The following is a 139,883-nucleotide window of genomic DNA, read 5'->3' as shown; positions in this document are numbered from 1 at the left end:
ATGTCTGCGGCTGGCCTTCCAACTTCTCAAGTTGACATGACCAAACTGTGTGCCTGTTGCTATCCCACCACGTACTCAGGCAGAAGAGACATGAAAACCCACACCCAAGGCCTCTTGCTGCATGGGGCCTATCAGGCTCTCAGACAGAGGGCATCTCACAATCAGTGTGCCAAGCAGGTGCCTTCTGCTGCCTTATCAGGGGATTCTAGCAGGTGCAAGCCAAAAAGCACAGATGTCAGCCAGGAGGCAAGGGCTGACACATCAGCTGCTTCAGAAAGAGGTCACCTCAGATTCTTTGTCCCCAGCCATGTTACTGCTGCTGGCCTGTCAGCTCCAGAGTCAGAGGTGACCAGATGCTTCCTACTGGATTTTAAGTTTCTGAGGCACAACAGACCTCCTAATAACATACCCACCCAACACCTTCCTTGTGGGCCAGCACATGAGGCGTTAAAAAAGTAAGCTTCTCACATGAAATTTATGAAGTAAATTTTCTGCCACTGCTAGAAACATTCTTCATAGGATCTACTGTGTTCATAGTGAGACATGATGTATCTCTACCCCTGCCTTTCTCTTTTTCTTTCTCTGCATATTATGTCTTCAGAGAGCTCTCCAATGGAAAGAATCTTTGAATTGCAAAATAACTCATATTCGAGGAGACCCCTGAATGGCATCTTCTTGGATGGCCTTGCTCAAAGCAAACTAAATAGATGAGGTTTCTCAAGGGCTCCTTTTGGCTTGGCACAAACCAGAAAGGGTCTGAAAGCATGCTCCATCCTGTAATTCCGAGATTTAATGACAACACTCAACAGTGTTGGCACAAGTGCTGATCACTGAGGGATGCTGCTAGGAACTGCCTGACAGGAGAACTTTGCACAACGGATGACACCTGGGCCTGATTGTCCTGCCAAATTCCCACCCACAGCCTCATCCATTAGTTATGTCCACATAGCACCATTCTCACTACAACAAGTCTCTGGGAGACAATGTCAACGGCCTTGCTAAACTGCAGGTAGACAGTGTCACTTTCTTTCTCCTCCCCTATGGGTTCAGCAATCCCTTTTTTGTCCTTGAAGTGCCTGGAAGTAGCTGTGGAAAAGCTTGCCCCATCACCTTCCCAGGGACTGAGGTGAGGCTGACCAGCCTTAATTCTCCCCACCCTCCTCTTTCCTCTTCCGGAAGACAGGTCTGGTGTCATTCCAAGTCTCCAGAAAGCTCTCTGGTCCCCCTGGCACATTTGCTGACACAGTCCGGAAAGGCAGGGGAGGGTGATGCAGCAGACTGGGGCATTTGCAATGAATCTGTCCAGGACAGGTGAGATGGATTTCATGGAGGTGGTGGGGGTTGTTCCTGGTGTCACACATGGAAGTGTCAGGGCTCTGTGAGGTGTCCGCATCTGAGCTGGCCTCATGTACTTCTTGTAAACACAGCAGTGTTCAGAGACATGAGTCTTGCACATCCAAAGACAGGGCATTGCAGTGGTTGTGGTGTCCTTCTGGCTCGTGTTGCCTCTCCCAGAGGCTGAGAGGCGTCTCAGCCCTGTGGTACATCGCCCTGCTCTGCACTTGTCTGAGATACCCCACGGCATGAGGAACGGACACAGGCTGAGGGCATTTGTGCTCAGGTTTGCCTTACATGCACACAATATGCACATTGAAGCCTCATCTGTACAGGGCACACATGTGGCCTTCTGACTGAGCCATTCTGTATCCCTCTGTGGAGGAACAAACCACCTCTCTGAGCTGGGCTGAGAGCCCTGGTCCTGGAGCTCCTCAGGCAGCTCCTGCTGCCCCCGAGCCCTGGCGGCCTGCCCCAAGCTGCATACGTACCAAGGGGTTTCTCTTTCCAGGGATCCCCTGCACACACACGGGGCCCCACTCTCCTCCCAGGACTTCCCACCTCAACAAAGAGCCTTTCCCAGGAAGGAGTACGCCTGTGCTGGCCTGGCCTGCCATTCCTGCACCCTCTCCCCATGCATCCCACAGCCCCAGCTGGTGGTGCTGCTCTGCAGAGCAAGGGGGCTGTGGTGTCCAGGACACAGGGGCACTCTGCTACTCTGCAGGGCCGTGCTGTGCAGGCTGGGAGGTAGAGACAGGTCATGGGTCTCTTCCACTGACTGCCTCCCGCACCAGCTCTTCTGTGGCTGTCAAGGGTGCTCAGCAGTAGCCTTCTTTCTTTCCTCAAGTGCCATCAGAAGTGTTTGGCTGCTGCACTGCATCCAGCCTATGGTGTTTCACTAGGGTAAAATGAATCAGTCACCAGACTCCCTTCCCTGTTCCCGCTGTGTCCCCTGGGTCGCGGGGCTCTTCTTCTCACACCCAGATCTAGCCCTTTATCTCAGGGGAACTCCACCTGAGACAGGCTCGCACTCCGTGGGCTCCATTCACTGCTGACTCCCTGGCAGACGCTGTCCCTGCAGCTCCTCTGGGCTCTCCTGGCAGCTCCTGATTCTTTCCAAAAATGCTCACCTGCTGCCAGTGTCCTGGTTTCAGCTAGAACAGAGTTAATTTTCCTCCTAGTAGCAGGTAGGGTGCTGTGTTTGGGATTTAGGATGAGAATAATGTTGATAACACACTGATGTTTTGGTTGTCGCAGAGCAGTGCTTACACTAAGCCAAGGACTTTTCAGCTTCTCGCTCTGTCCTGCCAGCGGGCAGGCTGGGGGTGCAGCGGGAGCTGGGAGGGGACAGACCCAGGGCAGCTGACCCAAACTGGCCAAAGGGGTATTCCGTACCATCTGACGTCATGCTAAACAATTAATATGGGGGGACTGGCCGGGGTGGGGGGACTGGCCGGGGTGGGGGGACTGGCTCCTCGGGGATAGGCTGGGCATTGGTCAGTGGGTGGTGAGCAATTGCATTGTGCATCACTTGTTTTGTACACATTATTAGTAGTAGTACTATTATTATTATTATTGTTGTTGTTGTTATTATTATTATTATTATTATTATTTTCTGTCCTAATAAACTGTCTCTATCTCAACCCACATGCTTTGTTTTCCTGATTCTCTCCCCCATCCCAGAGAGGGAGGAGGGAGGTTGAGCAAACGGCTGTGTGCTGCTTAGCTGCCAGCCAGGTTAAACCACAACAGCCAGCCCCATCACATGCTCTAGTGCCCCAGGCAGGTTAATTGGAGACTCTTCAGCATACACCTGAGTGCTGGACACCAACAAGCAACACCTGAGCCAGCCCCCATGCCCTCAAACACCCAGCTGGGGCTCTGATCACTTCACCCTGAGCCCATGGAGAAACAGGCAAAGCCAGGTCCCTCTTTGGAGTCCATTTCTGGACTGCAATGATCTTGACAACAACTGAGAAGGAAGACCTGAGCCCTCAGGCACTACCCTGAGCAGAATCACTTTATGGGACGGAAATGCTGTTCTGGAGGCCAAGTGTGTCACAAAAGTGCCCATTGACTGTCCCTGCCTGTGATCACAGGATTGCCACACAGCAGTACTGTGACCAAGCTACAGGAACAATCAGGCTTACGCCAACAGAAAAGGCTCAGCAGGAGAGTGTGGAAGTGGAATGAAAGCAGCTCTAGACAGACCAAGCACTGGTGCTTCCTGGCAGTGCTGCTGTGATGGGACTCTATTCCTCTCCACTTCTACCCATGGGCATTACCCTGCAACCCCTAGCAAAGTTCTCAGAGGAAGCATCTCAGGCACGCTCCACTGCAGGTTCCTTTATTTTGTTTAAATACGTGAGTAGGATAAATAATGACAATTTACATGGAAAACATTGTTGTCCCTTACACCCCTCATTAGTAAACAAATAAAAACCACCAAAGAACAGAAGACAAGCTTGACATATCATGAGTTACATTACGAGTGCTTTGCAGAAGAAGACAGGCAGTGCATTACTTCTGATGTACACCCACTCATGAGTTTGCACAGTGCATCCTTGAGCTCCTGGTTCCTCATGCTGTAGATGAGGGGGTTCACTGCTGGAGGAACCACCGAGTATAGAACTGCCACCACCAGATCCAGGGATGGAGAGGAGAGGGAGGGGGGCTTCAGGTAGGCAAAAAAGGCAGTGCTGAGAAAGAGGGATACCACGGCCAGGTGAGGGAGGCACGTGGAAAAGGCTTTGTGCCGGCCCTGCTCAGAGGGCATCCTCAGCACGGCCCTGAAGATCTGTACATAGGAGAGAACAATGAATACAAAACACCCCAAAACCACAAAAACACTAAATGTGAGAAGCCCAATTTCCCTGAGGTAGGAGTCAGAGCAAGAGAGCTTGAGGATCTGTGGGATTTCACAGAAGAACTGGTCCAGGGTATTTCCTCCACAGAGTGGCAATGAAAATGTATTGGCAGTGTGCAGGACAGCATTGAGAAAGCCACTGCCCCAGGCAGCTGCTGCCATATGGGCATAAGCTCTGCTGCCCAGGAGGCTCCCGTAGTGCAGGGGCTTGCAGATGGCAACGTAGCGATCATAGGACATGATGGTGAGAAAATAATACTCTGCTGACAATAAAAAGAAAAAGAAAAAGACCTGTGCAGCACATCCTGCATAGGAGATGGCCCTGGTGTCCCAGAGGGAATTGGCCATGGCTTTGGGGAGAGTGGTGGAGATGCAGCCCAGGTCGAGGATGGCGAGGTTGAGGAGGAAGAAGTACATGGGGGTGTGGAGGCGGTGGTCGCAGGCTACGGCGGTGAGGATGAGGCCATTGCCCAGGAGGGCAGCCAGGTAGATGCCCAGGAAGAGCAGGAAGTGCAGGAGCTGCAGTTCCCGCGTGTCTGCGAATGGCAGGAGGAGGAACTCGGTGATGGAGCTGCTGTTGGACATTTTCTGCCTCTGGACATGGGGTTCTGTCCAAGGAGGGAATAACAAGTGAATAGTCAAACATCTACAAAATCTATTGCATAGGTCGTTTAAGCTACTGCTCTCTCACCAACACACAACAGACATGCACTGCCTTACTCCTTTCTGGAAGACCTCTGTGCAACATCCTGTCCAGAGTTCTGGCTGGGTTCTGTTGGTGATGCTCTTTCTGTGAGCAGGAGAAACTGCCCTTTGGCACTGGGAGAGTCAGTTCTGCTCTGCGGCCAAAGGCATAGGAACTGGGTGCGACCTCAGATGCCTGCTGGCCAGGGGCATCTCCCTCTTTGCAGATCCAGAGGAGCAGGTCAAATAATCCCTCAAGAAACAATAAAATTGATGCTGGCACTGGCTTTAGGCTGAGGTCTATGAAAGAACTTGGTGAGATTCTTTAAAGACATGCAGACCTTTTCCAGAGCAATGGTCTAGGAGCCTCAATCTGTAATAAAAACACTGTTCCTCCATTACCAACAGCCTGGCTTACCTGTAGGGCATCAAATAGTGGATTGACTGCTTACCCTAGAGGTAGACCATACCTTGAACTTTCACTTGACAAACCTATTTCAGGTATGTGTGAATTCTCACACCACCACCCCAGGAAATCCAAAGGAAACTCATGACCAAGTTCCCAAGACATTATGTCTGAAGTACTATAACGGATGAGAAGGGGATTGCTCCAGGGAAGGTGTCTGCAGTGCACAGATGTCAGAGAGATGTCCAGATCTCCCCTGCCATGGTGTTTCTTGGAGCAGTTCCGTCTCACTGCCTGCCCATGGCTCTGCTGCCTGCAGCTCTCCCTGCCTGCAGCTGGGTCTCTGTCCTCATGCCTCCTGCCTGCAGGTCACAGCCCCCATCCCAACTGCTGGGTGCTCAGCTCTGCCCTGCAGACACCTCCTGGCAGCAGGGCTCTGCCCAGGGGCAGCTCGCTGGGGGCACATCCTAGAGACCAGGTCACACAGACCCTGCTGACACTGCACATGTGGTGGTGGTGGAGCTTTCTAGGGGATGAGGGGAAGGAAAGGGACTTGCTGGGGGTCCTTGTAATGCTCCTTGTGATGGCTTAGAAATGTCAGCCTTCTCTAGGAAATAACAGTATCTATTTCCATTCCCACCGAGCCAAAGAAGAGACGACTGAAAGAAAAGGGTCAGAAAAGCAGAGATTCAAGGCACTAACCCTTGCCTTCTCTCCTCTCTTGCAATGTGGCTTGAATACACCCTGGTTGTGCTTTGGAGCTGTGAGCAGGCTGCCCCAGGCAGCAGCCTCCCACCAGCAGCAGGACCCTGCCCTGCCGGGGGGGCTCCTTCCACCCGCAGCTTCTCCCCGCAGCGCCCTGGGCAGCTCCCCGGGCAGGCTGAGTGCTGAGCCTGGCAGGCGGCAGAGGCCCTGCCCCGGCACACAGCCCCTGGGGCACAGCAGGGACCCTGCTCTGCACCACAGCCCTGGGCACCCCTGCCTGCACCCGCGGCTTCTCCTTCCTCCAGGAGCTGCGGCTGCATTGCCCTCCAGCCAGAGACTTACCGGGGTCAGGGCTGGCAAGTGTTCTCCCCCAGCGAGCTCTGTGCATCCTGCCACTTCTGCCTGCCTTTACCCACTCTGTCTCTGCAGGCAGTGTCCCCAGCCCTCCTGCGCTGGGCACAGGAGCTGCTCCTGGGCAGAGCTGGCTCTCTGCAGCGCTGCCCGCTTGCCAGGAGCTCCCATTGGGCCCAGGAGCCCGGCGCAGCTCAGCAGCACAGCACCCGACCATGACATCGCTTGCTCTGTGCCATTGGGCTCCTTCGAGGTGTCCCCAAGGCCTCAGGGCTGACAGCTCCTGAAGTCATCGGGGTCTCTCCTGCGGTGTGGTGTTTGAAGCAGACTGAAGTCATCACCGGCTGCTCCTCTCTGAACATGGGAGAGATGCATTTTAGAAGTGAGATTTGTGCTATTAAAGTGTGTTTGTCAAACACAAGCACAAATGATTCCCTCATTTAACCCCTATTGTGTTCTCACTGCGTGGAAGGACACCTCAACCATGACATCCAGGGATCATTTCACCCCTCTGAACACCCTTCACCATTTCTTTTAGAAACTGAGAAAGAAACATCTTGCTCGTTGGTGTCCTAAAAAGATGGGGGGACCAGAATGCTCTAAAATGGTTTCTATGAGTGGAATGGGACACAAAGACATCATTGGTTGAGTTTTCTCAGCTGTCCATCTGGAAGATCCTCTACTCATACACAAATCTCTTCTTCCTCTCTCGCATGACCAGCACGGTGACTGCAATGTGGAACACCCTCATCATCGTGCTGGTGCCTACAAGCAAACACCTGCAGATGCCCGTGGCCTTCTTCCTGAGGAAGATTTGTCATCCTTGCAGACCTTGTACAGCTCCACCACCCTGTGCCAGATGCAGGACAGCTTCCTGGCTGGAGACAGTACCTCTTTTACTCACAGAAGTGGTAGCGCTATCAGCTGCACCTTCTGCATGAATTGAGTGCTTCCTGCTGGGGGCCATGTCCTATGGTCAGCCCTGGGCTGTATGCCATCCCTGTTCTCTGCAAGAGTCCTGAAGTGGAAGGTCTGACTCCAGAAGGCAGCTGTAACTAAATCAGAGGAATTTCTCTCATGTACAGTAATAATTTCTCCTCCTCCCAGCTACAGTTCTGTGGCCCCAGTGTCGTGGACCCCTTCTGTGATTTTGTCCCATTGCTGGAGCTCTCCTGCAGGGCCCCATTGATACTCATGGTCTTTGCTTTCATAATCTGTATTTTGGATCCAATCTTCCTCTCCCTGCTCATGCAATGTTCATGTGTGTGTGTCCTGTGTTGGCAGGCCCATGGCCTTACCCACCTGCTCTTCTGTCCTCACAAGTGTCACCGTTTTCTATGACACCATCATAACTCTCCGTGTGAAGTGCAGAACAGCCCTCCTAAAAGATATTAACCAAGCCATTTCCCAAACCTTCATCATCCTCCTGGTCAGCCCTCAGGTTGCTTAGAGGTGGTGTGGGAAGGGTGAGAGAGGTGCTGGTGGAGCTGCAGATGTCATCATAAGACCTATCTCAAAAACCTTGGAAAGGACAGATTGATCAAAGACGTTCCTCGGCACTTGGAAAAGGCAGATGTCAAACCCATCTTCTACTAGAAGGGCAAGCAGAAGGATAATTAAGCGTAACCAACGATTAAAATGCCAGCCTTAACCCTAGCCATCAACCCAGACCTAAACTATAAGCCTCAAACCTTGCCCTCATTCTAAACCTTGAGCAGGTTCCTTGAGCAGAACACCAATCCCTCCCTTAAAGCCCTTTCCATTACCTTAACCCTGGAGGGTGACCTCTAATCCCTAAACTTTGTTCTGAACACGTAATCCCCCAAAGCCCTCCAACATGTACACAGCACATCTCATCTTCAACCCCACTCCTACCCCTAATTTATGCTGTTTGTCCCCTTTGGGCAGGGCAGGGACTGTGAGGTCCTGCGGCAGTGCATGGCTTTGGAAGAGGCGTGTGAGGTAACAAGTATGTGATCAGATCAGAGGCCACAGGGAAGAGCTGGCTGGGAATGCTGTGATGAGGTCAGGTGTGCCTCAGGATCTGCTGGGCCTGCAGGAGGCACATGGCTGTGAAGGAGGCTGGGAGGTCACTTCTGTCTCTGGAGCTGACGGACCATCAGGAGGAATGTGGCACAGATAGGGACCCTAAAGGCCAGAAGCATGCACATGGTGTTGAAGATGATGGCGAGTCAACTTCTGTTCTGGTCAGGCGATAGACCACAGGAAGGCTGATGGGATGGGAGTTGCGCTTGAGGTATAGTTTGTGAGACCGTAGAATCACAGAATGGCTCATGTTGGAAGGGCCCTTAAAGATCATCTAGTTCCAACCCCCCGGCCATAAGCAGGGATGCCACCCATGAAATCAAGTTGCCCAGGGCCTCATTCAACCTGCTCTTGAACAGCTCCAGGGATGGGGCATCTCTAAGGTCTCTTGGCAACTTGTTCCAGTGCCTCACCTCCCTCTGAGTGAAGAATTTCCTCCTAACCTCTAATCTAAATCTCCCCTCTTTTAGCTTAAAAGCATTCCACCTTGTCCTGTCATTATCTGACTGAGCAAAGAGTCACTCCCCATCTTTTTTATAAGCCACCTTTAAGTACTGAAAGGCCACAAAGACGTCACCCAGGAGCCTTCTCTACTGTAGGCTGAACAGCCCCAGCTCTCTCAGCCTTTCTTCATAGGAGAGGTGCTCCAGCCCCTTGATCATCTTCTTGGCCCTCCTCTGGACCCGCTTGAACAGATCCACATCCTTCTTGTGCTGGGGGCCCCACACCTGGACACAGGACTCCAAGTGAGGCCTCAGCAGGGCAGAACAGAGGGGGACAATCACTTGCCTCCACCTGCTGGCCAACCCTTTTTTGATGCAGCCAGGGATGTAGTTGGCCTTCTGGGCTACAAGTGCGCACTCATGTCGAGCTTTTTCTCCACCAGAACCCCCAAGTCCTTCTCTGCAGGGCTGCTCTCAGTGAGTTCTTCTCCCAGCCTATCCTCATGTCTGGGATTTCCCTGGCCCAGATGCAGCACCTTACACTTGGACTTGTTGAACCCCATTAGGTTCACAGGGGCCCACATTTCAAGCTTGTCCAGGACCCTCCGGACAGCATCCCTTCCTCTGTTGCATCAACTACACCTCTCAGCTTGGTGTCATCCGCAAATTTGCTGAGGGTGCACTCGATCCCACTGTCTATGTCATTGATAAAGATATTAAAAAGTACTGGTCTGAGGACAGACCCCTAAGGTACACCACTCTTCACCAGCCTCCACTCGGACATAGAGCCGTTGACCACTGCTCTCTGGGTGTGACCTTCAAGCCAATTCCTTATCCACTCAATGGTGCACCCATCAAATCCATATCTCTCCAATTTGGAGACCAGGATGTTGTGTGGGACAGTGTCAAAGGTCTTACAGAATTCCGAGTAGATGACATCAGTCGGTCTTCCCTTGTCGTCTGATGCAGTCACTCCATTGTAGAAAGCCACCAGATTGGTCAGGCACGATTTAACCTTTGGTGAAGCCATTCTGACAGATTCGGATCACCTCTTTCTCTTGCATATGCCTTGACATTGATTCCAGGAGGATCTTTTCCATGATCTTGCTAGGCACAGAGGTGAGGTTCACCATTCTGTAGTTCCCTGGGTCCTCCTTTCTACCCTTTTTTAAAATGGGAGTGATGTTTTCCCTTTTCCAGTCACCAGGGACTTCACCCGACTGCCAGAACTTTTCAAATATGATGGAGAGAGGCTTGGCAACTACATCAGCCAGTTCCCTCCGGACCCTGGGATGCAAGTCATCAGGCCCCATAGACTTGTATGTGTTTATGTTCATCAGGTGGTCCTGAACCTGCTCTTCACTTACAGCAGGTGGGACTTTGCCCCCCCAGCTTCCATCTATGGGTTCAGGGAAACGAAAGACTTGGGAAGCCTGACTGGCAGTGAAGACTGAGGCAAAGAAGTTGTTGAGTACCTCAGCCTTCTCTGTGTCTGTCATTACCAGTTCACCCCTCTCATCTGTCACAGGGGGTACACTCTCCTTGGCCTTTCTTTTCTGAGCAATGTATCTATAGAATCCCTTCCTGTTAACGCTTTGCATCCCTTGCCAAGCTCAGTTCCATCCGTGCCTTGGCTTTCCTTATCCCATCCCTGCTCATCCGAAACTGAAGCATGCGTGAGGGCCTGGGAAAAGGAACCCTGGATCCATAGAAGCCATTTGGGAAAGAAAACTTGTAGGTAGGAAGCGCAATTTTGTGGAGGTGCAGAGCTGATGGGCACATTGCGGTGGATGCTCCTAAAGACATGTATGTCGTTTTCCCTCCTGACTACAATGCCACTTCCTTCTCAGGAATGGAGTAAGCCAAGAGAGGTGAGACAGATACTCTACGATCATGAATGTCATCAGAAAGCTGACCCCAATAAAATATGGGAAGGTTAAGAGCAGCCTGGACAAGAAAGACTTGAGATTTTGGGGTGGGAAGAGGAGGGGCAAGAGAGGGGCATGGAAGCAGAAACTAATGATTTTGTAGAGGTAAGAGGGGTCATGTAATGTAGATATTGCGGTAACACTGACTTAAAACAGTCATGTATGGCCCTTACCTTATTTTAACCAGTAGTTTTAATCCCTAAACCTAAATTCTACTCCAGCACTCTGACAGAAATCCCCTACTCTAATGCTTGAACTCAAAGTATCCCGTGAAGCAAAACTCAGGCCATAGCCCCTTTCCCTTACCTTTATTCTCTTACTCACCCAAATGCCTTCCCTTGACACTAGCATTAACATGCTCTATTTATCCCTAGACTTCTTGGCAGACCTAAACAAAACCCTAAACCGCAGAGCTTGTCCATACCCTAAACACAGAAGCACACCAAAACTTCCCAGTAAAAGTCTGTTTACTCTCTAACACAGAAAGGTGAGCCCTAATCCCTAGGGGACTAGAGAGAGGTCAGCTCTGCCTCAGGATCCCCTGCCCCAGCAGGAGGAATGTGGCTGTGGCAGTGACTGTGAGGTCACTTCTGTCTCTGCAGATGATAGGGCAGCAGCAGGAACGTGTCACGGAAAGGGACTGTGAGGTCACTTCTGTCTGAAGTAGCTGACAGGTCACCCTTGGCTTCTCCCTGGGACCTGCACTTTTTGGCTGGCATCTGCCAGTGGCCCTGCTAGGCCAGCAGAAGGCACCTGGTTGGCATGCTGACTGTGGGATCCCCTCTGCCTCCATACCCAGGAGGACCCAGGCAGAAAGAAGGCCCGCATATGAGTTGTCCTGTCCCTTCTGCTTGAGTCCATGACTGAACAGCAGGAGGCACAAGGCTTGGGTGTGTCTAGCCAAGAAGTGCAAGGCCAGCAGCAGGCGCATGGCTTGGAAGATGCTGGTGAGGTGACTTCTGTCTGGTGGACTGACAGGCCGCAAGAAGGCTGATGGGTTGGGATGCCTACTTTAGAAGTGGTTTCCACCCTGATGGAGCTTTCTTTGGTGGCAGGAAAGATCAGGAGAGAAAAAACTGCCACAAAGTGCACATTGGAAGGTTGGCACTGGCCGTGAGGAGGAAGAAATGCCCAGGGGATCAACTGCTGTTGCTCTAGAGACTGAGGCAAAGAAAGCATTAAGTGCCTCAGCCTTTACCTCATCTCTTGTCACCAGGTTTCCTCCCACATCCAATAAAGGAAGATGACTCTCCTTAATCCTCCTTTATTTAAAGTGTTTATATAAACAGTTTTTGTTTTCTTTGACAGTAATAGACAGATTGACCTCCAGCTGGGCTTTGGCTCTTCTAATTTTGACCTGCACGGCCCCATAACATTTAGGACACAGCTCCAGACAAACTGACAGTATGCATGAGAATGAAAAACGGAAAAGGTGGAACCTGGCAGCATTCCATCCCCTACCCTTCTGTGACTCTATGCTGCAATTCCATTCAGCTGGTTACTCCTGTATTATCCAAACTTTCCTGCAACTCCTGATGCTGCCATCTTGTCAGACAGAGCACAATCACATGAAGGTTGAACTGTCTGCCTGCAGACATTAAACGCTGACAAAATGGAGCATCAGTGTGGGGGAATCTTGAGAAACTTCAGGATTCTGCCTACAGAAACGTCCTGACATTTACAACGAGAAGAGCCTGGTCCTACACCAGAGGAAGAGGAACCCCACACATCAGGACAGATTGGGACCCTGCTGAGTGAGCAGTGCCCAGGAGGAGGAGGGCCTGGGCACCATGAGGGATCTCATACAAGCTACTCAGCTAAGACCCGGTGTGACACAACATGGACAAGTGTCTACAGCCAGCTGGGAAAGAGGTGTAGGTCTGGGAGACACTAGGATACTCTGGCCTTTAGAGGAGCAAGGACATAGGCAAGGCTGAAAGTCCCAACAGGACCAAGATCTTTGTGTCCATGGCTATGGCTGTTGTCTCTGCCACTGAGGCCTATGAGGAGACAGCTTATCGTTAAAGCACCAGGGCCTCATTGCCTCCTCACCACCACCCATGAACCAGGCAGGGGTCGTACCATTCTCCTGCACTTGGCCATGCACATCCCCATCTCCTACTGCCCCAGGAAGAACCCTGAGCAAGGTGTGAAGGGAAAGGATTTCCTTTCCCAGGGGCCAGGGGACAAGGTGTAGTCCTTTTCTTTGGTGAAACACATCCAGGTTGTCTACACATCAGTGTCACCTTCACATTGCCTTTGTCTCCTTGTCCTCACTGCCTCCAATGCTCTGCTCTAACGAGCTCCAAGGGAGGCTGTGTCAGTCCTGGCCCTCGAGGGACACTGCAGGAAACTTGCATCTGACCTGCACTTCTTGAGAGATTTCTTCAATTGTCTCTCAGTGCCTGAGGTTCGTGGGCTCATCACCAAAGCCCCCAGAGGGGTGATTCCAATGCCTTGGGCTGGGCCTCTGGTGCTGAGCTGGGCCGGGCTCCTGGGACAGAGAGCTCCTGGCAAGAGGGCCCTGGTGCAGAGAGACAGCTCTGCCCAGGAGCAGCTCCTCTGCACAGCGCAGCAGGGCTGGGGGCTCTGACTGCAGCAGAGACACAGAGAGGAGAGAAGGAGAGAGGGCTTGGAGGCAGTTGGGAGTGGGAGGATGCTGAGAGCTGACTGCAGGAGAAATCTGCACAGCCCTTGACAAGGTAAGTGTCTGGCTGCAGGGCCATGCAGCTGCACGTCCTGGAAGGGTCTCCTCCTGGGTCTGGTTTTCAGAGAGAAAAGCTGAGATCCTGCTCATGCACCTGCAGACAAGGTGAGGATTATGTCCAGCTGCACTGGGACTGGGGCTTTAAGCTGTCTCCACTTATTGGGAAACACAAGAGTGTGATCATTGTCCTAAGCAAAAGAAAATCTTCCTTGCTCCACACTGTGGTTGGAGGTGTACTTTGCAACAACACTGCAAAGTTCATGGATCTGATAAGTGGACTGAACTTGAGTTTCCCCCATGGTCCTGCTTGCTGCCTGCTTCACGGCAGGAGGGACTCCTCTGGAGCCCACAGCAATCCCTGCTCCCAGTGCCACTCTCAGACAGCATCAGCTGGGACTCAAGTGATAGAGCTGCAGAAATGTTCTCTTGCAAAGCGAGAGGCTCAGGCGTGGGTTGCTCTAAGTTTTGTGATAGGTTTTCCTCACTGAAGTCTCTTCTAACTTTTTTCTGCCTTATCCTCTTCAACAGACAACTGTGTCCAATGTCAGAAAATGCCCAACAGCAGCTCCATCACCGAGTTCCTCCTCCTGGCATTCGCAGACACGTGGGAGCTGCAGCTCCGGCACTTCGCGCTCTTCCTGGCCATCTACCTGGCTGCCCTCCTGGGCAACGGCCTCATCCTCACCGCCGTAGCCTGCGACCACCGCCTCCACACCCCCATGTACTTCTTCCTCCTCAACCTCGCCCTCCTCGACCTGGGCTGCATCTCCACCACTCTCCCCAAAGCCATGGCCAATTCCCTCTGGGACACCAGGGCCATCTCCTACTCGGGATGTGTTGCACAAGTCTTTTTGTTTGTCTTTTTGATGTCAGCAGATTTGTTTCTTCTCACCGTCATGGCCTACGACCGCTATGTTGCCATCTGCAAGCCCCTGCACTATGGGAGCCTCCTGGGCAGCAGAGCTTGTGCCCAGATGGCAGCAGCTGCCTGGGGCAGTGGGGTTCTCTATGCTCTGCTGCACACTACCAATACATTTTCCCTGCCCCTCTGCGAAGGCAATGCTGTGGACCAGTTCTTCTGTGAAATCTCCCAGATCCTCAAGCTCTCCTGCTCAGACTCCTACCTCAGGGAAATTGGGCTTCTCACATTCAGTGGTTTCCTGGTTTTGGGGTGTTTTGTATTCATCGTGCTGTCCTATGTACAGATCTTCAGGGCTGTGCTGAGGATGCCCTCTGAGCAGGGCCGGCACAAAGCCTTTTCCACGTGCCTCCCTCACCTGGTCGTGGTCTCCCTGCTGGTTAGCACTGGTGTATCTGCCTACCTGAAGCCTCCCGCTATCTCCTCTCCATCCCTGGACATGATAATGGCTGTTCTATATGCAGTCATGCCCCCAGCAGTGAACCCCCTCATCTACAGCATGAGAAACCAGGAGCTCAAGAATGCCATTAGGAAAGTGATGTCATGGATGTTTATCAGGATTTGCTCAGGAAATTGATTGGACCTTTCAGCAGCTATAGACTGCTTCTTGTCTTCTTCTACACTTGAATTGTGGTTTATGTCATGACAGGCTAAGCCTGGTTGTACTTCTAGATGAATTTGGTTTTCTTTTTCATTTTCCCCTTGTGATAATGTTTTCCACAAAGAAATGCCATTCTTCATGACCTTGTACTTAAATACCAACATATCTTTTGTGACCCTGAGGCTCTGCATAAACAAGGAGCCAGCCTCTCTGTGTATTTAAACAAAATAAATGAACCTACAGCAAATTCTTTGTCTGGACCCCACTCTCAGCAGAGCAGGACATAATGGGACCAGCAAACCCCTTTCTGGCTGCAGCAACTCAGGTCAGGCTGCCCTGGCCCTGGGGCAGCAGGAACTGCCTGAGGACCCCCAGGGATGTCACAGAAGGGCTGCGGGCCTCCGAGGATGTGCTGCAGAGGAGTGCAGGGGACACAGCAGGGGACACTGACCTCTGTACGCTTGTGCCATGGACGTTCCCACCTGTGGGGCTGAGCCCTCTGTGCCCTAGGAGCTGCTGTGCCCTTCAGAGGGGCTGGGGCTGTGGTGGCAGTGCCCAGAGCCCTGCAGCAACCTGCGGTGGGCACTGCCATGGGGCTGCTGCCACTGGACTGGGATGAGGGCAGGGAGGTGGGCAGAGGGCAAGGAGGTGGGAGAGCCAGGCTCGGGGCCTGTGTCGAGGGAACGGCTAGCCCTGTTGGCCTCTGTCCTGGCCCAGAGCCCTGCAGACCTGGAGCAGGACTGTCTGCAGAGGCCCCCATGGGATTTGGCTGGGTCAGGGCAGGGGCCGGGGGCTGGAGGAGGCTGCGAAGGCAGGAGGGCCATGACGGGAAGGGATCTTGAGGGTCTCATTGGGATTGTAACAGGGGGATCTTGACCCAGCCCTGAATGTGCACTGCCATGTGTGGTGCCTTGGCAGCACGGCTGTGGGAGCATGTGTGGGGCAGTGGGACTGGGACGCTGCAGGGACAGGATGCAGACAGGGGCCACAAAGGATCTGCCAGGGTGTGGCAGCAAGGACAGGCTCTGAAACAGAAATTTATGGTGGAGGTGGAGGTATGGTTTTAGCAAGGGCAGAGCTCACCTGGAAGTGGTGTTATCAAGAAAAGTCAAGAGCAAAGAGAAGAGCTTTTGCTGGAGCTAAGGCACAGATTTCTCACCCAGCTCGCCCAGGGCTCGTCCTGAGCAAGGCGGCCACGAGCCCTGCCTGCCCTCCTGCCTGCCCCGCGCCGTCAGGTGGCTGTAGCAGAGGGGACCCACAGCCAGCCCCTCGATGGGGCTCTGCCAGCCCCTCGCCCTCCCCTCTGCAGTGACGTCATTTCTGCCCAGGGGCTCTCTGATGCGCGGGATGATGTCATAGTGCCTGCCGGCCAGCCCTTCTGAGGGCCAGTCAGGCTGCTGCAGTGGCAGTGACCTCACTCCAGCCCCCTCCCCACGGCCTGCCTCTCCCCTTCCCCTCTCCCCTCTCTGGACCCCGGGGTGTCACGCAGTCGGTGTCACGCAGCAGCTTTGCAGTGGTGGCCTCTGTGGTGGTGTTGCCAGGGAGGACATCTGCCCCTGAGCCAAAAGGACCTACTACTGCCAAGATGCATTTGGTGTTTCAAGCTGTCACTGGCAGAGGTCTTGCAAAGTCTTTCTGCAGTTGTGCCCAGGGACCTTCACTCTATGGGTCCTGGGCTGGGGCTTTCACTTCAGACGAACCTGCGTCGGTCGTGGCACAAGAAAGACGCCTCTTACAGCTGTGCTCTGCATCCTCCTTCATGGTAGGGCACCACTCGGTGTCCTTCGCTCTGCTCACAGTGTTTGTCTTAGCTCAGGGATGAACCAGATTAGATCTGCTTGACTCTTCTGAGGCCCTATCCAAGGCCTCCTGCCTGCTGCACCTGCAGCACAAGAACCCTTACTTCTCCGTATTATGCAGATTGACCTCTTGGGTCTGTTCATATTAATCCCTTTTAAATTCACTAGATGGATGGGGACATACTCCCAGACTGGGGCAGGCTGCTGGGCTCTGCCACAGCCACTCAAAGTCACCCACTCTGGAGTCTTCCAGCCTAAATTTTTCACAGTGACCCTGCACAAGTTTCTCAAGGTCCCAATGGTCATTTCCAGTGAAGGTCATCTTCAAGAATCCACTGGCAAGTGTTCCAGAATGCATGGTGCCATCCCACAGGAACCTCGGCCTCCCTCACAGAACCTATGGACTTGTCCAGGCTGTCGTCTGGAGTTCCCAGACTGCAGTGACTCCCTTGAGATGATTGAGAGTTGTGTTATTGACTTTCCATAGCTCTGCTAGAAACTGACATGCTGTTCTGGCTTCCTCTAGCTCATTTTCTAAAACTTCTACTTCTGTTTCTAGGACTTGTGTTTCTGTGACTTCCAACTACAGCTCTTTGATTTGTAACCAGAGACTATGTCTGTGGGCCCTAAGATCTTCATGCAATCATATCATAGAATCATAGAATGGCTTTGGTTGGAAGGAACCTTAAAGATCATTTAACTCCAACCCCCCCTGCCACAGGCACGGATGCCACCCACTGGATCAGGTTGGCCAAGGCCCCATCCAACCTGGCTTGAATATCTCCAGGGATGGGGCATCCACAGCTTCTCTGGGCAACCTGTTCCAGTGCCTCACCACCCTCTGAGTGAAGAATTTCTTCGTAATGTCTAATCAAAATCTATCTTCTTTTAGTTTACAACCTTTCGCCCTTGTCCTATCATTATCTACCCGAGTAGAGTCTTTCTCCATCCTTTTTATAAGACACCTTTAAGTACTGAAAGGCTGCAGTAAGGTCTACCTGGAGCCTTCTCTTCTCCACGCTAAACAGCCCCACCTCTCTCAGCTTTTCTTCACAGGAGAGGTGCTCCAGCCCTCTGATAATCTTTGTGGCCCTGCTCTGGACTCACTCTAACAGGTTCACATCTTTCTTGTGCCTGGGGCCCCAGCAAAGGTAGGGCCCCATCTTCCTCTCCTCTGGTTAAGACAGTTAATTTGGGAATTTCCTCCTCCTCCAATTTCTGAATGTCCTTTTGTGCATTCTTTACCTTCTCATCTGTTTCTCTAGGTGATCCTGTGAATCACATCAGGCAAACTACATGGTTCAAATGGCACAAGCTACCTCCTTACTGCCTTTTCAGTTTCCCAGTTGTAATGAATAATGGTTCCCAGGCTGCAATGGTGGGACCTACTACTTCAAATCAGCCTATCCTGCAAGGGCATTTTCCTTTTTGAAGGACCCTCTTTAGGAGTTCTGCAGCATACTTTTCTTCCCTAACATGTGTATTGGGCTGCATGGGTGGCCTTTGTGAGAAGGGACCAGGAGCTGCCCCAGATGTGGAATAATTGCTGGAGGTGGCATATTGAGACTAAAGGAGCTGCCCCAGTTCAGATCAGAGCTAGTAGCTCCCTCTCAAAAAGGGATCCGCTGGCTGCAGGTCAAAGCTGAGCCAACGAGTGACACTAGTTGTGCATCTTTGATAATATTTTTTAGAAAGTATAAAAAAAAAATCTTTGTGCAGCAACAGCTGGCAGAAGGGTGAGAAAATGTGAGAGAAGCAGCCCTGCAGATGCGTGGAGGAGCCCCTGGTGGAGCAGGTGGATGTGGCCTGAAGGAGGCTGCAGCCCATGGAGAGGAGCAACCACAGGAGCAAGATTTCTGGTGGGAGCTGCAGCCCATGGAGAGGAGCAGTCCATTCCTGAAGGACTTTCCCCAGCTTGGTACAGATCCATACTGAAGCTCTTCTTGAAGAACTGCTGTCTGTGGGGAGGTCATGTAGGATCAGTTTGGGAATGGCATCCCATGGGAGTGACCCCACACTGGAGAAGGGAAGAGAGTAACCTGGAAGGAGCAGCGGAGACAAAGCACCATGGACTGAAGCCCCCATTCCTTATCACCCTGCACCTCTTGCTGGGAGGAGGTAGGAGAAGTGAAGTGGTGGTAAAGTTGTTTCTAGTTGTCTTTACTTGTCACTGCTCTACACTGTTATGTGCTGGCAATAAATGACGTTAATCTTCCCCAAGTCTGTCCTGTCTGCAACAGTAGTTGTGAGCCATTTCTTGGTCCTTACCTCAGCCCATGAGTTATTTATTTGTATTTTCTCCCTGTATCCTGCTGAGGAGGGGTGTTGAGAAAGCAGCGTGGTGGGCACCTGGGAGACAGCCAAGGTTAACGCACCAAAGCTGGGCATTGAGTTTTGGGGTAAATTGGGGGTCCTGGCACTGTGGAAGCTTCCTGTACTATTATGGCTTTTTGTGCATTCCCCTCTGCAGGACAACCAAGCCCCACTGTCCCACCTGCAGCCCCCTGGGACCTCTCTGCAGTCACCACATGGGGCAGCACGCGTGCAGGGGTAAGGAAACGTTCCCCCAGCACAGCCCCCTGCCAGCCCTCACTGCCCCTGCCCCCACTGCCCTTCTGCTTTAGCAGCCTCCCCCCCTTCACCCAGCCTTGTCCCAGCCCCAGCATGTCCCACACAGGGGTTCGCAGACAGCCCTGCCCTGGGGCTGGCTGGGCTCTGGGCCCGGAGAGGGACCAGGCTGGGCTGGCCGTTCCCCCGGTACAGGCCCTGAGCCCAGCAGGAGGATGGAGGTGCTCACATTTCAGCAGTTGGCCCTCCCCAAACCGTGGTGGAAGGCTGGTGCTGGGAACTACTGGCATGAGGGGCTGGGGCTGGTGGTAGCTTTCTTGGGCAGTTTCTCCTTTTTTCCTGCTACAAGAAGCACAGCAAATCATGTCTGACCAATCTGGTGGCCTTCTCTAATGGAGTGATTGCATCAGCTGACAAGGAAAGATGGCACCTACCTGGACTTCTACAAAGCCTTTGACACAGTCCCACATGACATCCTGATCTCCAAGTTGGAGAGCGGTGGATTTGAAGGGTGGAGCATTCAGTCAATAATGAATTGGCTTGAAGGCTGTGCCCAGAAGTGTTGGCTCCATGTCCAGGTGGAGGCCAGTGGCGAGTGGTGTTCCTCAAGGGTCTGTCTTGGGACTAGTGCTGTTTAATATCAATATCGACGACATAGACAGCGGGATCGAGTGCACCCTCAGCGAGTGTGCAGATGACACTAAGCTGAGTGGTGCAGCGATACACCAGAAGGAAGGGATGCCATCCAAGGGACCTGGACAAGCTAGACAAGTGGGCCCATGTGAACCTAATGAGGTTCAACAAGACTGAGTGCAAGGTGCTGCACCTGGGTCAGGGCAATCCCAGACATGAGGACAGACTGGGTGAAGAACTCATTGAGAGCAGCCCTGCAGAGAAAGACTTGGGAGTTCTAGCGGATGAAAAGCTCGACATGAGCCAGTAGTGTGTGCTTGCAACCCAGAAGGCCAACTGCATCCTGGGCTGCATAAGCAAAGGATAATGACAGGACAAGGGAGATTGTTTTTCAAGGAAAAGAGGGGAGATTTAGATTAGAGATTAGGAGGAAATGCTTCACTCAGAGGGTGGTGAGGCACTGGAACAGGTTGCCCAGAGAAGTTGTGGATGCCCTATCCCTGGAGGTGTTGAAGGCCAGGTTGGACGAGGCTCTGGCAACCTGATCTAGTTGGCGGCATCCCTGCTCGTGGCAGGAGGGTTGGAACTAGATGGTCTTTAAGGTCTCTTCCAACCCAAGCTGTTCGATGATTCTGTGATTCTACGATCTCTGCCTTGAGGTATGCTGCTTGAGAGCCCCTCGGGCATGAGGATGGTCTGCAGGGCCCCAGGACCTCCTCTGTCTGCTCCCTCCTCTCATGGGGCTCACAGAGGCTGCCAGCCCTGCAGAGGATCCAGAAGAGGGCTTGTCCTGCCCATGGTCACAACTGGACCATGGCCCTCCAGATTCACCCTAGCACCTCCAGCCTCACCCAAGGGTTATATTTGCGGTACTGGCAAGCACTCAGGGTGGGGACATTGTCTCAAGGACGTGTGCTAGGGACAGGGACTGAGGAACAGCAGCAGACTGATATGGCTCCTGGGTCATGCTTGCCTCTCCAAGGCAATTTAAAGCCCAGATCACCGTATCAGTCCCCATCCCTCCTCTGATCTTTTTGAGTGCTCCTGGTTGACTCTGTTCTGGCCATGCTGGTCAGGGTGGAGAGAAAACCCAGATGGATGGGAACGAGTGCTGCCAAAACTCCTTCCCCAGGGGTCTTTAGATATGCAAGGTGCTTGGAAGGATTATGGAGCATTTCCAAAGGCACTAGGTGTGTTCAGATATGCCTGAAGACAACATGAATCCCCCTGCAGTCTCCCTTGCCTGTGCCTGCTGCATCCCCACTGCCTCCACAGAGACAGCAGACACCTCCTTTGCCTCAGATACAGAGATATCACACAGAGGCTATGAGAGGGTCACCTCACACCCAGATACATACTTTATGTGGGCTCCAGGAGAAAGAGAGAAGGTTGATGCCTCAGCAGAAGTGGAAGGAATCCAAACAGTTGTGAAGGAACATGGTAACCACGTATAACAAGAACAACAGAAAAAAATGTACTCGTGTATATTAATAAATAATATATATTATATGCATAAAAAAACAGTAACAGCAACTAAAACCAAACAGGTCTGTCATGGGACAGACTGTGAGTCATTTGTGGAGAGAGAGGAAAAGTTTATCACTTCTGAAAAATGTCCATGAAATCACTTTCCTCAGGGCATCCTTCAGCTCCTGGTTCCTCATGCTGTAGATGAGGGAGTTCACTGCTGGAGGCATCACCGAGTACAGAACTGCCACCACGACATTCAAGGATGGGGAGCACAGGGAGAGGGGCTTCAGGTAGGAAAAACTTCCTGTGCTAATAAACAGGGAGACCACGGCCAGGTGAGGGAGACACGTGGAAAAGGCTTTGTGCCGTCCCTGCTGAGAGGGGATCCTCAGCACAGCCCTGAAAATCTGCACATAGGAAAAAACAATGAAAAGAAAACACCCCAAAAACAGAAAACCACTCAATATGAGGAGTGCAACTTCCCTGACGTAGGAATTTGAGCAGGAGAGCTTGAGGATCTGGGGGATTTCACAGAAGAACTGCTCCACAACATTGCCTCTGCAGAGGGGCAGTGAAAATGTATTAGCAGCGTGCAGCAGAGCATAGAGAACCCCACAGCCCCAGGCAGCTGCTGCCATCTGGGCACAAGCTCTGATGCCCAGAAGGGTCGCATAGTGCAGAGGCTTGCAGATGGCAACGTAGCGGTCGTAGGACATGATGGTGAGAATTAAATACTCTGCTGACATCAGGAAGAGAAAAATAAAGACCTGTGCAGAACATCCTGTGTAGGAGATGGCCCTGGTGTCCCAGAGGGAATTGGCCATGGCTTTGGGGAGAGTGGTGGAGATGCAGCCCAGGTCGAGGAGGGCGAGGTTGAGGAGGAAGAAGTACATGGGGGTGTGGAGGCGGTGGTCGCAGGCTACGGCGGTGAGGATGAGGCTGTTGCCCAGGAGGGCAGCCAGGTAGATGGCCAGGAAGAGCGCGAAGTGCAGGAGCTGCAGCTCCCGCGTGTCTGCGAATGGCAGGAGAAGGAACTCGGTGATGGAGCTGCTGTTGGACATCTGGTGCTCCAGGAATTGGCACCTGTCCTAGGAGAAAACAGAAGGAGATATTAAGACAGATTTCAGAGGACTCATTCCTGCTCACACTGGACACATGGGGCTTCCTATATGTGAAGGGAGATGTTTTCAGCGACTGGGTCCCTGCATTTCATGAGTGGCATTTGGTCCAGTGAGGGTTTTTGCCTATTTACCACCATGAGAGATGATGGCATATTGGCCATCAGCCTGTGTAAGGGAAGAAAGACAGATTCATCTCATCCTAGTTTACCCTCCTTCACAGATGATATCAGAACCAGAAACAGGCTCATGGAGGCACAATTGGCCCAATCATCTGCATACCTCTTTGTTTTGATAAGGTAGACTCTGTCTTCACATCAGTTTCCCTTTATCACACCCTTTATCCGGGTACTGTATGGGTAATGGAATTTTAAAAGCTTGGAAGTACCCTTTCACCCTGTAAAACTTCACAGCCTGCTCCCCAGAAGACAAGGTGCAACAAAAGTGTCTACTTCTGTACCTTTTTAGGATTTAGATTCCCCCACAACATCTGAGAAATGGTAAAAATCTTTTTCCGTTGTTCTCAGTGTCAACACAAGCCAGTGCTTGGAGGCAAAGTGCTCAGCTGGAGGGTGACTGCCCCCACACGTTGCTCTGAAAAGGAGCCCGGACTGTGCTGGGTGCGAATGCACAACTCCTCTCTTTCCCTGCCCAGCTACGGGGAGAAGGTGGAGAGGGACAGGACGGGGCTCCTGATTCACGTGGCTGAAATAAGGGCTCTGGGAAATGCAAAGGGCACAAAGAAGCTGTGCCCTTCTTGGGGCCTGTTGCAGCTTTCCAGGGATACCTTCATAGCGATAACCTCAAGCTGACGTCTCCTCAGGAGCGTGACCTCATTGCCCAACTGAAGGGACTGCATTGCACAGGACTTGAAATGTTCAAAGGGGACCTGGGCACCTTGGTCCAAGGAAAGCACCTCTGGGTCTGGGGCAGTGCCAGAACAGGAGCTTAACATCCCCCATCAGCACTGTTACTGCCAGAGAGTGCCACAGCGAGAACAGGAGCAGTGCACACAAATGGAGAAAGAAGGAAATGTAGTGTGTTCCTCCTGCTGAGAGGAGGAGAGGAGACAGCCGGACACTCAAGAAAGCCTCCTCCCTACGCAGCTGTTCACATCACCCCCAGACAGCAGTCACAGGGCTGTAACTCCCAGCCTCTTTGATCTGCAGAGGGAAACCAGCCCGTGTCAGGGGAGATGGAGCTCTGCTCTGCGGGAGCTGTGGCTGCATAGGAGGCGGCTCATGGCCTGGACCCCCCGGCCATGAAGGCAGAGGCTCTGCTGGGGGGAGAGGAGAACGAGGGGGCTTGCTCAGAGGACAGCATCCGCATGGGAGGGACAGACAGGGAGCAGCCAAAGTCCACCCTCCACAGCATTTCTGTCACAAGATCCCTCTCCTTCTCTGCCAATGTCTCTGCTGCCCGCAGCTGTCCCTTCCAGTAGCTGCTTCCCACATCTCCTTCTTGTCATCACTCACAGACCCCAGCCCAGCCCCTGTACACACAGCTTTGCCCTGCAGACACCCCCTGGCAGCAGGGGAGTGATCAAAAGCATCTCCCTGCTTGCAGGTGCACAAGAGCAGGTCAGACAAACCCAGATGTGTCCAGCAAAGGCGATGCTGGTGCGGTCTGTAAGCAGAGCAGTGTGTTAATTGCCTTTATGAGGTACCTGGCAGATCTACTGATTTCTCCTGATAAAGATCTTAGTGCTGTATTCACACCTGACAGTGCCAACTCATTCTCCTTTAGGAGGAAACAAAAACCACTCATTTTACAAGTTCCTCGTCTGAAAGCTGTCATCCCTTGCCTGTATTCTTAGTAACACCTTCCTGGAATGCTCCTTGTAGTGCTGTGGAGCTGTGAGCAGGCTGCCCCAGGCAGCAGCCTCCCACCAGCAGCAGGACCCTGCCCTGCCGGGGGGGCTCCTTCCACCCGCAGCTTCTCCCCGCAGCGCCCTGGGCAGCTCCCCGGGCAGGCTGAGTGCTGAGCCTGGCAGGCGGCAGAGGCCCTGCCCCGGCACACAGCCCCTGGGGCACAGCAGGGACCCTGCTCTGCACCACAGCCCTGGGCACCCCTGCCTGCACCCGCGGCTTCTCCTTCCTCCAGGAGCTGCGGCTGCATTGCCCTCCAGCCAGAGACTTACCGGGGTCAGGGCTGGCAAGTGTTCTCCCCCAGCAAGCTCTGTGCATCCTGCCACTTCTGCCTGCCTTTACCCACTCTGTCTCTGCAGGCAGTGCCCCCAGCCCTGCTGCGCTGGGCAGAGGAGCTGCTCCTGGGCAGAGCTGGCTCTCTGCAGCGCTGCCCGCTTGCCAGGAGCTCCCCTTGGGCCCAGGAGCCCGGCCCAGCTCAGCAGCACAGGCCCAGCCCAAGGCCCCCCTTGCTCTGCCCCCCACCAGGCTCCCTGCCCATGGCCCTGGGGCTGCAGGGGAACCTGCTGGGAAACAGCCTCAAGGAGTCTCTGGGGTTCCTTCCCTCCCTTGGGCACACACACTTCTTCGCACCAGGGTCATTTCTCCTAGCAGAAAACCAATTAAATGTAACAATCACATCTCCTTGTCCCAGTATCGGTTTGGACATGAAGTCATGGTCAGGGACTGATCTCCTTCATCCCCACTTGAGGAAGGAATTCAGCAGAGTCAGTCGAGGCATCTCATGCTGCTTGTTATTCCTGGGGCTGGAAGAGGGTCTCAGCTCCCTCCCATGTCTGCCACAGACCCACAGGAGCTGGGATTCCTCTGGCCTCAGTTCAGGTGTCCACAACATAGGCAGCTTAATGGGAATTACTGAGCCACGATAGCTCCTTAGTGGAGATGGAGGACAGGCAGGAGATGTTCAGATGCAAACATCTGGTGAAATTCGTGGTTGATACTCTGCGAGTCAGGTAGAGGCATTCCTTTGGGTAACTGAAATGGCAGCAGATGCCACATGTAGGACAACTGAACCTGTCCCTACTCCTTATGTGCAGGGCAGCCTGCAGAGGCTGTCAGCAGAGCAAAAGGAGTCGTGTCACAGGGAGAGCTAAACCTATTCTCTTCTCTTCTACATGCCCCATGGCTGTAATGGCTGTTGTGTCACGGACATCTGCACAGGGCCTCAGCTCTCACCAGCAAGGTCTCCCTGCCCTTTGTGCCTTGAGGCAGGACTCTGCAGGGGTACAACAGGTGGTGGGTGGGGACAAAATCAGTGGTTACTTTGCAAACTACACCCTTAACAGTTCATGGGACCTTAGGGCGTGCATCCACGGGTACAGGGAGAGTGTTCTGGCCAGGAGGTACTGGTTCCTTATGATCCCAGGAAGGGATCGGACAGCAGCATTCAGATACTGTAAGGGATCATTTAACTGCTCTTAGAGCTAAGACTGTAAGGAGAGAAGACTATAGATGACCTATTGAATTTGGTGTGACTTCATTCTGGACTCAGTACTCCACTGTTAGTTGCAGCTCTCCATTAGACATTTGCACTGACCCTATGGGATTATTAAAGGGTGAACAAATTTTGCTGATTAGTCCTTGGCTCTCCAGTAATGAAGCAGCATATATATGGTAATCAGGGAGTCTCGGATAGTGTCGTATTGCCACTGGTGCACCATTTGGGTAGCTACTGGCACTTCGACCCTGAGCAACCCCGCAACAGAAGGATCCCATGGGGGACCGGGCAAGGTAGAAAACTGTTTAATGTGCATAAATCACCATAAATCACCTCCAGCATGGCCAATTCCATCAGATACGGGCTGCCTCTCTCCCTGGTGGTCCATTTGCCTGGGTGACATACAACATCTTCCTTGAAGGGATACCTTTCCTTTACACCTGACAGGAGTTGCCTCAAGAGACTGAGGATTTGTGCCCCCTTTCCAATTGCTGTGTCAATGCCCCCTTCCCTGGGGAGGGATCCCAGCTGCTTGGCTTCCCTGCCCTCTAATTCCAGGCCACTGGCCCTGTTATCCCTGTATCGGAACAGACAGGTGACAATGTGCTGGCCTAGATGATGGATGAAATCTTTTCGCACATCTCACAGCTCCCCAAGGAACAGTGATCAGGTGCTTACTGCTGCTTTTATATTATCTCACTCTTCATCCACCTGTTCCTCTGACGGCCCTACTTGGGAGTAGCCTGCCTCGTCTTCTTCTTCCTCCTTCCCTGTATGAGTAGGATCTTCTTTCCTTGCTAAACGAGCTGATTTTATCTCTCTTGTTTCTTCTCCTGTATATGTATGACTGATATAGGCACAGGTTGGTTCTGTGGCCCAGTCACAGGGATTGGAGTTGTGTAGATTGCAACTCAGTAAGCATAAGCCAAGCCCCAGCACATTGCAGTGATTTCTGTGTCTTTGGAATTGCCAGGATGAAACCTGAAACACATTCAGGAGAAATAAGGCTAGGAACAAGCTGGTTTGAACATCCCAAGGACATTCAAAGTTCTGAAGAGCTATTGTAACTAGCCTGGAGGAGAAAGGGGGAGGTGAAGGAGAAAGGGAGAGGGAAGAAGTAGGGAGAAGAAGCGTCGTCCCTCATCCCTCCCATAGATTGGCTCCCCGAGGAGAAAAGTAGACTGTTAATTATGAATAGATTCCAAGAGAAGGTTCCTCAAGTATGGACCTGACAGCGATGCTGAGTACAACTACCAGATTAGTCTCATGACCAGTAATTTTATCACAACATAAGGAAGTGTTAGGCTGTAAACTAAGAACCATAAACCAGCCCCCAAAAAGAATAAACAGCACAACAGGGAACACACATAATATGTAATGTGCTATCCAACACAATTCTGAGACCAAACACAACTACTAAAACAACATAAAATAACATTTTGGTCAGCAAATATGAAGCTGATATATTATAACAGGATCTTTTTTATAATTATAACAATATTATTTTAACATGATCCGGTCATATCTGTCATTATCTGAACCCTTTATGTCCCCATGCAGGACCCATTCAGGAAGGAGGGCGTCCCACAGGAGGGACCCAGAGAGGGCAGAGATGGATTGTCAACGAGCAGTGGAAACAAGCGTCATGGACTGACCGCAATCCCCATTCCCCTGCTCCACTCAGGAGAAGGAGTTACAAGAGGCTGGATGGGGGGAATGGTGTTTTTAGTTTGCTTGGAGTTCCTCACAGTTGCAGTCCACCGGTGATAGGTAATAAATTCTATTAATCTGCCTATGCTAAGTCTGTCTTGCACGTGATGACAATTGGTGCCCATGATGGTATTTGGTGGGTGACTACCTTTTGGTGGGTGACTTCTACCTCAACCCTTGATGTCTTTTCATCATATTTTTCCCCCTTTTCCTTCTAGATGGGGAAGTGAAAGAGCGGTGGCCATGGAGTTCACCTGTGTAGCTGAATAAAACCACCACAGTAGGGACGTGGAAAGGGTTCAACACCAGAACTGTAGCTATCCAGGGATGGCATCTCAGCACCCAGAATATGCTCTGCAGGACTGGCAGCACAGGAGGGAAGCAAAAGAGGTTCCCCTGAAGGAGAGCAGTACAAGGGGAAGGCTTGATTTCCAACAGGCATTTCTGGCTCACTCCTGAGACAGCTGTGGGAGCTGCAGGCCACACCAGTCTCTGGGACACCAGAGGTCTTTCCTCCCAGAGACAGATCCCAAAGAGGCACCAGCTCCCAGGGAAACCTGGTTTTGCATTGTTCCCCATCAGGAGGAGGCTGAGCCATGCCCAGAGAAGCCCTGGGGCTCAGGGCAGCCCTAGCATCAGGACCCAGGAATCCTGACTGCCACATTGTCCCCTCAGCCCAGAGGGACACTCAGGCTCTTGCAGCGGCCACCAGCCCTGTCCAGCCTCCTCCCAAAGCCCAGGACTTGAAGCATTGGACAGCTGAAAGCCCCTGGGACACCCCTTGGGAAGGGGCTCCTGACACCCTCACCTTTGGGGGAGAGCTGCAGGAGCACTGGAAACAGGGAAGTCAGGTCGGAGGTGATGGTCGCCCTCCAGCAGCCCTCCATCTCGCTCGCTGCTGACCCTCAGCTCAGGACAAGGGATGCGCACCCTGGCTCCTCAACCACAGCTCCTCTGCAAGGTGCCCCTGCTCCTCCACCCGTCAGCGAGGGTCGCCCAGTGCAACCTTGCTGCCTGCTGCCCCCACTCCTGGCCACAGAAGGACAGCGGTGGGGAGCACCCAAGCAGTGCCCAGCAGGGACCAGGCCTTGCAGGGAAGTGCTGGCACTGCCACTGCTCCAGTGAAGATATCCTGGTGATGCAGTGCATCCACTGTGACATCAGCACGTGTCATTTGGAGGCCTGGGAGGTCAGCAGCAAAGAGACAGGACAGCTTGGGAGGGAGACGACAGATTTCTCTTCTTGTCCTGAGAAACTGTCACCTCCCTGCCCAGTTCTTTTCCACAGGATCCTGAGAAATCCACCAGGAACATCTCCAAATGGTGACAAAGGCCATGGAATATAGGAAGTGGAGCACTGGAGAAGTCCCCACTGTTTTCCTGCCCCAACACGCCTCTGCTCTTGGGAGCCCTTCCAGGAATGTAGGGTTTGAGTCTTGTCCTCGGCCTGGGCTTTTTTCAAAAGATGGGAGTGAAGGCACCTGGGATGCAGCGGTCCCTCACCACGCCTGATCTCCTCTTCACTGCATGTCCCTCACTTGGAGAAGTAGGACGTGTTATATGGAGAGAATTGCAGCACATACCAGGGCCTTCCTCCCCGGACATCCCACGGGGCTCTGAGATTTGAGAAGGCCTCAGCACCACCCCCCATGACATCCCCCCCTGCAATGCCAGAGGCAGATGTCGTACACAAGGGAATGGCAAACGTACCTTTAGCACCTCATGGTAAGGGAGAGGGGTAGGGCAGTGCTGCAGACAAAGGGGAGAGTAGGGAGAACAGCTTGGGACAGATGCAGTGCACTCCTTAAGGCTGACACAGCTTCCTTATGGTGGGGATCCAGCTCCTCCTGCCTGTGCCCCACGCTGAGGGCATTGGGGCACATCTGGGCTGCAGCACCTCAGCTGTGGCACAAGGGCCAAACTCAGGCTTGTCCCAGATCTTGTGCCCAAGCATGGGCATGCAGAGGTTTTCCTTCAGAGCAGAGACCTGTTGCCATGGATGGCAGATGGCCACGGGAGGATGAAATGAGGGGCCTGAAGCAGAGCACGCCCTGGTGTTCCTGAGGCCAGAAGGAAACAGGCCTGGGCTGTGCTGCCCTGACAGCAGAGGGCCTTTTGTGGTGTCGGTGCAGCCCTGAGGGCCAGTGCTGGAGCTGGGGCTGATCTCCGGGCAGGAGAAGGGGCTGCTGCCAATGTCCTTGCCTATGGGCATCCTGTGATCCAGGGATGTTATAAGTGAGACCATACAAATTTCTTGGTCTATCAGAAATATTTTATTAATTAAGTAAGCAGGCACAAGCAAAACAGCGCTGGGTGGCTGGGGAGTCTCCGCTCCACCACAGCACGCAACTTTCCCTTTTCAGTGTCGCCGTTTTATAGCATCCAAGTTTCGGCTTGTCAGGACTTGTTGAACCTTCTGAAGCTGCGCAGTTCGTTGTTGGGGGTCGTTGTTTTTCTTTCAATGATCATGCGTTGTGCTCGTGTTCAAGGGGGAGGGTAGTGAAGCGGGAAACAGTATTTCACCGAGTCTTTGTTTTACCAAGGATGTTTATCCAACACCCCCTCCCCACTATCTACTTGCTTAGTCTTCCCCCTTAACAAGGTCGTAAATTGCAAAGCCTTATCTTCTCAGCAGATTCTCTGAATTCCTTTTAAAGACAATGAACAAACACCCGCTAATTTATCACAATCCCTCCTTTTTCTTTTTCTAACATATTTTGTTTATTGATGAATTTTTGAAGCACTTGTTTGCTCAATATTAAAGTTTCTGCGTCATCCTCCTCCTGTTCAAGAGATTCATATTTCGCACGCACAAGCATAAGGTGAGCTGCCTCTAATCGGTTTTTTACAATCGCGATTATTCGATTGAATATACATGGTCCAAAAGTTAGTGTTAATATGAGCAGCAACAAAGGTCCTGCTATAGTTGATAGCAGTGTAGTGAGCCAAAGTGAGTAATTAAACCAGGATTCATACCAATTCTGGTGGCTTCATTTTCTATTTTTCGTTTTTCTAGCCCTTCTCTCAATTTAGTCATTGTATCCCTTACTACTCCAGTATGATCTGCATATACACAACACTCCTCTCGTAGGGCTGCACACAGTCCTCCTTGTTGTAGAAAAATCAGATCTAATCCCCTACAATTTTGTCGTACAGATTTCTCTAAAGCTGATATAGATTGCTCGATACGGGCCAAATCCTCATCTACAGCAATGCGTAGAGAGGTAAATTCTTGGCTTTGTTTTACCAGAGAGGTAATTCCAGTTCCGGCTCCTGCAGCCCCCAGAATCATCAGAGTGGCTAAAGTAACAGCCGTAATAGGCTCTCTCTTCCTTAAGTGTTTTTTTTTGCCATAGCATGTTGGATGTACATATACTCCTCAGAATGGTAAAGAATCCTAGGTATAATTACTACCTGTACACAAAAATCATGAGATGAGTTGAACAATTTCAAAGATAAGCATGGAGTTACCCCCAGAGACGAACATACCCATCTGGTGTTATCTGCTGGTATTAACCATTTTTCTTTGTCTAATTGTGTAACATTTTCTGTAATATTGCATAGATGGAACTTCTCACCAGGGACCGTGCCTACACACCTGCCATTCCCAGTTACTTCCGTTAACGTTATTCCTACATCCCTTCCCCAATTGCATTGTGGGGGATCGGTTTCGTTTGAACGGGTGGTTTCTCCCAGATCCCCCAATGGCGTCGTAATATGAGGGCCTTATATCAAGACATAACCAGCAAGGTCTAGGCACGTCTGGATTTGGTTGATTCAACAACTGATAACTAGCATTCATGATTCTCCATATGTTATTCCCGGTCACCCCTTCATTTCTAATCCCGTACTCCGGGTTTACTGATTTATTAGCAACCTCCAGTGGTTTAGGGCTATTAGGAGTTAGCATTCTAAAAGCTTGTGTAGGCTGAATCCTCAAAACACTCCCCGACAGTTTCTGATTTGGTCCCACCCATTGGGGACTCTTAGTCTCTTCCTTCTTTATATAGATGATGCCTCTCCTATCAGTCCCCCAGCAGTAGTTATCTGCTGAACAACATGGTGATCTTCCCATCTAATCAGGCTCCATTTAAAAGGTTTGTGAGGGTGCGCAGACCCAGGAACAGTGTAAACAATCGTACCCATTACTATGTATCGCAAAAAAAATGGCTAGGGCCCATTTTCCAGAGTTCTTTACCTGGCCACATAAGTCCCCACCGTTTCACTCTCTGCCTCGCTTGTCAGTTCGGTTGCAGCGAACTACAAGGTGCAGGTTCTTCTCGGCAGCAGCAGTGTTCTTCAGGGGAGTTTCTCAGGTAACCGCGACCTTTTTCTGATCAAACAGGGTCCCCTCTCCTCCTTTTTTTTTTTTTTTTTACGATACATAGACAGTTAGACCATACTTATCGAGTTCGTTTCAACGTGAGCTTTAAGTCATCAGGGCCTGCGACCGCTTCCCATTTGCTTTTCTGGATCGGTCCTTTCACGCGACTGGCATGCGTTCACCCCTTCTCAGCCGTCCGGATAGCCGTCTCTGTGATAAGTAAAACAACATAGGGGCCTCCCCACCGTGGTGTTAAAGATGTTTCTTTCCATGTCTTAATTAGAACCCTATCTCCAGGTTGTATCCTATGGATTGCTATATCTAGCCACCAAGCCTTTCGCTTGCAACTCCCTCCATCGGTTCATAAGCTGTATTAAATAAGGTTTTAATTGGATATCCTGTACCTGGGGGTGATCAGATGGCATCTCTAAATCATAAGGCATATCATACAGCCTTTCAAAAGGTGAGATTCCGACATCGGCTCGGGGCTATGTCCGGATATTCAATAGTGCAAGCGGTAAACATTTCACCCGGGAGGATTTAGTCTCTATCATAAGCTTTGTTAGTTGCTTTTTAATTTCACCATTCATTCGTTCTACCTTTCCCGAACTCTGAGGATGCCAGGGAGTGTGATATTCCCATTTAATTCCCAGAGCCTTCATCGTGTCTTGGGATACCTTTGACACAAAGTGTGGGCCTCGATCAGAGTCAATTGCTTCTATTACCCTGTATCTGGGTATGATGCTTTCTAATAATATCTTTACCACGGTTTGAGCTGTGGCCCTTGCCGTAGGGAATGCTTCAACAAAGTTTGTGAGGTGGTCTACAATAACTAATAAGTATCTATATCGCCCCGTTTTTGGAAGTTCAGTAAAATCTAATTGAATCTTTGCAAAAGGTCGATGTGCCAATTCTCGTCCTCCTCCCGGGACCCTTTTTCTCATGTGTTGAGCATTTACCCTCTGACAAGTTATGCAATCATTTACGATCCTCTTTGCTATATTATAAATCCCTATACACATATAATATGTGGCAAATTGATCCACCAACGCCTGAGTACCCCAGTGCGTCTGTTCATGAAATCTCCGTAGCACCCTCATAGCTACTGATTTTGGTAACATTTCCCGTCCATCAGGCAGTACCCATTTCCCTTTATCTTTTTTTTTTTTTTTTTTTTTTGAACCCCCATTTGTGTCATCTTGTCTTCTTCTGTAATAGTAAAACAGAGTAAGGGGAGGGGAATGGGTCCATTCGACCACAGGGAGTTAGTCGGCCCGCACTTGTAGCAGTTTTTATAAGGCGGGCTTTCTTCCTCAGAACAATTGCATTCAATCCCATCAACTCCCCATTCACTCCAGCAATCATAACATGGAAATTCCTTTAAGTCTTTCCCACAGTATTAAGTATTATATTAAGCATTATTATATATTATTATATTATTAATTATTATATTAATTACTATATATTAAGTATAAGTATTAAGTATTTCCCACAGTCTGGGCAATCTTCCCTCGTTCTTATAATTCTTATACTCATTAATGCTGCCCTTTTTGCCTCCTGATCTCCTAGATTATTACCCCTAACCTGAGGAGCGAGGCCTTTTTGATGCCCTTTTATATGTACTACGGCAATTTCTTTGGGCTCTCTGATAGCTTGTAAAACCTGGGTAATCAATTCCTGATGTATTAAACCCTTTCCTTGTGAATTGATGAGCCCCCTTTCTTCCCATATTTTACCAAATGTATGTACTACCCCATAAGCATATTTTGAATCTGTATATATTGTACCGCTTTTATTTTTCAACAATTTTAGGGCCCGCAATATGGCATATAGCTCGCAAGCTTGGGCAGACCAGCTAGGACTCAAAGGTCCAGATTCCACTATCTCAAATGTTTTCCCGTTTACTAACGCATATCCTGATTTTTGCTTTCCCTCGACTACTCTCGAGGAACCATCCACATATATCTGTTCACCGATGGGTAATTCCACTTCCTCTAGATCAGGTCTCAATTTCGTTTGCTCTTCTATATTTCGGAGGCAATCATGTCCTAAGGACTCATTTGGTTCCCCATAAAGAAATTGAGCAGGGTTCTGTAGGGAGGTTGTTCCTAATGTTAATTTTGGAGAGGAAATCAAAATTCCTTCATATTTTAATAATCTGGCGTCAGTGATCCATTTCTCTGCCTTCTGTTGCAGTACCCCGCATATATTGTGTAGAGATATTACTTTGATTTCCCCCGCAAAAGTGATCTTCTGTGCTTCTTCCACTAACAAGGCAGCAGCTACCACTACCTGCAAACAGTTTGGCCAACCCCGGCTAACCGGATCCAATAATTTAGACAAATAGGCCACAGGTTTTTTTTTTACTCCCTGCCCATTCTTGGGCCAGCACTCCATATGCCGTGCCTTCTGCGCTGTTCACAAAAAAAAAAAACAAAACAGCCTCCTTAAATCTGGTAAGCTTAACACTGGGGGGGGCGTACTAGTTCCTCCTTTAACTTGTTCAGTCGTTCCTCATCTTCTTTTGTCCATTTGAGTAATCCATCCTTATTCAGCTTGTTATATAAAAATTTAACCTTTCCACTATAATCTTCTATCCATTGTCTACAGTATCTGGTCAACCCTAACAGTTGCCGTACCTGCCTTTTAGTTCGCGGGGACACTAAAGCCAATATTCCACTGATTCTGCCTGGGTCTAACTTCTTAGTCCCCTTACTTAACTGGTGACCCAGGTACTTTATCTCTTGCTCCACAATTTGTAATTTTGCCCCTCCTTTTTCTTTTAAAGGGTACAGAGGGTACAGATTAACTTGATACTCTGAGCCAATCCAAAGGCTCGCATATTAGCTCTCCTCTAAACAAAAAGGTTCCTTTGCATTTACATAAACGTTTAAGGCTTGGCAAACCCAGTCTTCAAACGACCCAAATATGGGCCAATAATTTGCCTACCTCCCCAAACTTCAACACAATAATGAATCATTTTTACTTTATCCTTTCCCCGCCTAAAAGGGGAATCACTCCAATTCTTAATCATTAACCCCAGTGGACTATCTGGGGGAATAGGGGGCAACCTAGCACTAGGCATTACCCCACCCATGGGACCAGAAGGCTTACTCTTCTTCTGTCCCATCTTCCGGAGTGCCTTCACACACACACAGAGCCGCTTCCCCCTGGTCGTGGCCCAGTCCCTCGCAGGATGTGGGAACCGCACTACTGAGGGGTCCGCACTCACTTCGTCCGCAATTGGACGTCTCACACAGACGCACTCCGGGATCACCAACCCCAACTGAACAGATCACCGGCCTATACTTACCCACCCCGTGGGTCTTCGTTCGGTCTTCGTGCACAAAGATTGCTTGGGGTTACCGGTTTTATTTGCTTGTGCCTAATTTTGGGTTCGTAGGTGAAGGGCTCGAGAGGGATTTCCCGTTCCCGGGGCCGCCGAAATCCGCGGGGCGCCTCCCCTAGAGGGATTCCCAGTCAATCCGCCTTATCCGAGTCACGGCACCAAATTTGTTATGAGACCATACAAATTTCTTGGTCTATCAGAAATATTTTATTAATTAAGTAAGCGGGCACAAGCAAAACAGCGCTGGGCGGCTGGGGAGTCTCCGCTCCACCACAGCACGCAACTTTCCCTTTTCAGTGTCGCCGTTTTATAGCATCCAAGTTTCGGCTTGTCAGGACTTGTTGAACCTTCTGAAGCTGCGCAGTTCGTTGTTGGGGGTCGTTGTTTTTCTTTCAATGATCATGCGTTGTGCTCGTGTTCAAGGGGGAGGGTAGTGAAGCGGGAAACAGTATTTCACAGAGTCTTTGTTTTACCAAGGATGTTTATCCAACACCCCCTCCCCACTATCTACTTGCTTAGTCTTCCCCCTTAACAAGGTCGTAAATTGCAAAGCCTTATCTTCTCAGCAGATTCTCTGAATTCCTTTTAAAGACAATGAACAAACACCCGCTAATTTATCACAAGGGACACAGAAAAAATCACTGGGCTATGTCTTGAATAAAGGATGGGGGTGAGAAGCAGCAGCAGTGTTTGCAAACACAAGTGGAAACCCCGGTGTGATTTGCCTCATATCCATGCACTGCCTGCCTCTACTGGATAGAGGAGGGACAGACCTTGGCTTGCTGCAGCCCTGGGAAGCGGCCACTTGCTCATAAGCATCAAGTCTGTTGGAGATGCCATCGGGGTGCCCGTTAAGTACCAGCTATGAATGGCCAGAGCTGTCCTGTGGGTCCTGTGCTGCCCGTGTCAGCTGCATGCTCCAGTGGTGCTGGGCAGCGTTGGCATTTCAGGTAGAACTGCAGGCCTGGAATTGGCTATTACATGGAGCAGCTGCCCTGAACGTGGTTAGGCAATGTAGGGATGTCCGTGAGACAAGTGCCGTTACAGTCACTGGAGATGGAGGGAAAACTAGATGGAGAAGAGGGAGAGAGACTCAGGTCTCCCTGTGGCACAGTTCTCCATTGGGTCAGGTGGATACCTCTACAGGCTGCCCTGAGCCTACTGAGGAAGGACAGGTTTAGTTGTCCTAAAAGTGTGCATTTGCTGTCGCTTCAGCTGGCCAAAGGCATTCCCCACCAGCCTCCAAGGGGATGTCCCCAGGTGCTGCCCTGTCCCTCAGGGTACCTCCATGAGAGCTTGCAGATACCTGCACGTCCCTCTGCCCCCTGACATGTCACCAGGTGTTTGCAGCCCCCTGATTTCCTCCATCTCCATTAATGATGTTGGAGCTGTGGAAAGGAGCTCACCTGGCAGAGAAGGACCTGGGAATACTGGTTGATAGGCAGCTGAATATGAGCCAGCAGTGCGCTCAGGTGGCCAAGAAGGCCAACAGCATCCTGGCTTGCATAAGAAGCAGTGTGGCCAGCAGGTCTAGGGAGGTGATTGTCCCCCTGTACTCGGCTCTGGTGAGGCCGCACCTCGAGTACTATGTTCAGTTTTGGGCCCCTAGCTACAAGAAGGACATGGAGGTGCTCGAGAGAGTCCAGAGAAGGGCAACGAACCTGGTGAGGGGTCTGGAGAACAAGTCTTACGAGGAGCGGCTGAGGGAGCTGGGGTTGTTCAGCCTGGAGAAGAGGAGGCTCAGGGGAGACCTCATCGCTCTCTATAGGTACCTTAAAGGAGGCTGTAGAGAGGTGGGGGTTGGTCTATTCTCCCACGTGCCTGGTGACAGGACAAGGGAGAATGGGCTAAAGTTGCGCCAGGGGAGGTTTAGGTTGGATGTTAGGAAGAACTTCTTTACCGAAAGGGTTGTTAGGCATTGGAATGGGCTGCCCAGGGAGGTCGTTGAGTCACCATCCCTGGAAGTCTTTAAAAGACGTTTAGATGTAGCCCTTAGTAATATGGTTTAGAGGAGGACTTGTTAGTGTTAGGGCAGAGGTTGGACTAGATGATCTTGGAGGTCTCTTCCAACCTAGACGATTCTGTGATTCTATGATTCTGTGACCTTCAGGTGCCCATGTGGTGTAGATTAAAGGGAGGGCAGAGGAATCCCAGGTCCTGTGGGTCTGGGGCAGGCATGGGTGTGAGGTGAGCCCCCTTTTGGTCCCAGTCCTAAAATCCATCATGAGATGTCTCAAGTTGTTAGTGTTGGGGAGAATCGAATGGATGTTTTATTAATGTCTCTTAGGTGATGGGTCATACAGTATAATTAAGCATTGCCAAATGTACTTACATTATCAATTAATCTATGTACACTGGAAACTTAGGGAGTACACTGAACGTTCAAATGAATCGTTGAAGGGGAACCCCGGGAGGGAACAGGTACAACCTGACCTTGGATAAGGGCCTGGAGATGATGAAATGAGTTGAAGCAGAACCAAGGAGCGGAGGGAGCATGCATCGAGTGAGAAAGGTGAAAAGTTTAGCGGAGAGGAAGACTCCTTACTTCATCTGGACGACCACCTGGACGACCACCAGAGTGCGCCACGCATGTGCAAAGGGGAGGGGAGCTAATTAGAATGGAATGGGAGGCTGATGTTGCAACCTGTAATGAATACGTATACCTTACGTAATGTTGAATGTATAAATAATGGCTGGGAAGTAACGGGACTTGAAGCCAGATTTGGGCACCTGCCCCGGCTTCCAGCGCTGAATAAAGCACCTCCATATAATCACTTGGTGGTTATGTGGTTGCTACGCTAACAAAGTGACTCTGCTGAATCCCTTCCCTGAACAGGGGATAAAGAAGATGATTCCCTGACTTTGTCTGGATGCCCAAACTGATAGTGGGACAAGAAGATGTGATTGTTACACTTACTTGGCTCTCTGCAAGGAGAAATGAGCCTGCTGTCAAGTGCGTCTGTGACCAGGGGAGGGAGGGAAGCCCAGGGATTCCTTCAGGCTGTTTCCCAGCAGGTTCCCCTGCAGCCCCAAGGCCATGGGCAGGGAGCCTGGTGGGGGGCAGAGCAAGGGAGGCCTTGGGCTGGGCCTGTGCTGCTGAGCTGGGCCGGGCTCCTGGGCCCGAGGGGAGCTCCTGGCAAGCGTGCAGCGCTGCAGAGAGCCAGCTCTGCCCAGGAGCAGCTCCTCTGCCCAGCGCAGCAGGGCTGGTGGCACTGCCTGCAGAGACAGAGTGGGTAAAGGCAGGCAGAAGTGGCAGGATGCACAGAGCTCGCTGGGGGAGAACACTTGCCAGCCCTGACCCCGGTAAGTCTCTGGCTGGAGGGCAATGCAGCCGCAGCTCCTGGAGGAAGGAGAAGCCGCGGGTGCAGGCAGGGGTGCCCAGGGCTGTGGTGCAGAGCAGGGTCCCTGCTGTGCCCCAGGGGCTGTGTGCCGGGGCAGGGCATCTACTGCCTGCCAGGCTCAGCACTCAGCCTGCCCGGGGAGCTGCCCAGGGCGCTGCGGGGAGAAGCTGCGGGTGGAAGGAGCCCCCCCGGCAGGGCAGGGTCCTGCTGCTGGCGGGAGGCTGCTGCCTGGGGCAGCCTGCTCACAGCTCCACAGCACAACTGGGATGTATCTAAGGCGAGAAGACAATCAGGGGTTAGATACTTTAGGCTCAGCTTTCCAGACTATTTGCTTTCAGTTTTCTCTTCTTTGTCCCTGTGGGAATAGAAATAGAGGCTGCTATTTCCCAGAAGAGTCTGATACGCCTAAGCCTTCCCATTGAGGGTTACAAGGACCCCCAACAATTCCCTTGCCTGCCCCTCAGCCCAGAAAAAGCTCCACCACCACACGTGCAGTGCCAGCAGGGTCTGTGTGACCTGGGCTCTAGGACGTGCCCCCAGCGAGCTGCCACTGGGCAGAGCCCTGCTGCCAGGAGGTGTCTGCAGGGCAGGGCTGAGCACGCAGCGGGTGGGATGGGGGCTGTGACCTGCAGGCAGGAGGCGTGGGGACAGAGACCCAGCTGCAGGCAGGGACAGCTGCAGGCAGCAGAGCCACAAGCAGGGAGTGAGACGGAGCTGCTCCCAGAAACTCAGCGGCAGGGGGAGATTTGAGCACTTCCCTGCCATCCCTGTACTGCAGATGCCTCCCCTGGAGCCACTCTCCACTCTCCTTTTCCTCACACCATAGACTTCCAGCCCTAATGTAACTAGGGCTTTTGCTGGGCTGCAGGCTGCCTTGCACAAGGGCACAGCTCTTCCCTAGCAGCCCTGTGTTATCTAGCATCCCCCATGGAGAAGAAACTTCAGTCCTAAGGCCATAGAAATGCTGGTGGATGGCTGTATATTGGCAGCTGTTATGATCCCTCTGTGTCCGTGGTGAAAAGCAGGGCGCTGAGATCCTCCTCAGGTACGATGAGATGGGTGAGGGGCTTGGGGATCTGCACTTTGAACCTGGATTCCTCTGCTCTCAGCAGCATCCAGGTTCTTTTCAGGGGAACACCTGAGTGTGACCATCCTCCAGAGGTGCCCACACAGGGCAGCTGAGACCAGGAGTGATGGACACACCAGCTGTCCTCACTCTGCCCTGAGGGACAGTCCGTTTGCCTCCCAGGAGGCCAAGGTTTCACTTGGTGGGCAGTAAATGTGCCAAGGATTTGTGCCTTAAATGCACTCCTCAGGTGTAGGGGGACAAGTATAAAGTAACAAACCAAAGCATTGTGCACAAAGCCCTGCTCTGCAGTTGGGTGAATTTTGAGAAAGTGTACTCCAAAACTCCTTGTTACATCAAACACAGTTCATCTGAGACCACCCCATGTTCCATTTACTTCTTGCTATAGGTCAGCACTGTCTCCTGCAGAGTCTCTTGCCCCCACTAGCACCCTCAGGCAGCACCACTTTGACATCAAGCAGAGGACCAGTCCTCCCAAAAGTGAAGAGGCAGTTTTTTATGGTTTCAAAAAAAAAAAAAAAAAGAAAGAAAGAAAGAAAGAAAAATAATAATAATAAAATAGGCTAGGTTTTCCTCACAGAGGTCTACCCTAACATTTTAATTCTCTTTCCTCCTTGGACAGGCCTCCCTATTCAGAGCAGCAGATCCCAATTCCCAGGAGGATCAGATGTCCAACAGCAGCTCCGTCACTGAGTTCCTTCTCCTGCCATTTGCAGACACGCGGGAGCTGCAGCTCCTGCACTTCGCGCTCTTCCTGGGCCATCTACCTGGCTGCCCTCCTGGGCAACAGCCTCATCCTCACCGCCGTAGCCTGCGACCACCGCCTCCACACCCCCATGTACTTCTTCCTCCTCAACCTCGCCCTCCTCGACCTGGGCTGCATCTCCACCACTCTCCCCAAAGCCATGGCCAATTCCCTCTGGGACACCAGGGCCATCTCCTATGCAGGTTGTGCTGCACAGGTCTTTCTGATTGTCTTCTTGTTTTCAGCAGAGTATTCTCTTCTCACCATCATGGCCTGTGACCGCTACGTTGCCATCTGCAAGCCCCTGCACTACGGGACCCTCCTGGGCAGCAGAGCTTGTGCCCAGATGGCAGCAGCTGCCTGGGGCAGTGGGGTTCTCTATGCTCTGCTGCACACTGCCAATACATTTTCCCTGCCCCTCTGCCAAGGCAATTCTTTGGACCAGTTCTTCTGTGAAATCCCCCAGATCCTCAAGCTCTCCTGCACTAACTCCTACCTCAGGGAAGCTGGGCTTCTCACATTCAGTAGTTTTTGGTGTGTTATGCTTCCATTGTACTCTCCTATTTGCAGATCTTTAGGGCCGTGCTGAGGATGCCCTCTGAGCAGGGCCAGCACAAAGCCTTTTCCACGTGCCTCCCTCACCTGGCCGTGGTCTCCCTGTTCCTCAGCACTGCTTTTTTCGCCTACCTGAAGCCCCCCTCCCTGTCCTTCCCATCCCTGGATCTGGTGGTGGCACTTCTGTACTCAGTGGTGCCCCCGATATTCAATCCTTTCATCTACAGCATGAGAAACAAGGAGCTCAAGCGTGCTATCAGGAAAGTGATTACTTGGATTTTTCTTAAGATTGATACATTTCTCCTCTTTCTCCACAAGTGACTTTCTTTGTTTTCCCTTGGAGGCTTGGTACTTACTTTCATTACCACGATATTATATTTATCTTCAGTGTCATTTCCATGTATTACGTTAGTAGAAAAAAGTATTTTATTCACCCCACTTCTCCCGAGGTATGAAATTGCTATTTTTTTTTCTCTGGACATTTTTTGTCTACCTGGATGCCAGTACTCTCTCTTAGCATCTGCTTAATAAAATGGAATCTCCCCAGTGCACTGCCTGAAATCCTGTCTCTTCTTTCAAAGATGTTGCCAATAACATGGCTGAGCAGTGTGGTGGTTTCACATCGATGGGCAGCTGAAGTCCTCCACACTGCTCTTTCACCCCCCTCTAAAGGAAAAGCTGGAGAAAAAAGAGCGGAAAAGGACTCCAGGGTTGATTTAAGGGAGAGGCAGGTGACTGATATATTTCAGTCATGGTCTTAACAGACTTCGTAGAGAGATTCAGGTAAGTTATTGAGCATTACTAACAGACGAGAGCAGGGAGAAACTAAAGGCCTAAAAACACCTTCACCCCCATCCACCCTCTTCTACCTCCTCCCCCCAGTGGTGCAGCGGAACGGGGAATGGGGGCTGCAGTCAGTCTCTAACACTTTGTGTCTGCCGCTCCTTCATGGTCACCCTCTGCCCCTGCTCCAGTATGGGGTCCCTCCCATGGATGCCATCCTTCCTGAACTGATCCCCCCAGGCCCCCAGCTCCTGCGTGGGCTCCTCTCCATGGGATACAGTCCAGCCTGGAGTCTGCTCCGGCAGGGGTCCTCCATGGGCTACAGCCTCCTCCAGGCCACATCCACCTGCTCCACCGGGGGCTTCTCCACGGGCTGCAGCGTGGAGATCTGCTCCATGTGGGACCCATGGGCTGCAGGGGGACAGCCTGCTCAACCAGGGGCCTGTCCACAGGCCACAGGGGAACTTCTGCTCTGGTGCATGGAGCACCTCCTGCCCTCCTTCTGCACTGACCTTGGTGTCTGTACCAAGGACTGCTTCTCACGACATTTTCTCACTCCTCTCTCCCAGCTGCAGCTTCAGAGCAGGTTTTTTTCCCCCTTCCTTATATCTGTTCTCACAGAGGCCAACCCAGCATCGCCCATTGCCTCGTCTCTGGCCAGCAATGGGTCACTTCTGGAGCCATCTGTAAGTGGCTCTTCTTTAACATGGGGCAGCTTCTGGACTCTGCTCACAGGGTCCAGCCCTAGATCCCCCCTGCTACCAAAACAGTGACACGTAAGCCCAATACAAGCTGCTGCACCTCAGAAGGCCTGTAACTCCATGCGTTTGGGAGACAAAAAGCTCATCACCATCATATGAGTTGGGAGATATCAAGGGTAGGATTTAGGAGTAACCTGTTGGTGTCTGATGACAGTGAAAGTGGTGAATGGCCACTGAGGTACATCCCCGCGTCTGTCCCACATGGGGCAGGGTAGAGGACATCCTCTAGGAGAGTAATGTGGAGCTGCCTGGGAAGCTCAGGGGTTCTCCCTAGGGAGCATGTCCCAGGGGTGGGCAGTGCCTGGAGCCCTACAGAGTGAGAGATTGCCCAAGGTGGAGTCACCCATAGGAACAGTGCCAAATTTTGATGTCCCCAGGCAAACAAGAACTCAGTGCCTGTGGGATTCAGTGAGGGACCAGCATGCTCAAAGAAGGAAGGCTGGAGAGGGGTTCGCCTCATCCTCAGGGAAGTCCAGCTGCCTGGATCTATAAAATACCTGGAAACCCCTAGAGTCCTTGGAAATATTCCCTAGTCTTCCTGAGCATCTGCCACAGATGTTGAATCCAGAGTGAGAGTTTAGCAGCAGTGATCCCAATACAGATAGGTCTACTTCCCACCGTGTGCAGCACAGCCAGTGTGCCGTCACCTCTTGGGCACCACAGCATGCTTGGTCTGCTCATAGCACCACCAGCTCAGGGCCACATGGGGAGCATGGGGAGGTGGCCAGGAAGAGCTGGAGAGGAGAGAGGAGGCATGAGGAGAGATCAGATGGGAGCTGACCTTGACTAGAAGTTGCCTCAAATACTGGTGTTCATCTCATCCAAGACAAGGTCTGGACATATCCATTAGTCCCTAAACCTAAATGCTACTCCACACCCTGAGAGGAATCCACTACTCTAATGTTTGTCCACAATATCCCTTGAAGCCAAACTTAGTCCATAGCCTTTTTCCATTACCCTTACACTCTTGCTCGCCCTGATCCCTGCCCTTAACACTAGCATTAAAATGCTCTAGTTAACCCTAGTCTTCTTGCAGACCTAAACAAAACCCTAAACCACCGAGCTTGACCATACCCTAACCACAGACCTGACACCACAAGCAGAACACCAAACACTTCCACTAGATTTTGCTTCATCTCTAACCCAGAAAAGTGAGCTCTAGTCACTAATGCCATACATGAACAACTAACACCCAAAGCCCCCATTCCTGTGCATTAACCTCCTCACCTTCAACCCCTCTCCTGACCCTTAACTTTAGGCGCTTACCCCCTTGGCGCAGGGCAGGAGCCGTGAGGCTGCTGCGCAGTCACATGGCATTCAAAGATGAATGTGAGGGGCCATGGATCTGATCAGCTCGTCAAACACAAGGAGGAGATGGGTGGGAATGCTCTGATGAGCTCAGCTCTGCCTCAGGATCCCCTGCCCCAGCAGGAGGAATGTGACGGTGGCAGTGACTGTGAGGTCACTTCTGTCTCTGCAGATGATAGGGCAGCAGCAGGAACGTGTCACGGAAAGGGACTGTGAGGTCACTTCTGTCTGAAGTAGCTGACAGGTCACCCCTGACTTCTCCCTGGGATCTGTACTTTTTGGCTGGCATCTGCCAGTGGCCCTGGTAGGCCAGCAGAAGGCACCTGGTTGGCATGCTGACTGTGGGATCCCCTCTGCCTCCATACCCAGGAGGACCCAGGCAGAAAGAAGGCCCGCATATGGGTTGTGCTGTCCCTTCTGCTTGAGTCCATGACTGGACAGCAGGAGGCACATGGCTTGGTTGTGTCCAGCCAAGAAGCTGCAAGGCCAGCAGCAGGCCCATGGCTTGGAAGATGCTGGTGAGGTGACTTCTGTCTGGTTGGCTGACAGGCCGCAAGGAGCCTGATGGGTTGGGATGCCTACTTCAGGAGTGGTTTCCACACTTTTTGAGCTTTCTTTGGAAGTAGGAAATAGCAGGAGAGAAAAAATTGCCACAAAGTGCACCTTGGAAGGGTGGCACTGGCCATGAGGAGGAAGAAATATCTAGGGGAATAACTGGTCTTGCTGCTAGAGACTGAGGCAAAGAAGGCATTAAGTGCCTCAGCCTTTACCTCATCTCTTGTCACCAGGTTTCCCCCCACATCCAATAAAATATGATGATTCTCCTTAATCCTCCTTTATTAAAGTATTTATATAAACAGTTTTTATTGTCTTTGACAGTAATAGACAGATTGAGCTCCAGCTGGGCTTTGGCCCTTCTAACTTTGACGTGCACAGCCCCATAAAGTTCAGGACACAGCTCCAGACAAACTGACAGCATGCATGAGAAGGAAGCACAGAAAATGCGGAACCTGGCAGCCTCCCATCCCCTACCCTTCTGTGACTCTGTGCTGCAATTCCATTCAACTCACTACTCCTGTATTATCCAAACTTTCCTGCAACTCCTGATGCTGCCATCTTGTCAGAGAGAGCACAATCACGTGAAGGTTAAACTGTCTGCCTGCAGACATGAACAGCTGACAGAATGGAGTGTCATTGGGGGGGAACCTTGAGAAACTGCAGGATTTTGCCTACAGAATCCTCTCGACATTTACAAGGAGAAGAGCTTAATCCTGCACCAGAGGAAGAGGAACCCCACACATGAGGGCAGACTGGGACCCTGCTGAGTGAGCAGTGCCCAAGAGGAGGAGGGCCTGGAACACCATGACGGATGCCATACGAGCAGTGGTGCCGCTCACCAGGAACCAGGCCAGCTTCCTACAGAGCTGCCTTAAGAGGAGCATTGCACCAAGAAAATCTGAGTTATCAGACTCAGCTGAGATCCAATAAGACACCACACGGACAAGGGTCTAGAGCCAGCAGGGAAAGATGTGCAAGTGTGGGAGTCCTTTGAACAGCCAGGTGTAGACAGGATAGAGGGCTGTGGCAAGGCTGAAAGTCCCAACAGGACCCAGGTCTTTGTGTCCATGGCTATGGCTGTTGTCTCTGCCACTGAGGCCTATGAGGAGACAGCTTGTCATTAAAGTACCAGGGAATCATTGCCTCCTCGACCCCACCCATGAACCAGGCAGGGGTCATACCATTCTCCTGCACTTGGCCATGCACATCCCCATCTCCTACTGCCCCAGGAAGAGCCCTGAGCAGTGTGTGACAGAAACAGATCTCCCTTCCTGGGTGCCGGTGGACAAGGTCTGTTCCTTTTCTTTGGTGAAACACATCCAGGTTGTCTACACATCAGTGTCACCTTTACACTGCCTTTGTCTCCTTGTTCTCACTGCCTCCAATGTTCTGCTCTAACGAGCTCCAAGGGAGGCTGTGTCAGTGCTGGCCCTCAGGGAGACACTGCAGGAAACTTGCCTCTGACTTGGACTTCTTGAGAGATTTCTTCAATTGTCTCTCAGTGCCTGAGGTTCGTGGGCTCATCACCAAAACTCCCAGAGGGGTGATTCCAATGCCTTGGGCTGGGCCTCTGGTGCTGAGCTGGGCAAGGCTCCTGGGACAGAGAGAGCTCCTGGCAAGAGGGCCCTGGTGCAGAGACACAGCTCTGCCCAGGAGCAGCTCCTCTGCACAGCGCAGCAGGGCTGGGGGCTCTGACTGCAGGCACCCAGGCAGAAAGTGATTCCAGGCAGCCTGGAGGGTGTGGGCAGAGGAGAGCTCAGTGCAGGAGAAACCTTCACAGCTCTGCACATGGTAAGTGTCCGGCTACAGGACAGTGCAGGAGAGGTTCCTGGAAGGGGCTCCTGGATCCGGGATGTCTCTGCCTGGCCAGGAGCTGCCAGGATGTCTCTTGTGGCTCGTGCTGTGTGGAGGAGAAGGTGCTGCAGAGCAGCCTTGGGCAGAGGAAGGGGAGGGCAGGGGCTGCCTGCAAAGAGAAGGCACTTTCTGCAGTCTCTGCCTGCATTTTCCTGCTCTAATTCTTGCGCAGGCTCTGTGTTAACAGAGTTGTAGGGATTGCACAGGTGAAGGAACTTCCTATTGCATTGAACTGAGACATAAACAGGTTAGTGATGAACCTGAGAATATCCCTTCCCTTCTCTCTGCTTACACACTGCACCAGGGCTTTTCTGAGCTGTTCTTTAGGACCTGCAGACAGGGACATGTCCCTGGGAGGTGTCTGCAGAGCAGAGCTGGGCACACAGCGGATGGGATGGTGTCTGTGAGCATGGACAGGAGGAGACGTGGGGACAGAGAAAGAGCTGCTGGCAGGGACAGCTGCAGGCAGCAGGGACATGGGCAGGTAGTGAGAGGGAGCTGCTCCCTCCCTGCCATCCCCTGAAGTGCAGGCGCCTTCCTTGCAGCAGCCCCTGGTCTCCTCTCCTCCCCAGCACAGCTTCTGTCATGGCATGTATAATCTGTGGGGCTGAGAATACGGGGTGTCTGAACCCTAAATCTCTGTGTAAGTAGGCACATTTGCTGCAGGCCCCCTCCACCTTCCTCCACGGAAGAAGGCATAGAATCACAGAATCATAGAATATCCCGAGTTGGAAGGGACCCACAAGGATCATCGAGTCCAGCTCCTGGCTCCACAGAGGTCTTACCCCAAAATTCCTACCATATGACAAGGAGCATATTCCAAACGCTTCTTAGACTCCAGAGCTCTTTTCCCTCTGCTGCCTGTGCCGGCCAGGTGGCACAGGGGTGTGAGGACAGGTTCTACCTCACCGACAACGCAGCCTCGGCACCGGGTTGGGTCCGCCCTGCCTGCCCATGCCTGCTTCTCTCCCTTGCCCAGCGTGGCAGCTGCTGGTGCCTGATTCTGACAGGGAATGCTGTGCATGGAGGGTGAAGCAGGAGGAAATGCTTCCTGTTCTCTCCGGCCAGACACAGGCAGTCTGTGAGCTAATTTCATCTCTCAGGGTGGGGAATAGAGAAGACTCACATGGAGTCACACAGCCAAACACCCCTCACTCAACAGAGGGATCCCCTTCCCTGGAACCCTCCTCCAAGTACATGGCTCTGTTGGCACCTCTGTGTACCACTGCTCTGGAGCAGAGGTGGCCCATCAGGAGCTGCTGGGCAGAGGCATTTGCTGTGTACAGGACACTCAGCCAGCACAGAGCAGGGCTCCAGCCAGGGAGAGACAAAAAGGTCCCCTAGAAAGAAAGGCAATGTGAAGGCTTCATTGAAGAATCAAATGGCTGTAGCTCAGAGCAATTTTCCCTAACACTCTATATTTTTTCTTCTTTGGCAGTGTCCCTGATGAAGGGCAGCAAATGCCCAACATCAGCTCTGTGAGCGAGTTCCTCCTGCTGGCATTTGCAGACACGCGGGAGCTGCAGCTCCTGCACTTTGGGCTCTTCCTGGGCATCTACCTGGCTGCCCTCCTGGGCAACGGCCTCATCCTCACAGCTGTAGCCTGCGACCACCGCCTCCACACCCCCATGTACTTCTTCCTCCTCAACCTCGCCCTCCTCGACCTGGGCTGCATCTCCACCACTCTCCCCAAAGCCGTGACCAATTCCCTCTGGGACACCAGGGCCATTTCCTACGCAGGATGTGCTGCACAGGTCTTCCTATTAGTCTTCTTGATTACAGCAGAATTTTATGTTCTCACCATCATGGCCTACGACCGCTACGTAGCAATCTGCATGCCCCTGCACTACGGGGGCCTCCTGGGCAGCAGAGCTTGTGCCCAGATGGCAGCAGCTGCCTGGGGCAGTGGCTTTCTCCATGGTGTCCTGCACACGGCCAGTACATTTTCCCTGCCCCTCTGCCAAGGCAATGCTGTGGACCAGTTCTTCTGTGAAATCCCCCAGATCCTCAAGCTCTCCTGCTCAGATGCCTACCTCAGGGAAGTTGGGTTTATTGCATTTAGCTTTTGTTTAGGTGCTGGTTGCTTTGTTTTCATTCTGTTGTCCTATATGCAGATATTTAGGGCAGTGCTGAGGATGCCCTCTGAGCAGGGCCTGCACAAAGCCTTTTCCACATGCCTCCCTCACCTGACTGTGGTCTCCCTGTTTATCAGCACTATCGTGTTTGCCGGCGTGAAGCCCCCTTCCATCTCCTCCCTATACCTGGACTTTGTGGTGGCAGTTCTGTACTCAGTAGTGCCTCCAGCACTGAACCCCCTCATCTACAGCATGAGGAACCAGGAGCTCAAGCATGCACTGAAGAAGCTGTTTCAGTTGTCTTCCAGAAGCAATTAGCTGCTGCTCTGCTGCTGCAATGGGAAAAACTCACCAAAAAAACACTGTGTGAGACACAGCCTTTCAGTGCCAGGTACCAGGTCCACAAATGCTGGCCCCAAACTGTGAGAAGCAAAGTAATAATGTTACGTACAGAAAGAGAGAAGATGGATCCTGAGGATACAGGGCTGCAGGCACCTGTGAGCAGTACGGACACTGACCTGCGGTCTCAATGCTCTTAGGGTAGGAAATAGGAGAAAGAGGCCAGTGCCTGTCCTATGCCACCTCCCCTCCAGCCCTGCCCTCCTACAGGTGGAGTATTTCTCCCTTACTCGGGCACCAGCAGTGCTTTGCCTCCTCCTCCTCCACAGGGAGATGAACCACAGGCCGGGCTGTGTGTGAGGGAGCAGCAGACCTGAGCAGAAAAAAAGCCAGTTTCATGGCACCGGGGCATCTGAAGGGTCCAGCCCCTGCGGTTGGGTCTGTTCTCCGCAGCAAAGAGCTGTCACCAAGCCCCAGGGCTGTGGTTGCTCCTGCAGCTCTGAGGACCACTCCAAGGGCATCACAGTAACGATGGTCAGGACCTATGAGGGTCAGCCCGCCCATGGATCGCAACAGGAGGTTGGTAGGATTCCATAGTACACAAGGACACAGACACCTCGTTGCTCCGTTTTCATGAATGTCTTTATTACAAATTGTTACAAAACCCTACCTGTAAAGCAACTACATAGTGCAAGAAACTACTAAGTTACCACTAGGAAAGCAAATATGGGCTTGTGATGCTTTCCCTAAATCTGCACCAATAAATACTATTTGAGCTGCTACTGGTACGACACTCATGAATCCACTTGGTGGAGGGCACAAGGCAGGGCACCTTCCCCTTCTTTCTTTGGGGCCAGTCATGATAGCTCTTGAGTATTGTGAACATCGTTGGGCAACCCTAATGACATGCCTCCAGACTCTGTTTCTGGCTTTTTCCAAGGGTAAACAACTAAAGAAAAGGGTACCAGAGGGCTGTTGGCATAACTGCCTTGAATACAGAGAACGTCAAATAGTTGTCTACCTTGCCTGGTCTCGCACAGGACCCTTCTGTTGTGGGGTTGCTGAGAGCCAAAGAAGAGCAGGTGCCAATGGCTGCCACAACGGTGCACCGGCAGCAATAGCGCACTGACCTCCAAGTCCTCCAAGCTCAAGAGATGTGTATTCCTGTGAGCAAAAAGTCAGACAAAGGGGGCAGGAGACCTGCTTGGATGATCAAGGAGATCCTGGAGTGACTTAAATGAAAGAAGAAAGCATACATAATGTGGAAAAGGGGACAAGCCACTTGGGAAGAATATAGGGACAATGTCTGAGGATGCAGGGAAGTGACAGGGAAGTCCAAGGCCCGTTTGAAGTTAAATCTTGCAAGAGGTGTCAAGGACAACAAAAAGGGCTTTTTCAAATATATCAAGAGCTGAAGGAAGACAAAGGAAAATATGGGCCCACTGGTTAACGAGGTGGGTGCCCTGGTGACAAAGGATACACAGAAGGCAGAATTACTGAATGCCTTCTTTGCTTCAGCCTTCACTGCTAAGACCAGCCCTCTGGAATCTCTGAGCTTCGGGACAAGGGAGGAGAGCTGGAGAAACGAGGACTTTCCCTTGGTTGAAGAGGATCAGGTCAGAGATCTCTTAGGCAAACTTGACACCCACAAATCCATGGACCTCGATGGGATACATTCATGAGTGCTGAGGGAGCTGGCAGATGTTATTGCTGGCCCACTCTCCGTCATCTTTGAAAGGTCATGGAGAACAGGAGAAGTGCCTGAAGACTGGAAGAAAGCTCATGTCATGCCAGTCTTCAGCAAGGGCAAGAAGGCCCCAGGCAACTACAGGCCGGTCAGCCTCACCTCCATCCCTGGAAAGGCGATGGAACAGCTCATCCTGCAGGTCATCTCCAGCATGTGGAGGAGAAGGTGATCAGGAGCAGTCAGCATGGGTTCACCAAGGGAAGCCATGCTTCACCAACTTGATAGCCTTCTGTGATGGAATGACTAGCTGAGTGGGTGAGGGAGAGCAGTGGATGTTGTGTACTTTGACTTCAGCAAGGCTTTCGGCACTGTCTCCCATAACATCCTCACAGGCCAGCTCAGGAAGTGTGGGATGGATGAGTGGACAGAGAGGCGGATTGTGAGCTGGTTGGATGGCAGAGGTCAGAGGATTGTGTTTAGTGGAACAGAGTCTAGTTGGAGGCCTGGAGCCAGCAGTGTCCCCCAGGGATCTACACTGGGTCCAGTCCTGTTCAACTTATTTGTCAATGACCTGGATGATGGAATAGAGTGCACCCCCAGCAAATGTAAAGATGTGCTGTGTTTCAGGTCAAAGTGCTCTGTTTTGAGTCAGAGCTCACCTTTTTTTTCTTCTCTTTTTTTCTTTTTTAACCCAAAGACCTCATGTACAGGTGCTGATAAGGTCTTGGTAGATAACCAAATAAAGGAACCAGCAGGTAGTCATTTTCTGTTTCATTTTCTGTGACTCTTGTTTCTCATAATTTCTCTTCAGGTACAGCAGTGCTTGTGGGATGAAGAGCCCAGCTGCAATGCGGAGGAAAAGCCCTGGTGGCCCTTGGGGCTGCCCCATTTTGCCCTGGCAGGCACTCCCTCTCTGTGAGTCGAGGTATTGCTGGCATTTGTAATCCCTGCTCAACTTTGTCCTTGGGGTTACATCGTGAATGAATTCGTCCTCAAAAGAAGGCTCTGCCCCATGAGCACCCGGTGTCCAGCTGGTTTGGAGATACTGCCAAGGAGTTCTCAGAAACACTGACAAGCACTGCAGAGTGATAGGTTCACTGAGACTGGAGGGGACGTCCAAAGCCCATCTAGCCCACCCCACTAGCCAATCATGGACACCTAAACCAGGCAGCCCAGGCCCATTTCCAGCTGTTCTTTGGGTATCTCCAGTGATGGGGACTCCGGTACTTTTTAGGAAACATGATCCAGTGCTTGGTATTGCTCACAGTAAAAGTGTTTTCCTGTGTGGAATGTCATGTATTCTCATGTCTTGTCCTGTCATGGAGACTGCTGAGATTGTCAGAGGAAAATACCTGATAGCGAATCCATGTCTCATAGCCACGTCATAGCAGCAGACAGAGACGGGGCTGAGGGACTCAATGTTTTCTCTGTATTAGTCTGTACCAAAAAGTTCTCCTAGGCCTATGTATTCAGTAAAAGAGTTCAAGGATGAGAAGAGCATGTGTTGACAGGAAGGCCATGAAAAGCCACCAGGACAAGGGCCAGTTTCTGTCCCTGCAGGGGACTGACCCTGGGCAAGGCCCAGCTTGGGAAGCAGCCCTGTCAGACGTTCTTGGTGGGCAGTGAGCTGGGCAGGAGGCAGCCGTGTGCCCTGGCAGCACAGGAGGGAAGGCTGAGGGGCACCTCACTGCAGCCTGCCAGGAGCTGCAGGGATGTCAGGAAGAGCCCAGGGCCAGGCTCTGCCCTGCAGCCACGAGCCCTGCCTGCCCTTCTCTGGCCATGCTGCATGCGGTGGCTGCAGCAGAGGGGACCCCCAACCAGCCCCTGCATGGGGCTCTGCCACCCGCCTCACCCCAGCCCTCTCCAGTGCCCTCCTTGCTGCTCTCTGATGCACGCCAGGACCTCCCAGTGCGTGCCGGCCAGCACATCTGCAGTGTGGCTGCTGCAGGGGCAGGGAGCTCAGCATGGTCCTTGCAGCCCCCTGCCCTGGGCCTCCCTCTCCCCTTGCCCTCGGCCCAGGCTTGTCTCTGCTGGCAGGAGCGCTCTTGGCATGCGCTTCCTGGCCTCCCCTCGCCTGCGCACAGCTGCTGCCCACTCAGGCTGCTGGCACAAACGTGTCCTCACAAGCAGCACCACCCCTTGGGCTGCTTCTCCTGGCCTCCCCAACCCCACTGCATAGACTCCTTGTCTCTGCTGGGCCACCTCTTAAACACCCAAATACATCCCTTGGCTGTCAGCTCCCTCTCCCCTGCCCTGTGGGGTGACAGACCCAGAGTGGGACATGCTACCTGTATTTGACATAGTTCTTGTGTATTTGCACTGGTGATGGCACAAAAAGACAGCTCCTTCAGCAATCATGTACATCCTTCTTCATGTTAGGACACAACTCAATGTCCTTCACTCTGCTTTATCTCATGGATGAACTAGATCAGTTCTCCTTGATTATTCTGAGGCACAATGCAATGCTTTTTGCCTTCTGTCCCTACAGCACAATATGTGTGACTTTCTCTTACTCTGCGCATTGACCTGACGGGTCATTTCACATTTTTCACTTTCAAAACCTTAGTTGGACAGGGACCATTTCCAAAGTGGGGCAAGCTGATGGGTTCTGGCTCAGCCATTTTAAGCATGCTATACTTGAGTTTTTCAGCCTGAGTGTGCTAGAGATGACCCAGGAAGGTAAACGAATGTTCAAGTATCTAGTTTGAATAAGGGAGAGTATCATGGGTTTCCAATGGCCATTTCAAATCTAGGTCAATCCCAGGAACCCACTGAAGAAGAGGTTTGTCTTTGAAGGGGTTTCCTGTGCTGGGCTGGGCTGGAGTTACAGGGACAAAGACCACTGCCGACAGTGGAGGTGCTATGGGAACTCCACCTGGCTCCACCTGATTTTCCTAAAGGGCTCCGGTCTCCTGCAAGTCTTTTCTGACATCTGCCGGTCCAGGGAGGTGCCTCAAACGCAAGGGGGCCACAGGAGGTTTTCCCTGGTTGCTTATGGTCAGACAGCAAAGCTCTGCCTGAATACCCAGTAATTTTTTTAGTACTTAACTAATAAAGCAACTACTCATCAGCTCAAATGATTCAATCCCTTCTGCTAAATGTCTCACGTGAAGTGTAATTTCTATCATGAAGAAATGCTAATTTCCATGATTTATATTCATCACAGGAGAAGAAATACTGATGATCTCCTTTACTTGCATTGTCATCACTTTGTCTATCATGGTGTGATCCCTCATCTTCCAGGCTCAAAACCCATCTTGATTACACAGACAGTGCTGAATGTCCCCTGTCCAGCTGCCTGTCTGGACCTATGCACTTCCCATGGTTCTCCTGGTTTGCCCTCCCCTTACTCTTTGATCATTCAGACAGCTCTCACCAACCTAGTTGCTGCTTTGAGTTTCAGTGAGTGCAAGGTCGGCCATCTATCAGCAGTCTGTCTAATGGTTTCCTTAGCAAGAAACTCATCGTTTATCATTGAATTAGTATGATATGGATTAATATTAACACTACTATTTAAATTTCCTATTAATCAGTGTAAAATACATCATGTACAGTCATCTTTCTGGGAATGTAAACATCACTGGAGGCAACAAAATGAGGAACTTGAGCTTTGTTTGTTTTGAAAATTGCAGCATGATTTCCTGTTGTTTGTTTTTAAATAGGAAAAACCCTGCTTTTCCTATCTAAGCAGGGCTTCAAAGGAGAAACCCTAGACCAATATCTATAGGAGAATGATGCTCTAAACAGAAATGCAACAAAATTCAGCCTTTGAAATGAGGAAAGATTTCTAATAGATGCTCTTTGAAATCTTCCTCCTTAACTACACCATGAAAGCTCTCCAATTAGCTCTACAAGTCTTGAAGAAAACTTTGGGAGAGATATGGCTCCTTAGGAGTTTCTGCATTTTAATGAGTTCCATGGTGCATTTTGGTGCTGAGTCTATGAAGCACAGGTACTGAGAGGAGAATGATGCAATTGCTTAAGAAAGTAAAGTCAGAAGGAACAGTTGAATTGACTTGGAGTATTAATGGGCCCCACTGAGGGCTGTTACTAACAAAGCCTCCCCAGGGACTTGTTAGGGCAGATAATTGGAGGCCATGATTGCAGGTAGGCAAAGGCACTGTGCTGAGAAAATTCTTGGCTGGTTTTGGTGAAGTAAAAGATCCAAGGCCTGACTCCAGCCACTGGGAGGGGAGATCCTGCACCCCCCCATCCGGCTCAGGGATAGTCTTCGGGTCTGTGGGGTGTGGTGGGCAGTGTGATACTACAAGAACAGTGGTATGACACCTCCCAGCCTCTGCACATCGCTGCAAGGAAGCAATGAGGCCCCATTGCAATGAGTATAACATGTCTCCTCATAAACTCTAGCCAAGGGGACAAAAATGTCAGGGCTGTTGGGGCCTTCCCTTCTTGCCAGCACCCTCTACCTTCTCCTCTGCAGTCTTTTCTGTGCTGTGCCACACTTTGTCCTATTTCCTTGAAGTCTGCAGACACCCATCTCTGTTCACCACCTTGATCTCATCCCAGCATTTCCATCATGTCACCAATGTCTTGTCAACCCTCACCAGCTGTTCCTTGAAACACAAAGCCATGCTTTGATCACAGACACTCTTTGGGTGACCTCTGGCACCACAGCATGACCCTTTGAGGGACATTTCTTCCTCCTCGTGGCCAGTGCAAACCTTCCAAGGTACACTTTGTGGCAATTTTTTCTTTCATGCTCTTTCCTACTACCTTAGAAAGCTCCATAAGGGTAGAAACCACTCCTGAAGTAGGCATCCCAACCCATCAGGCTCCTTGCGGCCTCTCAGCCAACCAGACAGGAGTCACCTCACCAGCATCTTCCAAGACATGGGCCTGCTGCTGGCCTTGCAGCTTCTTGGCCAGATGCACCCAAGCCTTGTGCCTCCTGCTGTCCAGTCATGGACTCAAGCAGAAGGGACAGCACAACCCATATGCGGGCCTTCTTTCTGCCTGGGTCCTCCTGGGTATGTAGGCAGAGGGGATCCCACAGTCAGCATGCCAACCAGATGCCTTCTGCTGGCCTTCCAGGGCCACTGGCAGATGTCAGCCAAAAAGTACAGATCCCAGGGAGAAGGCAAGGGTGACCTGTCAGCTACTTCAGACAGAAGTGACCTCACAGTCCCTTTCCGTGACATGTTCCTGCTGCTGCCCTATCAACTGCAGAGACAGAAGTGACCTCACAGTCACTGTCCCAGTCACATTCCTCCTGCTGGGGCAGGAGATCCTGAGGCAGAGCTGAGCTCATCAGAACATTCCCACCCATCTCCTCCTTGTGTTTGACGAGCTGATCAGATCCATGGCCCCTCACATTCATCTTTGAATGCCATGTGTCTGCACAGCAATCTCAAATTTCTGCCCTGCCCCAAAGGGCCAAGTGCATAAAGTTAAGGGTTAGGAGAGGGGTTGAAGGTGAGGAGGTTAATGCACAGGAACAGGGGCTTTGGGTTTTAGTTGTTCATGTATAGGATTAGGGACTAGGGCTCACCTTTCTGAGTTAGAGATTAAGGAAAATTTAGTGGAAGTGTTTGGTGTTCTGTTTAAGGTGTGACGTCTGTGGTTAGGGTATGGACAAGCTTTGTGGTTTAGGGTTTTGTTTAGGTCTGTTAAGAAGAAGTCCAGGGTTAAACAGCCATGTGACTGCACAGCAACCCCACTTTCCCTGCACTGCCCCAAGGGGTCAAGAACCTAAAGTTAAGGGTGTTAGGTATGGTTACTTATGGGATTAGGGACTAAGGACCACCTTTCATGGTGAGAGCTTAAGGAAATGTTTAGTGGGAGGGTTTGGTGTTCTGCTTGGTGTGTCAGGTCCATGGTTAGGGTATGGGCAAGCTCTTTGGTTTAGCGTTTTGTTTATATCTGCAAGAATACTAGAGTTAAATAAAGCATTTTAATGCTAGTTTTAAGGGCAGGGATCAGGGTGAGCAAGAGAGTAAAGGTAATGGAAAAAGGTTTATGGACTAATTTTTGCTTCAAGGGATATTGTGGTCAGAAATTAGAGCAGTGGATTCCTGTCAGGGTGTGGAGTGGCATTTAGATTTAGGTATTAATGTTACAGGTTAGACTAGGGCCTCACCTGTCTGCTTTAAGTCTGCTTTATGGTGGGATCAACATTACCTGAACATTCTTACCTCTTCAAAATCATTAGCTTCTGCTGTCCAAGCTCCTCTTCCCTCCCCCAAATCTCGCACCTCTCCTGTCCAGGCTTCTCCTGACTTCCCCATATCAGTCATCTTCTTACGGGCAGCTTTCTGATGGCTTTCATGATCTCAGAGTATTTGTCTCACCTCGGCTGGCTACTCTGTTCCTGAGAAAGAAGCAGCTCGTAAGCCAGCAAGGAGAAGGACACCAAGGTCTGTAGGAGCACCCTTCACAATGTGCCCAGCAGCTCTGCAACACCACAAAAGCAGCCCTGAAGGATGAGTTCAGGCAAAAGCGGATACCTCTGACATGACAACCCCAGTCCAAGACCTCTTCCTCTATGGGGCCTACCAGCTACTTAGGAAGAGAGGATCTCACAAACTGTGTGCAAAGCAGGTGCATCTGCTGGCCTATCATGGACCCTTGGAAGATGTGAGCCTAAAGACACAGATGCCATCCGGGAGTCAAGGGGCGGCCTGTTGGCTACTTCGGAAAAAAGTCACCTCACAGGCTATTTAACAGCCATTAGCTTCCTACTGGACTTACAGCTTCTGAGGCATCACTGCCCTCGTAATACCATACGTACAAAACACCCCCTTTTTGGCCCAGAATCTGCCCAGCTAGAAGTGATCTGGTTGTGATCCTTCAAGCCCATGGCACACCTCCCGGGCTCCCAGCCTCTCTGACACACAGGAGCCAGTGCCGTGCCGGTTCTGTGAGGTGCTAGAGCAGGAGGAACCTTGCAGTCAAATCACTCGCCAGACTCCTTTGCTGGGGCTGCTGCGTGCCCTGGGGCTGCAGAGCTCTCCTCTGCCTGCTCGCACCAGATTGAGCACTTGAGCTCTGGTCAGTCCACCTTTGAGGAGATCACTCCTTAGGAGGGAAGTGCTGCAGTGGAGGCTGGCTGTGCCACTGCTGTGCCCACTGCCTGTCCCTGCCTGCAGTCCCAGCACAGCCCCACAGCAGCACTGCCACCAAGCTACAGGAGCAGCCAGGCCTGACCCCACCAGCAGGGCTCAGCAGGAGAGGGTGGCAGTGGCAAGAGAGCATCTCTGCATGCACCAGGCGCTGGTGTTCCCTGGCCGTGCTGCTGGGCCACGTCTCTTTCCCCCTCCACATCTGCACAAGGGCACTGGCTCTGCATACACAGAAAAGACCTTAGAGGAAGGATATTACAACAGAAGTCAATTGAATTGGTTTAAATAAACAAGCAATCTGAAGAATGACTTCTAATGGTGAACAACATTTCTAAGAATAAAGCTGGGAAGAAATACCACAAACCAGAACACAAGAAAGGCTTGACGTATAATGAGGAACATTATGAATGATTTGCAGAACAAAGCAGGCAGTTTTTTGCTTATGAAAAACAGATGAGCTTCAGCTTCCACACAGCACCCTTGAGCTCCTTGTTCCTCATGCTGTAGATGACGGGGTTCACTGATGGAGGTACCACTGAGTACAGAACTGCCACCACCAGGTCCAGGGATGGGGGCTTCAGCTGTGCAAACATGATAGTACTGATAAAGAGGGAGACCACAACCAGGTGAGGGATGCACATGGAAAAGGCTTTGTGACATCCCTGCTGGGAGGGGATCGTCAGCACAACTCTGAAGATCTGCACATAGGACAGAGCAATGAAAACAAAACACCCCCAAATAGAAAAGCATTAATCACAACCATTCCAGCTTCCCTTAAGTAGGAGTTTGAGCAGGAGAGCTTGAGGATCTGGGGGATTTCACAGAAGAACTGGTCCATGGCATTACCATTGCACAGAGGTAGTGAAAATATATTGGCAGTGTGCAGCAGAGCATAGAGAACCCCACTGCCCCAGGCAGCTGCTGCCGTCTGGGCACAAGCTCTGCTGCCCAGGAGGCTCCCGTAGTGCAGGGGCATGCAGATGGCAACATAGCAGTCATAGGACATGACAGTGAGAAGAAAAAACTGCTGGTATCAAGAAGACAAATGAAAAGACCTGTGAAGCACATCCTTGATAGGAGATGGCCCTGGTGTCCCAGAGGGAATTGGCCGTGGCTTTGGGGAGAGTGGTAGAGATGCAGCCCAGGTCGAGGACGGCGAGGTTGAGGAGGAAGAAGTACATGGGGGTGTGGAGGCGGTGGTCGTAGGCTACGGCGGTGAGGATGAGGCCATTGCCCAGGAGGGCAGCCAGGCAGATGGCCAGGAAGAGCGCGAAGTGCAGGAGCTGCAGCTCCCGCGTGTCTGCAAATGCCAGCAGGAGGAACTCGCTCACAGAGCTGCTGTTGGGCATTTGCTGGTTCTGGCCATGGGGACTTGCCCAAGGAGGAAAAGTAAAGTAAGAAAATACAACAGACTTATCTGACAAGGAGTAATTCATGCACATATATGTCAAGTCCCTTTGATGAGTTCTGTCCAGTTCTGCCTGAGGGTGTCCCTGGGAGCAGAGGACACTGCTTTGGTAATGCAGGAGGTAAACCTGCTCTACAGCAACAGATAAAGACAGGCAAAGGGTAATGCCAGATTCAATTCATTCCTGATATGTGATTATCCACATTTTTGCTCCCAATTCACCTGAAAGGAAGCGGGGCTGCAGGCCTCTTTTTTGCATATTTTCCTTCCTGCTGCACTCCAGGTGAAACCTGGATCTTCAGAGAAAGGGACACTCCCTTTAGTTCAGAATATCCTTCAGAGGGGAATGCCCATCTGTCTATCAAGGCTGGTCTCTTCTGCTGGCATCTCTTTCAGCTGTATGACAATGACAGTCACATCCTCACCTGAAAAGAACCAGGACACTGCTGAGAGCAGAGGAATCCAGGCTCAAAGTGCACATCTCCAGACCCCCCACCCTGTCCCCATACTCCCCTTCCCCCAAGCACACCGAGGGCTCACTCCATGGGCATGTGAAACCCCCATCCCCAGCCAGCCTGGGAACAAGACCAGCAGCAGCACGGCCAGGTGGAGAAGCCAGGAGGAATGGCAGCGTGCTGCTGCCAGGGGAGGCAAGGCCAGGGAGGGACAGACGGACACTCAGCAGACCCTCCTGTGCTGCCATCTGGCTGCAGAGGAGGCAGCTCATGCTCGTTGCAATTGCTGTGTGCTCTGCTTTGGCCTGCAGACACCTCCCAAAGCCAGGGGGTATCAGGGGGTTTGTAGCTCCTAAAAATCAGCTAGGATAAAACCTAGCTGGGTAAAAGGATGAAAATATGATGTTGGTGCAGTCCGTGAGATGAGGTTTGGGAAGGTACTTTACAAATTTAATCACTGACATTCTGATTTCTCAGTGCAATGCTCCAGGAGTCTCAGCCTCCTGTACAATACTGACAATTCATTAACATGAAATCTGGCTCCCCTCCACTGCAGGAATCTGAAAGCACGGACTGCAGAAAAAGCCTTACCCTTCAGATAAACCAAGACTTGATCTTCCTATTGAAATGTCCCCTCATAATGCCATTCTCTAAAGCGCTTCAGAAACAGAGAGAACTGTCCTGACAGATGCTATCAGCCATCGGATGTGCCAGCTGTAGAAGACCCCTCTGGCAACTGCACCTGCATTGCCCTGCTGCCAGAGACTCACGGTGTCAAGAGTCTGCAGGAGCCCGGCCCAGCTCAGCAGCACAGCACCCGACCATGGCATCGCTTGCTCTGTGCCATTGGGCTCCCTCGAGGTGTCCCCAAGGCCTCGGGGCTGACAGCTCCTGAAGGCAGCAGGGTCTCTCCTGGGGTGTGGTGTTTGAAGCAGACTGAAGGCATCACTGACTGCTCCTCTCTGACCATGGGAGAAAAGCATTTTAGAAGTGTGATTTGTGCTGGAGTGTGTGGTTTTCTAACAACAGTACAAATGATTAACCCTTCCCTTTTCCATGGTGCGGTAGCACACCTCAGCCATGGCAGGCAGGGATCATTTTAACCATTCAAACACCCTTCACCATTTCTTTTAGGAACTGAGAAAGAAACATCTTGCTTATTGGTGTCCTAACAAGAGATAGGGGAACAGAATGCTCTAAAAGGGTTTCCGTGAAGAAAGGGGAGTGGGAGACTAAGACACCATTTGTTGAGTTTCCCCAGCTGTTCATCTGGAAGATCCTCTACCCATAGACAAATCTCTTCTTCCTCTCTCGCATGACCAGCACGGTGACTGGGATGTGGAACACCCTCATCATTGTGCTGGTGCCTACAAGCTAACACCTGCAGATGCCCGTGGCCTTCTTCCTGGGGGAGATTTGTTCTCCTTGCAGACCTTGTACAGCTCCACCACCCTGTGCCAGATGCTGGCCAGCTTCCTGACTGGGGACAGCACCCCCTTTGCTCACAGAGGTGGGAGCACTATCAGCTGCACCTTCTGCATGAATTGAGTGCTTCCTGCTGAGGGCCATGTCCTACGGTCAGCCCTGGGCTGTATGCCATCCCTGTTCTCTGCAAGGCTCGAAAGTGGAAGGTGTGACTCTAGAAGGCAGCTGTACCTTAACACAAGGGATTTCTTTCATGCACAGAAACCATTTAATTCTTTTCCCAGCTACAGTTCTGTGGTCCCAATGTTGTGGACCCCTTCTGTGATTTTTCCCCTTGCTGGAGCTCTCCTGCAGTGCCACGGTGATTCTCATAGTCTTTGCCTTCATAATCTGCATTTTGGATCCAATTTTCCTTCTCATGTGGTTTTCATGTGTGTGCATCCTGTGTTGGCATGCCCAAGGCCTTATCCACCTGCTCCTCTCTCCTCACTAGTGTCACTGTTTTCTATGATACTGCCATCATTGTCAGTGTGGAACCCATAACAGCCTGCCCTGGTTTTGGCTAGGATAGAGTTAATTTTATCTCCTAGTTGCTGCTATGGTGCTGTGTTTGGGATTTAGGATGAGAATAGTGTTGATATCACAATGATGTTTTAATTGTTGCAGAGCAGTGCTTACACTAAGCCAAGGACTTTTCAGCTTCTCGCTCTGTCCTGCCAGCGGGCAGGCTGGGGGTGCAGCAGGAGCTGGGAGGGGACAGACCCAGGACAGCTGACCCCAACTGGCCAAAGGGGTATTCCATACCATCTGACGTCATGCTAAACAATATATAGGGGTGGCTAGCAGGGGTGGGGTGGGCAGCTGCTCAGAGATAGGCTGGGCATCAGTCAGTGGGTGGTGAGCAATTGCGTTGTGCATCACTTGTTTTGTATACATTATTATCAGTATTATTATTATAATTATTATTTTTTTCCTTTCTTTTCTGTCCTAATAAACTGTCTCTATCTCAACCCACAGGCTTTATTTTCCTGATTCTCTCCCCTATCCCAGAGAGGGAGGGAGGAGGGGGAGCGAATGGCTGTGTGGTGCTTAGCTGCCGGCCGGGTTAAACCACAACGTAGCCCTCCTCAGAGATTTTAAGCAAGCCTTTTCCAAAACCTTCATCATGCTCCTGGTCAATCCTCAGGTTGAATAGAGGTGATGTGGGAAGGGTGGGAAAGGTGCTGGTTGAGCTGCTGACGTAGTCATAAGACCTGTCTCAAAGAGATGGGAAAGGACAAATTGATCAATGACATTCCTTGGGACTCAGAAAAGGCAGATGTCAAACCCATTTCCTACTAGAAGCACAAGCAGAAGGATGATTATGCCTAGTCAAGAATTAAAATGCTAGCCTTAACCCTAGCCCTCAGCCAAGAACTAAACAAAACTCTAACCCACAAAGTTTGCCCTCATCCTACACCTTGAGTAGGCATCTTGAGCAATCCCACCAATCCCTCCCTCAAAGCCCTTGCCATTCCATTAGCCATTCCATTAGCCCAAGCAGTTGACTTCTAATCTCTAAACGTTAAATTGAACACCTAAACCCCAAAGCCCTCCACTACACACAGAGCACATCTCATCTTCAACACCACTCCTACCCCTAACTTCAGCTGTTTGTCCCCTTGGGCAGGGCAGGGATTGTGAGGTCCTTGAACAAAGAGTCACTCTCCATCTTTTTTATAAGCCACCTTTAAGTACTGAAAGGCTGCGATGAGGTCACCCAGGAACCTTCTCTTCTCCAGGCTGTACAGCCCCAGCTCTCTCAGCCTTTCTTCAAAGGAGAGGTGCTCCAGCCCCTTGATCATCTTCTTGGCCCTCCTCTGGACCTGTTCTAACAGATCCACATGCTTCTTGTGCTGGGGGCCCCACACCTGGACACAGGACTCCAAGTGGGGCCTCAAAAGGGCAGAACAGAGGGGGACAATCACCTCCCTCCACCTGCTGCCCACTCCTCTCTTGATGCAGCCCAGGATACAGTTGGCCTTCTGGGCTACAACCACGCACTGCTGGCTCATGTTGAGCTTTTCGTCCAGCAGAGCCTCCAAATCCTTCTCTGCAGGGCTGCTCTCAATGAGTTCTTCTCCCAGCTGTCCCTCCTGTCTGGGACTTCCCCAGCCCAGGTGCAGCACCTTGCACTCGGACTTGTTGAACCTCCTTAGGTTCACATGGGCCCACTTCTCAAGCTTGTCCAGGACCCTCCGGACAGCATCCCTTCCTCTGTTGCATCAACTACACCTCTCAGCTTGGTGTCATCTGCAAGCTTGCTGAAGGTGCACTCGACCCCACTGTCTATGTCATTGATAAAGACATTAAAAAGTACTGGTCCGAGGACAGACCCCTAAGGTACACCACTCATCACCAGCCTCCACCTGGACATAGAGCCATTGACCGCTGCTCTCTGGGTGTGACCTTCAAGCCAACTCCCTATCCACTCAATGGTGCACCCATCAAATGCATCTCTCTCCAGTTTGGAGACCAGGATGTCGTGTGGGACCGTGTCAAATGTCTTACGGAAATTCAAGTAGATGACATTGGTTGGTCTTCCCTTGTTTTCCGATGTGGTCACTCCATTGTGGAAAGCCACCAGATTGGTCAGGCATGATTTACCCTTTGGTGAAGCCATGCTGGCTGTCTGAGATCACCTCTTTGTCTTGCAAGTGCCTTGACATTGATTCCAGGAGGATCTTTTCCATGATCTTGCCAGTCAGTGAGGCGAGGCTCACCATTCTGTAGTTCCCTGGGTCCTCCTTTCTACCCTTTTTTAAAATGGGAGTGATGTTTTCCCTTTTCCAGTCACCAGGGACTTCACCCGACTGCCAGAACTTTTCAAATATGATGGAGAGAGGCTTGGCAACTACATCAGCCAGTTCCCTCCGGACCCTGGGATGCAAGTCATCAGGCCCCATAGACTTGTATGTGTTTATGTTCATCAGGTGGTCCTGAACCTGCTCTTCACTTACAGCAGGTGGGACTTTGCCCCCCCAGCTTCCATCTATGGGTTCAGGGAAACGAAAGACTTGGGAAGCCTGACTGGCAGTGAAGACTGAGGCAAAGAAGTTGTTGAGTACCTCAGCCTTCTCTGTGTCTGTCATTACCAGTTCACCCCTCTCATCCGTCACAGGGGGTACACTCTCCTTGGCCTTTCTTTTCTGAGCAATGTATCTATAGAATCCCTTCCTGTTACGCTTTGCATCCCTTGCCAAGCTCAGTTCCATCCGTGCCTTGGCTTTCCTTGTCCCATCCCTGCTCATCCGAAACTGAAGCATGCGTGAGGGCCTGGGAAAAGGAACCCTGGATCCATAGAAGCCATTTGGGAAACAAAACTTGTAGGTAGGAAGCGCAATTTTGTGGAGGTGCAGAGCTGATGGACACACTGTGGAGGATGCTCCTAAAGACATGTATGTCCTTTTCCCTCCTGACTACAATGCCACTTCCTTCTCAGGAATGGAGTAAGCCAACAGAGGTGAGACAGATACTCTACGATCATCAATGTCATCAGAAAGCTGATCCCAATAAAACATGGGAAGGTTAAGAGCAGCCTGGACAAGAAAGACGTGAGATTTTGGGGTGGGAAGAGGAGCATGGAAGCAGAAAATAATGATTTTGTAGAGGTAAGAGGGGTCATGTAATGTAGATATTGCGGTAACACTGACTTAAAACAGTCATGTATGGCCCTTACCTTATTTTAACCAGTAGTTTTAATCCCTAAACCTAAATGCTACTCCAGCACTCTGACAGAAATCCCCTACTCTAATGCTTGAACTCAAAGTATCCCGTGAAGCAAAACTCAGGCCATAGCCCCTTTCCCTTACCTTTATTCTCTTACTCACCCAAATGCCTTCCCTTGACACTAGCATTAAAATGCTCTATTTATCCCTAGACTTCTTGGCAGACCTAAACAAAACCCTAAACAGCAGAGCTTGTCCATACCCTAAACACAGAAGCACACCAAAACTTCCCAGTAAAAGTCTGTTTACTCTCTAACCCAGAAAGGTGAGCCCTAACCCCTAAGGGACTAGAGAGAGGTCAGCTCTGCCTCAGGATCCCCTGCCCCAGCAGGAGGAATGTGACTGGGGCAGTGACTGTGAGGTCACTTCTGTCTGAAGTAGCTGACAGGTCACCCTTTGCTTCTCCCTGGGATCTGTACTTTTTGGCTGACATCTGCCAGTGGCCCTGGTAGGCCAGCAGAAGGCACCTGGTTGGCATGCTGACTGTGGGATCCCCTCTGCCTACATACCCAGGAGGACCCAGGCAGAAAGAAGGCCCACATATGAGTTGTCCTGTCCCTTCTGCTTGAGTCCATGACTGGACAGCAGGAGGCACAAGGCTTGGGTGTGTCTAGCCAAGAAGTGCAAGGCCAGCAGCAGGCCCATGGCTTGGAAGATGCTGGTGAGGTGACTTCTGTCTGGTTGGCTGACAGGCCACAAGAAGGCTGATGGGTTGGGATGCCTACTTTAGGAGTGGTTTCCACCCTGATGGAGCTTTCTTTGGTGGCAGAAAAGATCAGGAGAGAAAAAACTGCCACAAAGTGCACATTGGAAGGTTGGCACTGGCCATGAGGAGGAAGAAATGCCCAGGGGATCAACTGCTCTTGCTCTAGAGACTGAGGCAAAGAAGGCATTAAGTGCCTCAGCCTTTACCTCATCTCTTGTCACCAGGTTTCCTCCCACATCCAATAAAGGAAGATGATTCTCCTTAATCCTCCTTTATTTAAAGTGTTTATATAAACAGTTTTTGTTTTCTTTGACAGTAATAGACTGATTGACCTCCAGCTGGGCTTTGGCTCTTCTAATTTTGACTTGCACAGCCCCATAACATTTAGGACACAGCTCCAGACAAACTGACAGTATGCATGAGAATGAAGAACAGAAAAGGTGGAACCTGGCAGCATTCCATCCCCTACCCTTCTGTGACTCTATGCTGCAATTCCATTCAGCTGGTTACTCCTGTATTATCCAAACTTTCCTGCAACTCCTGATGCTGCCATCTTGTCAGAGAGAGCACAATCACGTGAAGGTTGAACTGTCTGCCTGCAGACATTAAACGCTGACAAAATGGAGCATCAGTGTGGGGGAATCTTGAGAAACTGCAGGATTCTGCCTACAGAAACATCCTGACATTTACAACGAGAAGAGCCTGGTCCTACACCAGAGGAAGAGGAACCCCACACATCAGGACAGATTGGGACCCTGCTGAGTGAGCCGTGCCCAGGAGGAGGAGGGCCTGGGCACCGTGAGGGATCTCATACAAGCTACTCAGCTAAGACCCAGTGTGACACAACATGGACAAGTGTCTACAGCCAGCTGGGAAAGAGGTCTAGGTCTGGGAGACACTAGGATACTCTGGCCTTTAGAGGAGCAAGGACATAGGCAAGGCTGAAAGTCCCAACAGGACCCAGGTCTTTGTGTCCATGGCTATGGCTGTTGTCTCTGCCACTGAGGCCTATGAGGAGACAGCTTATCGTTAAAGCACCAGGGCCTCATTTCCTCCTCACCACCAACCATGAACCAGGCAGGGGTCATACCATTCTCCTGCACTTGGCCATGCACATCTCCATCTCCTACTGCCCCAGGAAGAACGCTGAGCAAGGTGTGAAGGGAAAGGATCTCCCTTCCCAGGGGCCTGGGGACAAGGCCTAGTCCTTTTCTTTGGTGAAACACATCCAGGTTGTCTACACATCAGTGTCACCTTCACATTGCCTTTATCTCCTTGTCCTCACTGCCTCCAATGTTCTGCTCTAACGAGCTCCAAGGGAGGCTGTGTCAGTCCTGGCCCTCGAGGGACACTGCAGGAAACTTGCATCTGACTTGAACTTCTTGAGAGATTTCTTCAATTGTCTCTCAGTGCCTGAGGTTCGTGGGCTCATCACCAAAGCCCCCAGAGGGGTGATTCCAATGCCTTGGGCTGGGCCTCTGGTGCTGAGCTGGGCCGGGCTCCTGGGACAGAGAGCTCCTGGCAAGAGGGCCCTGGTGCAGAGACACAGCTCTGCCCAGGAGCAGCGCCTCTGCACAGCTCAGCAGGGCTGGGGGCTCTGACTGAAGCAGAGACACAGAGAAGAGAGAAGGAGAGGGGTTGAAGGCAGTTGGGAGTGGGAGGATGCTGAGAGCTGACTGCAGGAGAAATCTGCACAGCCCTTGACAAGGTAAGTGTCTGGCTGCAGGGCCATGCAGCTGCACGTCCTGGAAGGGTCTCCTCCTGGGTCTGGTTTTCAGAGAGAAAAGCTGAGATCCTGCTCATGCACCTGCAGACAAGGTGAGGATTCTGTCCAGCTGCACTGGGACTGGGGCTTTAAGCTGTCTCCATTTATTGGGAAACACAAGAGTGTGATCATTGTCCTAAGCAAAAGAAAATCTGCCTTGCTCCACACTGTGGTTGGAGGTGTACTTTGCAACAACACTGCAAAGTTCATGGATCTGATAAGTGGACTGAACTTGAGTTTCCCCCATGGTCCTGCTTCCCGCCTGCTTCACGGCAGGAGGGACTCCTCTGGAGCCCACAGCAATCCCTGCTCCCAGTGCCACTCTCAGACAGCATCAGCTGGGACTCGAGTGATAGAGCTGCAGAAATGTTCTCTTGCAAAGAGAGAGGCTCAGGCGTGGGTTGCTCTAAGTTTTGTGATAGGTTTTCCTCAGAGAAGTCTCTTCTAACTTTTTTCTGCCTTATCCTCTTCAACAGACATCTGTGTCCAATGTCAGAAAATGCCCAACAGCAGCTCCATCACCGAGTTCCTCCTGCTGGCATTCGCAGACACGCGGGAGCAGCAGCTCCTGCACTTCGCGCTCTTCCTGGCCATCTACCTGGCTGCCCTCCTGGGCAACGGCCTCATCCTCACCGCCGTAGCCTGCGACCACCGCCTCCACACCCCCATGTACTTCTTCCTCCTCAACCTAGCCCTCCTCGACTTGGGCTGCATCTCCACCACTCTCCCCAAAGCCATGGCCAATTCCCTCTGGGACACCAGGGCCATCTCCTATCAAGGGTGTGCTTCACAAGTCCTGTTTTTCGTCTTCTTCTTTGGTTCAGAGTATTCTCTTCTCACCATCATGTCCTACGATCGCTACGTTGCCATCTGCAAGCCCCTGCACTACGGGAGCCTCCTGGGCAGCAGAGCTTGTGCCCAGATGGCAGCAGCTGCCTGGGGCAGTGGCTTTCTCAATGCTGTCCTGCACACTGCCAATACATTTTCCCTGCCCCTCTGCCAAGGCAATGCTGTGGAGCAGTTCTTCTGTGAAATCCCCCAGATCCTCAAGCTCTCTTGCTCAGATGCCTACCTCAGAGAATTTGAGCTACTTGTTTTCAGTCTTTCTTTAGTATTTGGTTGTTTTGTTTTCATTGTGTTATCCTATGTGCAGATCTTCAGGACTGTGCTGAGGATGCCCTCTGAGCAGGGCCGGCACAAAGCCTTTTCCACGTGCCTCCCTCACCTGGCTGTGGTCTCCCTGTTTGTCAGTACAGACATGTTTGCCCACCTGAAGCCCCCCTCCATCTCTTCCCCATCCATGGACCTGGTGGTGTCAGTTCTGTACTCCGTGGTGCCCCCGGCAGTGAACCCCCTCATCTACAGCATGAGGAACCAGGAGCTCAAGGATGCCTTGAGGAAACTGATGACCTGATATCTTTCAAAAAAAAAAAAAAAAAAGCCCATTTTCTTCTGCATATGACTCATAATTCATTGCAGGAACACGGTTATCTTTTTGGTCATTTTTCATACTCTGGAGAGCGTCATCACAAGCTCAGAGCTGTGGGGTGTATGGGTAGGAGGTTCAGCAATAGTTGACCAGGCCATTGCTCATTGCTCACTTGGGAAATGCTCCCTGGGAGACAGGATTTTCCAGAAGATCAGGGCCTGCTGTATGTGCATGGGAGATGTGGAAAGAGAAACCCAGTGCTGGTGCCAGCAGGCACATCATATGCATGTGGAGAGATGAACACGATGGAGCACCAAGTCCATCAGCTATTCCTACAAGTGTCACGAAGGCCAGTTGGGCAGATAGTGTCACAAGACTAAGTAACGTCCCCTGGGAAGCCACCTGAAGGCAGCTCTGGGATGTGCTTCCTTGAACCGCGGTCCCTGTGCCCATTCCTCATGTCCTGGGGTATCTCAGACGAGGGAAGAGCACGGTGAGGTACTGCAGGGCTGAGGTGCCTCCCAGCCTCTGGCAGTGGCTGCAGGAGCCAGAGGGACACTGCAAATAGTGCATTGCACTGTGCATGGGTGTGCAAGGCAGAGAGTCATATCTCTCAACAGCCCTGTGTGTATGAGGCAAGCTCAGATGTGGACACCTCACAGAGCCCTGCCATTGCCCTGTGTGACTCCAGAAACAACCCCCAGTGTCCCTGTGAGATTTCTGTCACCCCCCTTGCACACGTTCATTGCAGATGCCCCTCTCTGCTATGTCACACTACCCTGCCTTTCTGGACCAGGCCATCAAGCATTTGGATCAGCAAGATTTCTGGGGACTTGGAAAAGGCAGGCATCAAACACATCTTCAGGAAGGGCAAGAAAAAGGATTGGCAGAATTGCAATTGTCACCTCTACCCCTGGGAACGTGGTGGGGAAAGTCCTGCCACAGCCATCTTCAGGGACATGGAGGAAACAAAGGAACTGCTGAAACAGAAGGGGAGGGGAAAGAAGGCATTGTGGTGAACCTGGACTTTAGCAAGGCCTTTGCCATGGTCTCCTGGAGTCTCCCTTTAGCCAGACTGGTGATATTTGGACTGAAGAAGGGGATGATGTTGGGGGAAGGAAGGTGGCTGGACATTAGTGGAAAAAAGTCCCTCAAGGGGTCCCTCAAAAAGGGGCTAGACTTTGACTAGACTTTTAGCCTAGACATCAGGAAGAGGTTCTTCACCAAAAGGGTGGTTGCACACTGGAACAGGCTCCCCAGTGAAGCAGTCACTGCACCAAGCCTGTCCGAATTTAAGAAGAGATTGGACTGTGCACTTAGTCACATGGTCTAAACTTTAGGGCAGACCTGTGCGGTGCCAGGAGTTGAACTTGATGATCCTTATGGGTCCCTTCCAACTTGGGATATTCTATGATTCTATGAAAGTCTTCCTGCCAGCCAGTTACCAGCAGCACGCTTTAGTCATGGGCACTTGGGCTAACACTGTCGACCCTCTTTTTTATCTTCCTTTATGATGGCATTGAACACATTTCTCAATCTTGATCTCTTAAACGGGAGTTATTCTTTAATTCAGTGACTTCTTTCCTTGGAGTTCTGCTTGAAGACAGAGGAAGCAGAGGAAGAAGAAAAAAAAAAGTTGGGAAATATATTTTGGTAAATGTTTGCATAAGGCTATTCACAGAAAAAGCGTAATTTGGTTGATTGTACTTGTTCACAGTGCCGTCAATTTTTAAAAAAAAAAAAAAAAGAGAGAGAGAATAAATCAAGAAAATTCATAGAAAAAAAGCTGGTGGTGCTGCCAAAAAAGACTCTTTCAGCTATTACTTAGAGCCCTTTTATGCACAGGTTTCCATTGTTTCCTAGATCTACTTTTATGGCTGGTTTCAATTCCCTATTCAGAGGTGGCCACTGCCTCCAGGATGCCCTGGGGTAGCCAAGGCACGCAGGTGGGACAAGTGACGCAGGACCTAGGGGAGTACTTTTGGAGCACAAGCTGGGGGGCATGAACTGAGGCTGGGCCCCGCAGGGGCTGTACAGGGCTGCTAAGCACAGAATCATAGAAGGGCTTGGGTTGGAAGGGACCTTAAAGATCCTGTGGTTCCATTAGGTTCACATGCACCCAGATCTCAAGCTTGTGCTGCACTGGTGCTGGCCTAGGCCTTTTATTTCAGGTGCAGGCCTTTTCCTGGAGCATATACTGCATTGGTCATGGCACAAAAATGCTGTTTCTACACCAGCGATCTGGAGCCTCCTTCTTGTTAGGCCACATTTCAGTGTCCTTCCTGCTGCTTAGATTTTTTTTATCGCATGGACGAACTGGATCACTGAGTATTCTGAAGCCAATTACCATGCTTTGTGTTTTTTTGTTTTGTTTTGTTTTGTTTTGTTTTTTCCTCTGAAGTACAATCATAAAATCATAGAACGGCTTGAGTTGGAATGGACCTCAAAGATCATCTAGTTCCAATCCCCCTGCCATAGGCAGGGACACCACCCACTAGATCAGGTTGCTCAGGGCCTCATCTAACATGGTCTTGAACATCCCCAAGGAAGAAACATCCACAAACTCTCTAGGCAAACTGTTCCAGTACCTTACCACCCTCTGAGTGAAGAATTTCCTCCTAACCTCTAATCTATATCTCCCTTCTTTTAGTTTAAAACCATTTCCCCTTGTCTTGGGCTGTGTGCCATCCCTGTTCTCTGCAAGGCTCATGAAGTGGAAGGTCTGACTCCAGAAGGCAGCTGTACCTGAACCAGGGGAATTTCTCTCATGTACAGTAATTATTTCTCCTCCTCCCAGCTACAGTGCTGTGGCCCCACTGTCATGAACCTCTTCAGTGATTTTGCCCCATTGCTGGAGCTCTCCTGCAGTGCCACAGTGATACTCATGGTTTTGCTTTCATAATCTGTATTTTGGATCCAATCTTCCTCTTTCAAATCATGCAGTTTTCATGTGTGTGCGTCCTGTGTTGGCAGACCCAAGGCCTTATCGACCTGCTCTTCTGTCCTCATGAGTGTCACTGTTTTCTATGGCACCATCATCACTGTGTGTGAAGTGCATAACAGCGCATAACAGAAGCTACTAATACAATCACCAAGTCAAAAAAAAAAAAAAAGAAATCAGTATCTTATTCCCTTCAAGCATTTGTTACAGCATTGTTTTTACAGTAATCATAATATTAGTCTTTCCACACAGGAACAGGACATACTCATAGGCATGCATAAAAGTTTCTTTGTAGAGAGAAGAACTTTTGGTCTTCCTCCTCAGAGATTTTAACCAAGCCCTTTCCCAAACCAACATCATTCTCCCGGTCAGCCCTCAGGTTGCTTAGAGGTGGTGTGGGAAGGATGAGAGAGGTGCTGGTGGAGCTGCAGATGTAACCATAAGACCTCTCTCAAAGACCTTGGAAAGGCCAGATAAAGGAGAGACGTTGCTCAGGATTTTGAAAAGGCAGATGTAAAAGGCATCTTCTACAAGAAGGGTAAACACAAGGATGATTAAGCCTAACGAAGGATTAAAATGCCAGCCTTAACCCTAGCCCTCTAACCAAATCTAAACTAAAAGCCTCAAAACTTGTGCTTATCCCAAATCTTGAGCAGGCAGCTTGAGCAGAACACCAATCCCTCCCTTGATGCCCTTGCCATTCCCTTAACCCTGGAGGGTGACCTCTAATCCGTAAACATTAACCTGATCATCTAACCCGCAAAGACCTCCACCATGCACACAGCACACCTCATCTTCAACCCCACTCCTACCCCGAACTTCAGCTCTTTGTCCCCTTGTGGGAGGGCAGGGACTGTGAGGTCCTGCAGCAGTCCCATGGCATTGGAAGAGGCGTGTGAGGTGATAGGTATGTGGTCAGATCAGAGGCCACAGGGAGGAGCTGGCTGGGAATGCTGTGATGAGGTCAGGTGTGCCTCAGGATCTGCTGGGCCTGCAGGAGGCCCATGGCTGTGAAGGAGGCTGGGAGGTCACTTCTGTCTCTGGAGCAGACGGACCATCAGGAGGAATGTGGCACAGATATGGACTGTAAAGGCCAGAAGCATGCACATGGCATTGAAGATGATGGTGAGGCACCTTCTCTTCTGGTCAGGTGATAGACCACCGGAAGGCTAATGGGATGGGAGCCATGCTTGAGGTATAGTTTGTGAGACCATAGAATCATAGAATGGCTCCTGTTGGATAAGACCAACAGTGCTGGCCCTCAGGGGGACGCTGCAGGAAACTTGCATCCGACTTGGACTTCTTGAGAGATTTCTTCAGTTTGCTCTCAGTGCCTGAGGTTTGTGGGCTCATCACCAAAGCCCCCAGAGGGGTGATTCCAATGCCTTGGGCTGGGCCTCTGGTGCTGAGCTGGGCCGGGCTTCTGGGACAGAGAGCGCTCGTGGCAAGAGGGCCCTGGTGCAGAGACACAGCTCTGCCCAGGAGCAGCTCCTCTGCACAGCGCAGCAGGGCTGGGGGCTCTGACCGCAGGTAACACACGGAGAGAAGAGAAGGAGAGGGGTTGAAGGCAGTTGGGAGTGGGAGGATGCTGAGAGCTGATTGCAGGAGAAATCTGCACAGCCCTTGACAAGGTAAGTGTCTGGCTGCAGGGCTATGCAGCTGCACGTCCTGGAAGGGTCTCCTCCTGGGTCTTGTTTCTGGGAGGGCAGTGGGCAATGCAGTAGGCTTTGAGAGTCCTGCTGGATTGCACTGCGAGGTGAGGAAGTCTGGCAGAAGCCCCTTGGAGTGTCATAACCTAGCTGCCCCTAGTAAACCAAGAGCAGAGTGGCCAAGCCTGCTCCAGACACTGCAGGGGTGCAGCTGGGGTGCTGGGACACCCCAGCTTGCAAATATTCATCTCTGTCCTTGGGGCGTCCTCCTGGTGTGCAGGCTGCTCTCCAGCAGGATGCAGCTCTCTCATGGCATCCTTGTGTTATCCAGGTGCCCGAAGGAGAAGACACCTCCGTGCTAAGGCCATGTCCGTGCTGCTGGATGGCTGTCTGTGGGCAGCTGGAGGGAGGCATCTGCAGCCCTGGTTAGGAGGAAAGAGCTGAGATCCTGCTCATGCACCTGCAGACAAGGTGAGGATTCTGTCCAGCTGCACTGGGACTGGGGCTTTAAGCTGTCTCCATTTATTGGGAAACACAAGAGTGTGATCATTGCCCTAAGCAAAAGAAAATCTGCCTTGCTCTACACTGTGGTTGGAGGTGTTCTTTGCAACAACACTGCAAAGTTCATGGATCTGATAAGTGGACTGAACTTGAGTTTCCCCCGTGGTCCTGCTTCCCGCCTGCTTCACGGCAGGAGGGACTCCTCTGGAGCCCACAGCAATCCCTACTCCCAGTGCCACTCTCAGACAGCATCAGCTGGGACTCAAGTGACAGAGCTGCAGAAATGTTCTCTTGCAAAGAGAGAGGCTCAGGCGTGGGTTGCTCTAAGTTTTGTGATAGGTTTTCCTCAGAGAAGTCTCTTCTAACTTTTTTCTGCCTTATCCTCTTCAACAGACATCTGTGGGCAATGTCAGAAAATGCCCAACAGCAGCTCCATCACCGAGTTCCTCTTGCTGGCATTTGCAGACACGCGGGAGCTGCAGCTCCTGCACTTCGCGCTCTTTCTGGCCATCTACCTGGCTGCCCTCCTGGGCAACGGCCTCATCCTCACCGCCGTAGCCTGCGACCACCGCCTCCACACCCCCATGTACTTCTTCCTCCTCAACCTCACCCTCCTTGACCTGGGCTGCATCTCCACCACCGTCCCCAAAGCCATGGCCAATTCCCTTCATGATACCAGGGCCATTTCCTATGCAGGATGTGTTGCCCAGGTCTTTCTGTTCGTCTTCCTGTTTTCAGCAGAGTATTCTCTTCTCACCATCATGGCCTATGACCGCTATGTTGCCATCTGCAAGCCCCTGCACTATGGGACCCTTCTGGGCAGCAGAGCTTGTGCCCAGATGGCAGCAGCTGCCTGGGGCAGTGGGGTTCTCTATGCTCTGCTGCACACGGCCAATACATTTTCCCTGCCCCTCTGCCAAGGCAATGCTGTGGACCAGTTCTTCTGTGAAATCCCCCAGATCCTCAAGCTCTCCTGTTTACAGTCCTTCCTCAGTGAAGTTTGGGTTCTTGTGGGTAATGTTTTCATCGACTTTGGGTGTTTTGTATTCATTGTGCTCTCCTATGTTCAGATCATCAGGGCCGTGCTGAGGATGCCCTCTGAGCAGGGACGGTACAAAGCCTTCTCCATGTGCCTCCCTCACCTGGCTGTGGTCTCTCTCTTTATCAGCACTGTCATGTTTACCTACTTGAAGCCCCCCTCCATCTCCTCCACATCCCTAGACCTGGTTGTGGCAATTCTGTACTCGGTGGTGCCCCCAGCAGTGAACCCCTTCATCTACAGCATGAGAAACCAGGAGCTGAAAGTTGCACTGAACAAAGTGATTTCATTGGCATTTTTCACTGGTGGTAAACTTCTCATCTGTCTCCACAAATGACTCACAGTATATTCATTGTATATTCAGTACATTCCTGTGTGTTGTATTATTATTATTATTGTTATTATTATATTATATTATTTTTGTTGTTGTTGTTAAGTACCATTGTGATGTTCCTACACACATTTGGCTTCATCTCATTTCATCTGAAACATCAACCTGCTCTCTTTCTCTGTAGCCCCTATAAAATATGTGTGCCACTGGGACTGAGCTGACTCTCCCATAGTGTCTGTTTGATATCTCGGCTTCTACAGGCAAATGAGATGTTTGCAGTCTCCACGGAGGAAATGTGGACCCAGCGGGCACAGGGAAGGTGGGTCTGGAAAAGGATTCATGTCATCCTCAGGCACAAAGGCATGGCACAAAGCTGCACCAGGGGAGGTTCAGACTGGACATTAGGAAAAATTTCCTTACCATGAGGGTGGTCAGACAGTAAAGACTATCCCCACACCCACAGGCCCTCAAGCCAGGTGTGTCAGGGCACAGATTCAGCCCAGTTTGTAACATGAACAAAAAGGAGAAACTGCCCAAGAAAGCTACCACCAGCCCCCGCCCCTCACAGTTCCCAGCACCAGCCTTCCACCACGGTTTGGGGAGGGCTGCTTGCTGAAATGTGAGCAGTTCCATCCTCCTGCTGGGCTCAGGGCCTGTACCGGGGGAACGGCCAGCCCAGCCTGGTTCCTCTCTGGGCCCAGAGCCCAGCCAGCCCCATGCTGGATTGGCCTCTATGAGAACAGATTTAAGGAAGGGGAAAAAAAACCTGCTCTGAAGCTGCAGCTGGGAGAGAGGAGTGAGAAAATGTCGTGAGAAGCAGTCCTTGGTACGGACACCAAGGTCAGTGCAGAAGGAGGGCAGGAGGTGCTCCATGCACCAGAGCAGAAGTTCCCCTGCGGCCTGTGGACAGGCCCCTGGTGGAGCAGGCTGTCCCCCTGCAGCCCATGGGTCCCACATGGAGCAGATCTCCATGCTGCAGCCCGTGGAGAAGCCCTCGGTGGAGCAGGTGGATGTGGCCTGGAGGAGGCTGTAGCCCATGGAGGACCCCTGCCGGAGCAGACTCCAGGCTGGACTGTATCCCATGGAGAGGAGCCCACGCAGGAGCTGGGGGCCTGGGAGGATCAGTTCGGGAAGGATGGTATCCATGGGAGGGACCCCATACTGGAGCAGGGGCAGAGGGTGACCATGAAGGAGCGGCAGACACAAAGTGTTATAGACTGACTGCAGCCCCCATTCCCTGTTCCGCTGCACCACTGGGGGGAGGAGGTAGAAGACGGTGGACGGGGGTGAAGGTGGTTTTAGGCCTTTAGTTTCTCACTGCTCTCGTCTGTTAGTAATGCTCAATAACTTACCTGAATCTCTCTATGAAGTCTGTTAAGACCATGACTGAAATATATCAGTCATCTGCCTCTCCCTTAAATCAACCCTGGAGTCCTTTTCCATTTTTTTTCTCCAGATTTTCCTTTAGAGGGGAACATGCTCAGCCATGTTATTGGCAACATCTTTGAAAGAAGAGACAGGATTTCAGGCAGTGCACTGGGGAGATTCCATTTTATTAAGCAGATGCTAAGAGAGAGTACTGGCATCCAGGTAGACAAAAAATGTCCAGAGAAAAAAAAATAGCAATTTCATACCTCGGGAGAAGTGGGGTGAATAAAATACTTCTTTCTACAAAAGTAATACATGGAAATGACACTGAAGATAAATATAACATCATGGTAATGAAAGTAAGTACCAAGCCTCCAAGGGAAACCAAAGGAAGTCACTTGTGGAGAAAGAGGAGAAATGTATCAATCTTAAGAAAAATCCATGTAATCACTTTCCTGATAGCACGCTTGAGCTCCCTGTTTCTCATGCTGTAGATGAAAGGGTTGAATATCGGGGGCACCACTGAATACAGAAGTGCCACCACCAGATCCAGGGACGGGGAGGAGAGGGAGGGGGGCTGCAGGTAGGCAAACATGCCAGTGCTGAGAAACAGAAAGACCACAAACAGGTGAGGGAGGCACGTGGAAAAGGCTTTGTGCCGGCCCTGCTCAGAGGGCATCCTCAGCACGGCCCTAAAGATCTGCAAATAGGAGAGTACAATGGAAGCAAAACAACCCAAAACCAGAACACTACTGAATGTGAGAAGCCCAGCTTCCCTGAGGTAGGAGTTAGTGCAGGAGAGCTTGAGGATCTGGGGGATTTCACAGAAGAACTGGTCCACAGCATTGCCTTGGCAGAGGGGCAGGGAAAATGTATTGGCAGTGTGCAGCAGAGCATAGAGAACCCCACTGCCCCAGGCAGCTGCTGCCATCTGGATTTATGGAATTTATGGAAGGCAGGTCCTGCTTGACGAACCTGTTCTCCTATGAAAAGGTGATGCACTTAGTGGATGAGGGAGAGGCTGTGGATGTTGTCTGCCTAAGGTTTAGTAAAGGTTTTGACTCTGTTTCCCAGAGTTAAATCCAATTGGCGGCCAGCCACAAGTGGTGTCCCCCACGGCTCAGCGACAGGACAAGAAGAAATGGCCTCGCGTTGCACCAGGGGAGGTTTAGGTTGGATATTGGGAAAAATGTCTTCCCTGAAAGGGTTGTGATACATTGCAACAGGCTGCCCAGCGATGTGGTGGTGGGGTCATCTCTGGAGGTATTCACAAGACATACAGATGTGGTGCTTAGGGACATGGTTTAGTGATAGACGTGGCAGTGTTAGGTTAACGGTTGAACTTGATGATCTGAGAGGTCTTTTCCAATCTACATGATTCTGTGGTTCCATGGTTCTAGGAGTCTAACATAGGTCATAATCATTGGAAGGCAGCCACTGCAGTCTGGGAACTCGAGACTATGGCCTGGACAAGACCATAGGCTGTGTGAGGGATTCCTGTGGGCTGGCACCATGCATCCTGGCACACGTTCCAGTGGATTCCTGGAGTTAACTACACTTGAAATGGCCATTGAGACCCCCAAGAAAATCGTTTTGGTCCATGTGCGATAAACTCAGGCTGAAAGACTCAAGAGCAGGTGATTTTGAGTGGCTGTGGCAGAGCCCAGCAGCTTGCCCCAGTCTGGGAATATGTCCCCTTCCATCTAGTGAATTTAAAAGGGATTAATATGAACAGACCCATCAGGTCAATCTGCATAATATGGAGAAGTAACGGTTCTTGTGCTGTAGGTGCAGCAGGTAGGAGGCCTTGGATAGGGCCTCATAAGACTCAAGCAGGTCTAATCTGGTTGATCCATGAACTAAACTAAGACAAACACTGTGAGCAGAGCGAAGGACACCGAGTGGTGCCCTAGCATGAAGGAGGATGCAGAGCACAGCTGTAAGAGGCGTCTTTCTTGTGCCACGACTGACGCAGGTTCGTCTGAAGTGAAAGCCCCAGCCCAGGACCCATGGAGTGAAGGTCCCTGGGCACAACTGCAGAAAGACTTTGCAAGACCTCTGCCACTGACAGCTTGAAACACCAAATGCATCTTGGCAGTAGTAGGTCCTTTTGGCTCAGGGGCAGATGTCCTCCCTGGCAACACCACCACGGAGGCCACCACTGCAAAGCTGCTGCGTGACACCGACTTTTGTCCCCGGGGTCCAGGCTGCTGCAGGGCTCTGGGCACTGCCACCACAGCCCCAGCCCCTCTGAAGGGCACAGCAGCTCCTGGGGGCACAGAGGGCTCAGCCCCACATATGGGACAACCATGGCACAAGCATACAAAGGTCAGTGTCCCCTGCTGTGTCCCCTGCTCTCTTCTGCAGCACATCCTCAGAGGCCCGCAGCCCCTGTGGGCCATCCCTGGGGGTCCTCAGGCAGCTCCTGCTGCCCCAGGGCCAGGGCAGCCTGCCCCGAGTTGCTGCAGCCAGAAAGGGGTTTGCTATTCCCATTACTTCCTGATCAGCTGAGAGTGGGTCTCAGACAAAGAATTTTTTGTGGCTTCATTTATTTTGTTTAAATACACAAAGAATCTGGCTCCTCATTTCTGCAAAGCCTCAGGGTCACACAAGATATCCATCAGGCTGGATGCGGCTCTGGGCAGCGTGCTTTAGTGGTTGGCAACCCTGCCCAGAGCAGAGCGGTTGAAACTACGTGATCTTGAAGGTCCTTTTCAACCCTGGCCATTCTATGATATGTTGGTACTTGAGTACAACAGGATGAAGAACAGCATTGCTTTGTGGAAAACATTATCACATGGGGAAAAAGAAAACCAAACAAATCCCTCCAGAAGTTAAGACAGGCTTGCCATGTCATTACATAAACTGTAATTCATCTGAAGAAGAAAAGAAGCACTTTATAGCTGTGGAAAGGCACAATCAGTTTCCTCAACACATCCTTACAAACATCCATGACATCACTTTCCTAATGGCATTCTTGAGCTCCTGGTTCCTCATGCTGTAGATGAGGGGGTTCACTGCTGGGGGCATCACCGAGTACAGGAAAGCCATCACAAGGTCCAGGGATGGAGAGGAAATGGAGGGGGGCTTCAGGTAGGCACACATGCCAGTGCTGAGAAACAGAAAGACCACGGCCAGGTGAGGGAGGCACGTGGAGAAGGCTTTGTGCCGTCCCTGCTCAGAGGGCATCCTCAGCACAGCCTTGAAGATCTGCACATAGGAGAAAAGAATGAAAACAAAACACCCCCAAAACAGAAAACCACTGAATGTGAGAAGCTCAATTTCCCTGAGGTAGGAGTCTGAGCAGGAGAGCTTGAGGATCTGGGGGATTTCACAGAAGAACTGGTCCACAGCATTGCCTTGGCAGAGGGGCAAGGAAAATGTATTGGCCGTGTGCAGGACAGCATTGAGAACCCCACTGCCCCAGGCAGCTGCTGCCATCTGGGCACAAGCTCTGCTGCCCAGGAGGCTCCCATAGTGCAGGGGCTTGCAGATGGCAACATAGCGGTCATAGGACATGACGGTGAGAAGAAAATACTCTGCTGATATCAAGAAGACAAACAGAAAGACCTGTGCAACACATCCTGCATAGGAAATAGCCCTGGTGTCCCAGAGGGAATTGGCCATGGCTTTGGGGAGAGTGGTGGAGATGCAGCCCAGGTCGAGGAGGGCGAGGTTGAGGAGGAAGAAGTACATGGGGGTGTGGAGGCGGTGGTCGCAGGCTACGGCTGTGAGGATGAGGCCGTTGCCCAGGAGGGCAGCCAGGTAGATGGCCAGGAAGAGCGCGAAGTGCAGGAGCTGCAGCTCCCGCGTGTCTGCCAATGGCAGGAGGAGGAACTTGGTGATGGAGCTGCTGTTGGACATCTGATCCTCCTGGGAATGGGGATCTGCTGCTCTGAATAGGGAGGCCTGTCCAAGGAGGAAAGAGAATTAAATTGTTAGGGTAGACCTCTGTGAGGAAAACCTAGCCTACATTTTTACATTTATTTTTCTTTCTTTTTTTTTTTTTTTTTTTTTTTATAAAAAGCTGCCTCTTCAATTTTGGGAGGACTGGTCCTCTGCTTGATGTCAAAGTGGTGCTTCCTGAGGGTGCTACTGGCGGCAAGAGACTCTGCAGGAGACAGTGCTGACCTATAGCAAGAAGTAAATGGAACATGGGGTGGTCTCAGATGAACTGTGTTTGACGTAACAAGGAGTTTTGGAGTACACTTTCTCAAAATTCACCCAAGTGCAGAGCAGGGCTTTGTGCAGAATGCTTTGGTTTGTTACTTTATATTTGTCCCCCTACACCTGAGGAGTGCATTTAAGGCACAAATCCTTGGCACATTTACTGCCCACCAAGTGAAACCTTGGCCTCCTGGGAGGCAAAGGGACTGTCCCTCAGGGCAGAGTGAGGACAGCTGGTGTGTCCATCCATCCTGGTCTCAGCTGCCTTGTGCAGGCACCTCTGGAGGATGGTCACACTCAGGTGTTCCCCTGAAAAGAACCTGGATGCTGCTGAGAGCAGAGGAATCCAGGTTCAAAGTGCAGATCTCCAAACCCCTCACCCATCTCATCGTACCTGAGGAGGATCTCAGCACCCTGCTTTTCACCACTGACACAGAGGGATCATAGCAGCTGCCCACATACAGCCATCCACCAGCATTTCTATGGCCTTAGGACTGAAGATTCTTCTCCATGGGGATGCTAGATAACACAGAGCTGCTAGGGAAGAGCTTTGCCCTTGTGCAAGGCAGCCTGCAGCCCATCAAAAGCCCCAGTGACATTAGGGCTGGAATTCTATGGTGTGAGAAAAAGGAGAGTAGGGGGTGGCTCCAGGGGAGGCATCTGCAGTACAGGGAAGGCAGGGAAGTGCTCAAATCTCCCCTACCACGGCGTTTCTGGGAGCAGCTCCCTATCACTCCCTGACCAAGGCTCTGCTGCCTGCAGCTGTCCCTGCCTGCAGCTGGGTCTCTGTCCCCACGCCTCCTGCCTGCAGGTCACAGCCCCCATCCCACCCGCCGGGTGCTCAGCTCTGCCCTGCAGACACCTCCTGGCAGCAGGGCTCTGCCCAGGGGCAGCTCGCTGGGGACACGTCCTAGAGACCAGGTCACACAGACCCTGCTGGTACTGCCCATGTGGTGGTGGAGCTTTCTATGGGCTGAGGGGAAGGAAAAGGACGTGGTACAGTCCTTCTAATGCTTGTTGTGAAGGCTTAGGAGAGTCTGACTTCTCTTGGAAATAACGGCATCTATTGCTATTCCCACTGAGCCAAAGAAGACAAAATGGAAAGCTCAGCAGGATCAGGAAAGCTGGGACTGTAGCTGAAATCCCCTGCCTGATCCCTTCTCTTGTAATGTCCCCTTGAATACATCAAGGTTGTGCTGTGGATCTGTGAGGAGCCTGCCCGAGGCAGCAGCCACCCTAGGTGCCTGGGTGCCTGTATATCTTTGCAGGTAGAAAAGGACCTGTGAGAAAGCTCTGACAGGTTCAGCAAAGTTGATGCTGTTGCTTTTGATAGGAAGAGCAGAGGTTGCAGGCATTCTCAGGGCTTGCTCACAAACATACTGATCATAAAAGTTACAGTTCAGGAGTCTCGGCAATATGCTCATAATTGCTCACAACTGACAAAATTGCTCAGGTCTCCTTTTCCATTTCTCCCTGTTCCCACCCCTCCCGTCCCTCCCCCCATCAAGTAGAGTAGGTAACTGAAAATACGGTAGAAAATCCCTGTTTTTACCTTTCTTCTGAAAAAAATGCTTGGGAAATGCCCTTGCAGTGCTGTGGATCTGTGAGCAGGCTGCCCCAGGCAGCAGCCTCCCGCCAGCAGCAGGACCCTGCCCTGCCGGGGGGGCTCCTGCCACCCACAGCTTCTCCCCGCAGCGCCCTGGGCAGCTCCCCGGGCAGGCTGAGTGCTGAGCCTGGCAGGCGGCAGAGGCCCTGCCCCGGCACACAGCCCCTGGGGCACAGCAGGGACCCTGCTCTGCACCACAGCCCTGGGCACCCCTGCCTGCACCCGCGGCTTCTCCTTCCTCCAGGAGCTGCGGCTGCATTGCCCTCCAGCCAGAGACTTACCGGGGTCAGGGCTGGCAAGTGTTCTCCCCCAGCGAGCTCTGTGCATCCTGCCACTTCTGCCTGCCTTTACCCACTCTGTCTCTGCAGGCAGTGCCCCCAGCCCTGCTGCGCTGGGCAGAGGAGCTGCTCCTGGGCAGAGCTGGCTCTCTGCAGCGCTGCCCGCTTGCCAGGAGCTCCCCTTGGGCCCAGGAGCCCGGCCCAGCTCAGCAGCACAGGCCCAGCCCAAGGCCTCCCTTGCTCTGCCCCCCACCAGGCTCCCTGCCCATGGCCCTGGGGCTGCAGGGGAACCTGCTGGGAAACAGCCTGAAGGGATCTCTGGGGTTCCCTCTCTCACCTGGGCATACACACTTCCTGGGGGTATGCTCATTTCTCCTTGCAGAAAACCAATTAAGTGGAACGATCACATCTCCTTTTCCCAGTATCAGTTTGGACATGAAGTCATGGTCAGGGACTGATCTCCTTCATCCCCATTTGAGGAAGGAATTCAGCAGAGTCAGTCAGGCATCTCATGCTGGTTGTTATTCCTGGGGCTGGAAGGGGTCTCAGCTCCCTCCCATGTCTGCCACAGGCCCGCAGGACTGGGATTCCTCTGGCGTAAGTTCAGGTGTCCACAACATAGGCAGCTTAATGCGAATTACTGAGCCACAACAGCTCCTTAGTGGAGATGGAGGACAGGCAGGAGCTGTTCAGATGCGAACATCTGGTGAAATTTGAGGTTGATTCCCTGGGAGTGTGGTGGAGGCATTCCTTTGGGTAACTGAAATGGCAGCAGATGGGCTTCCCTCCCTCCCCTGGCACACACACTTCTTCACACCAGGGTCTTTTCTCCTAGCAGAAAGTGAATTAGCTGTAATAATAACTTCTTCATGTCGCAGTATCAGTTAGGACATGAAGTCATGGTCAGGGACTGATCTCCTTCATCCCCCCTTAAGGCAGAGATCCAGCAGAGTCAGTTAAAGCATCTCATTCAGGATTTTAGTCCTGTGGATAGAAGGGTGCTCATCTCACTCCCATGCCTGCACCAGACCCACAGGAGCTGGGATTCCTCTGCCCTCCCTTTAATGTACACCACATGGGCACCTGAAGGTGAGCTCCTTGTCTCAGCTCCAGCATCATTAATGGAGATGGAGGAAATCAGGGGGCTGCAAACACCTGGTGACATGTCAGGGGGCAGAGGGATGTGCAGGTATCTACCCTGCTCTACCCTGAGGGACAGGGCAATAATATTGCCCTGGAGGAATCCCACTGAGGCTGGTGGGGAATACTTTTGGCCAGCTGAAGTGACAGCAAATGCACACATTTAGGACAACTAAACCTGTCCCTCCTCAGTAGGCTCAGGGCAGCCTGTAGAGGTATCCACCTGACCCAATGGAGAACTGTGCCACAGGGAGACCTGAGTCACTCTCTCCCTCTTCTCCATCTGGTTTTCCCTCCATCTCCAGTGACTGTAACGGCACTTGTCTCACGGACATCCCTACATTGCCTAACCTCGTTCAGGGCAGCTGCTCCATGTACTAGCCAATTCCAGGCCTGCAGTGCTACCTGAGATGCTAGTGCTGCCCAGCACCACTGGAGCATGCAGCTGACACGGGCAGCACAGGACCCACAGGACAGCTCTGGCCATTCATAGCTGGTACTTAACGGGAATCCCTGATGGCATCTCCGACAGACCTGATGCTTATGAGCAAGTGGCCGCTTCCCAGGGCTGCAGCAAGCCAAGGTCTGTCCCTCCTCTATCCAGCAGAGGCAGGCAGTGCATGGATATGAGGCACATCACACCGGGGTTTCCACTTGTGTTTGCAAACACTGCTGCTGCTTCTCACCCCCATCCTTCACTCAGTCAAGACACAGCCCAGTGATTTTTTCTGTGTCCCTGGATCACAGGATGCCCATAGCCAAGGACTTTGGCAGCAGCCCCTTCTCCTGCCTGGAGATCAGCCCCAGCTCCAGCACTGGCCCTCAGGGCTGCACCAACACCACAAAAGGCCCTCTGCTGTCAGGGCGCCACAGCCCAGGCCTGTTTCCTTCTGGCCTCAGGAACACCAGGGCGTGCTCTGCTTCGGGCCCCTCATTTCATCCTCCCATGGCCATCTGCCATCCACGGCAGCATGTCTCTGCTGTGAAGCATGCCCATGCTTGGGCACAAGATCTGGGACAAGGCTGAGTTTGGCCCTTGTGCCACAGCTGAGGTGCTGCAGCCCAGATGTGCCCCAATGCCCTCAGCGTGGGGCACAGGCAGGAGGAGCTGGATCCCCGCCTGCTGTCACAGGGCTGGGACATGGATGGAAGAGCTGCTGAGGTGTGGGGGGACAGGTCCCTCAGCTTGGGGGGCTGTGCTGGATGGGTGCAGATTCTTCAGACGAGACAGGTGGGGATGATCAACAGTGATTACGTTTGCCATTCCCTCTTGTACCACCTCTGCCTCCTGCATGGCAGACTGGGAGATGTTGCTGAGGCCTTCTCAGAGCACAGAGCCTTGTGGGATGTCCAGGGAGGAAGGCCCTGGCATGCACTGCAATTCCATCTGTATAACACATCCTACTTCTCCAAGTGAGGGACTTGCAGTGAAAAGGAGTTCGGGCGTGGTGAGGGGCTGCTGCATCCCAGGTGCCTTCACTCCCATCTTTTGAAAAAAGCCCAGGCCCAGGACAAGCCTCAAACCCCACCTTCCTGGAAGGGCTTCCAAGATCAGAGGTGTGTTGGGGCAGGAACACAGCGGTGACTTCTCCAGCGCTCCACTTCCTATATCCAATGGCCTTTGTCACCATTTGGAGATGTTCCTGGTGGATTTGTCAGGATCCTGTGGAAAAGAACTGGGCAGAAGGGAGGCGACAGTTTCTCAGGACAAGAAGGGAAATCTCTCGTCTCTCTCCCGACCTGCGCCATCTCCTTGCTGGTGACCTCACAGGCCTTCAAATGACACGTTGTCCTGGTTCCAGTTAGGACAGAGTTAATTTTCCCTCATAGTAGCTGGTAGGGTGCTATGTTTTGGATTAGGATGAGAAGAGCGCTGATAACATGCTGATGTTTTAATTGTTGCAGAGCAGTGTTTACACCAGGCCAAGGACTTTTCCGCTTCTCGCTCTGTCCTGCCAGCGAGCAGGCTGGGGGTGCAGCAGGAGCTGGGAGGGGACAGACCCAGGACAGCTGACCCAAACTGGCCAAAGGGGTATTCCATACCATCTGACGTCATGCTAAACAATATATAGGGGTGGCTGGCCGGGGTGGGGGGGCCGGCTGCTCGGGGATAGGCTGGGCATCGGTCAGCGGGTGGTGAGCAATTGCGTTGTGCATCACTTGTTTTCTTACACATTATTATTATTAATACTATTATCATTATCACTATTATTATTATTATTGTTATTATTATTTTCCTGTCTTAATAAACTGTCTTTATCTCAACTCACCGGCTTCACTTTCCCGTTTCTCTCCCCCATCCCAGAGAGGGAGGGGGGAGGGTGAGCGAACGGCTGTGTGGTGTTTAGCTGCCAGCCGGGTTAAACCACAACACACATGCTGATGTCACAGGGGGATGGATGCACTGCATCACCAGGATATCTTCACTGGAGCAGCGGCAGTGCCGGCACTTCCCTGCAAGGCCTGGTCCCTGCTGGGCACTGCTTGGGTGCTCCCCACCGCTGTCCTTCTGTGGCCAGGAGTGGGGGCAGCAGGCAGCAAGGTTGCACTGGGCGACCCTCGCTGACGGGTGGAGGAGCAAGGGCACCTTGCAGAGGAGCTGTGGTTGAGGAGCCAGGGCGGGCATCCCTTGTCGTGAGCTGAGGGCCAGCAGCAAGCGAGATGGAGGGTTGCTGGAGTGCGACCATCACCTCCGACCTGACTTCCATGTTCCCAGTGCTCCTGCAGCTCTCCTCCAAAGGTGAGGGTGTCAGGAGCCCCTTCCCAAGGGGTGTCCCAGGGGCTGTCAGCTGTCCAGAGCTTCATGTCCAGGGCTTTGGGAGGAGGCTGGATAGGGCTGATGGCTGCTGCAAGAGTCCTGCCTGAGGGTCCTTTTGGGTCCGGGGACAATGTGGCAGTCAGGATTCCTGGGTCCTGAGGCTGGGGCTGCCCTGAGACCCAGGGCTCCTCTGGGCATGGCTCAGACTTCTCCTGATGGGGACAATCCAGGGCCAGGTTCCCCTGGGAGCTGATGCCTCTTTGGAATCTGTCTCTGGGAGGAAAGACCTCTGGTGTCCCAGAGACTTCTGTGGCCTGCAGCTCCCCCAGGCCTCTCAGGGATGTGCCAGAAATGCCTGTGTTGGAAATCAAGCCTTCCTCTTCCCTTCAGGGAAACCTCTGTTCCTTCTCTTCTGTGCAGGCAGGCTGGCAGAGCATGTCTTGGGTGTTGAGATGCCATCCCTGGGTGGCCACAGTCCTGGTGCTGAACCCTTTCCATGTCCATTACTGTGGTGGTGTTATCCAGCTACGCAGGTGAACTCCACGGCAACTGTGCTTTCACTTCCAACCTACAAGGAAAAGGGGGAGAAAATATGATGACAAGAGCTCAGGGGTTGGGGTAGAGCACGAGGTCAGCCACCAAATACCGTCATGGGCATCAATTATCATCATGGGCAAGACAGACTTAGCATAGGCAGATTAATAGAATTTATTGCCTATTACCAGTGGACTACAACCATCAGGAACCACAAGCAAACTAAAAACACCATTTCCCCCATCCAGCCTCTTGTAACTCCTTCCCCTGAGTGGTGCAGGGGAATGGGGATTGCAGTCAGTCCATGACACTTGTCTCCACCGCTCCTTGACAATCCATCTCTGCCCTCTCTGGGTCTCTCCTGCAGGATGCCCTCCTTCCTGAATGGGTCCTGCGTGGGGCCCAAAGGGTTGAGATAATAACAGATATGACCAGATCATGTTAAAATAAAATGGTTACAAGCATTATATCTGCTTCATAGCTGCTGACCACAAGGTGTATTTTTTTATTTATTTTTTAATCTCGGTGCAGTAGTTGTGTTTCGCCTCAGAATTCTGTTAGATAGCACATTACGTACTCGGTGTATTCCCTGTTGTGCTGGGGGCTTTCTGGGGGCTGGTTTATGGTTATTAGTTTACTCTACTGGGTAACGCTACCTTATGTTATGATGAAATTGCTGGTCATGAGACTAACCTGGTAGTTGTACTCAGCATTGCTGTCACCTCCATACTTGAGGAACCTTCTCTCGGAAACTGTTCATAATTAACAGTCTTTACCTGTTCTCCTTGGGGAGACATCTATGGGAGGGATGAGGGGGGACACTTCTTCTCCCCAATTCTTCCCTTTCCCTTTCTCCTTCACCTCCCCCTTTCTCCTCCAGGCTAGGTACAATAGTTCTTCAAAACTTTCAATATCCTTGGGATGTTCAAACCAACTTCTTCTTATTCTTATTTCTCCTGAATGTGTTTCAGGTTTTGTTTAAGGTTAGGGTAACCTATTTCTAGAATGCCACACAGTGATGTGCCTTGAGGCAGGATAATTATGAGTGGCAGGGAGTGTGGGAGGATATGGGCGGGCACCTGGAACTGTGGGCACCTGCAATGCCTTGGAACGTCACCCCTGAACAAGTGCAGAAACCTAAAAAAATGTCAGAATGCTTGAAAAAGGAGTGTCATCACCCTGGCAATTCCAAAGAGACAGAAATCACTGCAATGTGCTGGGGCTTGGCCTTTGCTTACTGAGTTGCAATCTACACAACTCCAATCCCTGTGACTGGGCCACAAAACCAACCTGTGCCTGTATCAGTCATACGTATACGTGAGAAAAAAACACCTTGTTTAGCAAGGAAAGAAGCTCCTACTCATAGAGGGAAGGAGGAAGAAGAAGATGAGGCAGGCTACTCCCAAGTAGGGCAATCAGAGGAACAGGTGGATGAAGAGTGAGATATCATAAAATCATCAGTAAGCACCTGATCACTGTTCCTTGGGGAGCTGTGAGATGTGCGAAAAGATTTCAGCCATCATCTAGGCCAGCACATTGTCACCTGGCTGTTCCGATACTGGGATACCAAGGCCAGTAGCCTGGAATTAGAGGGCAGGGAAGCCAAGCAGCTGGGATCCCTCCCCAGGGAAGGGGGCATTGACAAAGCAGTTGGAAAGGGGGCACAAAGCCTCACTCTCTTGAGGCAACTCCTGTCAGGTGTAAAGGAAAGGTATCCCTTCAAGGAAGATGTTGCATGTCACCCAGGCAAATGGACCACCAGGGAGAGAGGCAGCCTGTATCTGATGGAATTGGCCATGCTGGAGGTGATTTATGGTGATTTATGCACATTAAACAGTTTTCTGCCTTGCCTGGTCCCTCACAGGATCCTTCAGTTGTGGGGTTGCTCAGGGTCGAAGTGCCATTAGCTACCCAAATGGTGCACCAGTGGCAATATGGCACTATCCGAGACTCCCTGATTACCATATATATGCTGCTTCATTACTGGAGAGCCAAGGACTGATCAGCAAAACTCGCTCACCCTTTAATAATCCCATAGGGTCAGTGCAAATGTCTAATGGAGAGCTGCAACTAACAGTGGAGTACTGTGTCTAGAATGAAGTCACACCAGATTCAATAGGTCATCTATAGTCTTCTCTCCTTACAGTCTTAGCTCTAAGAGCAGTTAAATGATCCCTTACAGTATCTGAATGCTGCTGTCCGATCCCTTCCTGGGATCATAAGGAACCAGTACCTCCAGGCCAGAACACTCTCCCTGTACCCGTGGATGCACGCCCTAAGGTCCCATGAACTGTTAAGGGTGTAGTTTGCAAAGTAACCACTGATTTTGTCCCCACCTGTTGTACCCCTGCAGAGTCCTGCCTCAAGGCACAAAGGGCAGGGAGACCTTGCTGGTGAGAGCTGAGGCCCTGTGGAGATGTCTGAGACACAACAGCCATTACAGCCATGGGGCATGTAGAAGACGAAGAAAATGGTTTAGCTCTCCCTGTGACACGACTCCTTTTGCTCTGCTGACAGCCTCTGCAGGCTGCCCTGCACATAAGGAGTAGGGACAGGTTCAGTTGTCCTACATGTGGCATCTGCTGCCATTTCAGTTACCCAAAGGAATGCCTCCACCACACTCCCAGGGGATCAACCTCAAATTTCACCAGATGTTTGCATCTGAACAGCTCCTGCCTGTCCTCCATCTCCACTAAGGAGCTATTGTGGCTCAGTAATTCGCATTAAGGTGCGTATGTTGTGGACACCTGAACTGAGGCCAGAGGAATCCAGGGTCCTGTGAATCTGTGGCAGACATGGGAGGGAGCTGAGACCCCTTCCAACCCCAGGAATAACAAGCAGCATGAGATGCCTCGACTGATTCTGCTGACTTCCTTCCTTAAGGGGGGATGAAGAAGATCAGTCCCTGACCATGACTTCATGTCCTAACTGATACTGGGACATGAAGAAGTTATTGTTACAGCTAATTCACTTTCTCCTAGGAGAAATGAACATGCTAGCAAGAAGTGTGTGTGCCCAGGGGAGGGAGGGAAAGCTAGGGATCCCTTCGGGCTGTTTCCCAGCAGGTTCCCCTGCAGCCCCAGGGCCATGGGCAGGGAGCCTGGTGGGGGGCAGAGCAAGGGAGGCCTTGGGCTGGGCCTGTGCTGCTGAGCTGGGCCGGGCTCCTGGGCCCAAGGGGAGCTCCTGGCAAGCGGGCAGCGCTGCAGAGAGCCAGCTCTGCCCAGGAGCAGCTCCTCTGCCCAGCGCAGCAGGGCTGGGGGCACTGCCTGCAGAGACAGAGTGGGTAAAGGCAGGCAGAAGTGGCAGGATGCACAGAGCTCGCTGGGGGAGAACACTTGCCAGCCCTGACCCCGGTAAGTCTCTGGCTGGAGGGCAATGCAGCCGCAGCTCCTGGAGGAAGGAGAAGCCGCGGGTGCAGGCAGGGGTGCCCAGGGCTGTGGTGCAGAGCAGGGTCCCTGCTGTGCCCCAGGGGCTGTGTGTCGGGGCAGGGCCTCTGCCGCCTGCCAGGCTCAGCACTCAGCCTGCCCGGGGAGCTGCCCAGGGCGCCGCGGGGAGAAGCTGCGGGTGGAAGGAGCCCCCCCGGCAGGGCAGGGTCCTGCTGCTGGCGGGAGGCTGCTGCCTGGGGCAGCCTGCTCACAGATCCACAGCACAACCCAAGGGGGTTTCCTGACCCTTGGTTGTATCCAAGGGGACTTTTCATGAGGAATTTCAAGGCAGGAATTTTCTGCTTTGTTTTCACTTTCCAACACTTACGGGATGGAGAGAGGTTGCAGAATGAAATGGAAAAGTAACTGTGAGGTTTGAACACATCTCTGGGATTCCTGAACTGTAACTTTGATCATCGGAAGGTTTTTGAGGGGGCTGATAAATTGCCTTCAGCCTCCATTTTGTTCATGGACAGGTTCAGCATCAAGTTTGATGAACCCATCAGTGCTTTCTGACATGTTGTTTTACACCTTCAAAGATGCACGTGCCCCTAGCTGGTGCCCTGCATACAGGCAAGTTTCTGAAGGGCAAAGCTTACTGCACAGGGATTGGGTTGGGGCTGTGAGCAAAAACAGGACTAAGATATGAGACAGGGAAACCTGGAAATAAAACCTCCAGGGATACGATCAAGGAATGATAAGCAATTAAAACCAAAAATGTTGTCAGAAGGAGAATTCATCAGAAACGACCATATTTTTCTTCGAATCAGTGCAGAGCCCTTCCTCTGAGCAAGTCCCCTTGTCTCCTCTCCCACCCAGGAAAACCCCTGCCCTGGTGGCCGTGGCTCCAAGGCATGAAGCACGTCCTCTGCAGCCACACCTCCAGCAGAGCAGAGGCGCATCTCTCCAGCCATGTGCCCATTTTCCTTTGTGGTGCAGGGGGGCTGCCTAGGATCACGGGCAATGCATTCTGTGAGGCTGGGGAATGAGTTGACTTTCCCTTAATGAGACACCGTCATTAGGACACTTGGCTATCTCCTTGAGGTGTCCTTTCAAGTGGTGAGCTGCCCTGCAGGATGCAAATATTTTCCATAGCATCTTCATGTTATTTGAAAGCCCAGGAAAGAAGCAGAGAGATGCTGCATGCAAGGACATGCCGTTGGGTTGGTGAAATGAGTGATAGGTGTCCTTGGCTAGAGTTGTGATGCTGAGACCTTGCTCAGGTACCTAGAGAAAGGCTGGGCACTCAGTGACTGGCAGTGGATTCCTTTGCTCTCAGCAGTGTCTGGCAACTTTTCAGGTAACAGAAATGTGATTGCTGTCCAAAAGCTGCAGGTTCAGGGCAGTTGGGAACAAGTCCAGCCAGCTCCCTCACTCTGCTCTGAGCCACAGGGAATCCCTTTGCCTCTCAGGTCTCAAAACCATTCCCTGTGAGTGCAGCAGAAATGCTCAGGATTTCTGACTTCAGAGAACACTGCTTCAACATGAAGAGGGGGAAAAGGGTATGTAGAAAAAAAATGTCTCTAAAACTCCTTTCTGCCAACTTCATTCTTGTCCTGGTTCCAGTTAGGACAGAGTTAATTTTTCCTCATAGTAGCTGGTAGGGTGCTATGTTTTGGATTAGGATGAGAAGAGCGCTGATAACATGCTGATGTTTTAATTGTTGCAGAGCAGTGCTTACACCAGGCCAAGGACTTTTCAGCTTCTCGCTCTGTCCTGCCAGCGAGCAGGCTGGGGGTGCAGCAGGAGCTGGGAGGGGACAGACCCAGGACAGCTGACCCAAACTGGCCAAAGGGGTATTCCATACCATCTGACGTCATGCTAAACAATATATAGGGGTGGCTGGCCGGGGTGGGGGGCCGGCTGCTCGGGGATAGGCTGGGCATCGGTCAGCAGGTGGTGAGCAATTGCATTGTGCATCACTTGTTTCTTACACGTTATTATTATTAATGCTATTATCATTATCACTATTATTATTATTGTTATTATTATATTCCTGTTTTAATAAACTGTCTTTATCTCAACTCACAGGCTTCACTTTCCCGTTTCTCTCCCCCATCCCAGAGAGGGAGGGGGGAGGGTGAGCGAACGGCTGTGTGGTGTTTAGCTGCCAGCCGGGTTAAACCACAACAATTCTGTAGCACTGTGAATGCAGATGCTGACATGGCCTTCTGTGTAAGAAAGGATTTCATCTGACAAAATCTGAAAATAAAACTTTGCCCAGCTGTCATGTTCCTGTGCACTCACTGCTCTGAGTCAGGACTGATTCCCTCAAGAGTCCAGGAGCAGAGGTCCCTGCTTCTCACGGCACACTGAACTTTAGAAATGAAGCTTATGTCATGAAGTTGAATGACATTTTTCAACAAAGAAAGAAGAACCATTTGAGTCTGGCAGGGGGAGGGTCTACAAGGAATGGCATAGGCTTAACTCAGAGAAGACTCCCCTGACTTGTCATGCTGTTTTCCGACCTGTCCAGATCTCCATACCCAGAGGCAGCACCAGATGTCCAACAGCAGCTCCATCACCGAGTTCCTCCTCCTGCCATTCGCAGACATGCAGGAGCTGCGGCTCCTGCACTTCGCGCTCTTCCTGGGCATCTACCTGGCTGCCCTCCTGGGCAACGGCCTCATCCTCACCGCCGTAGCCTGCGACCACCGCCTCCACACCCCCATGTACTTCTTCCTCCTCAACCTCGCCCTCCTCGACCTGGGCTGCATCTCCACCACTCTGCCCAAAGCCATGGCCAATTCCCTCTGGGACACCAGGGCCATTTCCTATGCAGGATGTGCTGCACAGGTCTTTTTGTTCCTCTTCTTCATATCAGCAGAATTTTATGTTCTCACCGTCATGTCCTACGACCGCTACGTTGCCATCTGCAAGCCACTGCACTACGGGACCCTCCTGGGCAGCAGAGCTTGTGCCCAGATGGCAGCAGCTGCCTGGGGCAGTGGGGTTCTCTATGCTCTGCTGCACACTGCCAATACATTTTCCCTGCCCCTCTGCAAGGGGGTTCTGTGGATCAGTTCTTCTGTGAAATTCCTCAGATCCTCAAGCTCTCCTGCACTGACTCCTATCTCAGGGAAGCTGGATTTCTCATGTTCAGTGCTTTTTTGGGGTTTGGATGTTTTTCTTTCATTGTGGTGTCCTATGTGCAGATCTTCATGGCAGTGCTGAGGATGCCCTCTGAGCAGGGCCGGCACAAAGCCTTCTCCACGTGCCTCCCTCACCTGACTGTGGTCACCCTGTTTATCAGCATGGCCATATTTGCCTACCTGAAGCCCCCCTCCATCTCCTCCCCATCCCTAGACATGGCAGTTGCAATTCTGTATTCAGCAGTTCCCCCAGCAGTGAACCCCCTCATCTACAGTGTGAGGATTGAAGCACTAAAGGATGCTATTTTGAAAGTGTTTTTAATTATATTTTTTAGGAATCATAAAGTTCCCGTATCTCTCCACAGGTGACTCTCAATATATCCCATTCCAGCCTTGTGCTTTGTTCTTTTCCATTATTATATTTTTTCTTGTTTCCATATTTCATTATTTTAATTTCATTATTTTTAACTGTTTGTTCTTCTGCTGTTCCCCTCCCCCCCCCCCCCCCCCCCAAAATATATATTCACTCCTCCCACTGCTATTGCTGAATGAACCTGCATTGTCTCAGCAGAAGCTTGGATAAAAGTCAGTCTCAAAGTGTGTAGCAGTGCAGACTGTCTCATAGCAACATAATTGCTTTCTCTATATAATAAATGGGATTTTTTCACTTCCTGAAGGCTGGGCTTTTCTTTCAAAGCTCAGCAGAGCTGGCATCAACCAAAAGGAAAGTATAAAATCCCAGGTGGGAACTGGTCCTGGAAATGTCTGGCTCCTTCCTCATGCTATGATCTGTGCCTGCACTAGAGGAACAACCAGTCCTGTCACCCATGCCCAGACCCTACAGACTCTAGAGTGGGGCTGTCAGCGAGCCCCTGTGTGAGACGTAGCAAGGGCTGGTCTGGGGCCTGGCACTGGGAAAAGCAGCCAGACCAGGAGGGCTGTAGGGGGACAAGGCACCAAGCTCTGTTGTGGGGACCGTGCCAGGGGGGTTGTTTCCCTGGCCCTGATGCCCTCTGCCCCAAGCAGTGCCGACACAGAGGGGACATGGGGCTGTGAGTGGGGCAGTGATGCTGGGCCAGCCCAGAGACAGGCCTGTGGACAGGAGCCACAGCACTGCAGCAAGTTCTCACACGGCCACCACCCCCAAACTACTGCCAGGCCCCACGCCCCAGCCAGGCCGGCCTCTCCCCTCAGTCACAGCCATGGCTGCAGGGACCAGGAGACACCTGGGGCAGGATGTGTGGGTGGGCAGCACCAGCCCCAGTGCTCCTGGCAGCCCCTCTGCAGCCAGAGCAGCTCCCAAAGGTCAGGACGGGCCTCAGTGCTGCCCACAGGGCCAGGGGCTTTGGGACTGCAGGTACTGACAGCACCTGCTGGGAGACCCCAAAGCCAGGGCTGAGCATCAGTGCCTGGCACCACAGCTCACAGTGCCTCCTGTCCTGTGTCCTGACCTCTCTCAGGAGCACCGCTGGGTGTGTTATTCCCTGCATGGGTGTGGAAAGGAGCTGCTGGAGGGCTTCACTGGTGATCTCTGTAGCCCCTGGCTCTGGCCCCACATCAGCTCACAATTACTGCCACTGTCCCTCTGCACTGGCTGTTGGGTTTCTCACGTGCCCTCCTCTGATCTCATGCAGTGCATCTCTTCCTGGAGCAGGCCCTCACAGCCTGCTTGCAGAGTCCCAGGGGATCCTGGTGAGGCTGTGCTTCAAGAGCAGGCTGGGATTGCCCTTGGTCTGAGTAGGTGTGGTGATCTGGCAGGGGCACAAGTTGGGGCAGAGAAGATAGAAAAAGCAGAAAGATATCAAATGAAAGGAGGAAAAAAAATCACCTCTGGGCATGAGAGGTGAACCAAGCACTGACCAACGTGATCTAGCTGCCAAGTTATCCCAGCTGAGGGCAGGCCAAGGTACAGGCCTCCAAAGGTTCTTCCAATTCATAATCCTCAAGGCAGTGGAGTCTGGACCTGGGAATACTGCTGTGGGTTGAGACACTGCCTGCTTTTGTAATCTCTGCTCATCAGGGTTACCTAGTGAGTGAGGTCATCCTAAAAGCAAACTCTGTTCCTTGGGCACCAGGACTCAGACTGGTTTGAGGTACCACGGAAAAGTTTCCAGAAACACTGCCAGGTATCATAGAATGACAGAATGTTTGAGGTTGGAAGGGAGCTCTGGAGATTGCCTAGGCCAACCCCTTTGCTCAAACAGGATCAGCCTGAGCAGGTTGCCCAGGTCCATGTCCAAATGGGTTCTGAATACCTCCAGGGATGGAGGCTCCACAACTTCCCTGAGCAACCACAAGCCTCCACGATCTGAGGACATCTTTTAGTGGAAGGCAGTCAGGTTTGTTAAACACATTTTCCGCTTTATAAATTCCTACTTACTCCTCCCAGTCGTGTTCTTAACCACCACTTCTTTGGAATCCAGTTTGCCCAAGGGTTCCCTAACAAGGTCCTCCACCTCACAAAGTACGACTTCCCTGCTTCAGGCTTTTTTTGTTCTGATCTCAAGGACTTGCCGTTCCAGAGGCCAAGGTTGGAAAGAATGCGGCAAAGAGGACAGTGAGCAGTGCCTCAGCCTTCTCTATGTCCTCTGCCACCTTGGCCTTCTCTGTATTTAGCAGTGAGTCTGCATTTTATCCAGCCTTCCATTCAATGCTGATGTCCTTGTAGAAGTCCTTCTTGTTGTTCTTCACGTCCTTTGCCAGATTCAACTCCAGGAGGGCTTTGGCTGTCCTAACAATATCTTTGCATGCTCATCAATTTAGCATTGATGCCCTCCAGAAACCCGTTAGATGGCTTGTGCTCTGTTGTACTGGTATTCTAGCAGAAATCTGAGTGTTTCAACTTCCCCCGTGAGGACCATTTCCTGCAAACTTGAGGCATTTTCCAGTTGTCTGAGGAAGGCCATACCTGCTGCTTCTTCCTTACAGGAGGTCTCTAGGTGACACCAACTACAAGGTCACCCATGTTCGTGTGCCTGCTAATCCAGACCCATGAATTCTCATCACCAAAACCAGGGCAAAGCTCCTTACGTTGCCGCTGCTCTCCCCCTGAAAGGTCTGCTCTCCCTCCGTGCCTTACAATCCTCTCCACCCCTGGACGCACCCCTGTTGTGGGCTGTTACGCCATCTCTGCTATCCAAAATGAGAGCTCTGTAAGCACACACAGACCTCTGGTTCTTCCTCTTTTTCTATGCACTATACACATCAGTGCCCTGGCACTTCAGGGAGATGCCCAGGAATTCCAGTTTCCCAAAAGGGATATCACTGGCTGTCAAGCTGGTAAGTCTCAAGAAACTCTTGGTGAATCCATGCTGACTCCTGATCACTTTGTTATCCTCCGTGTGCTTGGAAATGTTTTCCATGTTTAGCTACCCCATCAGATTCCCAGGAACTGAGGAAAGGCTGTCTGGCCTACAGTTTCCTGGGTCTTCCATCTTGCATTCCTTTAAGACAGGGGTCACATTTGCTTTCCTCAGCTGTGCCCTGGGCCTTAAAAAGGAGTCTCAGGGGAGACCTTACCGTGCTTTACAATCACCTTAAAAAGACTATAGTGAAGTGGGGATCAGTCTCTTCTCAAAGTACCAAGTGATAAGACAAGAGGAAATAGCCTTAAGTTGTGCCAGGAGACCAAGTGATAAGACAAGAGGAAATAGCCTTAAGTTGTGCCAGGAGAGGTTTAGGTTTGATATTCAGAATAATTTCTTCTCTGAAAGAGTTATGAAGTATTGGAACAGGCTGCCAGGGGAAGTAGTTGAGTCATCATCCTTGGAGGTCATTAAAAAACATGAAGATGTAGGGCTTTGTGACATGTTTTAATGGTGGACATTGCAGTGCTAGGTCAAAGGTTGGACTGGATAATCTTAGAGGTCGTTTCCAACCTAAATGATTCTGTGATTTGCTGATAATTCTGTGCTCTGGGCTTCTGGGTGTTGGAGTCTGCCACTTGTGCCATAAAGATTTGGCTGGTTCATAAACAGGAAGGATGTGTGAGGGAATTCCTAGCACAGGTGTGGCCGCTGCTTGACAGCAAAGAGATAAAAGCAGGATGTGTCCAACCTCTCTAACCTTCATTGCTCTCTGCTCTGCTTAGACCTGAGATGTAAAGGTGAAATGTGCCAATATGCGCATGTCCTGGGAACATAATCTCCCTTTCAAGTGTTGGGAAGAAATATATTTTTGGAGAGAGTTACATTTTTTTTTCTTCACATAAAGGGGGAGAAAGTGTCATAACTCACTGCTCCATGTACATCACCTTTTAAAAAAATGATGATAACTTGTAGACAAGCATAAAAAATTCTGAAATTGAAGTCTTCTTACAAATTTATTACATTAAGGAATTTTCCACATACATTTCAGTTTGGCCTACAATGTCCTTCAGGGCTTGATTCAGTTGCCCACAAAGATGTTGCTGCTGCCTCAAGGATACCCTGGAATAGCTGAAGCACCCATTTGGGGCTATGAGATATGACACAGGACCTTCTGTCTTTAAAAAAAACATTTTCAGAGTCCCTTAGAAGACATTCAGAATTAATATCAGTTGGAGGTCGCTGATATCATTTTATCTGTAGGTGGACAACTAAAAAAAAAAAAAAAAAGGCAGAAAGAAGAGATTCTTTCCTAGAAGGTTGTTTATTATTATTATTATTATTATTATTATTAAATTCTTTCCCTTTAAGAAGACTCCTGGCATCTCCCTAATTAACCCATAAGAATTGAAGACTTCAGGAGAGTTATGCCCAGAGTCTTGGCTTCTGAGGGAGTTTTGCATGTTGATTGGCCTTCTGCTGCCAAGTTCCTGAACTGCAGAACCAGAAAGCTGGAGCAAGCCTCTGAAGAAGTAAAAGACGAGCAAGCCTCTGAAGAAGTAAAAGACAAGCAAGCCTCCAACTGTTTGAGGGTGTTGGCCAGCTCCACTGAGGGCCATACCTGAAGAGACCACGATGGGAACAAGCGGACAAGGTGCCTGTCCCTGGGAGATGGTGAAGGAGGAAATCAGAGGCACTGGTTACAGGTGGAAAATCAAGTGGGGATGTGGTTCTGAAAGCCGTTGATGTGTTTCACCAAGGGGGATGGCCAAGGCCTGAGCTCATCCCCTGGAAAGGGGCATCCTGCACTTCCTGGGCTGCTCGGGGCTCTGGCAGGGGCAGTGTGATGTGGGGGTGTGCAATTCCGAGTGCAGGACATTGGTAGGACACTTGCCAGGCTCTGTGGGGTTGAGGAGGTAACAAGGCCCAGGGGCTGTAAGGGACCGGTGTCCTCTGCTGGGCCTCAGTGGAAGAGGCTGCAGCTGTAGCCCTAAAGACACCGGTTCCATTGGGGGGCTCCAGCCCCACAGTGGCCCTCCGCCATGCCCCTCCACATCCTGTCGTACATTTTCCTGTATCTGTGCTTGCATCCCTGCAGAATTTTACCACACACTCACATTCCCACCTCCCTCTGACCCCATGATTGCCAAAGCTCTCCTAATTTCTCTCCATCCTTACTAACTTTGGCTTCAAACACAAACCTGTGTTTTCCTGAGGATTTCCCAATACCTGTGGTTTCCCGACGACACATCAGGCTTCTTCCAAAGCTTCACCCTATTGGAACTCTATCAGCCAGTATGTCCCAGCCCCACAGTTGCCTGAATTGTCATTGGATTGAATCTCTACATTGCCGCCCTGAACTCGACATAATCCCCCGGCAACATGCAATTTCCTCCTTTTGGAAACCGAGCATGGCCTTGGCGCACACAAGCACCTCCCGGGATCAGCCCTGCAGAGCCTTGGAGGAGACAAGAAGCTCCCTGGGCACACCAGGCTCTTCCCAGGGCACTCAAGCACCTCCCTGGAGCACCCTGGAATCTCCATTTCAACCTTGGTTGCCCTGGGACATGCCTGGGTGCTCCACGAACATGCCTAATATCTAATGGAAATGAATGCTCTGGTAGTTTAAGACCGTCTCCTAGAAGATGCTTGAGTGCTCCAGAATGGGGCTTGCATGGCATGGGGAGATGCTTCAGTGCTCAAAGTGAGAGCTTGCGTTCTAGGGTTATGTGCTTGGGTGCCCTGGGACGCTTTCCCTTTTTTCCCCTGACTTTCTACTTGGGTGCAAAGGGAATTACTTGCGAGCACCAGGGGAAGAGTTGGGGTCCTGGGGCGATGGATGGGCACTCCAGAGGCTCTTGGGCACTCCAGGGAGATGCTGGTTTGCTCTGAGGAAATGCTTGTGTCATCCAAGGAGATCTTTTTAGTGCCCTGTGGCTATGCTTGGCAACTTAAGAGAGGTGCTTGGGTGCCCTGGGGTGATGCCTGGGTGCTCCACGGAAGTGCTTAGCTTCACCAGGGAAGTGCTTCAGTGTCCTGTGGAGATGCTGGAGTGCTCTGGGAGATGCCTGGGAAATGCCTGGCTACCTGCGGAAGATGCCTGTGGGATCCAGGGAGGTGCTTGAGTGACCTGCTCAAATGCTTGGGGATGTGGGAAGCTGCTTGTGTGCTCCAGAGACATGCTTGAACAATGCAGGGAGATGTTCTGGAGCTCCAAGACGACGCTTCTGTGCCCCAGGGAGACGCATGCTTTCTCCAGGGAGGTGCATGGCTGCTGTGTGCAGGTGCTTGGGTGTTCCAAGGATGATCCTGGGTGCCCCATGGAGATGCTTGGGTGCCCCCAGGTGATCCTTTGGTGCCCCTTGGTTTGCTCACGCACAAAAGATGGAGACTCACAACGATGCTTGGGCTCTCCAAGTACGTGCTTGGTTTCCCCAGGGAGATGCCTGGGTGCCACAGGAAGATGCTTGGGTGTTTCAGGAAGGTGTCTGGGTGGCCTGGGGATATGCTTGGGTGCTCCCAGGGAGGCGCTTGTGTTTCCAGGAAAATGCTCTAGGATGTCCAAGTATGCCTGGGGCAGACGCTTGGGTGCTGCACAGAGATGTTTGCATGCTCCAAGAGACACCAGGGTGGCTTGCTGAGAGACTTGGGTGCTCCAGGGAGGTTCTTGAATACCCCACGCAGGTGACCGGGTGCTCTGGGGAGATCTTTGGCTGCCTCAGCAAATTGCTTGTGCAGCACGGGGAGGTGCTTGTGCGTACCAAGGCTGTGATGGGTGACACAGAGTGATGCTTGGGGATCCTGGGGATCTACCTCTCCTACCCCAGGGAGAAGTTAGGGTACTCCAGAGAGGTCTCTGCATGCTTCACAGAGGTGCTTTTTGAACGACCGAGATGCTGAAAGAACTTGCTTGGGGCTTGCAGATGGCAACGTAGTGGTCGTAGGACATGGTAGTAAGGACAGAAATTTCTGCTGATATGAAGAAAGAAAGAAAAAGACCTGTGCAACACACCGTTGATAGATGGCTCTGGTGTCCCAGAGGGAATTGGCCATGGCTTTGGGGAGAGTGGTGGAGATGCAGCCCATTTCGAGGAGGGCGAGGTTGAGGAGGAAGAAGTACATGGGGGTGTGGAGGCGGTGGTCGCAGGCTACGGCGGTGAGGATGAGGCCGTTGCCCAGGAGGGCAGCCAGGTAGATGCCCAGGAAGAGCGCGAAGTGCAGGAGCTGCAGCTCCCGCGTGTCTGCGAATGGCAGGAGGAGGAACTCAGTGATGGAGCTGCTGTTGGAGGAGAGTTTGGACAATGCAGGAGTAACTAGTTGAACGGAATTGCAGCACAGACTCACAGAAGGCTAGAGCATGGAAGGCACCTTTTCTGTGCTTCCTTCTCATGCCTTCTGTCATTTTGTTTGGAGCTTTGTCCTAAATGTTGCAAGGCTTTGCAGGGACAAAATTAGAAGGGCCAAAGCCTAACTGGAGATCAGTCTGGCTGTTACCATCAAAGACAATAAAAATGTTTTTAGAAATACACGAGAAGGGGAGGATTAAGGAGAATCTTCGTACTTTATTGGATGTGGAGGGAAACATTTTGAGAAGAGATGAGGAAAAGACTGAGATATTTAATGCCTTCTTTGCCTCAGCCTTTAGCAGCAAGACCAGTTGTTCCCCTGGTACTCAGCCCCTGAGCTGGTAGATAGGGACAGGGAGCTGACAAAAGGGTGACACTTTTCACAACTTCTTCACTCTCCCTTTCTCCTTCACCTCCCCTTTCTCTTCCAGGCTAGTTACAATAGCTCTTCAAAGCTTTGAATATCCCTAGGATGGTGAAACCAGCCTGTTCCTATTGTGATGTCTCCTGAATGTGTTTCAGCTTTTGTTTAAGGTTAAACAAGTACTTGAGAATGCCATCCAGAAGTCTGCCCCGAGGCAGGAGATTTAGTAGGGGCTAGGAGCATGGGAGGACACTGGCAGGACCCTAGAGCAGTGGGCACATCCAATGCTTTGGAACTTCACCCCTGAGCAAGTGCAGAATCCTAAAAAACTGGTGAAATGCATGAAAAAGTCTTGTGAAAAGACACAAATCACTGCAACATGCTGGGCCTTTTCCTAAGTATAGAAGACACAGTCAATGCTACTCCAAGTCCAGTGACAGGCCGCCACTCCAACCTGTGTGACGGTCCCTACAGCCACTCCAACTCCTCTGAAAGGCCCTGCAGCCACAACAACTCCTGGGATGGGCTCTGCAGCCTCTCCAACCCCTGTGACAGGCCCTGCAGCCACTCCAGCCTCTCTGATGGGTCCCATTGCTGTGCCAGAGAACCAACCTGTGCCACTATTGGTTGCTCCTATATGCAAGAGAAAACTATGGACGTAAAAAACATTTATTTATTTTTTTCTTAGAAAGGAAAGAAACTCCTATGCAGACAAGAATGGAGGAAGAAGACAAGGAATGCTTCAACAAGTTGGGCCACCAAGGAAGAAGGAGGGCAAAGAGGAAGAGATCAGAATGGCATCAGTAACCTACAAGACCCTTATCCCAGGGCGAGCTATGAGATTTGTGAAAAAATTTCAGTCATCATCTAGGTGAGCACACTGTCACTTGGCTGCTCCAGTGCTGGGAGAACAGGGCCAATAGCCTGGAATTAGAGGGCAGGGAAGCCAAGCAGATGGGATCCCCCTCTAGGGAAGAGGTGACTGACAAAGCAATTGGCTCTACCATTTATCATGGACTGACCCAGACTGCCCTGGAATGGGGGAAGCTCCTGAACACCTGCAATACCTTGGTGACATCGTCATGTGGGGCAACAGAGCAGAAGTATTTGAGAAGGGAAGGAAATAGCCCAAATCCTTCTGAAAGCTGGTTTTACCCTAAAAAAAATGTCAAGGAACCGCAACACTGGATCCCGGTGCAGGCTGGCCAGGGTCGGGGGGACCGCTGCTCGGGGATGGGCTGGGCATCGATCGTTGGGTGGTGAGCAATTGCCTTGTACATCATTGCTTTGTACACCTAATTATTACTGTTGTTATTGTTGTTGTTATTATTAATCTCTTCCTTTTCTGTCCTTTTAAACTGTCTTTATCTCAACCCATGAGCTTTACAGGTGTGGAGCTGCAGGGGCAGTGAGCTAACAGCTGTGTGGTGCTGAGCTGGGTTAAACCACAACATCATGTTTGACAACTGCACATCAACAGCACAAATCACACTTCTAAAATCAGTCTCTTCTGTGTTCAGTGAGGAGCAGTTGGTGATGACTTCAGTCTGCTCCAAACACCATACCCCAGGAGAGACCCTGCTGCCTTCAGGAGCTGTCAGCCCTGAGGCCTTGGAGACACCTCGAGGGAGCCCAATGGCACAGAGCAAGCGATGCCATGATCGGGTGCTGTGTGCTGTGCTGCTGAGCTGGGCCGGGCTCCTGGGCCCAAGGGGAGCTCCTGGCAAGTGGGCAGCGCTGCAGAGAGCCAGCTCTGCCCAGGAGCAGCTCCTCTGCACAGCGCAGCAGGGCTGAGGGCTCTGACCACAGGTGGCACGGGGAGAGGAGAGGAGAGAGGTGTTGGAGGCAGCGAGGAGCGCAACAACAGAGGGCAGCGTGTGGCAGGAAGGTCTGCAGACTCTTGACACTGTGAGTCTCTGGCAGCAGGGCAATGCAGATGGGATTGACAGAGGGGTCTTCTACAGCTGGCACATCTGATCATTGATAGCATCTCTCAGGGCGGCTCTTTTTGTTTCTCCAGCACAGAGTAGAAGATGCTGTAGAGAATGGCATCGGTGATTGGATTTTTCAAGAGAAAGACCAAGGCAGGGGCTAACCAAAGGGTAAGAATTTTTCTGCAGTCTGTGCTTGCAGATTCTTGCAGTGGAAGGCAGGCAGGTTTCATGGTAATGGGTTGTTGGGATTGTACAGGAGACTGACACCTAGAGCATTGCAATGGGAGATAATGTGTCAGCGATGGACTTCATGACATCCCTTTCCACACCTCAGCCCACAGGCTGCACCAACACTATCTTTGTGGTCCTCTCCTGTTTTATTCTAGCTGATCTTCAGGAGCTGGAAACCCTCTGATGCCCAGGGCCCTATCTTTGTGTCTTCCTGCCAGAACAGAACACACAGTATTTGCAACGAGCATGAGCAGTCTCCTCTGCAGGCAGAGCTGCAGCAGAGGAGGGTCTGCTGAGTGTCTGTCTGTCCCTCCCTGGCCTTGCCTCCCCTGGCAGCAGCACGCTGCCATTCCTCCTGGCTTCTCCACCTGGCCGTGCTGCTGCTGTTCTTGTTTCCAGGCTGGCTGGGGATGGGGGTTTCACATGTACATGGAGTGAGCCCTCGGTGTACTTGGGGGAAGGGGAGTATGGGGACAGGGTGGGGGGTCTGGAGATGTGCAATTTGAGCCTGGATTGCTCTGCTCTCAGCAGCGTTCAGGTCCTGCTCAGGTGAAACTCTGATTGCAGTTGTCCTGCAGCTCAAAGAGATACCAGCACAGGGCAGCTCAGACCAGCACTGATGGACAGACTGGCTGTCCTCCCTGAAGGACACTCTGCACTAAAGGGACAGTCCCTTTGCCTCTGAGGATCCACTGGATTTCACTTGGAGTGCAGAAATGCCCAGGATTTCTGCCTCAGAAAAAGAACTTAAACGCTGGGGAGGTATCAATAACAAAAAATACAAAAAAATAAATCCCCAAAGTCCTGCTCGGCAATTGGTTGAACTGTGAGAAACAAAGGGGTAAGACTCTTTGATATCATCACTAAATTTTATCTGAGATTACCCCATGTTCCTCTTTACCTCTTGCTATAGGGCAGGACTTACTCCTCTGTTGCCTACAGCAGAGTCCCCTTCTCCCAGGATACCCTCAGGCAGCATGAATCAGAACTCCTGAAAGGGACCTACCAATTGTCTGCCTGGAAGGGAACAAGAATTTTGGGGGGTTTAAGCTGAGAAATAGAATGAGTTTTTCTCACTCAGTCTGCCATAACTTCTCAGATAAGTCTGCAGTAACTTGGCAGTGCTTTTTCTTCCTTGAGCAGGACCAAAAGACCAAAAACAGCAAATGGCCAACAGCAGCTCCATCACCGAGTTCCTCCTCCTGGCATTCGCAGACACGCGGGAGCTGCAGCTCCTGCACTTCGTGCTCTTCCTGGGCATCTACCTGGCTGCCCTCCTGGGCAACGGCCTCATCCTCACCGCTGTAGCCTGCGACCACCGCCTCCACACCCCCATGTACTTCTTCCTCCTCAACCTCGCCCTCCTCGACCTGGGCTGCATCTCCACCACTCTCCCCAAAGCCATGGCCAATTCCCTCCTGGACACCAGGGCTATCTCCTATCAAGAGTGTGTTGCACAGGTGTTTTTGTTTGTACTTTTTATGTCCGTGGAATATTCACTTCTCACCATAATGGCCTATGACCGCTACATTGCCATCTGCAAGCCTCTGCACTACGGGAGCCTCCTGGGCAGCAGAGTTTGTGCCCAGATGGTAGCAGCTGCCTGGGGCAGTGGCTTTCTCAATGCTGTCCTGCACACTGCCAGTACATTTTCCCTGCCCCTCTGCGAAGGCAATGCTGTGGACCAGTTCTTCTGTGAAATCTCCCAGATCCTCAAGCTCTCCTGCTCAGATTCGTACCTCAGGGAAGTCAGGACACTTGTGTTTAGCTTTTCTTTAGGCTTTGGTTGTTTTATTTTCATTGTGGTGTCCTATGTGCAGATCTTCATGGCTGTGCCGAGGATGCCCTCTGAGCGGGGCCAGCTCAAAGCCTTTTCCACGTGCCTCCCTCACCTGGCCGTGGTCTCCCTGTTTGTCAGCACTGCCATCTTTGCCTACCTGAAGCCCCCCTCCATCTCTTCCCCATCCCTGGACCATGTGGTGGCAGTTCTGTACTCAGTGGTTCCTCCAGCATTGAACCCCTTCGTCTACAGCATGAGGAATAACAGACTGAAACATGCCCTGTGGAAACTGATATCTTGAGGTGTTTCAGAAGAAATTATTTTTCAGTCATCTTCTGCGAATGACTCATAATGTCACTTATTACAGGAAGAGCCAATATTCTCTTCAATATTCTCTTTTGCTTTCTTTGTTTGTTTGTGTCTTTGAGTATGTGTTTCTAGTACCAGTATTTTTTAGCTTTAATTCAGCTGTTGCCCAATAAAATATCATTATTTGTCCCATTTCCAGTTCAGTATGTACATGTTGAGTGTATGTACTGAGATTCTGTACCTGAGGAGCCATGCTCTCTGTGAATTTAAACAAAATAAAGGAGCCTGCACTGCCTTCTTTGTCTGACGTCCATCCTCTGAGACCTGTCCTGGCTCTGCAGGGACAGTGCCCGTGTGCAGGGGTGCAGAGGAAAAGAGTCCCATCCCAGCAGCACAGCCAGGGAGCACCAGTGCTTGGATCTGCAGGGGAAGTTTGAGTCCAGGAAACAGCAGTGAATGGAGCCTGCAGAGCATGAGCCTATCCCAGGTGGCCTGAGCAGAGCTCAAGTGCTCAATCTGGTGTGAACAGGCAGAGGAGAGCTCTGTAGCCCCAGGGCACTCATCAGGCCTGGCAAAGGAGTCCAGCGAGTGATTTGTCGCAGCCCTGGGGCAATGGCAGTGACCCCATGAGCTGGGTCTGCCTCCCAGCCTGCCCAACACAGCCCTGCAGAGTGCCCCTGTGCCCCGGGTACCACAGCCCCCTCGCTCTGCAAAGCAGCACCGCCAGCTGCGGCTGGGGCAGGGGCTGGGGCTGGGAGGGTGCCTCCCCTGAGTGTCTTCTAGGCCAGCTGCAGGCACATGGCTTCTGGACGTCAGCGTGATCTTCACTGTGTGGAAGGAGCTGAGAGACTGCCAACAGGCACGGGGCTTGAACACTGCCTGCAAGGTCCCTCCTGCCCTAGCACCTCCCAGGACTGGCACAGAACTGGCTCCCATGCATCAGAGAGGCTGGGAGTCCAGCAGCAGTGCCATGGGCTTGAAGGATCACAGCCAGCTCACTTCTACGTGGGCAGAGCCTTGCCCAAGAAAGGGATGTTTTGTAGGTATGGTATTACGAGGGCAGTGGTGCCTCAGAAGCTCTAAGTCCAGTAGGACACGAATGGCTGTTAAATGGTCTGTGAGTTGACTTCTTTCTGAAGTAGCCAACAGGTCTTCCCTTGACTTCTGGCTGGGATCAGTGCCTTTAGGCTCACATCTGCTGGTGTCCATGACAGGCCAGCAGATCCACCTGCTTTGCACGTAGGTCATAAGATCCTCTCTTCCTAAGTACCTGGCAGGCCCCGTAGAGGAAGAGGTCTTGGATAGCTGTTGTCATGTCAGAGGTTTCAGCTTTGCCTAATTCATCCTTCAGGGCTGCTTTCAGTTTTCTACACAAAGGGGGCCACTGCCTCCCAGATGCCTGGGGGAACATAAAGCCTGCATGAGAGCCTGGAAGAAGTTACCCTGGGTCCATAGGAACCATTCTGGAACCAAAACTTGTAGGCAGGAAGCACACTTTTGTGGTGTTGCAGAGCTGCTGGGCACATTGTGCAGGGTGCTCCTACAGACCTTGGTGTCTTTCTCCATGCTGGCTTAGGAGCTGTTTCTTTCTCAGGAATGGAGTAGTCAGCAGAGGTGAGACAAATACTCTGAGTTCATGAAAGCCATCAGAAAGCTGCCCCTAAGAAGGTGGCTGATATGGGGAAGTCAGGAAAGCCTGGCCAGAAGAGATGAGAGATTTGGCGGAGGGAAGAGGAGCTTGGATAGCAGAAGCTAACGATTTTGAAGAGGTTAGAATGTTCAGGTAATGTGGATCCCACCGTAAAGCTGACTTAAAGCAGTCATGTGAGGCTCTTAACCTATTTTATTCTGTAACATTAATCCTTAAACCTAAATGCTACTCCACACCCTGACTGGAATCCAGTACTCTAATATTTGTCCACAATATCCCTTGAAGCCAAACTTAGTCCATAGCCTTTTTCCATTACCCTTACACTCTTGCTCGCCCTGATCCCTGCCCTTAACACTAGCATTAAAATGCTCTGGTTAACCCTAGTCTTAATGCAGACCTAAACAAAACCCTAAACCACAGAGCTTGACCATACCCTAACCACAGACCTGACACCACAAGCAGAACACCAAACATTTCCACTAGATTTTGCTTCATCTCTAACCCAGAAAAGTGAGCTCTAGTCCCTAATGCCATACATGAACAACTAACACCCAAAGCCCCCATTCCTGTGCATTAACCTCCTCACCTTCAATCCCTCTCCTAACCCGTAACTTTAGGCGCTTGCCCCCTTCGGGCAGGGCCGGAGCCGTGAGGTTGCTGTGCAGTCACATGGCATTCAAAGATGAATGTGAGGGGCCGTGGATCTGATCAGCTCGTCAAACACAAGGACGAGATGGGTGGGAATGCTCTGATGAGCTCAGCTCTGCCTCAGGATCCCCTGCCCCAGCAGGAGGAATGTGACTGGGGCAGTGACTGTGAGGTCACTTCTGTCTCTGCAGACGATAGGGCAGCAGCAGGAACGTGTCACGGAAAGGGACTGTGAGGTCACTTCTGTCTGAAGTAGCTGACAGGTCACCCTTGACTTCTCCCTGGGATCTGTACTTTTTGGCTGACATCTGCCAGTGGCCCTGCTAGGCCAGCAGAAGGCACCTGGTTGGCATGCTGACTGTGCGATCCCCTCTGCCTACATAGCCAGGAGGACCCAGACAGAAAGAAGGCCCGCATATGGGTTGTGCTGTCCCTTCTGCTTGAGTCCATGACTGGACAGCAGGAGGCACAAGGCTTGGTTGTGTCCAGCCAAGAAGTGCAAGGACAGCAACAGCTCCATTTCTTGGAAGATGCTGGTGAGGTGACTCCTGTCTGGTTGGTTGACAGGCAGCAATTATGCTGATATGTTGGGATGCCTACTTTAGGAGAGGTTTCAACCTTGATGGAGCTTTCTTTGGTAGTAGGGAACAGCAGGAGGAAAAAAAAAAAAAACAGAAAAAAAGCAAAAAACACAGCACAAAGTGCATCTCGGAAGGTTGGAAGTGGCCACGAGGAGGAAGAAATGTCCCCCACCATGACTTCATGTCCAAACTGATACTGGAATTTAAAGAAGTTATTGTTACAGCTAATTCATTTTCTGCTAGGAGAAATGACTCTGTTGTGAAGTGTGTGTGCCCAGGGGAGGGAGGGAAGCCCAGGGATCCCTTCAGGCTGTTTCCCAGCAGGTTCCCCTGCAGCCCCAGGGCCATGTGCAGGGAGCCTGGTGGGGGGCAGATATCAATGTATGTCTTCTTCTTACAGAAGGTCAGCACTGACTGTTTTAGTATCTGCTTAATAAAACAGGATCTTAATAGTGCAGTCTGAACACTTCACTCTTCTTTCACAGCTTGTGCCAAAATCTGGGCTGTGCACTTGCTCCCCGGCAGGCCTGTTGCTGCATGGATTTGGGAGAGACCAAGCATAGGATTTAAGAGCAACATGTTGGTGTCTAATGACAGCAGAGATGGTCACTGAGGTACATAGGCATGATTGTCCCACATGGGGCAGGGCAGAGGACATCCTCCAGGACATAAATGTGAAGCTGCCTGGAGAGTCCATCAGCTATGTGCAGATCTTTAGGGCTGTGCTGAGGATGCCTTCTGAGCAGGAAGGTCTGCAGGCCTCTTGGGGATCTGTTGCAGAAGAGAGCAAGGCACACAGCAGGGGACACTGACCTCTGTACGCTTGTGCCATGAAATACCCATCTGCGGGGCTGAGCCCTCTGTGCCCCCAAGAGCTTCTGTGCCCTTCAGAGGGGCTGGGGCTGTGGTGGCAGTGCCCAGGGCCCTGAAGCAGCCTGCGGTGGGCACTGCCCTGGGGCTGCTGCCACTGGACTGGGATGAGGGCAGGGAGGTGGGCAGAGATCAGGGAGGTGGGAGAACCGTGCTCAGGGTCTGTGTTGGGGGAACGGCCAGCTGTGCTGGCCTCTGTCCTGGCCCAGAGCCCTGCAGACCTGGAGCAGGGCTGTCTGCAGAGGCCCCCATGGGATGTGGCTGGGTCAGGGCAGGGGCCATGGGCTGGAGGAGGTTGCAAAGGCAGGAGGGCCATGGCAGGAAGGGACCCTGAGGGTGCCATTGGGATTGTAACAGGGGGATCTTGACCCAGCCCTGAATGTGCACTGCCATGTGCGGTGCCTTGGCAGCACGGCTGTGGGAGCATGTGTGGGGCAGTGGGACTGGGACGTTACAGTAACAGGGTGCTGAGAGGGGCCACAAAGGATCTGCCAGGGTTTGGCAGCAAGGACAGGCTCCAAAACAGAAATTTATGGTGGAGGTGGAGGTATGGTTTTAGCAAGGGCAGAGCTCACCTGGAAGTGGTGTTATCGAGAAAAGTCAAGAGCAAAGAGAAGAGCTTTTGCTGGAGCTAAGGCACAGATTTCCCACCCAGCTCGCCCAGGGCTCGTCCTGAGCAAGGCGGCCACAAGCCCTGCCTGCCCTCCTGCCTGCCCCGCGCCGTCAGGTGGCTGTAGCAGAGGGGACCCACAGCCAGCCCCTCGATGGGGCTCTGCCAGCCCCTCGCCCTCCCCTCTGCATTGACGTCATTTCTGCCCAGGGGCTCTCTGATGCGCGGGATGATATCATAGTGCCTGCCGGCCAGCCCTTCTGAGGGCCAGTCAGGCTGCTGCAGTGGCAGTGACCTCACTCCAGCCCCCTCCCCACAGCCTGCCTCTCCCCTTCCCCTCTCCCCTCTCTGGACCCCGGGGTGTCACGCAGTCGGTGTCACGCAGCAGCTTTGCAGTGGTGGCCTCGGTGTTGGTGTTGCCAGGGAGGACATCTGCCCCTGTGCCAAAAGGACCTACTACTGCCAAGATGCATTTGGTGTTTCAAGCTGTCACTGGCAGAGGTCTTGCAAAGTCTTTCTGCAGTTGTGCCCAGGGACCTTCACTCCATGGGTCCTGGGCTGGGGCTTTCGCTACAGACGAACCTGCGTCGGTCGTGGCACAAGAAAGACGCCTCTTACAGCTGTGCTCTGCATCCTCCTTCATGCTAGGGCACCACTCGGTGTCCTTCGCTCTGCTCACACTGTTTGTCTTAGCTCATGGATGAACTGCATGAGATCTGCTTGAGTCTTCTGAGGCCCAATCCAAGGCCTCCTGCCTGCTGCACCTACAGCACAAGAACTATTACTTCTCCGTATTATGCAGATTGACCTGATGGGTCTGTTCATATTAATCCCTTTTAATTTCCCTAGTTGGAAGGGGACATATTCCCAGACTGGGGCAGGCTGCTGGGCTCTGCCACAGCCACTCAAATTCACCTGCTCTTGAGTCTTTCAGCCTGAGTTTATCGCAGATGGACCAACATGATTTTCTTGGGGGTCTCAATGGCCATTTTCAAGTATCTCCAGGAATCCACTGGAACTTGGGCGTCACATTTGCTAACCCACAGTTGACTGGGACCTCCCCTGCTCATCTTCCACACACTCCAGAGACCTCCTAGACTATTTCCTCTCTGCTGTGTTGTCTTTCCAGAAGACATCTGGGAAGCTGAAGACCCCAACCTGACTGTCTTTTCAGTGACCAAGTCAGTATCGGCCAGTGTGTGAGTGGCTCTAGGACACTGGATGCACTCCACACACTCCAGTCTTTGATTCAATAACCTGCAGTCCTCTAGCTCAGAAGTCACTGAGCACAAGCCAACATGTCAAAGCTCTTTTGTGTTTGTATAAAGCATTCCCATACTTCAAACTCACCTCTAGAAGAGTCCAAAACACTCCAGGCACCCACAATTGACATAAGCAATGGCAGCATTACTGCAGGCTGTTGCAAGGAGTCCCAGAAGTGCCTTTCCGTGATGACCAGCTCTGGAGAAGGCCTTGGGTTGCTTAGCTTGGATGGAATGCCAGTGGATATTGGAAAGCAAGACAAAAAAGGCTTTGCACATCTCTGGGCCCCAAGGGCAGATGCCACTCACAGACATTGCCTGGGTGACATGTGGCAGCGATAGCTCCTGCCGAGAGGCAAAACCCCTCTCTCAACAGAAGGGATGAGGAACAAAGCCTTCATCCCATTTGGCTGATCTCACAGTGATACCCAGGCACAAAGCTGCCAGGCTGTTACCATGACTGTGGCAGTGTGCCGCTCTGTCAAGGAACTGGTAGCTTTTCAGGGGAATCCAGCCCTAGTGCTTATTCTGCAACTAAACGCTGCTTTTCTAACCCTGTCAGGCTTCTCATGCATACCACCTTTTCTTTGTGGTGTCTCCTTCCTAGGGAGGAATAACACCAAGCACCTGTACAGGCTGAGTAGAGGGGGAGGATCACCTCCCTTGGCCTGCTGGTGACACTGTTCCTAATGCACCCCAGGATACCGTCGGCCTTCTTGGCTACAAGGGCACACTGCTGACTCATGCTCAGCCTGCTGTCCACCAGGACTCCCAGGTCCTTCTTTGCAGAGCTGCTTTCCAGCAGGCCATTCCCAGCCTGTACTGGTGCTGGGGGTTATTCCGCCCTAGGAAGGAGACAGGACCCTGCACTTGCCCGTGTTGAACTTCGTGGGGTTCCTCTCAGCCTATCTCTCCAGAATGTCCAGGTCCCTCTGTGGTATCAGCCACTCCTCCCAGCTCTGTGTCATCAGCAAAGTTTGTGAGGGTGCACTCTGTTACATCATTGACTTCACTGATGAGTAAATTGAACAACAGAGAGGAACTTTGGCACGTCCCGCACCCCTGCGCACCCTGGCAGGGCAATTCCTGCTGCAGGAATCAGTCAGCACGGTGCTTAGAGAGGGCCAGTCAGTGTTTGCTTTGTCTGCTTCCAAGTGTGTTCCCCAGGAGGGACCCTGCTGCCATCCGGGAGCTGTGAGCCCAGGAGCCTCAGGGCCATGTGCAGGGAGCCTGGTGGGGGGCAGAGCAAGGGAGGCCTTGGGCTGGGCCTGTGCTGCTGAGCTGGGCCGGGCTCCTGGGCCCAAGGGGAGCTCCTGGCAAGCGGGCAGCGCTGCAGAGAGCCAGCTCTGCCCAGGAGCAGCTCCTCTGCCCAGCGCAGCAGGGCTGGGGGCACTGCCTGCAGAGACAGAGTGGGTAAAGGCAGGCAGAAGTGGCAGGATGCACAGAGCTCGCTGGGGGAGAACACTTGCCAGCCCTGACCCCGGTAAGTCTCTGGCTGGAGGGCAATGCAGCCGCAGCTCCTGGAGGAAGGAGAAGGCGCGGGTGCAGGCAGGGGTGCCCAGGGCTGTGGTGCAGAGCAGGGTCCCTGCTGTGCCCCAGGGGCTGTGTGCCGGGGCAGGGCCTCTGCCGCCTGCCAGGCTCAGCACTCAGCCTGCCCGGGGAGCTGCCCAGGGCGCTGCGGGGAGAAGCTGCGGGTGGAAGGAGCCCCCCCGGCAGGGCAGGGTCCTGCTGCTGGCGGGAGGCTGCTGCCTGGGGCAGCCTGCTTACAGCTCCACAGCGCAACTGGTATGTATCCAAGGGGACGTTGCAAGAGCAGGGATAATGATAGGAAATTCCTGCTGCACTCTTAGCTTTCCAGACTCTCTGCTTTTAGTTTTCTCTTCTTTGGCTCAGTGAGAATAGAAATAAAGGCTGTCACTTCAGGGTAGAGGCTTTGACTGCTAAGCCTCCACAAGGAGCATTAGAAGGACCCCAGCAAGTCCCTTTCCTGCCCCTCAGCCCACAGAAAGCTCCACCACCACATGTGCAGTGTCAGCAGGGTCTGTGTGACCTGGTCTCTAGGACGTGTCCCCAGCGAGCTGCCCCTGGGCAGAGCCCTGCTGCCAGGAGGTGTCTGCAGGGCAGAGCTGAGCACCCAGCGGGTGGGATGGGGGCTGTGACCTGCAGGCAGGAGGCGTGGGGACAGAGACCCAGCTGCAGGCAGGGACAGCTGCAGGCGGCAGAGCCATGGGCAGGGAATGGCAGGACAGTGCTAACAGAATACTCTGGTACTTCCCTTTCCGCCCTCAGTGCCACAAGATTCAGGACGTGACTCATAACCTCAGCAGCACGACTTCCAGCAGAGCAGACTCTCCTGAGTTTCTGTCAGTACCTCTCTGGCTTTGCCTCTCCTGGCAGAAGCCCTGTGCTATTTTTCTCTGCTCCTACACATACTGTTGCTGTTGTTGCTTTATGGATCCCTGTAGATCTGGCTTTCAGCTGCAGCTCAAGCTCTGACCCTCTGGGTCCCACCACGCAGACCTGTCCTTAGGGGAAAGGTGCCCAAACCCCGTTCTCAACTCTGGGACTTGGGGCAATGCAGTCTATGGGGAAGGAAAAAGCTGAATCACTTTCCCGGGTGTTCCTGAATCCACAATAATTGAGCAGCTCAATGTGGGGAACTGGACTGAGCCCTAGAGGAGTCTGGCTGAGGCCAGGGTAGATGGACAGACTGGCTACCAACACTGCACTAAGGACATTCACTTTGCCCCTGGGACTCACAAAATTGCACCTGGAATATATTACAAACGCCACGGTATTCTACCTTCAAAAAAACTCTTCCGAGTGTCACACATGCAGTTGGAACAAATTAAACCACAAACGCTGTTTGGCAGTCAAGAGTGTTGAGAGTGGTAATGCTGGGAAGTCCACGTACATCGGAGGTAGATTTAATCAGAGGTCACTCCTGATTTCTTTATACCTAGAATTGTAGGGCAGGTGTGACGCCTCCAAAGTGCACAGCAGGGTCCCCTGCTCCCAGAGGCACTCTCCTCCAGCACCATCCAAAGCTCAAGCAACAGAGCAGCAGAAAGGTCTCAGAAAGGGGAAAGTCACTGTGGGGGGTTTCAGTGAGAGGTGGAGTAAGGTTTTCTCAGAGATGTCTCTGCTAATTATCACTGTCTTTTCTTCCTTGGATCGTCCCTTTGTCCAGGAGGATCAGATGTCCAACAGCAGCTCCATCACCAAGTTCCTCCTGCTGGCATTTGCAGACACGCGGGAGCTGCAGCTCCTGCACTTCGCGCTCTTCCTGGGCATCTACCTGGCTGCCCTCCTGGGCAACGGCCTCATCCTCACCGCCGTAGCCTGCGACCACCGCCTCCACACCCCCATGTACTTCTTCCTCCTCAACCTCGCCCTCCTCGACCTGGGCTGCATCTCCACCACTCTCCCCAAAGCCATGGCCAATTCCCTCTGGGACACCAGGGCCATCTCCTATGCAGGATGTGCTGCACAGGTCTTTGCATTTGTCTTCCTGATATCAGCAGAGTTTTTTCTTCTCACGGTCATGTCTTATGACCGCTACGTTGCCATCTGCAAGCCCCTGCACTATGGGAGCCTCCTGGGCAGCAGAGCTTGTGCCCAGATGGCAGCAGCTGCCTGGGGCAGTGGGGTTCTCTATGCTCTGCTGCACACGGCCAATACATTTTCCCTGCCCCTCTGCCAAGGCAATGCTATTGACCAGTTCTTCTGTGAAATCCCCCAGATCCTCAAGCTTTCTTGCACAGACTCCTACCTCAGGGAAGTTGGGCTTCTCATGTTCACTTCCTTTTTGGGTTTTGGATGCTTTGTTTTCATTGTGCTCTCCTACGTGCAGATCTTCATGGCAGTGCTGAGGATGCCCTCTGAGCAGGGCCGGCACAAAGCCTTTTCCACGTGCCTCCCTCACCTGGCCGTGGTCTCACTCTCTTTCAGCACTGTCATATTTGCCTACCTGAAGCCCCGTTCCATCTCCTCCCCAAACCTGAACCTGGCGGTGGCAGTTCTGTACTCCATGCTGCCTCCAGTAGCGAACCCCTTCATCTACAGTATGAGGAACCAGGATCTCAAGGATTCAATATGGAAAATGTTGATTGGGTTTTTATCTGTGGTGACAGACTGTCTACCTTTTTCTGCAGATGACTCCCACTGTATGTCACGACAGGCAGTCTTGCCTTTCTGCTTTGTGTTTGTTGGTTTGTTTGGTTGTTTTTCCCTTGTGTCCCTGTGATAATGTTCTCTATGCAGAAAAGCCCTTCACTAGCTGAGTATTCCGTTGTCTGTGTGACCTATGGTTTCAGTAAAAAAAGGCTCCAGGCTCTGTGTATTTAATCAAAATAAATGAAGCTGGAGCAATTTCTTTCTCTGAGACCTACGTTCAGTGGATTAAAAACAGGAATAATAAACTGTTTTCTCTCTGCAGCAGGTCAGGGCAGGCTGCCCTGGCCCTGGGGTGGCAGGAGCTGCCTGAGGGCCCCCAGGGATGGCACAAACGGGCTGAAGGCCTCTGAGGATGTGCTGCAGAGGAGATCAGGGGACACAGCAGGGGACGCTGACCTTTGTATGCTTGTGCCATGGTACCAAGGTGAACTGTTCCTGTTACAGTTAAAGAGGAAACAAAGATAACACAGGGCCACTGCCGAATTTATCAGGAAGGGCTGTATAGAGGTCAGAGTCTGTTATCTTGTCGTCTTTGGCCTGAGCCAAATGATCTGAGAGGTCTTTTCCAATCTACATGGCTCTATTGTTCCATGGTTCTATGAGTGTAAATAAGTCACAATCATTGGAAGGCAGCCACTGCAGTCTGGGAACTCAAGACTATGGCCTGGACAAGACCATAGGTTGTGTGAGGGATTCCTGTGGGCTGGCACCATGCATCCTGGCACACGTTCCAGTGGATTCCTGGAGTTAACTACACTTGAAACAGCCATTGAGACGCCGAGAAACTCGTGTTGGATCATGTGTGATAAACTCAGGCTGAAAGACTCAAGAGCAGGTGATTTTGAGTGGCCGTGGCAGAGCCCAGCAGCCTGTCCCAGTCTGGGAATATGTCCCCTTCCAACTAGGGAAATTAAAAGAGATTAATATGAAGAGACCTATTGGGTCAATCCTCACAGTAAGGGAAAGTAATGATTATTGTGCTGTAGGTGCAGCAGGCAATAGGCCTTGGATTTGGCCTCAGAAGACTCAAGCAGATCTAATCCTGTTCATCCCTGAGCTAAGACAAACACTGTGAGCAGAGCGAAGGACACCGAGTGGTGCCCTAGCATGAAGGAGGATGCAGAGCACAGCTGTAAGAGGCGTCTTTCTTGTGCCACGACCGACGCAGGTTCGTCTGTAGCGAAAGCCCCAGCCCAGGACCTATGGAGTGAAGGTCCCTGGGCACAACTGCAGAAAGACTTTGCAAGACCTCTGCCAGTGACAGCTTGAAACACCAAATGCATCTTGGCAGTAGTAGGTCCTTTTGGCTCAGGGGCAGATATCTTCCCTGGAAACACCACTACGGAGGCCACCACTGCAAAGCTGCTGCGTGACACCGACTGCGTGACACCCCGGGGTCCAGAGAGGGGAGAGGGGAAGGGGAGAGGCAGGCCGTGGGGAGGGGGCTGGAGTGAGGTCACTGCCACTGCAGCAGCCTGACTGGCCCTCAGAAGGGCTGGCCGGCAGGCACTATGACATCATCCCGCGCATCAGAGAGCCCCTGGGCAGAAATGACGTCACTGCAGAGGGGAGGGCGAGGGGCTGGCAGAGCCCCATCGAGGGGCTGGCTGTGGGTCCCCTCTGCTACAGCCACCTGACGGCGCGGGGCAGGCAGGAGGGCAGGCAGGGCTCGTGGCCGCCTTGCTCAGGACGAGCCCTGGGCGAGCTGGGTGAGAAATCTGTGCCTTAGCTCCAGCAAAAGCTCTTCTCTTTGCTCTTGACTTTTCTCGATAACACCACTTCCAGGTGAGCTCTGCCCTTGCTAAAACCATACCTCCACCTCCACCATAAATTTCTGTTTTGGAGCCTGTCCTTGCTGCCACACCCTGGCAGATCCTTTTTGCCCCTCTCAGCACCCTGTCCCTGCAGCGTCCCAGCCCCACTGCCCCACACATGCTCCCACAGCCGTGCTGCCAAGGCACCACACATGGCAGTGCACATTCAGGGCTGGGTCAAGATCCCCCTGTTACAATCCCAATGGCACCCTCAGGGTCCCTTCCTGCCATGGCCCTCCTGCCTTTGCAGCCTCTTCCAGCCCATGGCCCCTGCCCTGCCCCAGCCACATCCCATGGGGACCTCTGCAGACAGCCCTGCTCCAGGTCTGCAGGGCTCTGGGCCAGGACAGAGGCCAGCACAGCTGGCCATTCCCCCAACACAGACCCGGAGCATGGCTCTCCCACCTCCTTGCCCTATGCCCACCTCCCTGCCCTCATCCCAGTCCAGTGGCAGCAGCCCCATGACAGTGCCCACCACAGGCTGCTGCAGGGCTCTGGGCACTGCCACCACAGCCCCAGCCCCTCTGAAGGGCACAGCAGCTCCCGGAGACACAGAGGGCTCAGCCCCACAGATGGGGCAACCATGGCACAAGCGTACAGAGGTCAGTGTCCCCTGCCGTGTCCCCTGCTCTCTTCTGCAGCACATCCTCAGAGGCCTGCAGCCCCTGTGGGCCATCCCTGGGGGTCCTCAGGCAGCTCCTGCTGCCCCAGGGCCAGGGCAGCCTGCCCCGAGCTGCTGCAGCCAGAAAGGGGTTTGCTATTCCCATTACTTCCTGATCAGCTGAGAGTGGGTCTCAGAGAAAGAAGTTGTTGTAGCTTCATTTATTTTGTTTAAATACACAAAGAGTCTGGCTCCTCATTTCTGCAAAGCCTCAGGGTCACACAAGACATCCATCAGGCTGGATGCGGCTCTGGGCAGCGTGCTTTAGTGGTTGGCAACCCTGCCCAGAGCAGAGCGGTTGAAACTACGTGATCTTGAAGGTCCTTTTCAACCCTGGCCATTCTATGATTCTATGATATGTTGGTACTTGAGTACAACAGGATGAAGAACAGCATTGCTTTGTGGAAAACATTATCACACGGGGAAAAAGAAAACCAAACAAATCCCTCCAGAAGTTAAGACAGGATTGCCATGTCATTACATAAACTGTAATTCGTCTGAAGAAGAAAAGAAGCACTTCATAGCTGTGGAAAGGCACAGTCAGTTTCCTCAACACATCCTTACAAACATCCATGACATCACTTTCCTAATGGCATTCTTGAGCTCCTGGTTCCTCATGCTGTAGATGAGGGGGTTCACTGCTGGGGGCATCACCGAGTACAGGAAAGCCATCACAAGGTCCAGGGATGGAGAGGAAATGGAGGGGGGCTTCAGGTAGGCACACATGCCAGTGCTGAGAAACAGAAAGACCACGGCCAGGTGAGGGAGGCACGTGGAGAAGGCTTTGTACCACCCCTGCTCAGAGGGCATCCTCAGCACAGCCTTGAAGATCTGCACATAGGAGAAAAGAATGAAAACAAAACACCCCCAAAACAGAAAACCACTGAATGTGAGAAGCTCAATTTCCCTGAGGTAGGAGTCTGAGCAGGAGAGCTTGAGGATCTGGGGGATTTCACAGAAGAACTGGTCCACAGCATTGCCTTGGCAGAGGGGCAGGGAAAATGTATTGGCAGTGTGCAGCAGAGCATAGAGAACCCCACTGCCCCAGGCAGCTGCTGCCATCTGGGCACAAGCTCTGATGCCCAGAAGGGTCCCGTAGTACAGGGGCTTGCAGATGGCAACGTAGCGGTCGTAGGACATGACAGTGAGAAGAAAATACTCTGCTGATATCAAGAAGAGAAAAATAAAGACCTGTGCAACACATCCTGCATAGGAGATGGCCCTGGTGTCCCAGAGGGAATTGGCCATGGCTTTGGGGAGAGTGGTGGAGATGCAGCCCAGGTCGAGGAGGGCGAGGTTGAGGAGGAAGAAGTACATGGGGGTGTGGAGGCGGTGGTCGCAGGCTACGGCGGTGAGGATGAGGCTGTTGCCCAGGAGGGCAGCCAGGTAGATGGCCAGGAAGAGCGCGAAGTGCAGGAGCTGCAGCTCCCGCGTGTCTGCGAATGTCAACAGGAGGAACTCTGTGATGGAGCTGCTGTTGGACATCTGGTGCTGCCTCTAGGTATGGGGATCTGCACAGGAAGGGAAAGACAATGATATGTTAGGACAGGCTTTTCTGAGTGAAACCTATGCCATTCCCCCAGCCATACGGCCATGCTTTTTCTTTCTCTACTGGAATCTTTCATTCAGCTCCATGACATGAGCTTCATTTTTTAAGGTTCAGTGTGCAATGAGGAGCAAGGGCCTCTGCTCCTGGGCTCTCAAGGGAATCAGTCCTGACCCAGCGCAGTGAGTGTACAGGACCATGGCAGCAGGACAAGGTTTTATTTTCAGATTTTGTCAAATGAAATCATTTCTTACCCAGAAGGGCATGTCTGCATCTGCATTCCCAGAGCTACAGAATGTAGTTGGCAGAAAAGTGCTTTAGGGCCATTTTTATTCTGCACACCCTCATCCCCTTCATCATGCCCCAACAGTGTCCTCTGAAGTCAGAAATCCTGAGATTTTCTGCTTAACTCAGAGTGAATGGCTGTGAGACCTGAGAGGCAAAGGGATTCACTGTGGCTTGGTGCAGAGTGAAGGGAACTGGCTGGGGCTGGGCTTGTTCCCAGCTGCCCGGCACTTGCAGGTTTTGGGCACCAAGGGCAATAACATTCATATTACACTTGAAAAGAAGCCAGATTCTGCTGAGAGCAGAGGAGGCCACTGCCAATCCCTCAGTGCCCAGCCCTTTTGAAGGTACCTGAGCAAGGTTTCAGCACCACACCTCTAGCCAAGGACACCTAACATTCATTTCTCCAACGCAACAGCATGTCCTTGCGTGTAGCATCTCCTCCACTACACAAGGCTTCTAGATCATGCAGGCAGACGATGGGAAAGATTTGCATCCTGCAGGGCAGCTCACAGCTCTAAAGGCTGTGAGGGCAGAGGCTTTTCTTAGCCGGACAGGAGGCAAGGGGGCTTGCACAGAGGAAGCGGTCTGCACTGAATGAAAAAATATGGAGTTTTGTGATGAACTCTCCCTCCGACAAGATTTCTGATTTACCTTCCACTCATTCCTCGGTCATATCCCTGAAGCTTTTATTTCCAGGAGCTCTTTCCCTGTCTCACGTCTTCTTCCTGTTTCTGCTCACAACCGCAGTGTGAGAAAGAGTCTTGTGTTTTTGCAGTGGAATGTGTTTTTGCAGTGGAAAATTCCACTAACCTTGCATATTCAAAAGTGATTGTGCAGGCATGACAGTGACATGGAAGTGGGGAGTATGATACACAGGTAAAGGAAAGGTCCCACTCTCCCAAAACTAGGATAGCTAAGAAAAACAGGATGAGCAGTGCAGAATCAGTAAAAACAAAAAATCACGCGCCCTCTGGTCATGAGAGAAGAAGGAAATAAAAAAGGAAAAGGAGAATTAACAGCTGGTCAAATCAAATCGTACATATATGGTATAGTAATAAGCATCGAATAGTTTGTGAACTTGTACTCAGCCAGTGAGGAAACGGGAGGAAACAAGTGTTGGGTAATAGGAAATACGGGGTTATGATATACTTTTGCTGGGCACTCCTGCCTGCAGGACACTTGCCATTGCAATCACGAATAAAATAGCTTCACAGAAAATCCTGTCCGAGAAAATTATTGGGTTTTTTCTCACACCACCCCAAACTCTATGCAGTAATCTTTGCCCTTCAGAAACCTACCTGTATACAGGACACCGGCTAGCTGGATGTGTGTCGTTGTAGGTGGAAAAGGACCTGTCAGAAAGCCCTGCTGGGTTCAGCAAAGTTGATGCTGTAGCTTTCGATAGGAAGAGGAGAGGCTGAAGGCAGTTTTGGGGCTGCTCACAAACCCACTGATCATCAAAGTTAACAGCTCAGGAGTCTCAGCAAAGTGCTCACACTGGACAGCTCCTTTTCCATGTCTCCTTAATTCCCCTCCCTGTCCAGTAGAGTAGGTAACTAAAAAGAGGGCAGAAAATCCCTTCTTTGATCATTCTTGTGAAAAAAAAAAATTGCCTGGGAAATGATACTGGGTGCTTTGGAGCTGTGAGCAGGCTGTCTCATGCAGCAGCCTCCCGCCAGCAGCAGGACCCTGCCCTGCCGGGGGGGCTCCTTCCACCCGCAGCTTCTCCCTGCAGCGCCCTGGGCAGCTCCCCGGGCAGGCTGAGTGCTGAGCCTGGCAGGCGGCAGAGGCCCTGCCCCGGCACACAGCCCCTGGGGCACAGCAGGGACCCTGCTCTGCACCACAGCCCTGGGCACCCCTGCCTGCACCCGCGGCTTCTCCTTCCTCCAGGAGCTGCGGCTGCATTGCCCTCCAGCCAGAGACTTACCGGGGTCAGGGCTGGCAAGTGTTCTCCCCCAGCGAGCTCTGTGCATCCTGCCACTTCTGCCTGCCTTTACCCACTCTGTCTCTGCAGGCAGTGCCCCCAGCCCTGCTGCGCTGGGCACAGGAGCTGCTCCTGGGCAGAGCTGGCTCTCTGCAGCGCTGCCCGCTTGCCAGGAGCTCCCCTTGGGCCCAGGAGCCTGGCCCAGCTCAGCAGCACAGGCCCAGCCCAAGGCCTCCCTTGCTCTGCCCCCCACCAGGCTCCCTGCACATGGCCCTGGGGCTCCTGGGCTCACAGCTCCCGGATGGCAGCAGGGTCCCTCCTGGGGAACACACTTGGAAGCAGACAAAGCAAACACTGGCTGGCCCTCTCTAAGCACTGCGCTGTCTGATTCCTGCAGCAGAAATTGCCCTGCCAGGGTGCGCAGGGGTGCGGGACGTGCCAAAGTTCCTCTCTGTTGTTCAACTTACTCATCAGTGAAGTCAATGATGTAACAGAGTGCACCCTCACAAACTTTGCTGATGACACAGAGCTGGGAGGAGTGGCTGATACCCCAGAGGGACCTGGACATGCTGGAGAGATAGGCTGAGAGGAACCCCGTGAAGTTCAACAAGGGCAAGTGCAGGGTCCTGTCTCCTTCCTAGGGCAGAATAACCCCCAGCACCAGTACAGGCTGGGAATGGCAGGCTGGAAAGCAGCTCTGCAAAGAAGGACCTGGGAGTCCTGGTGGACAGCAGGCTGAGCATGAGTCAGCAGTGTGCCCTTGTAGCCAAGAAGGCCGACGGTATCCTGGGGTGCATTAGGAACAGTGTCACCAGCAGGCCAAGGGAGGGGATCATCCCCTTCTACTCAGACTGTACAGGTGCTTGGTGTTATTCCTCCCTAGGAAGGAGACACCACAAAGAAAAGGTGGTATGCATGAGAAGCCTGACAGGGTTAGAAAAGCAGCGTTTAGTTGCAGAATAAGCACTAGGGCTGGATTCCCCTGAAAAGCTACCAGTTCCTTGACAGAGCGGCACACTGCCACAGTCATGGTAACAGCCTGGCAGCTTTGTGCCTGGGTATCACTGTGAGATCAGCCAAATGGGATGAAGGCTTTGTTCCTCATCCCTTCTGTTGAGAGAGGGGTTTTGCCTCTCGGCAGGAGCTATCGCTGCCACATGTCACCCAGGCAATGTCTGTGAGTGGCATCTGCCCCTGGGGCCCAGAGATGTGCAAAGCCTTGGTTCTCTTGCTTTCCAATATCCACTGGCATTCCATCCAAGCTAAGCAACCCAAGGCCTTCTCCAGAGCTGATCATCACAGAAAGGCACTTCTGGGACTCCTTGCAACAGCCTGCAGTAATGCTGCCGTTGCTTATGTCAATTGTGGGTGCCTGGAGTGTTTTGGACTCTTCTAGAGGTGAGTTTGAAGTATGGGAATGCTTTATACAAACACAAAAAAGCTTTGACATGTTGGCTTGTGCTCAGTGACTTCTGACCTAGAGCACTGCAGGTTATTGAATCAAAGACTGGAGTGCGCGGAGCGCATCCAGTGTCCTAGAGCCACTCACACACTGGCCGATACTGACTTGGTTACTGAAAATACAGTCAGGTTGGGGTCTTCAGCTTCCAAGATGTCTGCCGGAAAGACAGTACAGCAGAGAGGAAATAGTCTAGGAGGTGTCTGCAGTGCTTGGAAGATGAGCAGGGGAGGTCCCAGTCAATTGTCGGTTAGCAAATGTGACGTCCATCTACAAGAAAGGCCCAAAGGAGGACCCAGTGAACTACAAGCCTGTCAGTCTGACTTTGGTGCCGGGGAAGGTTATGGTGCAGATTATCTTGTGTGCCATCCTACTGCATATACAGGACAACATACAGGTGATCAGGCCCAGTCAGCATGGATTTATGGAAGGCAGGTCCTGCTTGACGAACCTGTTCTCCTATGAAAAGGTGATGTACTTAGTGGATGAGGGAGAGGCTGTGGATGTTGTCTGCCTAAGGTTTAGTAAAGGTTTTGACTCTGTTTCCCAGAGTTAAATCCAACTGGCGGCCAGTCACAAGTGGTGTCCCCTACGGCTCAGCGACAGGACAAGAAGAAATGGCCTCGCATTGCACCAGGGGAGGTTTAGGTTGGATATTGGGAAAAATGTCTTCCCTGAAAGGGTTGTGATACATCGGAACAGGCTGCCCGGCGATGTGGTGGAGTGGTCTTCCCTGGAGGTATTCACAAGACATACAGATGTGGTGCTTAGGGACATGGTTTAGTGGTAGACGTGGCAGTGTTAGGTTAACGGTTGAACTTGATGATCTGAGAGGTCTTTTCCAATCTACATGATTCTATGGTTCCATGGTTCTAGGAGTCTAACATAGGTCATAATCATTGGAAGGCAGCCACTGCAGTCTGGGAACTCGAGACTGTGGCCTGGACAAGACCATAGGTTGTGTGAGGGATTCCTGTGGGCTGGCACCATGCATCCTGGCACACGTTCCAGTGGATTCCCGGAGTTAACTACACTTGAAATGGCCATTGAGACCCCCAAGAAAATCGTTTTGGTCCATGTGCGATAAACTCAGGCTGAAAGACTCAAGAGCAGGTGATTTTGAGTGGCTGTGGCAGAGCCCAGCAGCTTGCCCCAGTCTGGGAATATGTCCCCTTCCATCTAGTGAATTTAAAAGGGATTAATATGAACAGACCCATCAGGTCAATCTGCATAATACGGAGAAGTAATGGTTCTTGTGCTGTAGGTGCAGCAGGCAGGAGGCCTTGGGTAGGGCCTCAGAAGAGTCAAGCAGATCTAATCTGGTTCATCCCTGAGCTAAGACAAACACTGTGAGCAGAGCGAAGGACACCGAGTGGTGCCCTAGCATGAAGGAGGATGCAGAGCACAGCTGTAAGAGGCGTCTTTCTTCTGCCACGACCGACGCAGGTTCGTCTGAAGCGAAAGCCCCAGCCCAGGACCCATGGAGTGAAGGTCCCTGGGCACAACTGCAGAAAGACTTTGCAAGACCTCTGCCAGTGACAGCTTGAAACACCAAATGCATCTTGGCAGTAGTAGGTCCTTTTGGCACAGGGGCAGATGTCCTCCCTGGCAACACCAACACCGAGGCCACCACTGCAAAGCTGCTGCGTGACACCGACTGCGTGACACCCCGGGGTCCAGAGAGGGGAGAGGGGAAGGGGAGAGGCAGGCTGTGGGGAGGGGGCTGGAGTGAGGTCACTGCCACTGCAGCAGCCTGACTGGCCCTCAGAAGGGCTGGCCGGCAGGCACTGTGACATCATCCCGCGCATCAGAGAGCCCCTGGGCAGAAATGACATCACTGCAGAGGGGAGGGCGAGGGGCTGGCAGAGCCCCATCGAGGGGCTGGCTGTGGGTCCCCTCTGCTACAGCCACCTGACGGCGCGGGGCAGGCAGGAGGGCAGGCAGGGCTCGTGGCCGCCTTGCTCAGGACGAGCCCTGGGCGAGCTGGGTGGGAAATCTGTGCCTTAGCTCCAGCAAAAGCTCTTCTCTTTGCTCTTGACTTTTCTCAATAACACCACTTCCAGGTGAGCTCTGCCCTTGCTAAAACCGTACCTCCACCTCCACCATAAATTTCTGTTTCAGAGCCTGTCCTTGCTGCCACACCCTGGCAGACCCTTTGTGGCCCCTGTCTGCATCCTGTCCCTGCAGCGCCCCAGCCCCACTGCCCCACACATGCTCCCACAGCCGTGCTGCCAAGGCACCACACATGGCAGTGCACATTCAGGGCTGGGTCAAGATCCCCCTGTTACAATCCCAATGAGACCCTCAGGGTCCCTTCCCGCCATGGCCCTCCTGCCTTTGCAGCCTCCTCCAGCCCATGGCCCCTGCCCTGACCCAGCCACGTCCCATGGAGGGCTCTCCAGACAATCCTGCTCCAGGTCTGCAGGGCTCTGGGCCAGGACAGAGGCCAACAGGGCTAGCCGTTCCCTCGACACAGGCCCCGAGCCTGGCTCTCCCAAATCCTTGCCCTCCGCCCACCTCCCTGCCCTCATCCCAGTCCAGTGGCAGCAGCCCCAGGGCAGTGCCCACCACAGGCTGCTTCAGGGCCCTGGGCACTGCCACCACAGCCCCAGCCCCTCTGAAGGGCACAGCAGCTCCTAGGGCACAGAGGGCTCAGCTCCACAGATGGGAACATCCATGGAACAAGCGTACAGAGGTCAGTGTACCATGCTGTGTCCCCTGCACTCCTCTGCAGCACATCCTCAGAGGCCCGCAGACCCTCTGTGACATCCCTGGGGGTCCTCAGGCAGTTCCTGCTGCCCCAGGGCCAGGGCAGCCTGCCCCGAGCTGCTGCAGCCAGAAAGGGGTTTGCTATTCCCATTATGTCCTGCTCTGCTGAGAGGGGGGTCCAGACAAAGAATTTGCTGTAGGTTCATTTATTTTGTTTAAATACACAGAGAGGCTGGCTCCTTGTTTATGCAGAGCCTCAGGGTCACAAAAGATATGTTGTTATTTAAGTACAAGGTCATGAAGAATGGCATTTCTCTGTGGAAAACATTATCACAAGGGGAAAATGAAAAAGAAAACCAAATTCATCTACAAGTACAACCAGGCTTAGCCTGTCATGACATAAACCACAATTCAAGTGTAGAAGAAGACAAGAAGCAGTCTATAGCTGCTGAAAGGTCCAATCAATTTCCTGAGCAAATCCTGATAAACATCCATGACATCACTTTTCTAATGGCATTCTTGAGCTCCTGGTTTCTCATGCTATAGATGAGGGGGTTCACTGCTGGGGGCATCACTGCATATAGAACAGCCATTATCATGTCCAGGGATGGAGAGGAGATAGTGGGAGGCTTCAGGTAGGCAGATACACCAGTGCTAACCAGCAGGGAGACCATGACCAGGTGAGGGAGGCACGTGGAGAAGGCTTTGTGCCGGCCCTGCTCAGAGGGCATCCTCAGCACAGCCCTGAAGATCTGCACATAGGACAGCACGATGAATACAAAACACCCCAAAACCAGGAAACCACTGAATGTGAGAAGCCCAACTTCCCTGAGGTAGGAGTCTGAGCAGGAGAGCTTGAGGATCTGGGAGATTTCACAGAAGAACTGGTCCACAGCATTGCCTTGGCAGAGGGGCAGGGAAAATGTATTGGCAGTGTGCAGCAGAGCATAGAGAACCCCACTGCCCCAGGCAGCTGCTGCCATCTGGGCACAAGCTCTGCTGCCCAGGAGGCTCCCGTAGTGCAGGGGCTTGCAGATGGCAACGTAGCGGTCGTAGGCCATGACGGTGAGAAGAAACAAATCTGCTGACATCAGAGAGGGAAAGAAAAAGACCTGTGCAACACATCCCGCATAGGAAATGGCCCTGGTGTCCCAGAGGGAATTGGCCATGGCTTTGGGGAGAGTGGTGGAGATGCAGCCCAGGTCAAGGAGGGCGAGGTTGAGGAGGAAGAAGTACATGGGGGTGTGGAGGCGGTGGTCGCAGGCTACGGCGGTGAGGATGAGGCCGTTGCCCAGGAGGGCAGCCAGGTAGATGCCCAGGAAGAGCGCGAAGTGCAGGAGCTGCAGCTCCCGCGTGTCTGCAAATGCCAGCAGGAGGAACTCGGTGATGGAGCTGCTGTTGGACATCTGATCCTCCTGGACAAAGGGGACTACCCAAGAAAGAAAAGACAGTGATAATTAGGAGAGACGTCTCTGAGAAAAACCTACTCCACTTCTCACTGGAACCCCCCACAGTGACTTTCCCCTTTCCAAGACCTTTCTGCTGCTCTGTTGCTTGAGCTTTGGGTGGTGCTGGAGGAAGGTGCTGCTGGGAGCAGGGGACCCTGCTGTGCACTTTGGAGGAGTCACGCCTGTCCTACAGGTCTAAGCATAAAGAAATCAGGAGTGATCTCTGATTAAATCTACCTCTGACGTACGTGGACTTCCCAGCATTACCACTCTCAACACTATAGACTGCCAAATGGCATTTGTGGTTTAATTTGTTCCAACTGCATGTGTGACACTCGGAAGAGTTTTTTTTTGATGGTAGAAAACCCTGGCATTTTTCGTACATTCCAGGTGAGATTTTGTGAATGTCCTTAGCGTAGTGAGGATAGCCAGTCTGCCCATCTACCCTGGTCTCAGCCAGACTCCTCTAGGGCTCAGTCCAGTTGCCCACATCGAGCTGCTCAATGACTGTGGTCTCAGGAATATCCGGGAAAATGATTCAGTGTTTTCCTTCCCCATAGACTGCATTGTCCCAAGCCTCAGAGTTTAGAAGGGGGTTTGGGCACCTTTCCCCTAAGGACGGGTTTGCGTGGTGGGACCCAGAGGGTCAGAGCCTGAGCTGCAGCTGAAAGCCAGATCTGCAGGGAGCCCCAAAACAAGAACAGCAACAGTAGGTACAGGAACAGAGGGAAATATCACAGGGCTTCTGCCAGGCGAGGCAAGGCCAGGGAGGGACCAAACGGAACTCGGGAGAGTGCGCTCTATAGCAGGTCCTCCTGATGAGAGGTTATGAGTCATGTCCTGAATCCTGTGGGCTTGACGGTGGACAAGGAGGTGCCAGAATACTTTGCAGGCTCTGCTGCCTGCAGCTGGGTCTCTGTCCCCACGCCTCCTGCCTGCAGGTCACAGAATCATAGAATCATAGAATCATAGAATATCCTGAGTTGGAAGGGACCCTTAAGGATCATCAAGTCCAACTCTTGGTACCGCACAGGTCTACCCAAAAGTTCAGACCATGTGACTAAGTGCACAGTCCAATCTCTTCTTAAATTCAGACAGGCTCGGTGCAGTGACCACTTCCCTGGGGAGCCTGTTCCAGTGTGCAACCACCCTCTCTGTGAAGAACCCCCTCCTGATGTCGAGCCTAAATTTCCCCTGCCTCAGCTTAACCCCGTTCCCGCGGGTCCTGTCACTGGTGTTAATGGAGAAAAGGTCTCCTGCCTCTCGACACCCCCTTACGAGGAAGTTGTAGACTGTGATGAGGTCTCCCCTCAGCCTCCTCTTCTCCAGGCTGAACAGGCCCAGTGACCTCAGCCGTTCCTCGTACGTCTTCCCCTCCAGGCCTTTCACCATCTTTGTAGCCCTCCTCTGGACACTCTCCAACAGTTTCATGTCCTTTTTATACTGTGGTGCCCAGAACTGCACACAGTACTCGAGGTGAGGCCGCACCAGCGCAGAGTAGAGCGGGACAATCACCTCCCTTGACCTACTAGCGATGCCGTGCTTGATGCACCCCAGGACACGGTTGGCCCTCCTGGCCGCCAGGGCACACTGCTGGCTCATATTCAACTTGCTGTCAATCACGACCCCCAGATCCCTCTCTTCTAGGCTGCTCTCTAGCGTCACATCGCCCAGTCTGTACGTGCAGCCAGGGTTTCCCCGTCCCAGGTGCAGGACCCGGCACTTGCTCTTATTGAACTTCATGCGGTTGGTGATCGCCCAGCTCTCTAACCTATCCAGATCCCTCTGCAAGGCCTTTCCACCCTCATTCGAGTCAACAACTCCTCCAAGTTTGGTGTCATCAGCAAACTTGCTCAAAATACCTTCTATTCCTACATCCAGATCGTTTATAAAAATATTGAAAAGTACCGGCCCTAAAATGGAGCCTTGAGGGACACCACTGGTGACCGCCCGCCAGCCTGACGCAGCCCCATTTACCATAACCCTTTGGGCCCTGCCCGTTAGCCAATTGCTCACCCATCGTATGATGTTTTTATTTAGCTGTATGGTGGACATTTTGTCCAGTAGGATCCTATGGGAAACCGTGTCAAAAGCCTTGCTGAAGTCCAAAAAAATCACATCAGCTGGTTTCCCTTGGTCCATCATACGGGTGATCTTATCATAAAAGGAAATCAGGTTAGTTAGGCAGGACCTGCCCTTCACAAACCCATGCTGGCTGGGACCAATGACTGCTTTGTCCCCCAGGTGAGCCTCAATAAGTTCGAGAACCATCTTCTCCATGATTTTACCAGGCACTGACGTGAGACTGACAGGCCTGTAATTGCTAGGGTCTTCTTTCTGACCCTTCTTGTAAATCGGCACAACATTTGCCAGCTTCCAGTCTACCGGGACCTCTCCAAATTCCCAGGATCGTTGAAAAATAATTGAGAGAGGTTCCGCGATGACGTCCGCCAGCTCTTTCAGCACCCGGGGATGAATCCCATCCGGACCCATGGACTTGTAGGGATCCAGGTGGAGTAGCAAATCCCGCACACGTTCAGGGTCGGTTGGGAGTTTGTCATCCCCACGGTCCCAGTCCTCTAGCTCAGGGCACCCTGGGTCCCGAAGCCCATCATCGGCATTGAAGACAGAGGCGAAGAAGGCGTTAAGCGTCTCTGCTTTGCCTATGTCATTGTCTGTGAGGAGACCTTCCCTATCAAGGAGCGGCCCTATGTATTCTTTAGTTCTCCTTTTTCCATTCACATATCTGAAAAAGCCCTTTTTATTTTCTCTCACAGACACAGCCAGCTTCAACTCAAGGTGTGCTTTGGCCACACGAATTTTCTGCCTACAAACACGAACGGCATCCCTGTATTCTTTCCATGACACCTGGCCCTCCTTCCAGTAGCGAAACACTCTCTGTTTCCGCCTAATCTCCATTAGAATGTTCCTGGTCAGCCACGCCGGCCTCCTGCCCCGCCTGCCTGACTTGCGATATTTAGGAATTGCTTGATCTTGTGCTTCTAGGAGGCATCGTTTAAAGAATGACCAGCACTGGTGGACATCGAGGCCTTCAAGAGCAGTTTCCCAGGGGACCTTGCTGACTAGTTCCCTGAGCAGCCTGAAGTCCGCTTTCCCCATATCTAGGGATGAGGTTTTGGTGGCACTTTTCTTTCTGTCACCGTAAATTTTGAACTCAACCACTTCATGGTCGCTTTGACCAAGGCAGCCACCAATCACCACATCTCCCACCAGACCCTCTCTGTTTTCTAGCAACAGGTCTAGGAGGGCACCTTTCCTAGTTGGCTCCGTTAGCACCTGCACCAAGAAGTTATTATCTAGGTGCTTCATGAACCTCCTGGACTTGCTCGTGTCAGCCGTGTGGCACTCCCAGTTAACGTCTGGCAAGTTGAAGTCCCCCATAAGGACAAGGGGAGTTAATCTCGAGGCCTCTCTTAGTTCTGTAAAGAATAATTTATTGGCGCTATCGTCCTGGCCAGGCGGTCTGTAATAGACTCCCACAACGACATCCCCTTTATTCGTTCGTCCCTTGATCCTTACCCAGATGCTCTCAACTTTTCCATCTCCGACCTGAAGTTCCACACAGTCCAGCCCCTGCTTCACATACATCGCCACCCCACCACCTCGCCTACCCTGCCTGTCCCTCCTGAAGAGCCTGTAACCATCTATCGCAACACCCCAGTCACAGGACTCATCCCACCAGGTTTCGCTTATGCCGATGATATCGTAGTTGCAGGACTGGGCCAGGACTTCTAGCTCATCCATTTTATTCCTCATACTGCGTGCGTTCATGTAGAAGCACTTCAGGTGCGTCTCCTTACACTCAGCACCTTGTGGATCTGCCCGAAGGACCTCACTGGCACCCAGCCCCTCTGATTCTAGCGTACCTTCCCTTAGGTCTTCACCGGCGTGCCTGGTTTTAGCCCCTTCCCCCTTCGACTCTAGTTTAAAGCCCTATCTATCAGCCCTGCCAACTCCTGACCAAAGATCCTTACCCCTCTCCGAGAGAGGCACATCCCATCCGGTGCCATCAGGCCCTGTGTAGCATAGACCTTCCCGTGATCAAAGAACCCAAAGTTCTGCCGGTCACACCAGTCTCGAAGCCACGAGTTTATGTGAACAGCATGCCTTTCAGCTTCGATCCCCCCTATCGGAAGGACAGAGGCAAACACAACCTGCGCCCCTGATCCTCTAAGTAGTCGCCCCAAATCCCTAAAGTCCCTTTTGATCGCCTTCGGACTTCTCGTTGCTACTTCATCGCTACCAGCCTGAAAGACCAGTAGCGGGTAGTAGTCAGTGGGCCGTACCAGGCGCTGGACTTTCTTGGCGAAGTCTCTCACCTGAGCCCCAGGGAGGCAACAGACTTCTCTGTGGGTTGGGTCCGGTTGGCATATCGGTCCCTCTGTCCCTTTCAGAAGGGAGCCCCCCCATAACAATAGCCCTTCTTTCTTTTTTGAAGGATGATGTGGCCATGCGGTGTGTAGGTCGCCTTGTCTTAGGCGCCCCCTCCAGCTGGGACAGGTTTTTATCTACTTTATCGTTCGGATTGTCTTGTTCTAGTCCTTCATATCGATTATTTAAGGGTAGATGAGAAGGTGAGGTGGGCAGAGAGAGGGCTCGCCTACCACCCCGAATAGGCACCTGCCTCCATTCCCCCCCTTGATCTAGGTCTCCTCCCGCTGCCTGGCAGGAGGAGGGAACCTCCGTCTTCTGCATAACAGGAGACGCCTGTGCTGTGGCAGGCTCGTGAGCCTGCCTCAGAGAGGGTAGAGTGCACCTCCACCAGTCAATTTCCATCTCCGATTCCCTGATGCTCCTGAGCCTGTTCACCTCCTCCCGGAGCACCGCTACCTGGCTGAGCAGTTCTTCAACCTGGGCACACCTCCCACAGGCATACCCACCACTGCTGTCGGAGACTGACAGAAGGCTGGGGCACACTCTGCAGCCCAGGACCTGGACGGCTGCGTGTTTCCCGGGTCCCTCCGTCTGAGTAGCCACCGTGGTGACCGTGGCTGGAGATGCCGCACGAGATGCGGAGGCCACGGTTTTCTGCCTGGTTGATACCATGGTCAGGTTCTACGCAAGCAGGTTACAAGCACGGAAGGGAGAGGTAGCTGCAACAGAGCAACGATGGGTCCCCGCCCTTCCTGCCCGCGCTCACTGCCTCGCTAACATCAGCGAGGGCTAACACAGCCCCCATCCCACCCGCCGGGTGCTCAGCTCTGCCCTGCAGACACCTCCTGGCAGCAGGGCTCTGCCCAGGGGCAGCTCGCTGGAGGCATGTCCTAGAGACCAGGTCACACAGGGGACACTGCATGTAAGCTCCACATGTGGTGGTGGAGCTTTCTATGGGCTGAGGGGAAGGGAAAGATCCTTGTAACCTCTCAGCCATCATGGAGCCTCAGCCTCTTCTTGGAATTAAAAGCATATGTTTCTATTACCACTGAAGCAAGTAGAGAAGATTGAAAGCTCAGGAGGCTCAGGAAAGCTGTGACAGAAGCTGAAATCCCCTACCTTACCCCGGCTGTTGCAAAGTCCCCTTGGATACATCCTGGTTGTGCTGTGGATCTGTGAGCAGACTGCCCCAGGCAGCAGCCTCCCACCAGCAGCAGGACCCTGCCCTGCCGTGGGGGCTCCTTCCACCCGCAGCTTCTCCCCGCAGCGCCCTGGGCAGCTCCCCGGGCAGGCTGAGTGCTGAGCCTGGCAGGCGGCAGAGGCCCTGCCCCGGCACACAGCCCCTGGGGCACAGCAGGGACCCTGCTCTGCACCACAGCCCTGGGCACCCCTGCCTGCACCCCCGGCTTCACAGCCTGCAGCCGGACCATGACAAGGGAGCCCTCGGGGCCTGGACACTGACCCTGCAGCTTAGAAACCCCTGCTCTGGAGCTTGTGCTTCTCTACAAGAAAAAAACACACAGTGTCTCCAGCCTGATCTGCTCTGGGACAATCCAGGTGTAGGACACCTCCAGGATACTCGAGTGCATTGCAGTTAGACTTACCATGTTAAGGGTTGCAAGCATTGCTTCTCCAGTGTACTCTCAGTTTTCTAACACTCCACACAGCCTTAAGTATCTCTCCCTTCTTTCCCCTCCCTGTGCCAGCTGCAGGCAGTGCCCCCAGCCCTGCTGCGCTGGGCAGAGGAGCTGCTCCTGGGCAGAGCTGGCTCTCTGCAGCGCTGCCCACTTGCCAGGAGCTCCCCTTGGGCCCAGGAGCCCGGCCCAGCTCAGCAGCACAGGCCCAGCCCAAGGCCTCCCTTGCTCTGCCCCCCACCAGGCTCCCTGCCCATGGCCCTGGGGCTGCAGGGGAACCTGCTGGGAAACAGCCTGAAGGAATCCCTAGCGTTCCCTTCCTCCCCTGGGCACACACACTTCTCGACAGCATGCTCATTTCTCCTTGCAGAAAACCAATTAAGTGGAACAATCACATCTTCTCTGAGAATTAGTTTGTTATGTCATGGACATGTCCACATGGCCTCATCTAACACCAGCAAGGTCTGCCTGCCTTTTATGCCCTGACACAGGACTCTGCCTGGGTACAAGAGGTGCTGGGTGGGGAGAAAATCACTGGTACTTTGCAAACTACATTCTTATAGTCCGTGGGACAGTAGGGCCTACATTGAAGAATTCTTGGTTGTGACCAGGAGGTGCTGGTTCATTATGATCCCGGGAGAAAGGCACTCTAGGTCTTGTGCAGGGACAGTTGGCGTGTTACCCACCCCCTTGCACTGCATTGCCTGTGGCCCCACAAGTCAGATGGGCGATGGAACACCTCATTGCTGTTCTGACACATCTGTGGCAGGATGTTCAGGGTCATTTTTGGAACTGCACCTGAAACCCCCATCCCTAGAGAGCCTAAACACAATAGCAGGAGCAGCATGAACGGGTGGAGAAATGTGGGGAAATATCACGGTGCTCACTCTGAGGAAGAAAAAGAGGCAGAGAAACCCCCCCCGAGAGCCTCACCCAGCTGTGCACAGCCCCCAGGGATGGGCACTGCTGGGCAGTCACTGGCAACCCCTCTGTCATGCAAGAGGAAAGGGGAGCATGTCCGCAGAGATGCGCCTCTCCTCTTCTGGGGCTCTGGTTGCAGACATGGCAGCTAATGGCTGGGACACCATGATCAGCTCCACATGATCCAGCAGGGTTCGCTTGCAGCATAGTCCAGCTGACACAGGACCACGTGTATCTCTGTGCAGTACAGTCAGGGACGGTAGTCCTGCCTTCAGCATGCCACAGGTCTCCTGAAATGAGAGACTTGGTCGGTTGTAAGAGAGAGCCCAGATTCATGCAGAAGAGGAGTTCAGGCACAGTGAGGGGCTGCTGCATCCCAGGTGCCTTCGCTCCCATCTTTTGAAAAAAGCCCAGGCCAAGGAGAAGGTGAAAACCCCACCTTCCTGGAATGGCTCCAAACAAGAGGCATATTGGTGCAGGAACACAGTGGTGACTCCTCCAGCACTCCACTTCCTATATTCAATGGCCTTTGTCACCATTTGGAGATGTTCCTGATGGATTTGTCAGGATCCTGTGGAAAAGAACTGGGCAGAAGGGAGGTGACAGTTTCTCATGACAGAAAAGGGAAATCTCTCGCCTCTCTCCTGAGCTGTGCCATCTCCATGCTGCTGACCTCCCAGGCCTCCAAAAGACACACGCTGATGTCACAGGGGGATGGATGCACTGCATCACCAGGATATCGTCACTGGAGCAGCGGCAGTGCCGGCACTTCCCTGCAAGGCCTGGTCCCTGCTGGGCACTGCTTGGGTGCTCCCCACCGCTGTCCTTCTGTGGCCAGGAGTGGGGGCAGCAGGCAGCAAGGTTGCACTGGGCGACCCTCGCTGACGGGCGGAGGAGCAGGGGCACCTTGCAGAGGAGCTGTGGTTGAGGAGCCAGGGCAGCCATCCGTTGTCGTGAGCTGAGGGCCAGCAGCAAGCGAGATGGAGGGCTGCTGGAGTGTGACCATCACCTCCGAACTGACTTCCATGTTCCCAGTGCTCCTGCAGCTCTCCCCCAAAGGTGAGGGTGTCAGGATCCCCTTCCCAAGGGCTGGAACACGAGCTGTCAGCTGTCCAAAGCTGCAGGTCCTGGGCTTTGGGGCGAAGCTGAACATGGCTGGTGGCTGATGCAAGAGCCGTGCCTGAGTGTCCCTCTGGACTCGGGACAATGTGGCAGTCAGGATTCCTGGGTCTTGATGCTAGGGCTGTTCTGAACCCTAGCGCTCCTCTGGGCGTGGCTCAGCCTCCTCGTGATGGGGACAATCCAGGGCCAGGTTTCCCTGGGAGCTAGTGCCTCTTTGGGATCTGTCTCTGGGAGGAAAGGTGTCCAGTGTCCCAGAGACTGGTGTGGCCTGCAGCTCCCACAGGCCTCTCAGGAATGTGCCAGAAATGCCTGAGTTGGGAAACAAGCCTTCCCCTTCTACTTCTCTCCTTCAGGGGAACATCTTTTCATTCCCTCCTGTGCCTCCAGGCTGGCAGAGCATGTCCTGGATGCTCAGATGCCATCCCTGGATGGCCACAGTCCTGGTGCTGAACCCTTTCCATGTCCCTACTGGGGTGGTTTTATCCTGCTATGCATCTGAACTCCACCACAACCGCTCTTTCATATCCCCACATACAAGGAAAAGGGGGAGGAAATACGACGAAAGAGCCCGAGGGTTGAGATAAGAACATGAGATCATCCTCCGTGCATTGTTACGGGCACCAATTATTACTCAGTCCTCGTGAGGCCACGCCTGGAATAGTGTGCCCATTTCTGGGCTCCCCAGTACAAGAGGGACATGGAAGTCCAGAGGAGGTCTATGAAGATGATTAGAGGAATTGGAGCACCTGACATACGAGGAAAGGCTGAGGGAACTCTTTAGCCTGGAAAAGAGAAGACTGAGAGGGAATCTTAACCAATGTGTACAATCATCTGAGGGAAGGGTGTCCAGAGTTTGGGGCTGGACTCTTTTCAGCGGAGCCCAGCAACACAACAAGAGGCAAGAGGAACAAACTGACACACAGGAAGTTCCAGCTGAATATGAGAAAACATTTCTTTACTGTAAGGGTGACAGAGCACTGGAATAGGTTGCCCCACAATGGCCCTCTGCCATGCCCCTCCACATCCTGTCCTACATTTTCCTGTATCTGTGCTTGCATCCCTGCAGACTTGTACCACACACTCACATTCCCACCTCCCTCTGACCCCATGATTACCAAAGCTCTCCTAATTTCTCTTCATCCTTACTAGCTTTGGCTTCAAACACAAACCTGTGTTTTCCTGAGGATTTACCAATACCTGTGGTTTCCCCGCAACACATCAGGCTTCTTCCAAAGCCTCACCCTATTGGAACTCTATCAGCCAGTATGTCCCAGCCCCACAGTTGCTTGAATTGTCATTGGATTGAATCTCTACATTGCCGCCCTGAACTCGACATAATCCTTCTGGAATGGAAAAGGCCACACTAGAGCAGGTACACCTCTGAAGAGAGTGTGGCACATGGATAAGTCCACACCTCTGAAGGCACACCTGCAACCGTTTATGGCAGTTAGTAAGTCCACGACACAGTAGGTAGAGCTTTGAAGGGACTGTGGCTCATGGATAAGGATGTGTTGGAACAGGTACAGCTCTAAGGGAGTGTGGACAGTGGATGAGCCCAGGCTGGAGCAGGGGTGAGGGGAGGAGTTCATTGCAGGGTCAGATTCTGCAGCCTGGTCTGTGCTGTGGTTTAACCCAGCAGGCAGATAAGCACCACACAGCCATTGGTTCAAATCCCCTGCCCCAGCGCAATAGGGCAGAGGACTGAAAACGGTAAAAGTGCAGGTACTTGTTGGTGTAACAAACAAGTGTTTTGTAACAAAGGGGAAAAAAAAAAAAAGTGATGCAGAATGCTATTGCTGACCTCTGCTGACCAATGCCCAGACACCCCTGGCCAATTCCCCCAGCATTCTTGATTAGCATTAAATCATGTGGCATGGGATATGCCTTTGGCCAGTGTGGGCCAAACTGCCTTCTCCTGTCCTGTAAGGCCTCAACAACAGATAGAAACCATTTCATGAACTAAATGGATTCACTGAATATTTGATTAATATGGACATTTCTGGGAGGTGGCCCATAGACTAAGGGAATGATATCCGTGTTCTAATTGCAGGGGGCTGATTAATGAAGACATATTGGAAAGTCTGGAACCTGTCATGGTATAAACGGTACAGAATAAGGGGTGAGTATTATCCTGGTTACTTCTTGGGTGACTTTTTTTGGCTCTCAACGCAGCTCAGAGAGGTGGTTAACTCCCCCACACTTAATGGGACACTTAATGGATAAGTCAGTAGTCCATATGTGTGCCCTGTACAGATGAGGTTTCAGTGTGCACATTGTGTGCATGTGCATGTGAGGCGAACATGAGTGAGCACAAATGCCCTCTCCATGTGTCCATTCCTCATGCTGTACGGTATCTCAGACAAGTGCAGAGCAGGGCAATGCACCACAGGGCTCAGGTGTCTCCCAGAATCTGGGAGAGGCAGCAGGAGCCAGAGGGACACCACAACCACTGCAATGCCCTGCCTTTGGGTGTACAAGGGTAGGACTTGTGTGTTCTTGCCTGTCTCCTGCATCACCTGCCCCTGCCTTCCTGGACTGTGTCCGCAAATGTACCAGGGGGACCAGAGAGCTTTCTGGAGACTTGGAATGACATCAGACCTGTCTTCCAGAAGAGGAAAAAAGAGGGTGAGAAGAATTAAGGCTGGTCAGCCTCACCTCCATCCCTGGGAAGGTGATGGGGCAAGTTTTTCCACAGCTACCTCCGGGCACTTGAAGGACAAAAATGGGATTGCTGAACCCATAGGTGAGGGAAAAGAAAGGGATGCTGTCTACCTGCACTTTAGCAAGGCTGTTGACATTGTCTCCTGGAGACTACTTACAGCCTGATTGGTGCTATGTGGACTTAACAAATGGATGAGGCTGTGGGTGGGAATTTGGCTGGACACTCAGGCCCAGTTGTCATCTGTGGTGGAAAGTTCTCCTGTCAGGCAGTTCCTAGCAGCATCCCTCAGTGATCAGTACTTGAGCCAACACTGCTGAATGTCGTTATTAACTCTCTGAATTACAGGATGGAGCACACTTTCAAATCCTTTCTGGATGGTGCCAAGCTCAGAGGAGCCCTTGACCAACCGCATCTAGTTTAGTCTGCCTTGAGCAGGACAGGTGAAGAGGATGCCATTCAGGGGTCTCTTCCAACCTGAGTTATTTTGCGATTCAATGACTCTTTCCATTGGAGAGCTCTCTGAAGACATAATAGGGAGAGGAAGAAGAAAAGAGAGAGAGGCAGAGGTACAGATACATCGTGTCTTACTATGAACACAGTAGATCCTGTGAAGAATGTTTCCATATTTAAAAAAGTGTTAGAAAATTTGATTGATAAATTTCATTTAAAAAGCTTACTTTTTGTGTCCTCATGTCCTGGCCCACAAGTGGGTGCTGGGTGAATGTGTTCTTATGTGGTCTGTTGTACCTCAGAAACTTAAAGTCACACAACAGGCACACAACTTGGTCACGTCTACCTGAGAAGCTGGAAGGCCAGCAGCAGGTATATGGCTTGGAAGACCATGGTGAGGTTTCTCCTGTCTGGTCAGGCCATAGGGCTCCAGAAGGCTGATGGCTTGGGACATCTGCTAAAAAAGTGGTTTGTGGATGATGGAGCTTTCTCTGCTGGTGGGAAACAGCAGGAGAGAGTAAAAGCTGCTGCAATGTGCTGCTTGGAAGTTTAAGACTGGGCATGAGGAGGAGAAAATGTCACTGAAAGGGTAGTGCTGTGGTGTCAGAGGTCACCCAGAAGGAGTCTGTGGTCAGCCCATGCCATTGTGTTTCAAGCAACTGCTGTGGAGGGTGGGGAGACATCAGTAAAAGTAAGGAAATGCCTGGATGAGAGCAAGGTGGAGAAGCAAGGTGGGTGCCTACAGCCTGCAGGGAAAATTGGGAAGGGATAAGACAGCGCAGGACAGCCTGTGGTGGAGAAGACTGAGAGCACTGGCAAGGCTGGAAGGCCCCAGCAGAACCAAGGGCTTTGTCCCCCTGCCGATGGCAGTTGTCTCTGCTACTGAGGCTCATGAGGAGACATGCTGTGCTCATGACACTGGGGCCTTGTTGCCTCCTTGCAACCCAGTGGGGAGGCCAGGAGGTGTCATAGCATTGTCCTTCACACAGCATCACACACCCCACATCCCACTGCCCCAGGAAGAGCCCTGAGCCATGGGTGAGGGTCAGGACCTCCCTTCCCAGGGGCTGTGGACAAGGCTTGGCCCTTCTGCTTCACCAAACAAACCAAGGCCTTTACTCAGCATCAGTCTCCTGCCCAGTGCCTTTGCCTACCTGCAATCATGGCCTCCCATTGTCTGCTCTAACAAGTCCATGGGGAGGCTTTGTCAGTAATGACCCTCACTGGGGCCCTTTAATACTCCCAGACACTTCAAGGTTTCCTTCTGACTTTAACTTCTCCTGCAGTTACATCATTCTCTTATCACTACCTGAAGTTTATGGTCTCAGCACCAAATGCACCATGGGGCTCATTACAATTCAGTCATTTTCATTCAGTCTTCCAGACTTGTACAATTAATTAGTGAGGTTTCAAGAATGCAGTTTAAAGAGGAAGTTTTCAATGACCACTTCACTAAAAGCATTTTCCTTATTTAAGATCAGTTTCCATTAGTTTAGAGTTTTC

General features: G+C 52.1%; 9 protein-coding genes and 1 pseudogene across 9 annotated transcripts; 5 read left to right on the top strand and 5 right to left on the bottom strand.

The window, feature by feature from the left end:
* Window positions 1–3,820: 3,820 nt before the first annotated feature.
* On the bottom strand, window positions 3,821–8,204 carry LOC136787175 (olfactory receptor 14J1-like). The gene is made up of 2 exons (XM_066984307.1): window positions 8,185–8,204; window positions 3,821–4,856 (listed from the first exon to the last, which is right to left on the bottom strand). Exons 1-2 carry the CDS (start codon window positions 8,202–8,204, stop codon window positions 3,821–3,823), a joined length of 1,056 nt encoding a protein of 351 aa, XP_066840408.1.
* Window positions 8,205–14,022: 5,818 nt separating this feature from the next.
* On the top strand, window positions 14,023–15,246 carry LOC136787035 (olfactory receptor 14C36-like). Its single transcript, XM_066984142.1, has one exon. The coding sequence runs from the start codon at window positions 14,023–14,025 to the stop codon at window positions 14,965–14,967; it is 945 nt and encodes a 314-aa protein (XP_066840243.1). The 3' UTR covers window positions 14,968–15,246.
* A 6,316-nt stretch (window positions 15,247–21,562) lies between these two features.
* On the bottom strand, window positions 21,563–22,522 carry LOC136787317 (olfactory receptor 14A16-like). Its single transcript, XM_066984477.1, has one exon. It carries the CDS (start codon window positions 22,520–22,522, stop codon window positions 21,563–21,565), a length of 960 nt encoding a protein of 319 aa, XP_066840578.1.
* A 44,999-nt stretch (window positions 22,523–67,521) lies between these two features.
* Window positions 67,522–68,436, top strand: LOC136787276 (olfactory receptor 14C36-like). Its single transcript, XM_066984429.1, has one exon. It carries the CDS (start codon window positions 67,522–67,524, stop codon window positions 68,434–68,436), a length of 915 nt encoding a protein of 304 aa, XP_066840530.1.
* Window positions 68,437–73,958: 5,522 nt separating this feature from the next.
* On the top strand, window positions 73,959–75,945 carry LOC136787174 (olfactory receptor 14C36-like). The gene is made up of 2 exons (XM_066984306.1): window positions 73,959–74,889; window positions 75,854–75,945. The coding sequence occupies exons 1-2, from the start codon at window positions 73,959–73,961 to the stop codon at window positions 75,943–75,945; spliced, it is 1,023 nt and encodes a 340-aa protein (XP_066840407.1).
* A 3,263-nt stretch (window positions 75,946–79,208) lies between these two features.
* Window positions 79,209–80,485, bottom strand: LOC136787173 (olfactory receptor 14C36-like). Its single transcript, XM_066984305.1, has one exon. It carries the CDS (start codon window positions 80,142–80,144, stop codon window positions 79,209–79,211), a length of 936 nt encoding a protein of 311 aa, XP_066840406.1. The 5' UTR covers window positions 80,145–80,485.
* A 10,700-nt stretch (window positions 80,486–91,185) lies between these two features.
* LOC136787311 (olfactory receptor 14C36-like) lies at window positions 91,186–106,172 on the top strand (annotated as a pseudogene).
* Window positions 106,173–114,342: 8,170 nt separating this feature from the next.
* LOC136787172 (olfactory receptor 14A16-like) lies at window positions 114,343–115,417 on the top strand. The gene has a single exon (XM_066984304.1). It carries the CDS (start codon window positions 114,371–114,373, stop codon window positions 115,415–115,417), a length of 1,047 nt encoding a protein of 348 aa, XP_066840405.1. The 5' UTR covers window positions 114,343–114,370.
* A 2,954-nt stretch (window positions 115,418–118,371) lies between these two features.
* LOC136787171 (olfactory receptor 14C36-like) lies at window positions 118,372–119,307 on the bottom strand. Its single transcript, XM_066984303.1, has one exon. The coding sequence runs from the start codon at window positions 119,305–119,307 to the stop codon at window positions 118,372–118,374; it is 936 nt and encodes a 311-aa protein (XP_066840404.1).
* Window positions 119,308–126,209: 6,902 nt separating this feature from the next.
* Window positions 126,210–127,302, bottom strand: LOC136787170 (olfactory receptor 14C36-like). Its single transcript, XM_066984302.1, has one exon. It carries the CDS (start codon window positions 127,152–127,154, stop codon window positions 126,210–126,212), a length of 945 nt encoding a protein of 314 aa, XP_066840403.1. The 5' UTR covers window positions 127,155–127,302.
* Between the last annotated feature and the right edge of the window lie 12,581 nt (window positions 127,303–139,883).

This window comes from Anser cygnoides, chromosome 28 (genome assembly GCF_040182565.1).
Source record: "Anser cygnoides isolate HZ-2024a breed goose chromosome 28, Taihu_goose_T2T_genome, whole genome shotgun sequence".
NCBI classification, from domain to species: Eukaryota; Metazoa; Chordata; class Aves; order Anseriformes; family Anatidae; genus Anser; species Anser cygnoides.
This window is presented reverse-complemented; position numbering and strand designations above follow the sequence as displayed.

Excerpts from the sequence above, each read along its gene's own strand:
- LOC136787175 (XM_066984307.1), bottom strand. The coding sequence starts at position 8,204 with ATGAGATGTGCTGTGTACAT. Across the intron at positions 4,857-8,184 it reads ATGAGATGTGCTGTGTACAT|ATTTTGTAGATGTTTGACTA; the intron begins GTTGGAGGGCTT and ends CCTATGCAATAG.
- LOC136787035 (XM_066984142.1), top strand. The coding sequence starts at position 14,023 with ATGCCCAACAGCAGCTCCATCACCGAGTTCCTCCTCCTGGCATTCGCA.
- LOC136787317 (XM_066984477.1), bottom strand. The coding sequence starts at position 22,522 with ATGTCCAACAGCAGCTCCATCACCGAGTTCCTTCTCCTGCCATTCGCA.
- LOC136787276 (XM_066984429.1), top strand. The coding sequence starts at position 67,522 with ATGCCCAACAGCAGCTCCATCACCGAGTTCCTCCTGCTGGCATTCGCA.
- LOC136787174 (XM_066984306.1), top strand. The coding sequence starts at position 73,959 with ATGCCCAACAGCAGCTCCATCACCGAGTTCCTCTTGCTGGCATTTGCA. Across the intron at positions 74,890-75,853 it reads ATTGGCATTTTTCACTGGTG|CCCATGGGTCCCACATGGAG; the intron begins GTAAACTTCTCA and ends GTCCCCCTGCAG.
- LOC136787173 (XM_066984305.1), bottom strand. The coding sequence starts at position 80,144 with ATGTCCAACAGCAGCTCCATCACCAAGTTCCTCCTCCTGCCATTGGCA.
- LOC136787172 (XM_066984304.1), top strand. The coding sequence starts at position 114,371 with ATGTCCAACAGCAGCTCCATCACCAAGTTCCTCCTGCTGGCATTTGCA.
- LOC136787171 (XM_066984303.1), bottom strand. The coding sequence starts at position 119,307 with ATGTCCAACAGCAGCTCCATCACAGAGTTCCTCCTGTTGACATTCGCA.
- LOC136787170 (XM_066984302.1), bottom strand. The coding sequence starts at position 127,154 with ATGTCCAACAGCAGCTCCATCACCGAGTTCCTCCTGCTGGCATTTGCA.